We start from the raw sequence: 143,095 nt of genomic DNA on the forward strand, positions 1-143,095 counted from the left end.
GCTGCAGGACTACATCAACTAGCCGATGAGGTCCTTGATCGCAGGAAAAATCGAACCTGCCTGGTTGATTTTTGGCATAATATCGGTCGGGAGACCTGTCGGAAGCCCCACCCACAGGTAGATAAGCTGCTGAATTGGTTTAAAGGACCAATATCGGCATCTTTATTTTGCCCGTTTATGGCCACCTTAATCTTTCAGCAGAGGTGTCAGGTAGCTGCTGTAACGACTTACCCTGGTGGTCTAGGGAGGGATGCCCGCCACACGTCCATCTTCTTCCTGCGCCTGGTAATTAAGGGCACGCGAAATCCAAACCTATTTAAAGTGGCAGTTTGTATTTTTTAGTGCCCGTGATAGGATTTGTTCCCGGTGCTTAGCTGTTGCTATTTCTGATCCTGAAAACCTGTTTTGATTACCTGTTGTGACCCCTGCCTGTTCTTGATGATTCTACTTTCTGTATCCTGACTCCTTGCCTGATTTCCGGCGCTAATTCTGCCTTAACCCTCTGATTGACTTCCTGGTTTGACCCATGCCTGCCTGACTATGTTATTCTCTGCCTGCCCCAACCCGGCCTGATCTGACTACTCTTTGCCTAACGTCTTGTACCTTCGGCCTAAAGACTCTCGCTAACAGTTGTGCCCCTCTGCCTATCCAGAACCTCTAGCCTTGCACCTCTCGTTTAAGTCCTGGTGGCATCCAAGTAGCTGAGGTCTCCTCCCGAGGCCAAAGGCGGTCACACTACAGGTGAAGCACGAGCCGAGACCAGGGTGCTCAGCATTTGTTCTGGTGTTGGGTGCCGACCGTGACAGCTGCTATCTGGTTAGCTGCCTATTGTTCTGTTGTTAGGCTGCTGGGAGGAAAGGGAGGGGGTGATATCACTCCAACTTGCAGTACAGCAGTAAAGAGTGACTGAAGTTTATCGGAGCACAAGTCATATGACTCGGGGCAGCTGAGAAACTGACATGTCTAGCCCCATGTCAGATTTCAAAATTAAATACAGCGAAAACCTGTTTGCTCTTTTAAAATAAAAAACGGTTCAATGTAGAATTCTGCTGGAGAAGCACTATTAACTAATTTAATTTTTTTTAAAAAAAAAGTTTTCTCGTGACAGTATCCCTTTAAAGGAAAACTATACCCCCCAAACAATGTAGGTCTCTATAGAAAGATATTGCATGAAACAGCTCATATGTAAAATCCTGCTTCATGTAAATAAACCATTTTCATAATAATATACTTTTCTAGTAGTAAGTGGCATTGGGTAATCATAAATAGAAAATTGCCATTTTAAAAAATAAGGGCCGCCCCCTGGGATCGTAGGATTCACTGTACTCAGAAACATACCAACAAACCATACATGTTAGGTCACATGAGCCAATTAACAGACAGAGTTGTGTCTTTTGCTTCCACACTTCTTCCTGTTACAGTTGGAGCTGCAGTATTTCTGGTCAGGTGATCTCTTCCTGTTACAGTTAGAGTTGAAGTATTTCTGGTCAGGTGATCTCTTCCTGTTACAGTTAGAGCTGCAGTATTTCTGGTCAGGTGATCTCTTCCTGTTACAGTTAGAGCTGCAGTATTTCTGGTCAGGTGATCTCTTCCTGTTACAGTTAGAGCTGCAGTATTTCTGGTCAGGTGATCTCTTCCTGTTACAGTTAGAGCTGCAGTATTTCTGGTCAGGTGATCTCTGAGACAGCACACAGACCATCACAAAATGGTGGCTCAAGGCAAGAGATGTAAAAGGGCAAGATTTACTTAAATATATATTCCAGTTTGGTAAGATTCTTTAATATGCCACTTAATATGATATGAACTATCTGTTGTTTAAGTGTTCATTTGGGGGGTATAGTTTTCCTTCAAAAGCTTTTTTCCATACGACAAGATGACTATAAAAAAGAGGTGTTTGCTGGGGGGTTATAAAGCAATTAAATGGAGAGGTAGCATTTGATTTTGGTTTCTGTGACTCTCTACAAGCGTTTTGCTATTGTAGTGACCAAATACAGGACACGTTGGTAATATTACACCTTTCAGCTCAGAATCTAAACGTGGTTGGATGTCATGCAAAGCCACAAATGAATTTCCATAAGCTAAAACCACTGATGCATTTATCTCTTATTTACCTTTGACTTTATGTTGTTACTGGGCAGCAGGTAATCAGCAAACCTTTATGTTTTACTGAAATAACAAAAATTACTGAGCAAAGATAATTGCCTATATTAGATGGCGTCACTACTTTAATTTACATAATATAAGACAAAAAACACAATAGGACTTCATCCCCCCCAAAGCCAGAGAATGAGATGCTTAATTGGTAATATAGAATATAATTGAAAACGTGATTTTTATTAGTAACCATGCCAACACATATACGTGCTAAAAACACATTGAAACCCTCAGACGCCCTCCCATGAAACAATTATATTGCAAAGTAACAATGTTATCGCAATACTGTAAATAACTGTTGTTAATATTGAACTAAAAAGTGCACCAAAAATTAATCCGTCAGCAAAAAAAAAAAACATGTATGTGTTGGCATGGTTACTAATAAACTTTGCCTTTTTAATTATATTCAGTATTAACAACTAAGTATCTTATTATCTGGCTTATGGGGGATGAAGCCCTAATGTGTTTTTTGTCTTATACCTTTATATTTCACTTACCATGTGCATGCTCGGATTTGGAATATTAAAGGAGAAGTAAACTTTTAAAATAAAAACCCTTTTTTTTTTAATCACAACAAGCAATTGTATAGGCTATGATACATCAATACATAATTGGGGGTACCTTTTATCCGCAGATCAAATCGCACTTTGCAGCACCTCTCTCTGAAAGGCGCCATATTTGAAAGATTTCTGTCACGGAAGAAGCAGGCACACGTCACAGAAGGGAGGGAGCAGACACGCGTCTCTGCTCCCTGCACAGGTGCGCGCTGACTCTGTGATACGAGCGCGCACCTCCTCCAAGTCTCGTGCACCTCCTCCAAGTCTCGTGCACCTCCTCCAAGTCTCGTGCACCTCCTCCAAGTCTCGCGGGCACCTCCTCCAAGTCTCGGGCACCTCCTCCAAGTCTCGCGCACCTCCTCCAAGTCTCGCGGGCACCTCCTCCAAGTCTCGCGCACCTCCTCCAAGTCTCGCGGGCACCTCCTCCAAGTCTCGGGCACCTCCTCCAAGTCTCGCGCACCTCCTCCAAGTCTCGCGCACCTCCTCCAAGTCTCGGCTGCACTTCACGCTCCTGTTCAAACTTACGCGCGCACCTTCTCCTTATGTCTTGAAACATTAGATGCGCATTGGACCCTGTGTAGGCGCCTCTTTTATGACAGCGGCCACATTTACTTTATTAAAAGGAGCCAAAAGGATATACTTGGTAAACCTTGTATTTTGTTAATTTTGCTTGATTAACTTTTAATAAATGTGCACTTACATTTCAAAAAACAAAGTTGTGGGTAGTTTTTTTTTGGGGGGGGGGCATGGCTATTTATTTATATATATATAAATTACACAAAGTTTGACCCCAGCACTCCAATATAAAACCCCAAGAGAAACCTATTTTTGCACAGCTGAACTGTAACTAGTAAAAAAGACACTTTTAGTTACAAAGTTTGTACAAAATATGCAAAAGCTGACGCGCCCCGTCAAGGCAGTGTCCATGCGTCAGTCCTACCATTGAATGGGGGTTGGGAGGGGTTGGGGGTTTGTGTAATTTGTTTATCAAGCCTCACCCACGTGCACCCAATAAAAAGGGATGAGCTGCAGTTTATTGTGTTTTATTTTATAGTATGGGGAGGTGGCTCTCTCCTTAATGCTTGCTCTCCCAACCCTCATTCAATGGTGTTTTTGGAAGAGATCATGCTAAATAAAGAGAAAAGCAGGTATGGTCTTTCTCCCCCCAAAAATAACACTTTTTTTCACTTAGGTAGGACTGACGCATGGACACTGCCTTGACGGGGCGCGTCAGCTTTTGCATATTTTGTACAAACTTTGTAACTAAAAGTGTCTTTTTTACTAGTTACAGTTCAGCTGTGCAAAAATAGGTTTCTCTTGGGGTTTTATATTGGAGTGCTGGGGTCAAACTTTGTTTATCAAGCCTCACCCACGTGCACCCAATAAAAAGGGATGAGCTGCAGTTTATTGTGTTTTATTATATATATATATATATAAAACCACAAGGTTTGAACTGAATATTCTGACTGATATGTTCCCAAAGTGAGGAAAGGCCCCCTATAAAGGCTCATTGTTGTACAGGGTTGTACAGGGTTCAGTAGCTTTTTAGTGACTATGTGCAGTTGGATCGTTTTAGCCTGAGGCCGGTCTTTATTATTTCCATAGCATTTAAACATCAGAGAAAGTCTCTCAAAATGTTTATCAGTGTTCCCCAGAGGGGGATTCCAGTTTTTATCCAGAAAAGCACGTGCCAAGACAATCACTTGTGTATATTGCAGGCAGTTTTACTATAGCGCCACTTTCATGGTGATTATGCTGGTGGAACCCAGAGAGAAAGCATAAGTAAACCTTTAAAATAAGTGAAAGTAAAATTGATGAGGGGGCTATTCTAAGCACTTTTGCAATATACATTCATTATTTATTTATTTTTAATTCCAAGATATTAAGGGATACATGTACTGTTAATATGAATGAATTTTGTTACAACAGCGCCACCTGCTGGTCATTTTCCCACCAGTCTGACCAGCAAGTAGTCAAGGAAGTTGTCAGGAGAAAGAAAGAGGCTGATGTTCTTCTGCTTAGGAAAGATTTGAGAAAGGTTTCTAATTTTATTCCTAAGCAGAAGAACATCAGAGCAGTCTCTTTCTTTCTCCTGACAACTTCCTTGACTACTTGCTGGTCAGACTGGTGGGAAAATGACCAGCAGGTGGCGCTGTTGTAACAAAATTCATTCATATTAACAGTACATGTATCCCTTAATATCTCGGAATTAAAAATAAATAAATAATGAATGTAAATTGCAAAAGTGCTTAGAATAACCCCCTCATCAATTTTACATTCACTTATTTTAAAGGTTTACTTATCCTTTAACAACATCCTGATCCGTTTGCTAACCTGGTGCCATATAGCTGAACATTGAACTAAATGTGTGATACCTAGGAAACGACAGACCATACGGGACCTTCCTGGAATGTCACATTAAAAATTATCCGTAATAATATTTCCATAATATTTCCATAATATTTTCTAATTAGTGATAAAAGATATATATATTTTTTAATGAATTCCCTTTATAGATTGCTTGCACTTGCATCTTTATTTGTTTAACTGAGTTGTTGAACTGTAACTCACTGCACAGTCAAGTTGCAATTTTTTTTTTTGAGGTTTTCAACAATACGGGGCAGATTCAAGTTCAACAATTCAGTTTCTGAAGAGGAGCGCAAGCGGAGTTTCAGTAAGTTATTTCTTAATAAAGACTTCGCAATTTTAAAGTTTAATATGTGTTGGCGCCTTTTTTTTGCAACATACTAACAAATTTTTTTTTTTTTAGAACATTTTTGCTGTTATTGGTCCTTTAAGAGGTTATTTATAAGTAGATCTGATTTGTAGACATCTTGCTTATACTATTGGATAGTCTTGTCTGAGCTACTCGTCTTCCTTTTGTGTGACCACCCTATTCTTATATCATCACTCATAGCCCCCTAATTGTATTTTGATCCCCATATAAGAAGCCAGAGGGAGTTGTGAGCTAGAGTGACTAGTCATAATTGCATCAAAGGAGAAGTTGAATACAGGTATGGGACCTGTTATCCAGAATCTTCGGGACCTGGGGTTTCCAGGTAATGGATCTTTCCATAATTTGGACCTTCATACCTTAAGTCTACCAGAAAATCATGTAAACATGAAATAAACCCAGTAGGCTGGTTTTGCTTCCAATAAGGATTAATTATATCTTAGTTGGGATCAAGTACAAGGTTCTGTTTTATTAAAAAGGAAATCGTTTTTAAAATTTTTGATTATTTGATTATAATGGAGTCTATAATGGACGGCCGTTCGGTAATGAGGAGATATAGGGTTTCCGGATAATGGATCTCGTACCTGTACAACTGCATTTTCTCTTAAAATAAGGTCCACAAGCGGATCAGTGAGTCTACAGCACACTAGGGTTTGAGATGAAGTTCCGGCAACCTTGGTTTCTGCTCAGCCGTACACAATGTCCTATTATAAAACATATTTATTGAAAAATGTGACCTTTTGTGTCATTCCAGAGATCTGAATTGCCTTTGAAGACTGATTGCTTTGTATTGTCATTTTATCTGACAAGAAACATACTGGGCAACCTTTAAAAAGCAGTGATGTCACACAAGGACGTCTATAGATCCCCGGAGCAGACTCGGGGGGGGGGGGCATAAAATTTCCTTGAAGGGACACATTTGACCTTCACATTGGGCAGACAAGGGAAAGTTGTGCTCACCACTAGTTTTTAAAATCATTAGGCGGGGGGGGGGGGCAATGAGGGTGTGACCACAAAATACATATAGACAAATACAAGAGTCCTCTGCACTCAACCCATTATCAATATATTTAAGACAGAGACATTTTGTGCTACTGCTACTGAAAAATGCCTTACCCTTTAAACAAAACAGGGATTGTTTGTCCATATATTGCAATACATTTAAGCTGAACAACTACGTCAAAGTCATCCCATATCTGGCCAGTCCTATGCTCAATTTTCATCTGATTCATTAAGAATTCTATTGCTTCATTATACATTTTACAAAGGGACTAAGTTTTACCTGCAACTTACTTGCTGCTTTCAAAGTAAACCTCCCAAACTTGGCTGCCCTTTTATTAGACACCAGTGGGATCACCTGACTATAGCTGGGAAGGGTGGGAGCTACAACATGGACAGCCCTGTAGCAAAGTTTGATGTTTTTTTGAATGGTACTCAGGAGGAGTCTCTGAAGCTTCTGTGATACTTCAAACTTAGTTTCGCCTTGGCCACCTATTTTGTAAATGTTCCTGACTCCATTATAGACTACAACAAACAAGGTCTACATCCGTCCTACCAGATGCATCATTAGGAATGGCGTGTCTTCTTTAATTTCTTATGCTTGTTTTCCTTTGGCCGAAGCGGGGGGGGGGCATGGCTGACACTTGTGGTATTCACTGGGTGCAAGTGGGATTCTGGGAAATGCAGTATCACTATAGCTGGAAAGATGCAGCCTGGATCACTTGTATACATGAACTGAAAGTATCAGAACAGAATTACATGACTTTAGTCCATTGAGCTTTTATCTCCATTCTCTGTACCCTTTGGTTCCAACTTTGTAAATGAATATAAATCGCTTTACTTCAGCAACAGCAACAACAGGCTGGTCAGTATAAAGTGTAACATCTTGCACTTCTGCCTCCATCTTGTTCTACGGTCTCAATCTTTCCCAACATTCACCATTGTGCCCTACTGTCTCTATCTTGTTCTGATGTTACAATCTTGGCCGACTGTCATCGTCCTGTCTTGATCATGCCCTGCTCTCACCCTCCTGACCTAATGCCACCACCCTGTTCTATTGTCTGCAATCTTTCCTTTACCTCTCTATTTCTACTTAAAACTGTTGTTCTGTGTGTCACGCTCAATACAGAACCCTAGAAGCTCCCCATATTGGCTGAAATATAGCCCTAGGTAAATTATTTTAGAGTTTTACTGTAAGGAACCCTGGTGGTCTAGTAGTTAGCGCTTACCCTGGTGGTCCAGTGGCTTTCTCCTGGGCATGCGGGGGCGCCTGCCAAGCCTCCGGTGGGGACGCCCGCCGCATGCGTCCTTCTTCTTCCAAGTCCGGTCTCCCTATGGCGCACTTCTTGGTTTATGCGCTGGCGTGATGACGTCACGCGCAATGGCACGAAATTTAAACAGTATAAAAGGGGAATTCAAGTATCAGCACATTACCCATTGTTAGGTTCAATTTAGCTTGTTCCTGGGTGCTTTCCTATTTGAAATCCTGATTGATCATCTGTGTTTGACCATTGCCTGGCTGTGGCTTTTCTGATTTCTCCATTCCTGATTCTTGCCTGCCTGTTAACTCCGAACTCTCCAATCCTGACCATTTGCCTGTTCCTGGTGGTTTTCTTCCTTCCAGTGTCCTGGTGAGACAATCGTGCCCCTTTGCTCGTCCAGCACCGTTAGCTTTGCTCCTCTCTCAAATAAGACCTGGCGGCATCCGATTAGCCGAGGGCTCCTCCCGAGGTGAAAGGCGGCGGTTAGAGGCAGAAATGAGAGCCGAGAACAGGGAGCTTAGCTTGGGTTCTGGATATAGGGTGCCGAACGTGACATTTACCTTCTGTAAACTAGATATTACTTGTCAAATATTTCACAAGAAATGGATAAAACCTAATTTGCCTCCATCATCAAGCAGCACAGAGTCTATATATGTGAAAGTTTAGTTGCAGTCTGTGCTAAATGTCATCGACGATAATTATCTTGCTATTCACTTGGACTTCTGGATGATGAAGAAACTGAGCTGAAACCATATACACTGATCTAAAAAGTCATCCTTATCTTTCAGCAGATAATTGTCAGGAATTACCTGGTCTCGAACCCTGGTCTGCTTGATGAATTATATCTGCATTAACTGGGGTTTTTTAGTATGGATGCGGGTCGACTATCCTGATGGTCACGGGTCGCTCTCTGCCTGCTGGTCTCTCCCTCCGCCCAACTCATTTGCATCATGTGATACCAATTATTCAATTAAGGGGCTTTATAAGTCCATTGGATGCAACCCCTGGTTGCTTGATTATTGACGCCCTTATGCCAGTTCTAGCGGTATTCTGTTCCTGTGTTACTTTGTTCCTGATTCCTGCTGAAGTTTCTGGATTCCTGTGATAGTTCCTGAGTCCGACCTGATTTCCTATTCCATGCCTGTGGTTCCTCTGCTACTTTTCCTATTGCTTATTTGGATCTTGACCTCGGCCTGCCCATCGGACTCTCCTTGTCAGCTGCCTGCCCAGACCCTCTGCAAGTTATTGGACTTTCCTTGTCAGACGTCTTTCTTTGGCCTGTTAAAGGACTTGTTTATAGTTTGAGCCTGCATTCCTTGCTGCTGTACTCTTTCTTTAATAAACCTTCATGCTTACAACATGTCAGCTGCTTTTCAAGTTCCAGTTTTATATTACCCACGTTACACAGCACATAGGCTCCAACTTGCCAGCCACTCACCCATGGCTCAGCATGACAATAATATAACACAGAAGATACTCAAGGAAATGTCTTTGATGTTTACACCAGGTCTACTAAACCATAGCAACCACTGCTTATCTTCAGTTCATTATTGGTTCCATTGGAGATAAATATCTCTGAAGATCTCCAGAGATGTTGCCCATGGCAACCAATCAGCAATTCATTTAAGTAAAGATTTTATTGGTTGCTATGGGCAACTCTGTCAGTTTACATTAACACATTGAGACCTTTTTCAATTGTTTATCCATTTCTTTCTCCTACTCTCTTCCATGGCTGCTGCTCTATGTGGATAGCTGCCTGCCTAATGAAACAGTCAAGATTATAGAGGCCAAGAAATGGGTTTACCTTAACCCTTATGAACAAGCTTGGGATATGACTATTCCATGGATAACAAGGAGCCAACACAGGAAACATCAAACTTAAGACATAAAAGCATAAAATAGTGTGATAATTACTGTGAAATTTAACACCTCACAGGAGTAGGCGTTTAGTTTTTCACAAAATGAATTTATTTATGAATTGAAGTGATAATGAATTATTCACACACTAGGAAGTGATTTTTGTAACGTTCACATTATCTGGAACCTTGAACAGTGTTGGGTACACTCAGATGCACAGGGGATCCCTGTGGATACCGGTGTTCACCGACGCAATTTTGGGGACCAGGGCTTTCTGCTGCGGAAACCAACAAGGAGTAAGTGCGTATTCTAGTAACAAGTCCATAACTGAGGTACAGGCAAGGATTAGGCAAAACGTAGTCAAAGAACAGGCAAAAGGGTTGAGGCAGGCGGCTTGAATCAGAGTCAATAACAGGCAAAAGTAAAAAAAACAGGAAATTCAAATCAGTAGAACTGCTTGTAGAACAAAAGGGGAATCTTGGCGTCAAAAATTCAAAATTTGCGCCGAGTGATGATGTCATGAGGCATGTGTCGTAACGATTGCGAATGGACAAATTGCAAAGATCATGACATCAGCGCCGGATGCGCACCTGAAAGCTGGAAGAGACGCGCCGGGAGTTAAGGACGTTGGAAGATCTCCCTGCGCATCTTTCAATTTCTTTATTTACACTGTGTTCCAGTGATACACAATTAACTCTTAGCATGATATAGATTGTGCAACACTAATAACTCTTCTCAGCAGTTCCTTTCTTTTTGGTACTTATTAAGTTACTAAACAACATCAGATGGATTAATAGAGGAAAATGTAGTGAGGAGCTGTAGGGCAGCAATTAAAGACCTAGTAATTTTTAGGGTTTGCTATAAACAACACTGGCTTTATCGACCTTTTGTGAATTGGCCCCTAAGTTTTTCTTGAAAATGTTTCACCACTCATCCGAGTGTGTTCTTCAGTTCAACTGAAGTGATAGGGAATTCCCTGGCATTTAAACCCTTGAGGGTAGTAAAGTCACAGACATCTAATCATGATGGGTCCATTGAACTTCAGTACCCTGGTGGCTTCTCAACAATTCACACTTCCAGTCATTGAAAGATTAACACCTGCCTCAATGAAAATCATGGTACCATTGGGACTGGATCACACATCTGCGAGTTTTAGCCAACACCTTACTGAAGTTCAATGGAACCATTGTGATTGGATGTCTTTGACTTTACTACCCTCAAGGGTTTATATGTCGTGGAATTCCCTACCACTTTAGTTGAACCGAAGAAGCCACTTGGATGAGTGGTGAAATATTTTCAACTGTCCAGTTGCCTTTGACTTAATTCTACTAGTTACTCTATATAATGACCTGGATAAATGAGAATCTTCATAGACGTAGTAAATAGTTATCAGTAATCAATTTATTCAGCAGCCAAGTAACCTGCCGGTATGTTCTGGAGTATGGGAGGAAACTGGAGTACCCGGAGGCAGACACAGGAAAAACATAGAAACTCCTTGTAGACCGTGTACCCTGGCTGGAATTGAACCCCACCACTGCAAGGCTACTCACTGTGCTACCATGCTGCTATACAATCAAAGTTTGATAGATGTGACACTATTTGTATTGGTCTTTACCCATCTGTTTTTGTTTCTTTCCTTTTGGTTAACAATAGTGATGAGCCAAACTTTTCGGCAGATTTTACTGCGTAAGAAATGCCCACAGACTTCAAGGCAAAACCCAATCTGAAGTCTCTCCAGTTTGCCTCACAGGGGACAAAATGGCTTCTTGACTCCAACAAGGCAACTGGACCAGTTCCGGGATCAACTTTGTACTGGGAGCTATTTTAATTATCCCTGTATTTCCTCCCTAAAAATGCATCCAAACTCTACTTGAAGCTATCTAATGTATCTGCCTGTACAACTGATTCATGGAGAGCATTCCACAACTTCTGAGTTTTAACTTCTGTTAGCTAGAACTTGCCAGCTCTCGCTGTAACAAAACCTTTCCGAATATTAAAATGGAACCTCCTTTCTTTATTATTGAAATGTATGCTTTGTATCTCCTTGAAGGAGCTACTGTTGAATCAAGCATCAGATAGTTTATAGTATTGTCCCCTTATATATTTATACATAGTTGTCATATTACCGTTTTAATTTCTCTACTCCAGCGGGAACAACTCAAACATGGCCAGTCTCTCTTCTTAACAGAGACCTCCCATGCGCTTTATGGCTTAATTGCCCTTCTTTGGATGTTGTATGTATGTATGTATATTTTTATTTGGAAAGCGATCCTTGAGGGCAAAGCACTGTACAGCAAAACAATAAATTAGTAGTAACAAACAAGGGGTCATTGAAATAAATAGTAAAAAATAAGTGCATTATTAGAAATACAATTCACATAAATATAAAATATAATTACAATACAGATTAAGTGCTCAGTGTCAAGGAAACAAAAGGCTAGAGAACCCTACCCCGTAGAGCTTACAGTCTAAATGGGAGGGTAACATACAGACACAATTCAGAGGGGTATTAAGGTGCTGTGGGTTACAGTTTGTTACACTGTTATATAAGTGCCAGTTCAGGTGTTATCCAGGTGCTCCCAGAGGGAGTTTTTGAGTTTTTTTTAAAAACACTGAAGGAGGATTCTCTCCTGAGAGATTCAGGAATGACATACCAAATATTAGGAGTCGCAAGAGAGATGGGTTTAATACGGGAAACATCAGTAGTAGTGGGGGGTACAACCAAGCGGTTGCTCTGAGAGGAGCGGAGGTTTCGGGCAGGAACATAGAGAGAGACAAGAGATGAGATGTAGTTTAGGTGCAGAGGAATGAAGGGCTTTGAAGGTTATGAGGAGGAGTTTATAAGTTATTCTTTGTATTATAGGAAGCCATGATAAGGACTTCAGCAGCGGAGGGGCCTGTACCCTTTTGGGTGAGAGGAGGAGAATTCTGGCAGCAGTGTTTAATACAGACTGTAGAGGGGAGAGATGGGAGTTAGGGAGGCCAGTTAGTAGAAGGTTACAGTAATCTAGTCGGGATAGGATGAGAGCATGCATGAGTGTCTTGGCCGTCGCAGGTGAAAGGAAGGGACAGATTTTGGCAATATTGCGTAAGAAAAAGTGACAGGTTTTGACAGTGGTGTTAATATGATCAGAGAAGGAGAGAGAGGAGTGAAAGATTCTCCCAGACAGTGAGCTGAGTTGACAGGATTAATGAGCCATCAATAGAGATAGTAAATAGTTCAGTTTTTGTTAGGTTGAGTTTGAGGTGGTGCTGGTTCATCCAATTTGAGATAGCCAGGAGGCAGTTAGAGATCTGAGCCTCTGTTTCAGCTGTTAATGAAGGGGTGGATAAATATATTTGGGTACATCAGCATACAGATGATAATTAAAGCCAAATGAACGGATGAGATCTCCCAAAGATAAGAGTGTACAGGGAGAACAACAGTGGACCAAGTACAGAGCCTTGCGGCACCCCCACATTAAGTGGAACAGGAGATGAGGTTTTGTTATCATAGGAGACAGTGAATGATCGGTTAGAGAGGTAAGAAGAGAGCCAAGGTGCAGCCTGGTTACGGATGCCAAGAGAATAGAGAATCTGCATCAGGAGAGAGTGATCAACTGTATCAAATGCAGATTAAAGGTCAAGGAGGAGAAGGATGGAGAAGTGACCTTTGGCTTTGACAACCTGAAGATCATTTGTAACTCTGCACAAAGCAGTCTCAGTAGAGTGACCAGGCCGGAAACCAGATTGCAGAGGGTTCAACAGATCATGGGTGTGTAGAAAGTTAGTAATACGGGAGAAATTTTGTATTAACCTGTTTGAGCACCGGAGACAAAAATTACATAACATTTCAAGATGGGGACTTACAAGTGTTTATATCAGCGAACCCCAAACAGTGGCTCGTGAGCAACATGTTACTCACCAACCTTTTGTATGTTGTTCCCAGTGGCCTCAAAGCAGCTGCATATTTTGAATTCCTGACTTGGAGGCAAGTTTTGGTTGTATAAAAACCAGGTGTTCTACCAAACACAGACTCCTATAGGCTGCCAGTTCACATAGGGGCTACCAATAGCCAATCACAGATGCTAATTGGCACCTCCATGAACTCTTTACATACTTGTGTTGCTCTCCACTTTTTTATGAGTGTGGCTCATGGGTAAAAAGATTGGGGATCCCTGGCTTATATACATAATACGATTTTCTCCTCTATGTCTTCTATATCCAAGGCAGAGGGGCATGGGATTTGCCTCTCTGAAACATGGGGAATAGCAAGAGAAAGGCATACAAAATGAATGTCTTTACAAAACAAACAAACATGAACTTGCCTTGGTACCATGAAAACTGTATGAGGCACGAAGACATGAGGTTTAGGAGGACACTCTAGTTGCCATGGCAAGTGGATAGAGTACATTACTATATGTAACTACGTTTATTTACATTTGTGCCTGGAGGTGCTGACATTCAAGTAAATAAGATGTGAAGGTGCTAGTTGTCAGAGTGAATGATAATAAAGACAAAAATAGAGCAGAACTTTCTGGTAACTGCATAGGCTTAAATCCCTCAGGGATACATACCCTGTGCATGTTCTTCCTACTTGCAATACCATGGAAACACATATAGGAAGAAGGTCTCAGCAGGAGAACTTCCATTTAGTTCCAAGCTATTTGGATATTGTTTTTGGATTACAAGTAAAAAAAAAAAAAAAACTCATGTAGAACGCCCCAAGCCCGCATCTTTCTCTATGGTAGGTCTTGTTCGACATGGAGCCGTTTGTATTTAACAACTGAAAGCTTCGCTAAGTTGCTTAATAAAAGTTGCAAATAATCTTACCCTTCATTGATAGTTGGGAAGGGTGGAAGAAAGACTCCTTCATTTATCGAGACGAGAAAACTGAACCAGAAAATGCGCCCACCCTCAAATGTCTCCACCCTCACAGAAGGTACTTGCCATCACATCTTGTGTTCAGAATAATAGCAGTATGTTTAAAAGGTGAATAAAACTCAAAATCCTTATAATAGCTTTCATTTCTATACCCACAAATGCATTGGGAACACTGCACATTCTGTTCCAAATCAAAATATGAAGAAACGTCTCAAATTTGTGCTATTCCTTTCCAGAAAGTGAAGAAAAGGGAATCTTAGGCTGTTCCAAAAAATAGCAGTGTCTTCTGGTACCTGTTACATTCCACAATTCATCTGCATTTCTTGCTTTTGCCTTACAAACAGCATTTTTTATGTCACCCCACAAGTTTCTATTGGATTAAGTTCTGGGGATTGGGCCACTCCATAACGTCAATCTTGTTGGTCTGGAACCAAGATGTTGCTCATTTACTGCTGTAACATAGTAAGTAAGGTTGAAAAAAGACACACGTCCATCAAGTTAAACCTTTTTTTTTTATCATCATATCTGCCTAACTGCCAGTTGATCCAGAGGAAGGCAAAAAACCCATCTGAAGTCTCTCTAATTTGCCTCAGAGGGGGAAAAAATTCCTTCCTGACTCCAAAAATGGCAATGGGACCAGTCCCTGGATCAACTTGTACTATGAGCTATCTCCCATATCCCTGTATTCCCTCACTTGCTAAACACCATCCAACCCCTTCTTATACCTATCTAATGTATCAGCCTGTACCCCTGATTCACTTCCCAGCTCTCCCTGTAACACCCCTTTCCCTCCTCTAATCTCATTGGCTCCCTCCTGTCTGCTGGGAGGAGCTACTGGTGAATAAAGCATCCGACCCTTCCTTATACCTATCTAATGTATCAGCCTGTACCACTGATTCAGGGAGACAATTCCACATCTTCACAGCTCTCACTGTAACAAACCCCTTCCCAATATTTAGGCGGAACCTCTTTTCTTCTAATCGGAATGGGTGACCTTGTGTCAGCTGGAAAGACCTACTGGTAAATAAATCATTAGAGAGATTATTATATGATCCCCTTATATATTTATACATAGTTATCATATCACCCCTTAAGCACCTCTTCTCCAGCGTGAACATCCCCAATTTGGCCAGTCTTTCCTCATAGCTAAGATTTTCCCTTTACCAGCTTAGTTGCCCTTCTCTGTACCCTCTCTAATACAATAATGTCTTGTTTGAGTGATGGAGACCAAAACTGTACGGCATATTCTAGATGGGGCCTTACCAGGGCTCTATACAGTGGGACCCCCTCCTCCCGTGACTCTCTGCCCCATTTAATACAACTCAAGACCTTATTTGCCCTTGATGCTGCTGACTGGCATTGCTTGTTACAGACAAGTTTATTATCTACAAGGACTCCAAGGTCCTTTTCCATAATGGATTTGCCTAGTGCAGTCCCATTAAGGGTATAAGTGGATATTGTTACATCCCAGGTGCAGGACTTTACATTTATCAACACTGAATCTCATTTGCCACTTAGCTGCCCAGATTGCCAGTTTGTCAAGATCGTGTTGCAAGTGCCACATCCTGGATGGAATTAATTGGGCTGATAGTTTTGTCTCATCTGCAAACACTGATACATTACTTACAATACCCTCCCCTAAGTCATTAATGAACAAGTTAAATAAAAGTGGACCCAATACTGAGCCCTGAGGGACCCCACTAAGAACCTTACTCCAAGTAGAGAATTTCCCATTAACAACCACCCTCTGTACCCGATCCTGTAGCCAGTTTCCTATCCACGTGCAAACGACTTCATTAAGCCCAACAGACCTTAGTTTATAAAGCAGTCGTTTGTGGGGCACAGTATCAAACACTTTGACAAAATCCAAATAGATCACATCCAATGCCCCCCCACTATCCAGAATCTTACTTACCTCATCATAAAAAGCAATCAAATTTGTCTGACATGACCTGTCCTTCATAAAGCCATGCCATGATACGGGATGACTTTGACGTAGTTGGCCAGCTTAAATATATTGCAATATATGGACAAACAATCCCTGTTTTGTTTAAAGGGTAAGGCATTTTTCAGTAGCAGTAGCACAAAATGTCTTTGTCTTAAATATATTGATAATGGGTTGAGTGCAGAGGACTCTTGTATTTTTCTATATGTATTTTGTGGTCACAGCCTCATTATTGCACCCCCGCCTAATGGTTTTAAAAAATAGTGGTGAGCACAACTGTCCCTTGTTCCTCAACAACCTGTGCCGTAAAATTGTCATGCAACAAGTTTATAAATTTGTTCTCATTAACTGATCTGGCAGTACTGTTGCTCCAGTCAATATCTGGGTAATTAAAATCTCCTATTATCATTACTTTACCCAAACTAGCAGCCTTTTCTATTTGGGATCATTGTCTTGTTGAACCCCCATTTCCTCTTGGGCATAAGGCAACATGACCTCTTCAAGTATTTGGATTGAAACTGATCCATGATCCCTGGTATGCGATTAAGAGGACCAACTCCATAGTAAGAGAAACATCCCCATATCATTATGCTCACTGTCTTTACACTATAGAAGTGACTGCGCTCTGGGAGAGTCGTTTAATAGGCTTCTTCTATCTCAGTGTACACCCCCACCTCAGGTGTAAAGTAAATCAATTGAAATTGGATTTACTGAGAGCAACAGCCAAGAATGCAGTGCTTGCTGCTAATTGCGCTTTATTGCCACGACATGTTTCGGGCTCAAGGCCCTTTATCAAGTGTTATGGTTAACATAAAATGCTCACTGTCTTTAATCTGTACTGTGGCTTGAAATCAGTGGTTGGGGGTTGTCTGACAAACTGTCTGTGGCCTCTAGACCCAAAAAGAACAATCTTACTTTCATCAGTCCACAAAATGTTGCACCATTTATCTTTAAGCAAGTCAGTGTGTTATTTGGCAAATTGTAAGCTCTTCAGCACATCTTGTTTTCAACAAAGGGACTTTGCAGGGCTTCTTGCCGATAGCTTGGCTTCACATCGACGTCTTCTAATTGTATCATGACTAACAGGTAACTTTATACCTTCTTTGATCTTCCTGGAGCTGATCATTGGCTTTGCAGACAAGTCTTTGCCAGTTTGGCTATTCTTCTATCCATTCCAATGGTAGTTTTCCGTCTTTCAGGTTTTGGATGCCACTTTAAAGCATTTGCAATCATATTAGCAGAGCAGCCTCTCATTTTCTGCATTTCTTTATGTTTTCCCCTCTCCAATCAACTTTTTAATCAAAGTCTTCTGTTCTTCTGAACAATGTCTGGAACAAGCCATTTTTTTTTTTTCAGAGAGAAATTCACTATAATCAGCAGACTCATTTGTTGTCTTTCTTCTTTAAATAAGGGCCGGAATTGACACCTGTTTCTTCCCGAATGAATGAGCTCATTAATTGAACCCCACACTGCTATTATTTGGAACAAGCTATTATTATTTAGAACACTGCTATTATTTGGCACAAGCTATTATTGTGTGGAACACTGCTATTATTTGGAACAAGCCTCAATGATTCAATGACAGAATCAGCAGCATGACATGGCTGTCGGTTTATATTACTCTACTACACCTACTAGTAAATTATTTGCCATGTATAAATATAAGTTCTACCAAAAAAGTGATAAAATTAATGTTAGTGGAAGAGGCCATAGTGCTGGCTAAGCAGAGGTAAAATTAAAGAAGAAATGAAACTATAATGTATGTGTGCGTGTTCAGCCTCACTTTGTTATTACCAAAGAAACACATAAACATAATACTCTTAGAAGGAAGAAATACCAGTGCCCAAAACTTTATGAAGAAGCCGGATACATACTGTATGCAATTCCTTGATAAAGCCTCATATAGGCGAAACACGTTCTAGGTATCAAGGTGGTGTCACTCCTAAGGTTGAAATTACATTTTTGGTGAATTTATCCCAAAATAGTGAAAATCGGCAAGCTACCGGGTCTCCGTGAATCGTGAAACCATGAAAATTGGTAAATTGCTGAGATTCAGTGTGAGCAAATTCAGAGTTTTGCGCTCCACAGTGGAACGCACACACTGAAACACATCAGGCACCATCTTGGATCTTAGGAGTTATTTGTAAAGTGGAGACATCCCGAAAAGTCTCTTAGATTAGGCGCTTAGTGACCGTGCCCAACTGTACCCTTGTGGAAAGGGTCCAATATTGGGGGGCATGTGTAGCTGGAAAGAGAGGGGGTGTGGGGGATGCCCCATTAAACCCCTTTTGTAACCTTCTCTACATCTCCACAGAATAAGCCTGGCAACCCATTTGGGAAGATTACCTCTTACTCAATTGGATACCAAATTGGAGACTATTGGACTGTAACTCACACCAATTTTGCTCTACAAAATTGTTGTCGCAAGACAGGGGGGGAATCATTAAATACAACCTCGGAGATTTGGAAAATTCCTATTATTGTGTATTTAAGTGACCACCTACCTGATTCATTTTGAAAAATCGAATCAATTTAATACATACCGTATGCACTTCATAGGAAATCCAGGCAAAGGCGGACAATGTTCAGGTTTATAAAGGGAAGGCTCGGAGCAAAGGATTTAAGAAACAACAATTTTTATTTTAAATGATAATTTATATATATTTACATTAGATAATTCGATTTCAGTCTGATTTCTGTTCATCTGCAGTTGAGGCAACGACTGGCTTCTATTCTCTAAATTCACTCTAAATATCCAGTAAAGTATAAATGTATGGGTCAGACATGGATATTACAGAGACTGCTGCCTTTTGTCCAAACTTGTCTCAATGTCATCAATCACCTGAACAGCTGCTTTGGGAATACGGGTTCCGGGTCCAAATACACTGGACACTCCAACGTTGAATAAAAAGTCATAGTCCTATTGAAGGCAGAAAATGGGGAAATAAAAGAAGAGAAAGGAAAAAAATAAAGTGATCTCGACAGTAAATGCATTCAGTGTAGAAATAAAAACTGGGTAAAAATAAAAAATGTATCTAATATAGTTAGTTAGCCAAATATGTAATGTATAAAGGCTGGAGTGACTGGATGTGTAACATACCGTATATACTCTAGTATTAGCCGAGTTTTTCAGCCCCCAAAATATGCTGAGAAACTCTACCCGGCATCCAAAAACGAGACGCCAGCACCTCCAATGGGAGCAGAAACCCTCAATTTTTTGATTGAAACTTACCAGAAGCTGCTGCATTTCTCACCCTAGGCTTATACTCGAGTCAATAAGCTTTCCCAGTTTTTAGAGGTAAAATTAGGTACCTCGGCTTATACTCTGGAAGGCTTATACTCGAGTATATACGGTAACAGCCAGAACACTACTTCCTGCTTTTCAGCTCTCTTGCTTTCCACTGATTGGTTACCAGGCAGTAACCAATCAGAGACTTGAGGGTGGCACATGGGTCATATCTGTTGCTTTTGAATCTGCAAACTCACTGAACAGTTATGTCCCATTAGCCCCCCCTTATAGTCACTGACTAACTCAGAGTTAGAGAGTTGAAAAGCAGGAAGTAGTGTTCTGGCTATTATGTTACACATCCAGTCACTCCAGCCTTTATACGTTACATTTTTGCCTAACTAACTATATTAGATACATTTATTTTATTCTATTTACCCAGTTTTTATTTTTACACTGAACTGTTCCTTTAACATATCCTACTAACAAGTGAGTCTATCAAAGTCTTTCCCCTGTGCTTTCCTATCACTGAAAGCTACAGACATCAATGGGTAAGTCATTCTGACAGTTCCACCTGTGCCTTCCATAGAGCCATCTGTGCTCATATAGGATTTCTCCTAGAATCTGTAATGCTGGGGGCCCAGTTTTAAAAACCAGTGACCTAAAATCATCAATGAGTGGTTAAGCTTTTAACATTTGTAATTAAATGTTTTTTTTTTTTTTTGAAGATTATAGTTTGAAACATCATTTGATTTAATGCTATCAGTACCTAAGAATAAAGCTTCCTTAAAACAATGTGATCCTAATGAAAGGCCTGAGGACCAGATGTGGCTTAAAAGAGAAACTACCAATGCAGTTTATTGCCAATAGATTAGTCACAATAGTGCAAGCTAGAACACAATTTTTATTCTCTAGAATGCTTTTCCATACCCGAGTAATCAGGTCTAGACACTGTCTCGGTTTGTTTAGGATAGCAGCTGTCATATTAGCTTGCTGTGACATCACTTCCTGCCTGAGACTCTCCCTGCTCCATGAGCTTAGATTACAGCAGGGAGGGGAGGAGGGAGGGAGAGTTTACAATAAAAAACTGCAACATTACATTGGATCATCTGGAGACCCCTTTGCAGCTCCTGTTTCTTCTAGTGCCGCACATGATTGTGACTATATTAGTGGCTCTTTAAAGCAATATATTTGAGGTGAACGACATGTACAAAGTGAATCACAAGAGCTTAAAACATTAAATGGAAATGTAACTGATGAACAAATAAGGAAAATGTAATTAAATAAATTAAAATTTAATATAATCATCATACTGAAATAAGAAACTTTCTAAGCACAATTAAAAATTCTGTAAGTTTCTGAAATAATTATATTTATGCTCACTATCCCTCTCTCATCTGTTTCTCTTCATTCTGTCTTCATGCAGCAGTTGGGTGTCAGATATTCACTGACAGTTAGATCCAATATATCTTATAGGGGGGCTCCTTTTGCCTAGAAGATGTATTAGAGCTCACTCTATTAAACTCACCAGACATCATGTCTCTCTACATGCAGGATTTGTGCAAAAGGCAGTTATTTTGTTAAATTTTGTTTGTACTGGAATCAGTTATTTGAGTGAGCTCTAATTCATCTGCTAGGAAAGGTGCCCCCCTATAAGATATATTGGATCTAACAGTCAATGATTATCTGACACCCAACTGCCGCATGAAGAGAGAATGAAGAGAAACAGATGCTGAGAGAGGAATAGTGAATATTAACGTAATTATTTCAGAAACAGTACAGAATTTCTATTTGATTATATTTAGAAAGTTTCTTATTTCAGTATGAGGAAGCTTATATTAAATATACATTTTTCCCCGATAGTTCCCCTTTAAATAAGACCGTACCTGAGGTGGGATGACGCCCCCACAGATGACAAGAATATCAGGACGCCCAAGGGAGCTCAACTCGTTGATCAGTTCAGGAACAAGCGTTTTATGTCCTGCAGCCAAAGTGCTGACTCCTACGCAATGGACGTCCGCATCAACCGCCTGCTGAGCCACCTCCCGGGGTGTCTGTTAAATAAGAAACCATCATTTATAGGGGGGAATTCATAAAAGTGAGGATATCGAGACAAAATAAAAGTGGAGATAAAAATGACAGATTTTCCACCAAATTCACAAACCTCTATCTCCACCTTTGTGAATTTGTCTTTTAAGCAGTTTTCAGATTTTGTCTTTTGCACAACATTTTAAAGACATTTCTTCTGAATTTGTCTTAAGCGTTCATTACACCTGTCAGTCAGACATCAAATTTGAATTTTTGGGAGAGGGGGTTTAATTTTACTTGGGATAATTATACATCATTTGTTTCGGGATAACCAGGGCTTTCTATATCTGCCCACATGTTTGTGTAATTCCACTTCTGTAATGAGATATAAGGGTCTAAATACAAGAAATTCTATTTTGCATAATATAAAGATCTGTATCAGAAATATGTTTTATTATCTTAGGTCTAGTGTCTAATTGCTGCTAAAACTAAAAAATTGCCTGGATGACTTTACTTTTCCTTTAGATAAAATATTCACTCAAATTGCTGATATTGCCTCATCCATTAAGCTAAAACTATTAAAATAATAACAAAGGACTCAGGTATTCGAATATATATTTATGTAGAGGGGGTGCCTAGTGGTAATTTGTCACATTTTCTATAATTCACTTCCTGACATTTTAGGGTAAATCCTGCCTTACTGGGAGGGGGGGGTTCCCAAACCTTTTTTTACCCAGGAGCAATATTCAGATGCAAAAAGAGATGGAGAGCAACACAAGCATGAACGATGTTTTGGTTGGTCCAAACTAAGGGGCAAATTCACTAAGCGCCGAAGGCTAGCGTTACTTCGCTAGCGTTTGTCATTTTCGTTACTGCGCAAATTCACTAACGAACGCTGGCGTAGTTTCGCTAGTGTTACTTCGCACCCTTACGCCTGGCGAAGTTTCGCTAGCGACGTAACTACGCAAATTCACTAACGCTACGCAATAGAGTAGATAGGGATTGTTTCAAAAAAAGTCAAAAATGTTTCCAAGTCCCAAAAAACGCTGGCGTGTTTTCTACATTATGGGTGATAGGCTGAAAAAGATCGAAAATTTTTTGGGCTCCCCTCCTTCCCCCCTACATTTCCTGACTCATGGCAACTTACCTAGACAGTGGGCACATGTGTAGGGCAAAATAACATTTTTATTTGCTGATTTGAAGGTTTTCTTGGCATTTGTAGTGCTGATACGTATTCCTCCATTACAATTTGAATTTCGCGCCGTATGCAAATTAGCCTTCGCTAGCGTAACTTCGCTTTGCTTAGCGAATCAACGCTAGCGCAACTTCGCAACCTTACGCTACCCCTGAGCGCAACTTCGGATTTTAGTGAATTTGTGGAGCGCTGGCGAAACTACGCCTGGCGAAGTTGCGCCTGGCGCAACTTTGAATCTTAGTGAATTTGCCCCTATTTGCTGTGATTGGCCATTTGGTAGCCCCTATGTGGACTGGCAGCCTACAGGAGACTCTGTTTGGCAGTACATGTTTTTCATGCAACCAAAATTTTCCTTCAAGCCAAATTAAAAAATAAACACCTGCCTTGAGGCCACTGGGAGCAACATCCGAGGGTTTGGTGAGTAACATGTTGCTCATGAGCTACTGGTTGGGGATCACTGCCTTACTGCATTACCTCCATAGTTGTAGAATTGTAGAATTCACACACAATGCGCACATTGCTGGCAATGTTGTCATAAATGCAAAGGAAATTGAAATTGACAAAACCGATTCAACAAACCTTTTCTATAATCCTCCCAATGGAAAGCTGGTCAAAATTCCTTTCTCAACCGTACGTTACAGATGACATTATAGATGAATTTAAAATCTATCCTGTATCTACCACATGTAGTGTGAAGGCTATGGCATACATGATACGGCCTAGATAGCACTGTCATGAATAATAGATAATTGCTCATGTATTAAAGGAGAAGGAAAGCTACGGAGGCATTTTATTGCCAATAGATTAGCTGCAATAGTGCAAGCTAGAATGCTATATTTATTCTGTAGAATGTTTTACCATACCCGAGTAAAAAGCTCTAGAAACTCTCTGTTTGTTTAGGATAGGAGCTGCAGTATTAATGTGGTGTGACATCACTTCCTGCCTGAGTCTCTCCCTGCTCTGGGCTCAGATTACAGCAGAGAAGGGGGGGGGGGGAGGAGCAAACTGAGCATGCTCTTGCCCAGGGCAATGAGGTTTAAGCTGAAGGCAGGAAGTCTGATACAGAAGCCCATGAGTACACAATAGAAGGAAAGAAATGCAGTATGTCTTTTGACAGGGGACTCAGAGCAGCATTACTTTGGGGGTTTACTGGTATATTTAGATGGACCTTTCTGATAAGGCTTACTTAGTTTTAACCTTTCCTTCTCCTTTAAGACCTTGCCGTTAACGCTCTTATTTGCCTTGACTTTACAGCTTTCAACAAAAAAATTATTTCCAAGAAAGAAACAACTATGAATATTTAGCTGGGTTAATGCATCTTTTCAGTAGAGGGACGATTTATCAAAGATTGCACTAGGGAATGTAGGACAGAAGGACTCCCAGAAATAGGATTTAACAAAACATTCTTCATAGGAAAATTCACTAGAAAGAAAACTATTCTCAGAATGAAAGGAAAAGGACAGCAACACCATGGATAGCTGTAATTACAACAATCATATGACCGTAAGAAGCCTGAAGGCCCAAACAGAAGACATTAAGTTCAGGAGAAACACAGTTGATTCTACATGTGATGAAGGACCTATTTGATGACATGGTAATTTGTTGCAGACCATTTAATATGGAAATAACAGCAACAAAGCACATGAAGTTGTTGAGGAAGACTTCTAGTTAATAACAACGGGAAAAGGTGAACATAAAGAAAGTTATTACCAGTGGTGTAACTACCGGGGGAGCAGGGGGTGCGATTGGGCCAGGGCCTGCACCCCCTCAGGGCCCCCCGGCAGCTCGGGCGCCACTGTCTCCCACTGATTCTGGGACTCCAGCGGCAGAAAAATGGTGTACAGAGGGGGCCCCGGCTGCACGCCCCGCCCCCCTCTAGTTACGTTACTGGTTATTACACTAAGAATGTACTGTACGTTATCATACTTTCCATATTTAAGAACGTTTCTTATTAAAAGGAGTTTAGAATGGACAAATAACTTTCTGAGATGGCTTTGCAATTCATCTGGTTCCCTCAACCTGCAAGATTCTCTCCAACTTGCGTACAACTTCTTCAAGACATTGGGATATATATATCAATGTATTTATCAAAGGATGAACTTTAGAAGTCAATGACAGAGGCCCCATGAAGATGTTAATAGTAGCGATGAGCCAAATTTTTGCCAATTTTGTTTAGAAAATGACGCCCCATAGACTCCAATGGGAGAAAAAAAATGTTGCGCTTCAAAACAAAAATTTGACGCGCAAAAGTCACGTTTTTTTATTTGAAGGAAAACTCGCTTTGAATTAGATTTTAGAGTCAGGACTATTCGATTGAATTTTAGAGGGTAAATAAAATCTAATTTATTAGAGTTAAAAAAATTCACATTATTCTAAAATTTGACTTGATCTGACATGATGGGGTAAATTGTGCGCAAGGCCAGCCTAAATGCATTCGTTCTGAATCTGCAATTGCATCACTCACACACATTGCACACGGGGAAATCGGCTAATATTGTCATAAATGCAAGAGAAACATTTGTTGGAGATCTGCAGATCTGAATAAAACGCAACATTCCTGCATGAGCCTTTCAACAGAAAGCGTTATTATTCCCGAGACAGTGTTCCCTTTCTAACCTTATTAAATTATACATGGAATTAAATCCAACCTATATCTACAACATAGAGTGCCAAACTTATGGAAGCATTATAGGGCCAGGATTGCACCCTATTGAAGAAATGTATTTTTTGCTCTATGAATCAAAGACCTCACTATGAACTCTACCTGAGCTGCCTACATTCTCTTTCACAATCACACAACAAACTTGGGTCAGTCTCATCAGTAGCCAATTAACGTGCATCCATGGTTTTTTTTGTACGGTCAAATCATGCCTGAAACAACAACCATTGATTTTCTAGCTGCCGTATCAAATTCAGATTGAGCAAATATTGTCCATTGTACATTGTTATTTCTGATGTTTATTAGAAAAAAAAGATTGACTTTTTGGGCTAGATTGAAACGTCAAATGATGAGGTTGACTAGAGTTGGTAGAAACACAATGGACGCATTTCGTTTTTCCCATTATGGACTCAGTCAACTGAACAGCCTGAAACAAAATCACGGCAATTTGGCCACCTTTGGCCCTGTGAGATCAAGCCTGCAGTGAATGGGTGATGCACATAGTGTAGGCATTCATATGTAAATAGTAGCGTAGAGTGGCGTGACGCTTCCAGAAAGACACTGAGAAGATCACTTTTTGCACATTTTATGTGATGGATGCAGAAAAGCCTTGGGTGGCTTATGTATGCAAGTTACACGGTAATGTATATATACTGTATCCGTCCACACGTTCTCAACAATACTACAAGCAGCCTCTCAAATTACATTGTCAACTAATGAGGAAGACTTATTGATAGGTTGTCTATGTTCTTCTCCAAAAACCAAAGCAATGGTTGGGTAAAAAGTAAGTTCATGGATATCAGTAATGGCACACGCACAAAGAAAAAAGCACAGCCCTCAAGAACATTACTTACCTAAGGGTAGTCCCTGCTCAATAATTCAATTATTTTTTTCCTCCTTCACCCTATTTCTACTAGTTCGGTGTAGAATGCTTAAAAAGATGGTCTTGATGAACCATTTTTCCCCTTAATTCATATAGAGTAAGGCAAAATAGAATGTAAAAATGAAACAACTATGTTTAATATAAAAATGTATGCTTAGTAATTGGATTTTACAACATATAGGAACATGAAAAGGGGATCCTATTAAGTAAGCATAGCTATCTCTTTCCATTTCCTTGATGCATAGAACTTCAGAAGACGCAATAGAACACAAAGTGGAAGAGAACATTGAAATATCTCCTCCGAGGCCTTTTATGTTAGACTCTTGAAATAAAAACGTTCACAATTTTTATAAGACCTGTGAGTGCGGATCCTACTTGTGCATTAGAAATTTAAATTTTGATACTGCACCCAGGCATCTGAAACCATATGTCGAGAGTGCCGGCCATTGAAGTCCGCACACGTCATTTAGGATTCAACACTGGGTGCTGTGTATAGATTGTAAAATCCAGTAGTCCAGGGGTTACACGCACACTGTTTCTTTTATGAAAATTTTATTGGAAAAATTGTTAAACATGCATCGCATCGACGTTTCGGTTCATGGTTTAGAACCTTTCTCAAGATGCTTTTCCATATGAATGGCTACATTTCCGTTACAAAATTTAAAACTTACATAACCCCGCCCACTTGCTGACATAACTACTCGCGATTGGAACAGCATGCTTATTAACAATAGATTTAGTTACTAAACAATATTATACACAGTCAAAAAAAAAGAAAAAGTAATAACTCCAACAGAGTTCATATATCATACATTAGGAGGCAAAAGATATTACAAAGTTGCAGAGTCTAGCGTTTATCTAGGAAGCAATTAAATGAGCAGTATTCCTTTAACCCTCGTGGGGCCAATGTGTCAAGGGTTTTAATCCAAAAACATTCACGCTGTAGCAACATCCGTGATCGATCAACACCCCTACGAGGCATAGGGACATGATCGATCGCCATCTATTTAAAGGTGGTCAAGCCATGCCCCATCTCCAGAAAATGCTTGGCTACAGGCTTAGTAGTTTTCTGATCTCTGAACTCCGTATTGATGGCCGATCTATGGCCATCCATGCGTAGTCTCAGAGCCATGTCTGTCTTGCCGACATATGACAGCCCACAGGGGCAAGTAATTAAATAAATCACATGTGTAGTTGTGCATGTGATATGATGTCGGATCGAGTAGCGACGTCCCCTCCATGGATGAACAAAACTTTTTCCAGGAGTCATATATCGGCAAGACAGACACGTAGGGCACTTGAAACAGCCCAATTTATTAGAGGGAAGCCATGTAGGTTCAGATCTTTGTGTTAAATAACATTGTGTTGGATCTCCCAATACTAGTAAATCCCTCAGATGTTTCCCCCTGCGGTAACCAAACATCGGTGGATTAGGGCTAATCTTGTCTAATTTAGGGTCCGCTTTTATAATTTTCCAACTAGATTGCATTGCTTGACAAATCGAAGGGGACAGACCATTGAATTGGGTAGATAAAATCAAAAGATTACGCTCACATTTCCTGATATCTGATGAAAGTATTCTTTGTCTTGCTAAGCAGAATGCTCTGTCAAGATCTTTCTTAATATAACCCCGCTCGAAAAAATGTTCAGTCATGTGCGTCAACTGCGTCTCACAATTAGAGGAATCCGAGTTGTTTCTTAGTACTCTACAGTATTGTGATAATGGTAAAGAACGTTTAAGAGCCGGTGCATGACAACTTGATGCATGTAAAAGAGTATTACGATCAGTGTACTCTAAACAGGACCCCTGTAAAGTCAAATATAAATCCAAAAATTCCAATTCTTTGCCACATTTAGAGGTAAATTTAATAGTGTCTGAGTTCTATTACCATATTTTTAAAGCTCTCTTCACTACCTCTCCAGATCAATACAATATCGTCAATAAAACTTTGTACATGACGATACTCTGTTGGAATTTAGACAAAATATGGATACCATCAAATTGATGCATAAATAAATTTGCATACGAGGGGGCCATTGGTGCCCCCCTATCGCAGTACCTGAGATCTGTTTTTCTTCAAACCGAAAATAATTCTAATTAAGACAAATAGTTAGCAATTCAATAATAAAATTGATATATATATACCCATCATGGGGTGTGCAGCCTTCTAACTGTTGGTGCAATGCTGAATGTTGCGGTCGGCAACAGGAGAAAATAATTATACATTCAATGAAATATTTCCATTACACAAATATCGTTTTTGTTTGGAGTCGGTAAAACACAAATTATTTGACTAAATTTTGCCTTCAAGTGGAGTTAGGTTGGGGATACACCATTTCTCTAAAGTGTTTAAAGGGCACTTTAAAGCTGCCAAAACATGGACTGACAGTGTGCTGCTGACTTGGCCAGTCCAGAAAAAGTTGACAGCCCATCTATAGGACCAAAATTACATCCTGCCCAATTTGCAACGCTCCAATGGTTTTAAAGTTAACTGCCAACACCACTCCAACTGCCTGCCTGCGTGAAATGGGCTAAAGGATAGACATTCTTGATGTAAAGATGGCCATACACTATAAGATCCACTGGTTTTGTGACCTGGATCTTTCCCCGATATGCTCACCAAGGCAATATCTAGGGCCAAACATGATGAGGACCGCACCAACTAGCTGATTCGGTCCTCTATCTCGAAAGAAAATCAAATCTGCTTGATCGATATCAGGATGATTTTTTGGCCACAAATTGATCGGAGAGGCCCGTCTGAACGCCCTGTACACTGGCAGATAAGCTGCCATATTGGTCTAAAGGACCATTTTCGGCAGCTTAAATCTGCCCGTGTGTGGCCACCTTTACTGGAAGACGACAACACAAAGACACACAATAAAAGTACCTGAAAAAGGGGTCCAATGTCAACATCAAAACCAAGGTCAGCAAATCCAGTAGCAATGACTTTAGCTCCCCTGTCGTGGCCATCTTGTCCCATCTTTGCGACTAGCAAACGGGGTCTGCGCCCTTCTCGGTCCATGAATTTCTGCACTCTAGAAAAGACTTGCCTTGTTATCCAAGAACAGGTGGAAACACAAGATCTTATCTTCTATGACCATCAGCAAAAAAACATACCACCAACCCACAGCTTTGGCTCAAATAAAATCTTATGTGAAATGAAATAAAAAACGTTAGACCAAATGATTTTTGCCTTCACAATTTCTCTTTCTGATTCCGCATATGTACCCAAGATTCTCATCTGAGCGCAGAACTTTCACCTGATCTGGTTACTTTGCCAGTTTTCAGCATTCTCCTCTGGGCTTTACCCACTACATCTCTTCCCTGTATCTTCCTCTGACCACTGTTTGCCATATTCATGTTTACAAACCCTTCTGACTTTTGTGCTTAGTCCCCAATGTCCTTGTCACTAGACTTCCCCAATATTCCCGACTGAAGACTTTTTCCTTAGATAGAAGGTAACTAAACAAGTCTTACCTGCTGATAGCAAAGGAGATCTCCTCACTCTCCCCAAACTCCTGCCGATAGGCTCCACTCACCATCCGATCACTGGCTTTGTGCTCACCAAACACCTTCTTCATGGCATCTGTTATTTCCCCAACTGTGCATCTAGCAACAATAAACATGTTCTTTTCATTCTCTACTTTCACACAAATACTTTTATTTAAGCTAAATGAAGAAGCCAATACTAACTGGGTCTGCTTCTAAGAGCCAAGGTAGAAACGGTAGTTCATTAAATCGAGAGCAGCAGGTGAATTTGATGAACATTTGCCTTGATGTCACAATGTCATAATGCTAATGAACATCCAGATGGAGCATAACGTGCAATTTATGGAGTATGAAAAACAGTTGGAGCTGGAGATAGCACTTCTGATCGGGGTTTGGGTGCCCTTTTCAACTTGCACTGGATTTCAGGTGTAAGGCACCTGAATGGAGCGCCTATGAATACAGTGATGCTGACCACAGACAGCTCTGTATTCACTGGGAAACATACCAGTCACTGCATTGCATCAATCCCCAGTCTAAATGGGAAGTTCCATTCCTTTTACCAAACTACTCCTTTTTACACAAGATTAACATTTTTGTTCAGACAGAAAGTTCTAGGTTTCTGTGGTCCCTACTATTCTCATTCACATCCAGGTTGGACACAGCATAGACCATAAAAGAGTATGAGCCCCCAGCTTGTTAATAATTACAACATTAAAAATGTATAAAAATATAATTTTGCCAATACATGACGGCTTTCAAGATTTTCTCTCAAGGTGAAAAGACAAAGAGGAACAAAACAATTTCCCTACCTTGATGTATGAGTTTTAGTTTGTAGACACAGCAGTCTCGGCCGTACAGAACACGGACTGCATCTCTTTACAGCAATTACCTATTTACACTATAAATGCCTCTGTTCTGCTGCACTTAAGAGGCTAAGATTATAAAGAGGAATAATATTGCTAAATCACACCCATTTGCACAGCGGGTCACCAAGCAACTGTAAGAACGTCAATAGCAAATAACCGTTGTCCCTACAGGATAAGCAATCTTCATTTTCTCAGCAGCTTTTCTAACCATCTAAGGCAATATTTTGTTCTGCAGATATTTTGGAAGCGCTAACGGGACACAAGCAGAGATATCCAACACTGCAGGAAAAAACATGTCAGTGACTGGTGGGCAAAGACAAATAGTGAACATACCTGGCAGATGTAGGTTCATTTTTAGCAACAGGTCCCATGGGAGACAGAGGGGCCCATTATCAACAGGCAGTATCCTATGGCAAACGGTTGCATTCATTGTTCTACCTGCAGCTGCCTGAAAAAAATCTCAATCGCTTTGGGTTCTGCCATCGGGCAAATTTGCCCAGTGTTGATAAATGAGCCCTAGTGTCAGATTTTGGATAGACATGTCTTAGAAGGGTTTGGAGTACTTCCCAATGCCATCTAAATAAACCTTGTCCTCAACTAATTCTGAATTAACATGTGTTTCTGAAGAGCAAACTCATGGCTTGCAGAATTGTATTTACTGCCCTATTCAACTGGACATGTAAGGATGTCTGGTCACATTCCCTGTGCTATTAGGTTCTACCGATTTCTAGCTTCTCGTTAGTTTATTTAACACTCTAGAAGGTCTATGGGATTTAATCATATTTGTGCCTGCCCTGCACAAGAGACAATGCTTGCTTAGGCAGGTTTAATTGCAAGCTGAGCCAGTATCATGGTCATGGAAGCTATGAAAAACGAAGGACTTTATGCAACTCCAAACTAAAATAGGTTTGCTAAAAAAAAAAATACAGTACTTCTATGAAACATTCCCATATAGATTATAGATTAAAACAGTGCGGAATAAATTCACACTTTTATTTATCAAAATCCAATTTTTTTCTGATATTTTATTTTAAAAAAGTCCGACCAAACCAGAATCCACTATTTTACCTTATTTATCGTTAAAGGACAAAGAAAGTCTAAAATAGAATAAGGCTAGAAATGCTGTATTTTGTTTACTAAACATAAACATGAACTTACTGCACCACAAGACTAATCAAACAAATGATTTATGCTTTCAAAGTTGGCCACAGGGGGTCACCATCTTGTAACTTTGTTAAACATTTTTGCAAGACTAAGACTGTGCACATGCTCAGTGTGGTCTGGGCTGCTTAGGGATCGTCATAAACAAAGCTGCTTGAATTCTGCATGGCTGGTAAGTAAGGTGGGGGCTCCCCCTGCTGTACATAATTATGATTGTTTCCCTGCAGAGCAGTTAGGGACCGTCTGACAATTCCTATCCACAGCAGTAAATGAAGGGAAAATTTCACTGCATACAGTCAGGTTTCTTATAAAAACGGTACATATTTTTTAATTAAAGTATATTGGAGATAGGTTTCTTTTTAATTAAAGAAAGTAAAAATGGGATTTTATTTTTTTTGCCTTTCCTTGTCCTTTAAAAAAGGCAGATTTAATTGGATTGGGTAAAAACCCAAAGCGTATGATTTTTTTTTCCCTGAATCAAATTATTTTTCCTCGACAAGCCAGATTTTTTTTGATTTTTAGCCAATTCCAGCGCGGATCATAGAAACTTCCAAATAGGATAGGGACCTCTCCCATTAACTTATATACAACCTCGGCAGGTCTGAGATGCCAGATTTTCGGATTCTGACTTTTTACATCCTCGGGGGAAGGTTAAATCTCAAAAAAAACCTTTTTTTTTTTTTCACTAAAATGTGGATTTTATCTTAAAAAAAACCCCTCAAATGTTTTTGAGTTTTTAGCATTCAGACTTTAATAAATAACCCCCTTAAAGTTGAACGGATGGTTTTTAAAAATATATTATTTGTAGCCTACTCTTCTTTTCTATACATATAGCAAACAAATCTATAGATCGAAATCCCATTTCAGATAAATGGATTTCCTGTATGAAATACTCGCAGCTTTATCTATGGTGTATCTTTTGTAATATCTCCAACCTACGCCTGTGTTATTACAAGTCACTCCAGGCTTTGAATGCCACATTTAATTTGCTGTTCTGACATAGATTAGACACTTTTATCTAAAGCCAGAAGGTAACTGGTAAAAGGCTGTCACTATTGGTTTAGATAATTCCTTGCCTAGAAAAGCACCAGTTCATATAGGTCAACCAGGAAAATCCAATGTATGTTATTTGTCACTCCCGAATCTGCAAATCTGTAAGTAAGTGTCACGCCTGGGAGAGAACATAATGGAGACGTTACAGACATGAATAGCTCATGCCATGACCTGGTGTCTCATCACTGCTACATCATTCCATCACGGCAAATGAAACAATACCATAACTACTTCAACTTGTTCTTCACTGATTCAGGAGCAATGCTCAATCCAGAAGAGAATTCCTAACCTCGTCCTCATTGCCTAAAAAAATATTCCTCCACACCTTTATTTTAATCCTGCATGAAGACTATATGTAAAGAGGACATAAATCATATGCTTATGTTGCTTTAATGCTCTACAGACCTCATTCAATGGTGGATGTGGTTAATTTACAGCTTAGCCTGATCAGTGTTTTAAATGTCTACAAGCAGCTTTTGCTTTGGTTTGATTGAATTCAAGAGTCAGTTGGTAGCGGATATCACTCCATGTACAGCCAACTCAAGTTCCTTTCGGAATACTGTTGGGTTACTTCAAAAAAGGCCTCTCTTTTTATAAAGGACTTTATTTAAAATATGATAACCAACAATCTACTGCTCTTGGGAAACTTCTCACTGATTCTCACTATATATTTTGTTATTATTATTATGTATTTTACAGGCACACAACCAGATTTGTGATCTAGGTTGCTGGGAGGAATTTTGGATACTCAGAAATCCGGTTTTAAAAAATCAGTTTACGCCGTATCCTTTAGTAACTGAACCTTTATTAAAGTTGGATTTTTTCTGGTCAGACTTTTAACGATGAAAAACACAATGTTTCATAGAATTTATTAAACCCCACTGATGTTAAAAGTCAGAATAAAAAAGTACTCCAACCCAGATCTGCCGGTTTTATGTACAAGTCAATAGTAGATGCTCCGTTGACATTTTGAAGATATCTTGATCTGCGCTTGGTTTCGTTCAATAATTCAAAGTTTTTGGATGTCAAATTGGAAAAAGTTGCAGGTTTTGGGTGTCAAATCTTAAATTGTTGCAGTTTTCAGTGGCAAAGCCAAAAAAAAAAAAAAACCACATACGGAATCGGGGGTAGAAGCACAGAAGGTGCCCCCCCAGCTTTGCGCCCTAGGCACGTGCCTACCCCTAGTTCCAGCCCTGCCAACATACACAGATGCTGTGTCGGATATTGTTGGTATATGCAGGCTAGTTTTAGTGGGACTAGATGTTACCCTACAAAGATTGGTCTCAATTCCCTGATAATTCAATCCTGGCTCTACATCGCATTCAAATCAGGACTTTAATCTCAAATATAAAAGTAAAATTATCCAATTAGGGAAAAAAGCCCTTTGATGTCTGCTCAGCTCCAAGCACCAGGAGGAAATCTTACATACACAAATAAATATACCATTGAGATAATACACAGTAGAGTTATTGATCTTCAAACATACATTGTGCCAACTCCATTTAGGTGGGTTCTCCTTCAGATGACAAATTGCATGGCTTTCATCCACCCCCACTCAAGACTATAATTCTACCAGTTATAGGATAAGTGGGTCAACTCTGCATTATGTATACAGTATAAGAGCAGATGTGTCAAAGCTGCTAACGCAAGTTCTAAACAGGATTTATTCTGAAAAGTAGAGATGTGGGTTGTGCCAGAAGGGGTTTAAAATGCCGGAACATTTCAGAGGCAAAACATCTTGTGCAACGAGCAAAAATAGCACAACGCCAATCAAAATGCATCTTACGTAGAAGAAGAGTTGGTGAAGCTGTTGCACATTTATCCTAGAATGAAAAGGAGTTTCTGTCCTGCTGCAAGAACACGACTTTGGTTGTGTTTTGACATACACGTGTTACAAGTGTGAAAAACAATTTGATGTTTTTGGTTCCTATAAGCAGGACTTTATGTATGATACTATCCATCTGGTGCCTCCTGCTGCAGTGCATCAGCCTAAAGTTTCAGCTTCTCGATAGCAGCAATGATCCAGGACTTCAAACTTGTCACAGGGGGTCACCATCTTGGAAAGTGTCTGTGACACTCACATGCTCAGTGGGCTCTGAGCAGCTGCTGTTGAGAAGCTAAGCTTAGGGCTCGTCACTAATTATCCAGCAGAAAATGAGGTTTGATACAGTGCCACACAAAATGTTACTGGTTAAATTAAGGAATGTTGGACTGGAACATAGTATTTGTACCTGGATAGAGAACTGGCTAAAAGATAGACTACAAAGAGTGGTGGTAAATGGAACATTTTCTAATTGGACCAGTGTTGCTAGTGGAGTACCGCAGGGCTCTGTACTAGGTCCCTTGCTTTTCAACTTGTTTATTAATGACCTGGAGGTGGCCATTGAAAGTACTGTTTCTATTTTTGCAGATGATACTAAATTGTGCAGAACTATAGGTTCAATGCAGGATGCTGCCACTTTGATTTGTCTAAACTGGAAAACTGGGCAGCAAACTGGAAAATGAGGTTCAATATTGATAAATGCAGGTTATGCACTTTGGCAAAAATAATATACCGTATATACTCGAGTATAAGCCGAGTTTCCCCCCCAAAATATGCTGAAAAACTCCACCTCTGCTTATACTCGGGTCAAGCGCAAAAACGGTCGCTGGCATCTAAGAATAGTCGCCAGCGTCCAAGAATAGTCTCCAACAACAACATTTTTAGTAGGGATGGACCGAATCCACTATTTTGGATTCGGCCGAACCCCCGAATCCTTTGCTAAAGATTCGGCCGAATACCGAACCGAAAACATTTTTTACTTCCTTGTTTTTTGACAAAAAGACACATAATTTCCCTCCCCTAATTTGCATATGCAAATTAGGATTCGGTTTGGCTAGGCAGAAGGATTTGGCCGAATCCCAATCCTGCTGAAAAAGGCCAAATCCTGGCCGAATCCCGAACCGAATCCTGGTTTTTAGCTACTTCTTTAGTTATGCTTTAGTTCTCCTTTAAGATAAAATCTGGAGTCAACATGCCTCAGATATTCTTGGGACTATAGCTAAATGATTAATACACCAATGTATCCTCAACCAAAAAAAATGGACCTGAAGAGTTGGCTTGGACTAAAAACATCTGACATAGACCTTTGGGCCAGAAATAGGGATCGATAACTATAAAAACATTTACAGGCACGTTTATCAAGGATCGAATTTCGAATTCTTAACTCCCTTAAATTCGAATGAATTCGAAATTCAACCTGGCGCAATTTATTAATAAAATGTAATTATTAAAACTCGGATGAATTTAAAAAATCCAAAAACTGGAATCGTATTCGATTCGAATTTGACCAAACTCGTTTCACGCTTTTTTCTCTGAAAAAAACTCGAATGTCAGGCTGCAAACATCTCCAAATTGATCCCTGGACCTCTCCCATTGACTTGAACAGTAATTCGTCCGGTTTTAGGTGACGAATAGTCTAATTTGAATTCTTAATGGGCCAGAGTATGAATCGAGTTTGGATAATTCCCTAGTAGAATTTGAGAGTTTTGACCATAAAATTATAATTTTTCAATTCGACTATTAAATCTGCCCCTTAGAATGTACCGATCTGTCCAAAAGCCATAGACATGTTGACGTGGGGCTTTCAACATCCATGGAATGGTTGGTTAGAATGATCAGTTCATCTTCAGGTAGGAACCATTCTGCAGCCCACGTATGGTGTTGTACTTAATCAGTAATTTCTACTCTTCAGAATTTCTGCATGCACTTAAACACATCTAAGTCTAAACTGGTCCCAACCCATTGCACTTGCTCCTCAGACATGGGGCAGTAGGTCTTGAACAGGGAAAACTACAATAAAATGATTACCTTGCTTGGGCAGCTTCAACTGCAAGGCCCAAGATGTTTCCTTTTCCTGTAGCAGCACATTCAGTGATGGCTGCTAAACATTGCTGAGCAGCGGCATTATCTCTGGAGGCTTTCACCTGATGGAGACACAGGAAGATGAATTCTATAAAACGTATTCTCTATATTTTGTTTCTTCTATTCAGTTTTAAATGATATACTGGTACACATATGGCAGCAAAGTTTGTCTAGGTTCAGTAACTAATCAGATGTTTGTATTCTTTGTTGTAACAGCAGTAGAGCATTTAATGCCAACAAATTATATGACAGTAAGTAGCCCCTGTTCGGTCAAACATTGCCCACCTTGTTTCAGTGGGGCAGCACTCCTAAAGTGCTTTGGCATTTCCAAATTATGGAAAGCACTCCAACTTCAATATGTAACAAGTGCTCTGGTTTTTCCAGATAAGGGAAGAAGCCTTATGCTAGCTAGAGCCCTGCAGCGGGTCGGGTACCCACAAAAAAGCAGATACCCTGCGAAATAAGGGTAGGCTTTTCAGGTGCGGGTATAGTAGTGGGTCTGCGGGTCAGGATGCGGGTCTCTTATCTTATATTGTCTATATTTTACTCCTTTTTTTTTTTTTTTACATAACTTGCTTCTGTACACGCCTACTTTTGACGACGTCACTTCCGGTTTGTAGCAACATCACTTCCTGTTTGATGGTGGTCGGCAGGTTGCAGGTCTGGGTTGGGTAGCGGATCAAAGTGGGTAAATATGCGGGTTTGGTACTGGTCTTAGAAATTGGTTCCAAGCAGGACTCTAATGCTAGCTACCTGAATTATATTTAATTGGGTTTTATGTTTAATTTGAAAATTACTTTTATAATACAAATTTTTACATCTGGGTCATAGGTCCCCTTTAAATGGAGAACTAAACCCTAAAAATATATATGCTCATAAGGTTATATTTCATATAGTGAATTTATTGCACGAGGTTAAAGTTTCAGCTTGTCAATAGCAGCAATGATCCAGGACTTCAAACTTGTCACAGGGGGTCACCATCTTGGAAAGTGTCTGTGACACTCACATGCTCAGTGGGCTCTGATTGGCTGTTGAGAAGCTAAGCTTAGGGCTCGTTACTAATTATCCAGCAGAAAATGAGCTTCCCTGGCTGTAATATAAGCTGATGCTACAGGTTTGCTGATTATTAAATTCTGATGCTAATTGCACTGGTTTCTGTGCTGCCATGTAGTAATTATGTGTATTAATTACTAATCAGCCTTATATTGTGACATTTCTATTCTATGTGTACTGTATATTGTGAGTGGGTCCCTAAGCTCAGTAAGTGACAGCAGCACAGAGCATGTGCAGTGAATCAGCAGAAAAGAAGATGGGGAGCTACTGCTCCAAAGTTTATTTTAAATACTGCACTATATTGTTTTTATCTGTTCTTTCCCCCTTAATGACCTATGGTCTTCGAGGTGTACAGCAATCTATTTACGGAAAGTATCTTTTGAATGCGTCGGAAAGCCTTATTGATTGCCGGATTCGGATTTTTTTTGGATTCAACCTTTGCAATTGAATTGATACAATAGCTGCTAATATTCCACAGGCACTGCTGAGAAATGTATAAATGTATCAACTAAATGGAGCAAATTCTAACAGTTCAGATGCTCCTGGATCACCGAGCTGCCAGACAAACACCAGAGACATAAAACTGGGATTTTGGAAAAACGGTAAAAAAAATAAAAGATTTTTTTGACTTCAACAGCTTTAATGGAGAAGGAAAGGTTAAAGCTAAGTAAACCTTATCAGAAAGGTCTATCTAAATATACCAGTAAACCTCCAAAGTAGTGCTGCTCTGAGTCCCCTGTCAAAAGAAACACAGCATTTATTCCCTTCTATTGTGTACTCATGGACTTCTGTATCAGACTTCCTGCCTTCAGCTTAAACCTCATTGCCCTGGGCAAGAGCATGCTCAGTTTGCTCCTCTTCCTCCTCCCCTCCCTTCTCTACTGTAATCTGAGCCCAGAGCAGGGAGAGACTCAGGCAGGAAGTGATGTCACACCACATTAATACTGCAGCTCCTATCCTAAACAAACAGAGAGCTTCTACTCAGGTATGGTAAAACATTCTACAGAATAAATATAGCATTCTAGCTTGCACTATTGCAGCTAATCTATTGGCAATAAGATGCCTCCGTAGCTTTCCTTCTCCTTTAACTTGGTGCAGTTTTGTAGAAATCCAAATGTGAGATGAGCTATGGACCGATAAAAGCACAACATGTAAATCCTACTGTAAAAACCTCACTCAAAGTGAATTAAAGTGGGCCTCATGGCGGAAGGCAAGGGGGAGCATAAACACACCTACACGCTCAGATTCGGGGAGATTAGTCGCCCAGCGACAAATCTCCTCTTCTTGGAGCGACTAATCTCCCCAAACTGCCTCCCGCCGGCTACAATGTAAATCGTCAGCGGGGTGGGAATCGGGAGAGTTTTTTTTTCCCCGAAGTTGCCTCACAAGGAAACTTCGGGCGACTTTGGAAAATTAAGCGCTCAGAGTGCCATCCTGCCGGCGATTTAGATGATAGCCGGCGGAAGGCATTTCAGGGAGATTAGTCGCCCGGAAGAAGAGGCGATTTATCGCCGGGCGCCTAAATCTAAATGTGTGTCTCTGCCCTTATATTTGCACCTAATAAAAAATAATCTGCTGATTGGCACCAAGTGCTAATGTTACCCTGGAGTTCATTTGGCGACTCTTCATTACAGCCGTCACTATGGCTAAGCTGTGGGTTGACGCCAACAATGAATTGGTCTGTTTCAATCATTCTCTGTAAGGATTCCATTAAATATAATGTTCTGCTTTGTGCAGTTCTTCCATTCCATCTGCAGTTTCTTACTGCATTAAACCTTTAATTTAGGTCTTTGTAGTTTCTTTTAAAAATAATCTTTTCCAGGTGCTTTTTCTGTTTAGATTCTTGAAATGGCGTTATTACTGTATTATTTATTGCAACACAAGGTTCATCGAGCAACATTCAAATGCAGTCGAAAGACGTGTGAGAGTTTGTGCGTTAATGGGTGCTGAGAGCTTTTCAATGTTAGCAAGATAGAACTGGGGCTGAAAAATGTGATAAAAGGGCAATTTAGGCTTTGTAATAGGATTGCACAAACCCCCCTCCATTTATTGTCAGTTTAACAGACACATTTCACATTGAGATTTTATCACTGCCTGAAGCAACAACATCACTAAAACACTGGACACAACACTCTTGTTATACCCTCATGTACATTTCTATTAGTCAAAAGCTGTAGGTGGCTAAGGATAAAATTTCATAAGACGGTTTCCATTATTAAAGTTGATTAAAGTTTAGTTTAGTAAAGTTTCTGTACAAATAACAATATCAATGTTTTACATTGGTCACAAAGTAACCAGCATCTGTTTCTTTAAAGGGGATCTATCGGGAAAATAAAAATTTGATATAAGCTTTAATTTATATCCATTATCCGGAAACCCGTCATCCAGAAAGTACCAAATTACGGCAAGACCGTCTCCCATTGACTCCATTATAATACTATTATAATATACTTATAATATATTTTGGAATTTTTGGAATCTTTGCGAAAGATTCGGCAGAATAACAAATAATAATAATTTGCATACGCAAATTAGGGGTGGGAAGGGGAAAACATTTTTTACTCCCTTAAAAAGTCACGTGATTTCACTCCCACGCCTAATTTGCATATGCAAATTAGGATTTGTATTCAGTTCGGCCCGGCAGAAGGATTCGGCCGAATCCTGGATTCGGTGCATCCCAAAAATGAATCCAAATTATTAAAAATATTTCCTTTTTCTGTGTAATAATAAAACAGTCGCTTGTACTTGATCCCAACTAAGATATAATTAATCCTTATTGGAAGCAAAACCAGCCTATTGGGTTTATTTAATGTTTTCATGATTTTCTAGTAGACAAAAGGTATGAAGATCCAAATTACGGAAAGATCTTTTATCCAGAAAACCCCAGGTCCCGAACATTCTTGATAACAGGTCCCATACCTGTATAAACATTTAAATATTCTGTACTGTTTCTGAAAAAAACAGAGTAACTCTTTACTGTCTCATACTCAGCAACCTGTCTCTCTTTCTTTTCTCTTCATATATCCATGTGGGTGGAGTTAGTTTTTGATTGACAGTTAGGTCTAATACATCCTTTGGGGGGTTGCCTAGAAGATGTACAAGAGCTCACTCTTTTAAAGGAGAAGGAAAGGTTAAAACTAAAAAAGCCTTATCAGAAATGTCCACCTAAATACACCAGTAAACCCTCTGTCAAAAGAAACACCACATTTCTTTCCTTCTATTGTGTACTCATGGGCTTCTGTATCCGACTTCCTGTTTCAGCTTAAACCTCCAGGGCTAGGGCTTGAGCATGCTCAGTTTGCTCCTCTTCCCCCCCCCTTCTCTGCTGTAATCGGAGCCCAGAGCTATACGTGAGCAGGGAGAGACTCATGCAGGAAGTGATGTCACACAAAGCTAATATGGCAGCTGCTATCCTAAACAAACAGAGAGCTTCTAGAGCTTTTTACTCAGGTATGGTAAAGCATTCTACAGAATAAATATAGCATTCTAGCTGCACTTTTGTAGCTAATCTATTGGCAATAATATGCCTCCGTAGCTTTCCTTGTCCTTTAAAATAACCTGAAAATCCTGTTTTGCAGCATACAGTGCGAGTGGGTTATTTTGTTAGCTTTTCTTTGCAATGAGTTGGGTATTTTAGTTAGCTCTCAACCTCTACTAGAAAAGGGAGCCCCTTAAAGACATATTAGACTTACCTGTCAATCAAAATCTGACCCAGACCTCAGCATGTAGACCGTATACAGAGTTAGGTTGCTGAGAGTGCTTGTAAAGAGCAACTTGATTATTTCGCAAACAATACAGAATTTTTAATTGATTATATTTAGAAAGGGTCTTAGTCTAGTGAGATGATTATATTAAATTTTCATTAACGTGATAGTTCCCCTTTAAGTCAGTTATATAACACGGGTATAATGGGGTGGGCAGCTAAAAGAGGAGCTGTTCTGCTTTTATTAGCAATTACGGTCAAATTTATTATCTGTATTGGTGGTCACGTGTAGTGTAGCTCAAGAGAAAAGGGTCTGTAAGGATAACATCAATTCCAGAACCTAGAAATAGGTCTCTGTATTTCCCCCAACAGCAGAGATACTGATGCACGGGTCAGATAACATAACCATATAGAGGTAACCTACCTTCTCAAGATTCTCAATCTGTCGGTTGCGCACAGAGGTGTTGTCAATGGCAAGGACCTCAACGGACTCTTCTTTTTCCAGTTTATACTTATTCACTCCGACGATGACTTCAGAACCTGCATATTGTATAATAACATGTTGTATCAGTATTTATTATACAGCAACATGAAACATACCCAATCTGTATAACATTTGCCTGAAGGGTTTAGAACTGGCACGGTGGTCTATGGGCAGATTTAGTAAAGGTCAAGATTTCCCTGGGTCATATTAATATAAAAAGAGCATTTTTGTTTAAAGGGACCTGTCAACCAGACTGAAAAAGCTGTATAATAAAAGTCCTTTGCAAATTAAACATGAAACTCAATTTTTTTTTTTTTCAATTAAAACATCCATACCTGTTTTACATTTCACAAAGTTGAATCATACCGGAAAGTTGCCCTTCATCAGGGCTGCCATCAGGGGGTACTGTTGTACCGGGCCCAGGCCTGAAGGGGGTTTGAAATAGTTGGGCCCCCTCGACAATGCTGAAGCCACCTCAACCACCAAAGACCTGAAATCCCGAAGCTGCGGAAAGTCCCAAAGCTGTGAAAAGTCCTGAAACCGTGAAAAATCCCGAAGCCGAGAAAAGGCCTGATGCCATATAATGACCCGGAGTTGAAGTCCTGAAGCTGCGAAAATACCCACAGCCAAGAAAGTGGCCGAAGTTGAAGTCCTGAAGCGGTGAAAAGACCCAAAGCAACGAAAAGATCTGATGCCATAAAAAGACTCAGAGTTGAAGTCCTGAAGCCGAGAAAAGACCCGAAGCCATAAAACACCGGAAGCCAAGAAAGGAGCCGAAGTTGAAGTCCCGAAGCCGCGAAAAGTCCAGAAGCCACAAAAAGACCCGAAGCCATGAAATGACCCGAAGCCATGAAATGACCCGAAGCCACGAAGGAGCCGAAGGATAAGTACTGAAGCCGCGAAAAGACCAGAAGCCAAGAAAGGAGCCGAACTTGCAGTCCTGAAGCGGTGAAAAGTCCCGAAGCCATAAAAACACCCAAAGCACCCAGGAAACACAAAAGGAAATCCTATAATCGGGCATTTAACCTGTGACCTCGGCATCTTTTTATTTCAAATTTTCGCGCCACCATCTAGCGAGCAGCGCCAACAGAGATGTAAATCCTTCGACTTCGAATATCAAAGTCGAAGGATTTATCGATATTCCTACGATCGAAGGAATAATCGTTCGATCGAACGATTAAATCCTTCGAACCGAACGATTCGAATGATTTTAATCCATCGATTGAAGGATTTTCCTTCGATCAGAAAATTGTTAGGAAGCCTATGGGGACCTTCCCCATAGGCTAACATTGGCCTCGGTTGGTTTTAGGTGGCGAACTAGGGAGTCAAAGTATTTTTTAAAGAGACAGTACTTTGACTATCGAATGGTCGAAACAATTTTATAGTACGAATCGTTCGATTCGAAGTCGAAGGTCGAAGTAGCCATATTCGACCATTCAAAATTCAAAGTATTTTTTCTTCTATTCCTTCACTCGAGCTAAGTAAATGGGCCCCCTAGAGTCCTGCAGCGGGTCGAGTACCCAGGGGTTAACTTCAAAAACCTGTGGTACCCTGTGGGTTGCAGGATGAAGTTTTGGGAGCAGGTATAGACGCGGGTTGGTGGTTCTCCGGGTTTGCGGGTCGGGTGTCTTCTCAATAACGAGTTTTACTCCTTTTTTTCTGATTACGCCTACTTCTAATGAAGTCACTTCCGGTTCACAATGAGAGGAATTCCTGTTTCTTGATTGCGGATAAGGTACGTGCAGCGTCGGGTAGCGGGTAAGTATGCGGGTTGGGTTTTACAAATTGGTTACACGCAGGACTCTAACTACACTGGGCCCAAGATGGCCAGTTTCCATAAATGAGCCCCAACAATATCCATAAATTTCTGTGGTGAGATATTAAGCTACAAGCAACTTCCCATGACTGACGAGATTGACACGTTCTATAAACTCTAATGCCACCCTCTGAAATGCCAAATTGGAAATCCTGATCTGCAAAACGATGGCTGTGATAAACTGCTTGGCTAGCAGTTGGTTAAAGGAGAAGGAAAGCTACTGAAGCAGTTTATTGCCAATAGAATAACTACAATAGTGCAAGATATAACACTATATTTATTCTATAGAATGCTTTACCATAACCGAGTAAACGGCTCTAGAAGCTCTCTGTTTGTTTAGGATAGCAGCTGCCATATTAGCTTGCTGTGACATCACTTACTGCTTGAGTCTCTCCCTGTTCACTCATAGCTCTGGGTTCAGATTACAGCAGGGAGGGAGAGAGGGGCAAACTGAGCATGCTCAAGCCCTAGCCCTGGAGGTTATAGTACTGTATTGTGGTGACATAGTGTCACATGCTGTAGGTCAAGTAGGTGCAAGTAAGAAAAAGAAAGGAAGGGGAGCTTATGGGTAAGGTGGCATGAACCATGTTATTTACATAAGTGACCGTGAGTGAAGATTGTACAAAAAAATATAGACTTATAAAAAAACAGCAGTGCGATATATGACAATATAAAAAAACAGCAGTATAATACTGTATTGTGGTGACGTAGTGTGTCACATAGATCAAATAGGTGCAAGTGAGAAAAATAAGAGGGGGAGGGATATGGGAGATTATGGGTAAGGTGCCATGTCCTGGTTCAGCAGTCTATGGCCTGGGATAGTAACTCCTTTTAAGTCTCTCAGTTCTGGCGAGGATACTGCAAAACCTTTTCCCTGATTTAAGTAGGTAAAACAGTCCATTATTGGGTTGTGATGAGTCCTTAAGAATCCTGAGGGCTTTGGTCCTGCATCCCGTACTTAAAATTTATAAAAATATTATTAGCACCTCTGAGTTATGTGAACTGTATAAAAGCACTCGGCCTGCGGCCTTGTGCTTTTAAATGGTCACATAACTCCTCGGTGACTTATAATATCTTTATAAAATACAGCAGGGAGTACATTATTCACTACATAATGGAGTCTATAGGAGAAGGCCTTTCCTTAATTCAGAGCATTCTGGATAATGGGTTTTCCAGATAATGGATCCCCTACCTGTATATGTATCCGACTGGCAAAATAAAAAAAGGAAAGTTGGCACTAGAAGAAACTGCTGGGCACTACTTGCTGCTATAAAGTTCAAAAGCCTCAGATCACTGGCACCAAACTGGGATTGTCAAGGAACAATAAGGGGCCGATTCACTAACTTCGAGTGAATGATTCGAAGGTAAAAAACTTCGAATTTCGAAGTTTTTTTTGGGCTACTTCGACTACGAATCGAAGGATTCGAAGTAAAAATCGTTCGACTATTCGACCATTCGATAGTCGAAGTACTGTCTCTTTAAAAAAAACTTCGACCCCCTAGTTTGCCATCTACAAGCTACCGAACTCAATGTTAGCCTATGGGGAAGGTCCCCATAGGTTTTCCTAAGTTTTTTTGATCGAAGGATATTCCTTCGATCGTTGGATTAAAATCCTTCGATTCGAAGGATTTAATCGTTCGATCAAAGGAATAATCCTTCGATCGTACGATCGCAGTATTTGCGCTAAATCCTTCGACTTCGATATTCGAAGTCGAAGGATTTTAATTCCTGGTCGAATATCGAGGGTTAATTAACCCTCGATATTCGACCCTTAGTGAATCAGACCCTAAATCTGCCAATCTGCGACTGTGAAATTACTTTCTCAGACATCAGTAATAGTAAACAGAAGGGTCGCCCTGCACAACGGTAATTCAAATTTTTAGGGGCCCATGTCCATAAAATAATATATACAGTAAAAGTTACATGAAAATACAAGTTGGTCTTGTGCAAAACATGCAAGAGAGTTTTTATCTTGCGCACGTTGCACAGTTACTACTTATGTAAAGTCCAGCAGTCTTGCAAGAGTCTACTGATTAGAAGAAAGGAGGTTCCGGCTAAATATTGGGAAGGGGTTTGTTACAGTGAGAGCTGTGAAGATGTGGAATTGTCTCCCTGAATCAGTGGTACAGGCTGATACATTAGATAGCTTTAAATGGGTTGGTCTCCTTTGAGATAACTGTTAGTAGGATGTAGAGAGGGATATTCTGAGACAATTTGCAATTAGTTTTAATTTTTTATTATTGAAGGTTTTTGAGTTATTTAGCACCTCTCCAGTTTGCAATTTCAGCAGACTGGTTGCTAGGGTCCAAATTCCCCTAGCAACCATGCATTGATGTGAATAAGAGACTGGAATATGAATAGGAGAGGCCTGAATAGAAAGAGGAGTAATAAAAAGTAACAATAACAATACATTTGTAGCCTTACAGAGCATTTGGTTTTTAGAAGGGAGTCAGCAACGCCCATTTGAAAGTTGCAAAGAGTCAGAAGAAAAAGGCAAATAACTATAAAAAAATAAAAATAATGAGAACTAATTGAAAAGTTGCTTAGAATTGGGCATTCTATAACACAATAAAAGTTACCTTAAAGGTGAATCATCCCTTTAAGAAGGGGTTGGATGGTGTTTAGCAAGTGAGGGAATACAGGGATATGGGAGATAGCTCATAGTACAAGTTGATCCAGGGACTGGTCCCATTGCCATTTTGGAGTCAGGAAGGAATTTTTCCCCCTCTGAGGCAAATTGGAGAGACTTCAGATGTTTTTTTGCCTTCCTCTGGATCAACTGGCAGTTAGGCAGGTTATATACAGACTTAAGGTTGAACTTGATGGACGTGTGTCTATTTTCAACCCAACTTACTATGTTACTATGTAAGAGTCCCTTCACCAGATAGGGTACACATATATCTTCAGTTAGTACCAAATGACAACATACAAGAGTTAATTTCCATTTAAAGGAGAAGGAAAGTCTTCGTGCACTTGGGGGTGCCAAATGTTAGGTACCCCTAAGTGATTGTATTGACTTACCTGAAACGCTGGGCTGGTGCTACTTTCAGCAGAAAACTGCACCGGCCCGGGGTTATTCCAGTGAGCAGCTGAGCATGCGCAGTAGAACAACAAGCCTAACTTTAAGAAGTCGTCTATTTCGTTTAACTGTGAATGCGTCTGCCCCAGGAAATTTGAAGAAAGAAGAAGCAGGAAGAGGATCGTTCCATGGTGCTCACTGGAATAACCCCGGGCCGGTGCAGTTTTCTGCTGTTAGGAGCACCAGCCCGGGGTTTCAGGAAGGTCAATACAATCACTTGGGGTGCCTAACATTTGGCATCCCCAAGTGCACAAAGACTTTCCTTCTCCTTTAAAGGAATAGTTCAGTGTGAAAATAAAAACTGTGTAAATAGACAGGCTGTACAAAATAAAAAATGTTTCTAATATAGTTAGTTAGCCAAAAATGTAATATATAAAGGCTGGAGTGAACAGATGTCTAATAAAACAGCCAGAATCCAACTTCCTGCTTTTCAGCTCTATAACTCTGAGTTAGTCAGCGACTTGAAGGGGGGGTCACATGGTACATTTCTGTTCAGTGAGTTTGTAATTGATCCTCAGCATTCAGATGAGATTCAAAAGCAACAGATATGACCCATGTGCCCCCCCCCTCAAGTCTCTGATTGGTTAGTGTCTGGTAACCAGGGTAACCAGTCAGTGTAAACCAAGAGAGCTGAAAAGCAGGAAGTAGTGTTCTGACTGACTTGTTATACATGAAATCACTCCAGCCTTTATACATTACATTTTTGGCTAACTAACTATATTAGAAACAATTTTTATTTTGCACAGCCTATCGATTTACCCAGTTTTTATTTTTACACTGAACAATTCCTTTAAGAGACACATAAAGGAATGTCCCCCTCACCTGAATCGATCCTAGCCTGTCTTCGTGCTGCGCATTCTTCGATACGGAGTTTAGGAATCCCCTCAGCCACTGCTCGAGCCATGCCGCCCATTTCTTCTATTTCATTAATGAGCTACAAAGAGGCACAGACGTTTCTATCCACTTTGTAAAATCATAGGTGTAATCCTGACACACATCCTCCCATACATGCCAGCCGCTGTCTCTAAAATAAATTCCAACTAGTGCCCCTAAAATTTAGTTTTGCCTTCGCTGATTCAGTTATACCATGCGGAACATACAAATACAATATTTGGCTTATCTGTTATCTACTGTGTATCCTGTGCTTGAAAGGCTGCCCCCATGGCTACACAGCAGCTTGTTTATATAAACTATAGTAGTACTTATCTGTTATCTACTGTGTATCCTGTGCTTGAATGGCTGCCCCCATGGCTACACAGCAGCTTGTTTATATAAACTATAGTAGTACTTATCTGTTATCTACTGTGTATCCTGTGCTTGAAAGGCTGCCCCCATGGCTACACAGCAGCTTGTTTATATAAACTATAGTAGTACTTATCTGTTATCTACTGTGTATCCTGTGCTTGAATGGCTGCCCCCATGGCTACACAGCAGCTTGTTTATATAAACTATAGTAGTACTTATCTGTTATCTACTGTGTATCCTGTGCTTGAATGGCTGCCCCCATGGCTACACAGCAGCTTGGTTATATAAACTATAGTAGTACTTATCTGTTATCTACTGTGTATCCTGTGCTTGAATGGCTGCCCCCATGGCTACACAGCAGCTTGTTTATATAAACTATAGTAGTACTTATCTGTTATCTACTGTGTATCCTGTGCTTGAATGGCTGTCCCCATGGCTACACAGCAGCTTGTTTATATAAACTATAGTAGTACTTATCTGTTATCTACTGTGTATCCTGTGCTTGAATGGCTGCCCCCATGGCTACACAGCAGCTTGTTTATATAAACTATAGTAGTACTTATCTGTTATCTACTGTGTATCCTGTGCTTGAATGGCTGCCCCCATGGCTACACAGCAGCTTGGTTATATAAACTATAGTAGTACCTATTATCTACTGTGTATCCTGTGCTTGAATGGCTGCCCCCATGGCTACACAGCAGCTTGGTTATATAAACCATAGTAGTACCTATCTGTTATCTACTGTGTATCCTGTGCTTGAATGGCTGCCCCCATGGCCACACAGCAGCTTGTTTATATAAACTATAGTAGTACTTATCTGTTATCGACTGTGTATCCTGTGCTTGAATGGCTGCCCCCATGTCTACACAGCAGCTTGTTTATATAAACTATAGTAGTACCTATCTGTTATCTACTGTGTATCCTGTGCTTGAATGGCTGCCCCCATGGCTACACAGCAGCTTTTTTATATAAACTATAGTAGTACTTATCTGTTATCTACTGTGTATCCTGTGCTTGAATGGCTGCCCCCATGGCTACACAGCAGCATGTTTATATAAACTATAGTAGTACTTATCTGTTATCTACTGTGTATCTGCCCCCATGGCTACACATCAGGTTTTTGTATTTGAACTATAGTAGTGTTTCTAAAGCAAAAACACTAGTTTTACCAGTGCAGGGCAACACTGCATTATATTTTTATTACTTTTTATCACTTTCATTGTTTATGTTACCGTTCCTTTAAGCTTATGAGCAAAGATAATTTACCTTGAGTGCAGCTTGGTATACATCCTCAGTCAGGCACTCCATCATATAGGATCCCCCCCAGGGGTCGGCCACCTTGGGGATCCCAGACTCTTCCTGGATTATGATCTGGGTGTTCCTAGCTATACGGGCGCTTTTCACAGTCGGCAGCCCCAGTGCTTCATCAAACGAGTTTGTGTGCAGTGACTGAGTTCCCCCAAACACAGCAGCCATCGCCTCAATCACTGTCCTTATAACATTGTTGTAGGGGTCCTGAGAAATTAAAAAAAAAAACACAACAACAGTAAGGGGCAGATTTATCAAGGGTCCAATTGAAAATTCCAATTCGAATTTTCTATTTTTATTTTTTATGGTCAAAACTGTCAAATTAGACTAGCGAGTTATTCAAATTTGATTTGAAAAAAAAAAAAAAAATTTATTTAATTTTCGAGATTTTTCATACACTGGCCCTTTAAGAACTAGAATTCAACTACCTAAAACCTGCCGAATTGCTGTAAGTCAATGGAAGAGGTCCAGGGATCAATTTTGAGTTGTTGCAGTTTTAAAAATTAGAACCAAATTCGTTTCGATTCAAATTTTCAGGTCAATTCCATTCATCCAGGTTTAAAAAAAAAAAAAAAAAAATCTATTTATTAAATAAATTTCGATTGGTCAAATTTCAGAATTTTATGGGAGTTTAGGGGAGTTTTTAAAACCTCACACAAATTCGAAATTCGACCTTTGATAAAATGTGCCTCCAAATAAACAAATGAAACAAGCATTTCCTTGAAATACACACCTGTCACTCAACAAGATATGGGGCTTGGCGGAAAGTTCCATTTGCTTTTTAATGGGGGTGATTTTTAGAGTTTTCCCCTCCTATCACAGAGCTACAAAATAAGCTTGACATCGGAAAAAACGCAAAGAATAAAAAATAAAGACCAACTGCAAATTGTCTTGGAATATCATTACCTGCATTATGCTAAAAGTTAATTTCAAGGGGAGATTCCTTTTACAAATATTTACAGAATATTTTTATTGAATTATTTAAGTTGTGGTTATATTATAAGCACACACTTAGGGGGTTATTTATCAAAAGTCGACTTTCGAACTGATGCAAATAGTTTTTTTCTCTAATAAATTCCAATGTACTCGAAATGGGAGGTTATTTATGAAAAAATGTAAACGTCTAAAATTCAAATCGAATGGGAACATCGTGAAAATATGTTTTATATTTGAATACAAACGGAATTTTCCTCTGAAAAAAACTTGATTGTCAGGAAGGCAATTAACGTCTTGAAATCAGACCTCATCAGACCTCTGCCATTGACTTGTAAATGAATTCGGAAGTGCAGATTATTCGAATTAGAACTGTCTCCATTGTCGAGTTGTGATAAATCTCACATTCTAATTTAAATTCCAGTTGGTGCTTTTAAATTAAAATTTGAGAGTTTTTGAATTTACCATTCAAACCTTAAAGGGGAACTATCACAAAAATTTAATATAAGCTTTAACATACTTAAATAAGAAGTTTTATAAATAATATCAATCGTTTGCTGTTTCTGAAATAATCAAGTTTATATTCACTATTCCTCCCATTTCCTTCTCTTCATTCTGTCTTCATGCAGCAGTTGGGTGTCAGATATTCACTGACAGTTAGATCCAATATATCTTATAGGGGGGCTCCTTTTGCCTAGAAGATGTATTAGAGGTCACTCTATTAAACTCACCAGACATCATGTCTCTCTACATGCAGGATTTGTGCAAAATACAGTTATTTTGTTAGATTTTGTTTGTACTGGAATCAGTTATTTGAGTGAGCTCTAATTCATCTGCTAGGAAAGAAGCCCCACTATAAGATATATTGGATCTAACTGTCAATAAATATCTGACACCCAACTGCCGCATGAAGACAGAATGAAGAGAAACAGATGGTGAGAGAGGGATAGTGAAGATAAACTTGATTATTTCAGAAACACTGCAGATTTTTAATTGATTGTATTTAGAAAGTTTTGTATTTTAGTATGAGGAAGCTTATATTAAATTTAGATTTTTGCGATAGTTCCCCTTAAATAAACCTGCCCCTTACAGTACTGCAGTAATTGGACCCATTAGCCCATACCTGCTCAGTTAGTGACCACCCTGATGTCTGGCAATGAGCTCTCAGCAACAGTGACTTCTTGTCCTTGGGCTGAAAGTTCTTCTCTATGAGGTTAGCCCACAGCCTCCTTCCGGCTCTCATCTTGGCTATTTCCATGTAGAAATTCATTCCAATGCCCCAAAAGAATGACAACCTGGAAAGAGTAAAAACAATAATAAAACACATGCACAAAAATGGAGGCACTCTAAGGGGCAGATTTATCAAGGTCGAATTTTCAAGTTTTTTATGTTCAAAACTGTCAAATTCGACTAGGGAGTTATTCAAATTCAATTGGAGTTTTTTACAAAAAATTCTAATTCGATTTTCAAGATTCATCATACCCTTTAAGAACTCAAATTCGCCACCAAAAAAAATGCGGAATCAAATTCGATTAGAATTTTAAAAACTTTTTTCTCCGAAAAAAAGCTTGAATGTCAAGAAGGTTGCAAACAACTCCAAAGTTATCTCTGGACAGCAATTCGTCAGGTTTTAGGTGGCTAATTTGAGTTCTTAAAGGGTATGATAAATCTGAAATGAATTCGAAATTCGACCTTTGATAAATGGGCCTCTAACAGTCACAAAACATTTGGCAAAGGAGTATAAAAATGGACAAAGTCGTTTACCTAATGCAGTAAGAACGATAAAAACTGAATGTTGATTGGTTGTTTTGGGTTACAGGACTATATTGCCTGTGCATAACCTTGAGTGATGGACTCATAGGTCTCAATCTATTTACAAACATTAATGTTCCATATGGTATTGACCCAAGGTTATTACATAGACATATCTGTTAGAAGCCCATTTATCAAAGGTCAAATTTTGAATTCATGTGAATTTTTTTTAATTCGTTATGTACTCACAATTCGACTGGGAGGTTATTTTAGAAAAAATGTGAATGGATAATATTCGATCGAATGGTTCATACGAATCAAGTTTTTCTCCGAAAAAAACGTTGAATGTCAGGAAGGCTACGGACATCTCCAAATGGCTCAATGGACCTCTGCCATTGACTTGTACATGAACCCAGCAGATTTTTTTCAAATTAGGACTGTTTCCATGTAGAAGTGTGATAAATCTCACATTCAAATTTACATTCGAATAGGGGTATTAAAATTAGAATATGTGAATTTTGAAACTCGAAATTTACTATTCAACCCTTGATAAATCTGCCCCTTAGGAGACTTTCAAATTTGAAAAACTTTGAAATTCGAATTTAAAAAGACCAAATGAAATTAAATTAATTTTTTTTTTGCCGAATAGGTCAGTTTTTGATCGAATAGGTCTGTTTGAATCATACAAATCGAAGTAATAGTGCATTCGAATCGTATGATTCAACATTTTTCCCAAAAAAAAACCCCTTAGATTTTTCAAAGTCCACCAATTGTCTCCAAATAGGTTCTAGGAGGTCCCCCATAGGTTAAAACAGCAATTTAGCAAGGGTCGAATTTAGAATTTGAAAAACTTCGAAATTCGAATTCAAAAAGACCAACCAAAATGAAATCAGTTTTTTTTTTTTGCCGATTAGGTCAGTTTTCGATCGAACAGGTCTATTTTCGATTGAATTAGAATCATATGAATCAATGTAATAGTGCATTAGAATCGTAAGTTTTCCCTGAAAAAACCTTCCAATTGACCCCAAATAGGTTCTAGGAGGTCCCCCATAGGCTAAAACAGCAATTCGGCAGGTTTTAGATGGCGAATAGTCTAACTCGAATTTTCAAAAAGACAGTACATGATAAATTTCGAAATTCGAATTTTCTAATTTTTTTTTAAAATTCAAATCTAATTTGGACTATTCTCTAGTCGAAGTACACAAAAATTAGCTCGACATTCAAATTTTCACTTCGACCTTTGATAAATCTGCCCCTTAGTGTCCCAGGGCAACCCAAACACTTAAAGGCACATTTATCAAAGGTCAAATTTCTAATTCATGTGAGTTTTTTTTTTTTTTTTAAACTCCCATAAACTCGAAATTCGACCAATTGAAATTAATAAAAAAAAAAAAAGAATTTTTCTCAACTCAAGTGAATAGGGTGAACCCGAAAACTCGAATCAAATATGATTCGAATGTTAAATATGCGATTTCTCCGAAAAAAACTCAACTGTCAAGAAGGCTGTAAACAACTCCCAATTGATCCCTGGACCTCTCCCATTGACTTAAACAGCAATTTGGTAGGTTTTAGGTGGCGAATAGTCAAAGTTGAGTTATTGAAGGGGCAGAGTATTAGTGATCGTAACCCGCCCCCTCCCGAACCGCACCCGGCCCAGACCCGCTGCTGCCCACTTTTTATAGACCAGCCCCGCAATGACGTCACAAAAGGGTCAGAGGCAGGCGGAAGTCTATAAATTCCGGTGCCGGAAGTACTAGGTCGCGGGCAGGGAGAGCAGGAAAAGAGCTTGACCTGCACCAGCCAGCGACCCGAAGATTTTGTGCAGGAGTTGGTCAGCCCCGCATATCACTACAGAGTATGATAAATCTTGAAAATCAAATTAAAATTTTTTGAAAAACGCTAATCGAATTTGAATAGCTCCGTCAATTTTGACCATAAAAAAACGCGAAAATTCGAATTTAGAATTTTCAATTTGACCCTTGATAAATCTGCCCCATAAATACTCATGAAATCAGGTTGCTGGTTTGCAGATGTCCCCTGGGAGTCCCCTCTTCTGCCCTATAGTCGGTGGAACTTGTGTTAGGGAAACCTGGCCTTGCTTATTGTTCATCCTGCCTGGGGCTTAGTCAGCAGTATTTTGGCCTGTATGTGGGGGGTCTCCCGAATAACTTGTCAAAAAGTCATGTGGTCAAAAATCAACAGGATGTTTTTAGTAGCGTCAGAAAATACCTTCCCATTGGTGCACAGATGTCTTCTCTTGACAGGTCTCCATGGGTCCATATAAGAATCTGATCAAATCCTAACCATTGTTTTAGAATGATTTGACCCAACATAAAAAGTAATAAAAATTTCTGATCCGTGAAAGGTTTCTAAGTTCTATCTGTTCCTCATACAAGCAGACAGGGAAAAGAAATGAGAATTCAAACCAAGGAAGCAGGTTTAACAGAAAAAAAGCCCATTTTTCCTCCTGCAGTGTCTCCTGCTGGAACAGTATAGAAGTGCAACTTAAACAGAAGCCAGAGATTTAGGGGCACATTTATCAACGGTCAAATTTCGAATTCATGCGAGTTTTTTAAAACTCCCATAAAAAACTCGATTCAAGTGCAGGAAGGCTGCAAAACCACTCCAAATTGATCCCTGGACCTCTCCCATTGAATCAAACAGCAATTCGGCAGGTTTTAGGGGCGAATAGTAGAGTTGGGGGATTAAAATTTGAATGTGTGAATTTTGAAACTCGAAAATTCGAATTTACCCTTGATAAATCTGACCCTTAGTGTCCCAGGGCAACCATAGAGGCACATTTATCAAAGGTCGAATTTCAAATTCATTTTTAAAGCGCCAGAGTATGATAAATCTCGAAAATCGAATTAGATTTTTCTAAAACACTCTAATCAAATTTGAATAATTAGCGATGCACCGCATCCAGGATTCGGTTCGGGATTCGGCCTTTTTCAGCAGGATTCAGATTCAGCCGAATCCTTCTGCCCGGCTGAACCGAATCCTAATTTGCATATGCAAATTAGGGCAGGTGGGAAATCGCGTGACTTTTTGTCACAAAACAAAGTAAAAAAAATTAGGCTTTGTTCTCTTTAAATGGGTTTGTTTACCTTTAAATTGTCTTTTGGTACAACGTAGAGAGTGATATTCTGAGACACTTTGCATTTGGTTCTCATTTTTAATTATTTGTGGGTTTTGAGTTATTTGGCATATGCAAATTAAGATTCGGATTCAGTTTGGTTTTCGGCCGAATCTTTCATAAAGGAATCCAAAATAGTGGATTCGGTGCATCCCTATGAATACCTCCTTAGCTGAATTTGGCAGTTCTGACTGTACAAAAAACAGAAAATCGCAGTCTTCAATTCGACCCTTGATAAATCTGCCCCTTAATGATAAATGATGTCTTACATAAAGGGGTTCACTTTAATAAGATTTTTTTACCCCCCTTTTAACCACGGGAATTCTTTGTTATGCCAAGCCTTGGATGGAGAAGTAGAAAATCACCGGCACAACAGGATATTTCTAGCAGGGAAACCCTTGCTCGTTTATTTCCGGATGCAATGTTTCGGGGTGTACTCCTTTGTCAAGCCTTGGATGGCACATAACATTATACAAGTGTTCACTGCCAAGGGTCAACAATTGTTTTTCAATATGGCTATTCAGGAATACCTAGGAGAGCAAACAAGCATTTTCCCTAGATCTCACCACAACTTTTCTATAGCAAAGGTTCTAATGGGGGTAAGGCTTACAGTTTGAGAACCCCTGCTTTAAATAGTTCTTACTTAGCACCCAGAGTAACACTCCACCTGGAAACAACAAGCATTGTGATACCAGAAGTATCAATTGAGCACAGAGAGAGGCATTTCTGAGCAGCCCACTCACTCATTACCTGGGTGCAAACTCATCAATGGTGAGTCCTGCTGTCAGGCCCGTTCGGCAGTATTCCAGCCCGTCTGCTACTGTATAAGCCAACTCCAAAATTGCATCCGCACCCGCTTCTTGCATGTGGTACCCACTGATGGAGATGGAATTGAACTTTGGCATGTGCTGGAAAGCAAGAACAGTGAAGAAGAATGTTAAAGGAAAACTTTACCCACAAAAACAATACTTAAAGGGGTGATTCACTTTTAGTATGTTATAGAATGGCCAATACTAAGCAACTTTTCAATTGGTCTTTATTATTTATTTATGGGAGTTTTAAAAAAAAACCTCACATGAATTAGAAATTTCGACCCTTGATAAATTAATGTGTCTCTTAGCATTTTTTCTTTTTTATAGCTTTTGAATTATTTGCCTTCTTCTTCTGATTCTTTCCAGCTTTCAAATGGGGGTCACTGACCCCATCACAAAACAAATACTCTGTAAGGCTACAAATGTATTGTTATCACTACTTTTTATTCCTCGTCTTTCTATTCAGGCCTCTCCTATTCATAATCCAGTCTCTTATGCAAATCAATGCAAAATTGCTAGGGTAATTTGGACCATAGCAACCGGGTAATTTGGACCATAGCAACCAGATGGGTGAAATTGCAAATTGAAGAGCTGCTGAATAAAAATATAAATAACTCAAAAAACAACAAATGATAAAACATTAAAACCAATTGCAAATTGTCTCAGAATATCCCTCTCTATATCATACTAACAGTTAACCCCTTTAAGCAATAGATAGTTTACATTAAGTGGCATATTAAAGAATCTTACCAAACTGGAATATATATTTAAGTAAATATTGCGCCTTTACATATTTTCCCTTTACCCTGCATTTTGATGGTCTGTGTGCTGCCTCAAAGATCACCTGACCAAAACTACTACAGCTCTAACTATAACAGGAAGAGATCACCTGACCAGAAATACTGCATCTCTAACTGTAACAGGAAGAAATCACCTGACCAGAAATACTGCAGCTCTAACTGTAACACGAAGAAGTGAGGAAGCAAAAGACAGAACTCTGTCTGTTAATTGGCTCATGTGACCTAACATGTTTGTGTGCACCGTGAATCCTACAATCCCAGGGGGCGGCCCTTAAAATGGCAATTTTCTATTTATGATTACCCAATGGCACATACTACTAGAAAAGTATATCATTATGAAAATGGTTTATTTACATGAGGCAGGGTTTTACACATGAGCTGTTTTATGCAATATCTTTTTATAGAGATCTACATTGTTTGAGGGGTCCCCCCCTCAGTCACTTCTAATATCCTTATCATTTACAGTAGGGGGTATATTATCCCTTATAATACATGAGTGATACTCAGAGTTCCCTGTATAACTCAGCCTGCAGCCTTGTGTCTTTATATGGTCACAGAACAACCCCTCAGTGACTTCTAATATCCTTATCATTTACAGTAGGGGGTACATTATCCCTTATAATACATGAGTGATACTCAGAGTTCCCTGTATAACTCAGCCTGCAGCCTTGTGCCTTTATATGGTCACAGAACAACCCCTCAGTGACTTCTAATATCCTTATCATTTACAGTAGGGGGTACATTATCCCTTATAATACATGAGTGATACTCAGAGTTCCCTGTATAACTCAGCCTGCAGCCTTGTGTCTTTATATGGTCACAGAACAACCCCTCAGTGACTTCTAATATCCTTATCATTTACAGTAGGGGGTACATTATCCCTTATAATACATGAGTGATACTCAGAGTTCCCTGTATAACTCAGCCTGCAGCCTTGTGCCTTTATATGGTCACAGAACAACCCCTCAGTGACTTCTAATATCCTTATCATTTACAGTAGGGGGGTACATTATCCCTTATAATACATGAGTGATACTCAGAGTTCCCTGTATAACTCAGCCTGCAGCCTTGTGCCTTTATATGGTCACAGAACCCCTCAGTGAAACATTACCTGGGAGGTGTACTGGAAGATATCAGCAATGATGCGCATTGATGGCTCTGGTGGGAATATATAAGTGTTTCTGACCATAAACTCCTTTAGGATGTCATTCTGTATGGTACCAGTCAGTTTCTCCTTTGGGACCCCTTGCTCCACCCCAGTGACAATAAACATGGCTAGAATTGGGACCACGGCACCGTTCATCGTCATGGAGACGGACATCTTCTCCAATGGGATTCCGTCGAACAGCATTTTCATATCCTCCACGGTGTCTATGGCAACCCCAGCCATTCCGACATCTCCATGGACTCGAGGGTTGTCAGAGTCGTAGCCGCGATGGGTGGCCAAATCAAAAGCCACAGAGAGCCCCTGCTGGCCCGCTGCAAATAAAATACATGGGTTGCAACATTACAATCAGCAGCGTTGGCCTGCACCGTAGATTCCATGATCTACGGCATGCAAAGTGGTTTGAAATTGATGCTTTGTAAATCAAAGGGGTTGTTCACCTTTAAATTAACTTTTAGTATGACATAGAGAGGGATATTCTGAGACAATTTGCAAAAGGTCTCAATGTTTTATTATTTATGGATTTTGAGTTATTTAGCTTTTTATTCAGCAGCTCTCCAATTTGCAATCCTGCAATCTGGTTGCGAGGGCCCAAATTCCCCTAGCAACCATGCATTTATTTGAATAAGAGACTGGAATATGAATAGGAGAGGCCTGAATAGAAAGATAATTAATAAAAAGTAGCAAAAACAATAATGTGTAGCCTTACAGAACATTTGTTTTAAGATGGGGTCAGTGACCCCCATTTGAAAGCTGGAAAGAATCAGAAGAAGAAGGCAAATAACTCAAAAACTATAAAAAAAGAAAAAATGTACAATTGAAAAGTTGCTTAGAATTAGTCATTCTTTAACATACTAAAAGTTAACTTATAGGTGAACCAACCCCTTTAATTGTGCAGAGAAAAATGCAACTTCACAAATATGCTAACATGGATTCACCAGGATTCAGCAGCTCTACAGTTTTGAATTTGGCAATGTGGATGCTAGAGCCCAAATTCCCCTAGCAACCATACATTTATTTGAATAAGAGACTAGAATATGAATAGAAGAGGCCTAAATAGAACGATGAGTGATAAAAAGTAGCAATAACAATAAATGTACAGCCTTAAGGAGCATTTGTGTTTTAGATGGGGGTCTATGACGGCCGAACCCCCGAATCCTTTGCGAAAGATTCAGTCGAATACCGAACCAAATCCTAATTTGCAAATTAGGGGTGGGAAGGGGAAAACAATTGTTACTTCTTGTTTTGTGACAAAAAGTCATGTGATTTCCCTCCCCACCCCTAAGTTGCATATGCAAATTAGGATTTGGATTCGGTTCGGCCAGGCAAAAGGATTTGTCCGAATCCGAAATCCTGCAGAAAAAGGCAGAATCCTGGCCGAATCCCAATCCTGGATTTGGTGCATCCTTAGTTATTGCAAAGATGAACTACCCCTTTAATGTGTCACAATGAGGTATGTTGCTGGTAGGGATGCACCGAGTCCACTATTTGGGATTCTACCGAATCCCCGGTGAAAGATTCGTCAGAATACTGAATCCAAATCCTAATTTGCATAAGCAAATTAGGGTCAGGAAAGGAAAAAGTGGAAAAAAATTCTTCTTTTGTGATGAAAAGTCACATGATTTCCCTCCCCTCCCCTAATTTACATATTCAAATTAAGATTCGGTTCGGCCAAGCACAATGATTCGGCCGAATCTGAATCCTGCTGAAAAAGTCTGAATACTGGCCGAATCCTGGATTCGGTGCATCCCTAGTTGCTGGCACACTTACCCTTTATGTTGTCCCTATAGAACTTGTTGCTCTCCTCCACCGTACTGAAGCCAGCGTACTGTCGGATAGTCCATGGCCTGTGGGTGTACATCGTGGGGTAGGGACCACGGGTGAAGGGTTTGACCCCCGGCAGCTCCTCGGGCAGCTCTTCTGTGTCTCTCTTTGTATAAAGAGGTTTTATGACTATACCCTCGGGGGTGTGCCATCTCAAGCTCTCTGGGTCTTTGCCTTTCAGCTGTTTCTTGGCCAGTTCCCCCCATTCCGGGTGTAACGTCTGACTGCCTAGGAAACGCTCGGAGGGGCACAGTGTAGGGATGGGCTTCAGGAAGGCCCATAGCTTTGTGGGGCTGTGTTGCTGGGGGCCCAATAATCTGCCTAGCAACAGGTGCTGCGCTCTCGCCCTCAGCATGGCTTGTAGTCCAGCAGTCAGAGCAATCAGAACTAAAGGGAAGAACAAATGAGAAAAATTGAATATATAAAATCAGACAGGGCAGACCGGCCCATTGACCTGGAGCTACCGGACTGTTGTAAAAGATGAAAGCAATAGGGTAGCAAAATGCCTCTACATTTACCCCCCACAGACTCACACACAGGGGTAAAGGTTCTCACTCCATGGACTTCACTTTAAATCAAGGGCTAAATCCAAGCCTAGGAAAAATACATTATGGCTATGTATGTCTATTTGTATTTGTATAGAGACAACAATAAATAAATAAATAAATGACAGTATAACCCCGAATTTATGTCTTTTTTTTGTTTTTTTGTTCCCACCAGCCTCAATGCATTGCTATGGGTGCTTTTCTTTTCACGTTTTTAACGTTTTGCTTTCCCTGATTTTACGTTGCTTTTTAAGGCTTGCCCCTACCCAAACGCTAGGTTTTTAGATCAACAAGTCATTACGCCCGTGATTTAAGGCTCGTTAAACATCAGAATCCTCCCGGCATGTCTGTCCCGAGATCCGGTTAGAAGAAGTGGGCGGGTAGCTCTGCCGGGAATGGAAAACATGACCCTGCAGGCAAAAGTGGGCAGCTCTGCACAAGGAGATTGGAGGAGAGGGCTGGAAATGTGACAAAGTGGAGAGCTATGCTGGGAGACTAAGGGGCAAATTTACTTACCTTCGAAGTTGCGCCAGCGTTGGCTTCGCCGCACTTCGGCAGGTGTAGATGCGCCAGGGATGCGCAAATTCACGAAGATCCGAAGTTGTGCACAAGTTACCGATCGTTTGCGAAGTTGCGCTAGCGATGTTACGATCAGCGGTTCGAAGGCAAATTTGCATACGGCAAGAAGTATTTGGTTCAGTATTCGGCCAAATCTTTCGCAAAGGATTCGGCCGAATGCAAAATAGTGGATTCAGTGCATCCCTAATAATTCATTTTTATTAGAAGCAAAACCAGCCTATTGGGTTTATATAAAGTTTATATGATTTTCTAGTAGACTTAAGGTATGAAGATACAAATTACGGAAAGAGCCATTATTTGGAAAACCCCAGGTCCTAAGCATTCTGAATAACAGGTCCCAACCTGTACCTTAAACTTAACCCAAACTAAGATATAGTTAATCCTTACTGGAAGCAAAACCAGCCTAATGGGTTTATTTAATATTTACATGATTTTTTAGTATCAAAATTACAAAAAGATCCATTATCTGGAAAACCCTCGGTCCCGAGCATTCTGGATAACAGGTCCCATACCTGTATTGGAAAAATGGAAGCACCAAATCCAGGATTCGGTTTGGGATTCAGACTTTTTCAGCAGGATTTGGCTGAATCCTTCTGCCAGGCTGAATTGAATCCTAATTTGCATATGCAAATTAGGGGTGGGCAGAAATATCATGTGACTTTTTGTCACAAAACAAGGAAGTAAAAAAATGTTTTCCCCTTCCCACCCGTAATTTGCATACGCAAATTAGTATTCGGAATTCGGCATAAGCTTTCGCGAAGGATTCGGGCGAATCCAAAACAGTGGATACGGTGCATCCCTAATTTCAAATGCCTAGCACGTCCTCCCAGCCCCTCTAAATCCATATTCTACATGTTTTATCATGCAATTAGGTAAAGGCTGCAGACTGTAGCGACGCTTGTGCAGCGATGCACCTCAACATCAGATCAGCCGTTCAGAGTGCAAGCTGTGTGTACAAACTACAGACATTCAGTAGCATTAGGCAAGGGCTGTGCCTGTCAGTCTGTAAATCATTGGCAAGCGGTGAAGGTCGAGGACTAAAACAAAAGGACGATGAAATGTGGCCCGGTGGCGTTTATTGTCCGAGAAGGGATTTTATTTGGTGCAGAAGTGGTGGATATAAACAAGGTATATTTACAGGCGTATGGAGTCATTAGGGCTTTCTGTCTCTGTGTATAAAGTTCAGCGCACACACACACAATAGAGCATACATTTAGGCTATTCTTATTAACCCTTTCCCTACTGGGCAGGGCCAAAATTAGAAATCACAGGGCCCACCCACCCTGGCGCCAAAGCACCGCCCCAGATCCTGCCCACTCCACATCACAGTTAAAAGACCGTACAGACATCATCACTAAAAAAGTAACCCCCCCCCCCCACACAAGTTATAAAAAGCTATTGATGGTCAGGGCCCCCTTTTAAGTTAAAAAGCATTGGTGCCAGGGCCCCTCTTACAAGTAAAAAGAAATTGGGGCTCCAAAGAATATTCTTTAAAAAAAACATTGGCGCCAGGGCCCCCCCTTACAAATTAAAAAAAAATTGGGGCCCCCGAAAAATTTCTTTTATAAAAACATTGGTGGCAGTACCTATGGAATATTAAAATAATACATTGGTGGCCAGAGGATTAAAAAAAAAACACACACAAATTGGTGTTCAGTAGAATTGAACTCAGGACTTCAACTTCGCCTCCTTTCGTGACCTTGGGTCTTTTCGCTGCTTCGGGACTTTGGCTATTTTCCTGACTTCGGGTCTTTTCGTCGCTTCAGGACTTCAATTTCATCTGTTTTTGTGACTTCGGGTCTTTTCGCGGCTTTGGGTCCTTCGGCTTTTCGGCACTTCCGCATTTTGGCTGTTCGGGACTTTGAAAATGGCCGCTCGCAAAGGGGGCACAGCTCTTTCAAAACTGCAGCACTGCCGGGCCTTCCTTCATGCCCGGGCCACTTGTCCCCCCTTGATGGCTACCCTGGCCACACACAATAGAGCATACATTTAGGTTAATCCTATTAACCCTTTCCCTACTGGGTATTCCCCTGGTCAAGGGCCCTTCATTAACCTAAAATCTATAAACGTATGCGCTACATCAGTCTCAGGCTGAACACTCTGCTGTCTGATGATATAGAACATACAATGTCAAGAAAAGAGTTAAAGGACAAGTAAAGGAAGAATTATTGGAGGGCAGGGACGCCATGAGGGGGGGCACAATTGTCCGGGGCCTAATGGCTTCTATATGTTAAAGGATAAATACATCTTCAAAATAAGTGAATGTAAAATTGATGAGGGGGCTATTCTAAGTACTTCTGTAATTTGTATTATTTATTTTCTTTTAATTCCAAGATATTAAGGGATACATGTACTGTTAATATGAATGAATTTTGTTACAACAGCGCCACCTGCTGGTCATTTTCCCACCAGTCTGACCAGCAAGTAGTCAAGGAAGTTGTCAGGAGAAAGAAAGAGGCTGCTCTGATGTTTTTCAGTTTAGGAATAAAATTAAATCTTTTCTCAAGCAGAAGAACATCAGAGCAGCTGGGGCCCGGCTGTGCTGCATTTCCTGGATTAGCCGGGTCCCCTTTGAACTGCTGAAGAGTCGAGTTGCGCAAATTAGGAGCCGAGCCATGCCGAACACCATTTTTTTAAACCTTTGGGCACTGATTTTGGGGAGCATGGCCACAAATGTTTTTTTTTTTTGTTAACTTGGTGGGGGGGGGGGGGGCTGGCCCCAAGGGTTTTTTTTACTTGTACCAATGGTTTTGTTTTTTTTACTTGTATGGGGGCCCAGCGAATTCTACTGGTGGCCCTGATAGAGGGTACCAAGTTGTTGGGCCCCAGTGATTCTAGCTGCTTACTTCAAACCCCAGGCTGTTGCTCCCATTCTTCCAAAAATTTACATTTCAGTATCGTGCTGTGGTGATGCGAAGGCCGGCCCAATGCCCGCAGGTCAAGTGGGTTCGAGCCTATCTCAGTGCACCTCTTGCAGGTTGCGGGAGGGTCCGGGTTGAGCTCTTCCGCCAGCTCTCCCAACCCACCACCGTCAAATGCCGGCCTACAACTTCTGGGTTCGTCTTTTATAGACGCTGCGTCTTTTGTGACATCATCGGCGGGCGTCACGGATCTATGAAAGCAACCCGGAAGCGCGGATGTGGGCGGGTGCGGACTAAGGTCAAGTGCGGATCGGGATAATCCCAACCTGCACATCACTACTCTACACTGTCCTTGGAAAGTGCCTAAAAACTGGGCACCCTATATTGGCTCTACCTTCCCTTAGATTAACATTTTCTTTTTGAATGAAGTTCCCCTTTAAAAAAAAAAGAAAATTGTTTTTGTAGTTGTTCACCTTTAAATGAACTTTTAGTAGAATATAAACATTGATGTTCTAAGACAATTTGAAATTGATTTATTTTCTTTAAATGTATTTAGGTTTTTCAGTCATTCAGCTTTCTGTTCAGCAAATCTCCATTATAGAATTTCAGCAGCTATCTGGTTGCTGGGGGTCTTGTCAACCAGGCAATGGGTTAAATGAGAGACTGCAATATGAGTAGGAGAGGAACTGAATAGAAAGAATAATAAAGTAACAATTATAATTGCTCAAAGAGCAATAATTTTTTTTTGACTGCTGGGGTCAGTGACCCCCATTTGAAAGCTGGAGAGATGTAGCAGAGGAAAGCAAACATTCAAAAATGACGATATAGCATAAATGCTTTGGATATGATCATCTTGCAGCCTTCTACAATGCACTACAAGTCCCAGCATCCCCTGTAAATCTCCAATATCAAAGCCAGGGCCCCGACATTGTGAGGCTGCAGTGCTAACAGAACACATAGAAAAATAATCTATCCAAGTCACACTGCTATAAATTATATATTCTCTCTGCACTCCTAATTTAGCCACCTTGCTGATGCAGAACTTAAACTCCCTTCAGTCAAGGATATATGTGATGTTAAAGGAAAACTATACCCCCAAAATTAATACTTAAGCTAGAGTCCTGCAGCGGGTCGGGTACCCGCGGGTTACCCGCATAAACCTGTGGGTTGCAGGTAGAATTTGCGGGTTGCGGGTATAGACGCGGGTCGGTGGTTCTGCTGGTGGGGCCGCAGGTCTTTTTAATAACGATATTTACTCCTTTTTTCTGGCCATGTCTACTTCCGACGTCATTTCCGGTTTACAATGACAGCACTTCCTGTTTTACTCCTTTTTTTTCTGATCACGTCTACTGCTGATGATGTCACGTCCGGTTTACAATGACAGCACTTCCTGATTCTTGATGGTCAGCGGGTCGCGGATAAGGTACTTGCGGGTCGGGTAGCGGGTCCAAGCGGGTAAGAATACGGGTTGCAGGTTGCGGGTATGGGTCCCAAAAAATTGAACCGTGCAGGACTCAAGCTTAAGCAACAGATAGTTGATATCATATTAAGTGACATGTTAAAAAATCTTAGCAAACTGGAATATATATTTAAGTAAAAATTGCCCTTTTACATCTCTTGTCTTGAGCCACCATTTCGTGATGGTCTGTGTGCTGCATCAGAGATCACCTGACCAGAAATACTGCAGCTCTAACAGAAAGAGATCACCTGACCAGAAATACTACAGCTCTAACAGGAAGAGATCACCTGACCAGAAATACTAGAGCTCTAACTGTAACAGGAAGAGATCACCTGACCAGAAATACTACAGCTCTAACAGGAAGAGATCACCTGACCAGAAATACTAGAGCTCTAACTGTAACAGGAAGAGATCAGCTGACTAGAAATACTGCAGCTCTAACTGTAACAGGAAGAGATCACCTGACCAGAAATACTGCAACTCTAACTGTAACAGGAAGAGATCACCTGACCAGAAATACTAGAGCTCTAACTGTAACAGGAAGAGATCACCTGACCAGAAATACTAGAGCTCTAACTGTAACAGGAAGAGATCAGCTGACCAGAAATACTACAGCTCTAACTATAACAGGAAGAGATCACCTGACCAGAAATACTGCAGCTCTAACTGTAACAGGAAGAAGTGTGGAAGCAAAAAACACAACTCTGTCTGTTAATTGGCTCATGTGACATAAGGAGTATAGTTTGTTTGTGAGCACTGTGAATCCTACGATCCCACAGGGCAGCCTTGTTTTTTTTAAAATGGCAGTTTACTATTTAGGATTACTCAATGGCACATACTACTAGAAAAGTATATTATTATGAATATGGTTCATTTACATGAAGCAGAGTTTTACATATGAGCTGTGTTATGCAATATCTTTTTATAGAGACCTACATTGTTTGAGGGGTATAGTTTTCCTTTAATGTCAACTGACTGCGCACCTTTGTATTCCCAAAATTTTCCTTTCTGCTGTGTTGGCACCGTGTGCCCAAATGAGTCATTGCTGTACCTAAATGCACTGCAGTGAGCCTGCTGAACTGGATCTCACAGCTGCCCGCTACATTCTGCTCTCATAATGAAGTAGGATTTTCCCTTCCGTGACCCAACATTAGACAAGGGGGGCAGTCTGCGACCGTTAAATAGGATATTGTACCTGCAGCAACAGCCGGTCATATACACAGTCCTCTGGCGGCACGAGGGATCCTTGTCTTGGGACATAGGGGTGCAGGTGACAGCAAGGTGATTTATGGATTGGCTCGATTATCCACATGGCACAACATTGCTGATCATGAACCAGTGTCCGGCAACGACACCATCCAAGCTCCTCCCAACAGCAGGGGATGTAAGGACAGCTAATTAACTGCTCTGCTGCTGTTACAGAACTACATCTCCCAGCATCCTTAGCCAAATCCACAACCGGAAAGCTGACCAAGAATGGCTTTTTATAACTTGATGGGGATTTACTATTTTGGTGCTAATGTCTGTGATTTTTTTTTTTTTACTGTGGTGTCAGGATCTAGGTAGGGTTTGTGGAGCCCAGAACATTTTTGTCGTCCTGGGCCATGAGATTTTTGATAGTGGCCTGGTTAGAATGTGACTTTTCTTTCTGCTTTTGTCCTTTTCACAAGAAATGAAAAAAAAAAAAAATATAGATATTTCCTAAATCAAACAATAGGCAATACAGTATAACCCTGAATTTACGTCCCCGGATTTTACGTTTTCCCTCATTTTACGTCTCTTTTTTACAGTCCCTCCATTCTCAATTCATTCCTATGGCTGCAATTCCCTCATTTTATGTTCCTGGATTTTACATCTGGCCCTGTCCCATGCTAATCGCTATGTTTTTAGATAAAAAACACCCCTTACTTAGTGATTTATGGCTCCTGAAACTTCCATATCCAGCCGATCAGTGAAGCCAAGCAGGAAGAGAAAGGCCTCAGTGAGAGGAAGAGGAAGGGAAATGTGACTCTCCAGGCAAAAGTGAGGAGCCCTAGTGGAGACTGAAGGCAAAGGAAAGGTGACCCTCCATGCAAAAATGGCAAGCTGTGAGCAGGGAAGAAAGATTCGGGGAGATTAGTTGCCTGGCGACAAATCACCTCTTCTTTGGGGCAACTAATCTCCCCAAACTGCCTCCCCGCCGGCTTAATTATAAGGGCAGGACTACAAGGCTGATTCCGCCGCGATCCGAGGCGCTGCGCAAAATCGCAGGGGTCACGTCGGATGCGACGGAAATAAGGTAAGTAATTCAATTGTTGCACCGTGTCGCTGCATTGATGTGACGAGACACGACTGTCGGATGCAGACGCTGCGTCTGCATCCGACAGTCGTGTCGCATCAACAATCCGACACTGCCATTACTTATAGTACCTTGTTTCCGTCGCATCCAACATGACGCCTGCGATTTTGTGCAGCGCGTCGGAATCGGCCCTGTAGTCCTGCCCTTAATCGCTGGAGGGATGGCACTCGGCAAGATTCATTTTCTGAAGAAGTTGCCGAAATTTCCTCGTGAGGCAACTTCGGACGACTCTGGAAAATGAATCGCGCACAGTGCCATCTTGCCGGCGATTTATAATTTAGCCGGCGGGGAGGCAGTTCGGGGAGATTAGTCGTCCTGAAGAAGAGGAGATTTGTTGCTGGGCGACTAATCTCCCCGAATCTGAGCGTGTATTTCTGCCGTAAGGGTGGAGGCACACGAAGAGATTTAGTCGCCTCATGAAGAAACTTCGGGTGTCTTGGGAAAACCGAAGCTACATGTATGCCATCCCACTGGCAATTCACATTCTTTCTTGTGGGAAGGCATTTGGGGGAGATTAGTGAGCCTTTCCCCTTATGCCATCCGGTGATTCACATTCTTGCTGACAAGAAAGCATTTTGGGGAGATTAATCGCTCGCAGTAGTGAAGATTTATCTGGCGACTAAATGTCCCATTGTGCCACCACCCTACGGGTCTTTAATACATTTCCCTGATTTTAAGTTTTCACTGATTTTACATCGTTTTCCCCTGGTCCCCTGAAAGACGTAAAATGGGGGTACTACGTAAGTATGTTCAGCACAAGCCATACTGAACTTGAAATAAGGGGTTTATTTCCTTTGAATGCAACTTTAAAAAGAGGATTGAAATCGGGAATGAGCATCTTATTCTGCAGTTTTAAAGCAAAGGAAACCCCCAAAACCCAGACCCATTGATTTTTGAGAAGTCACCTCCCTTCCCACCCCTCGGTTGCCCACACTAAAAGCCCAGTCGCCCTAAACGCATGACTTGCATCCACACTCCCTCTATTGAAAGGTATTGAAACAAACCCGAATTGATCTAAATATGTCATGGAGTATGATCAGAGGTTAGGCTTAAAAGCCCAACCAAATTACAGAACCACTGGGTTGGTATCGCTGCAGACCCTCTTACTGAGTGCTGTTATAATAAGAAGAATGTTCCAAATCAGCCAAACTGCCCAACCAAATTTGAGCCCAACTTTTGCTTCACCTATGATTTCATTATAACATTAAAACATGTATCACATAGTAGAATTGGCAGTGTACAGAAATACACATGGCTGGAATATAAAGGCTCCTTTAAATGCAGAGCAAGCAGATGCATTACATATAACTTTATCACCATCAGTAATACTTTCACATCCCACACTACAAAAAAAAAAAAAAAAAAATACAAAATGAATCAATATATCAACTGCAACACCCACCATGTTGTTTATCTTATTAAATACCAAAAGTGTATTTTCCAAAATATTTATATACATTATTATAGGGCTTACATACTTTTGTATATGTTTTTATGTATCTATGTATTTATATGGCACTGTCACTTTAAACCTAGCTGAGGTGTACCAATATGTTGCTCAGCCTGGGGTGTACCAATATGGCCACCAAAGAAGAGTCAAGGCTATGTCCCTTTGACCTTTATTCACACCCACTGAGACTGAGTAGAGATTGGTGCACCTAAAAAGGGGTTTTTATTGGGTGGATAGTTAATTGGTGCAGTGGATTGATTGGTGCACTTGTGTTTAAATATTTGAGGCATGGCTCTGAAAGGTTAGCCTATGATTAAATGTTTATGACACGAAACGCGTAAGGCTGTGGACACAATAAACTTTCTTCACTTTGAACTATTGGCCTGGTGGAAGTTTGCCTACTTTGAGTACCTGCTCTCAATTGGTTTTTTGGTTTGACCCTAATTAGGGACGTTTTTTCGGCAAAACGAGGCGAAAAAATTCGCCCATCCCTAACCCTAATACCATAGATGTATCATTGATATGATTTCATTATAGTAATGAAAATAAGAAATAAATTCAGAATCGGACTGGGAGGTCTGGGCCCCCCTGGGCCGCAGCATTAGGGGCCCACACACACTCCTGGGCCCCTGACTCCCCCCCCCCCCAGTCACCTGCACTATGGGCAATCCCACCTCCCCTCTCTCTGCTAGGGAGCCAAAGTGAACCTAAAGGTAAACGGAGGAGAACTAAACCCTAAAAATGAATGTGGCTAAAAATGTCATATTTTATATAGTGAACTTATTGCACGAGGCTAAAGTTTGAGCTTGTCAATAGCAGCAATGATCCAGGACTTCAAACTTGTCACAGGGGGTCACCATCTTGGAAAGTGTCTGTGACACTCACATGCTCAGTGGGCTCTGATTGGCTGTTGAGAAGCTAAGCTTAGGGCTCGTCACTAATTATCCAGCAGAAAATGAGCTTCCCTGGCTGTAATATAAGCTGATGCTACAGGTTTGCTGATTATTCAATTCTGATGCTAATTGCACTGGTTTCTGTGCTGCCATGTAGTAATTATCTGTATTAATTACTAATCAGCCTTATATTGTGACATTTCTATTCTATGTGTACTGTATATTGTGAGTGGGTCCCTAAGCTCAGTAAGTGACAGCAGCACAGAGCATGTGCAGTGAATCAGCAGAAAAGAAGATGGGGAGCTACTGGGGCATCTTTGGAGACACAGATCTTTACTGCTAAAGGGCTGTGGTTGCCTTGGGCTGGTACAGAAGCACAAAACATCATGCTTTAGTTTTCCTTTAAAGGAGTGGATGTTTTAGTATGTTATAGAATAGCTAATTCTAAGCAACTTTTTAATTGGTCTTCATCTTTCTTTTTTATAGTTTTTTAATTATTTCCCTTCTTCTGACTCTTTCCAGCTTTCAAATGGGGGGGACCCCATCTAAAGACAAATGTTCTGTAAAGGTGGCCATACGCTGGCAGACTAAAGCTGCCAATATCGGTCCTTTAGACCAATTTGGTGGCTTATCTGTCACTGTATGGGGCTTCCGATGGGATTTTTTTGGCGATAGAGGAACACATTGCCTAGTTGATGCCCATTATCTCTGTTGCAATCCAATCGTTCTGATTAACCTGATGTCTCCCTGCCATTGGTGGGCATAACGGCGAAAGATCTGCTTGTTTGGTGACCTTGCCAAATGAGCGGATCTTATCGTATATGGCCACCTTAAAACTAAAAATATATAGTCAGTGCTACTCTTTATTACTCATCTTTCTATTCAGGCCCTCTCTCTAGTTATATTCCAGTCACTTATTCAAATCAGTGCATGGTTGCTAGGGTAACTTGGGCCCCAACAGCCAGATTGCTGAAACAACAAACTGGAGAGCTGCTGAATAAAAAGCTAAATAACAAAAACCACAAATATTAAAAAAAATGAAAACCAATTGCAAATTGTCTCAGAATATCCCTCTCTACGTCATACTAAAAGTTAATTTAAAGGTGAACTGTAGACTGGATTACAGAGCCCAAAATGTGGTAACAACTTCTACACAAGTGAGTCCCATTGCATGCTGGGTATTGTAGTCTTACATTAAACTTGCCAGTTGGTAAATTTGTTAAACAAAAACTACATTACCCAACATGCATTGGGAGACGCAGGCTTGGCACATTAGGGCAAGAAAAAACTTTGGCTGGTTTCCAATATAAAAACCAGCCAAAAGTTTGTACTTTTATAACCCGCCTGGGCTTTAAATTAGTAGCCCAATTTGGCTGGAAACCCACCAACCTGATGACCCTGCTATGTGCTTTACTGAAGGAGACTCATAGACTTATATAACGGTGCAGGGCTGTACTAACACAACTGACAAGGGGGGGATGTTTATATAAAAATGCCTGCAAGCGACAAGCAAAATGAATACATCATATGGAACCCCCTAAATATTACATTATGTGACAGCTGGGCTTCTCACCTTACCAGCAATGTCCTTTCAGCTAGAAGAGAGAAACAAATCCCTTCCCCCGTGTCTCTATATAATGTCACCTGATAGGCTCTGTTTTCCACTAATAGTGCTTCTGATCTCCCACACACCTCCTGGAGCCTGCACGTGATTGGTGCTCATTTCCACTGGGTTGCTGCTGAGACAGAACTACAGCTCCCAGCATCCTTAGCCAGGTCACAGGAGAAAGCCACGCAGTAACAATTAGCTATCCAAAAATAGTACACATAAAAAACAAATGGCAGTGACTGCCTGGAGCTGGAAGTGGAAGTCACAGTACAGGAATGGTTTCTATGCTGCACAAACCCTCAGCTTCTGTGTGTGAACAGCGTAAAAGGTGGAGACTGCATGCTCCGCTGTAAAGTACCCCAAGCCAGTGCTTAAAGGGGACCTGTCACCCAAAAAAATAATTCCAAATCCTATTTTATAACATTACTCAAGCAAAATTAACTTTAATTACACTTTATATAAATTATTTGAATCTTGTTTCCTTCAGTCTGGGAACTCATAATTATAGCAATCATAGCTATTTTGTGGACACTGTTATTAAAGGAGAAATCAACCTGTTCTGAAAAAAACCCGTACCCCCCCCCCCCCCCGGTAAACCCCCTCCCTCCAGGCTAACTACCCCCCCGGGGAGATGCCCCATACTTACGCCTCGCTGCAGATTCTTCCAGCGAAGTTCCACGCGTCCGTCTTCTGCGTTTTCTGTAATTCCGCACATGCACAGTTGCCCAAACTGCTCCAACTGTGCATGCGCAGAAATACCAATCTCGCAGACAGTTTACAGAGGACGCAGAAGATGGATGTGTGGAACTTCGCTGGAAGAATCTTCAGCGAGGCGTAAGTATGGAGCATCTCCCCGGGGGGAGGGGGGGAGGTAGTTAGCCTGGTGGGAGGAGGTCTACCTGGGGTGGGGGGTACGGGTTTTTTTCAGAACATTTCTCCTTTAAGGAGAATCATCTCAGAATCTTGTTTGTGCACCAGAATGAGGGACCCGATGTCCATCCCCTGGCTACACAATTAAATGGTTAAGAGAACGGGGGAATGTGGGGAGAGCAGTGACATGTAGGAAGTGCTGAATGGAAAGTGAAAGTAATTGCCTAAGGCATAGAGGAGGGGCAGACAATATTTGATTGACAGCTGAGATTTATGAATGAATGCTTTAATAAAAAAGAATTTGGATTTTATGTTTAATTTGAAAAATACTTTTATTATACAGCTTTTTTATGTCTGGGTGAAAGATGCACTTTAAAACATTACAGGGGTGTCAAGTTGTTAGAAGCCTCCCAAAGATTTTACCTTTAGTGCTTCTTTAAAGAAAAACAATACCTCCAAAATGAACACTTAAGCGACAGATAGCTTATATCATATTAAGTGGCATATTAAAGAATCTTACCAAACTGGAATATATATTTAAGTAAATATTGCCCTTTTACATCTCTTGCCTTGAGCCACCATTTCGTGATGGTCTGTGTGCTGCCTCAGAGATCACCTGACCAGAAATACTACAACTCTAACAGGAAGAGATCACCTGACCAGAAATACTACAACTCTAACAGGAAGAGATCACCTGACAAGAAATACTACAGCTCTAACTGTAACAGGAAGAAGTGTTGAAGCAAAAGACAGAACTCTGTCTGTTAATTGGCTCAAGTGACCTAACATGTATGGTTTGTTGGTACGTTTGTGTGCACAGTGAATCGTACGATCCCAGGGGGCGGCCCTTATTTTTTAAAATGGCAATTTTCTATTTATGATTACCCAATGGCACATACTACTAGAAAAGTATATTATTATGAAAATGGTTTATTTACATGAAGCAGGATTTTACATATGAGCTGTTTTATGCAATATCTTTTTATAGAGACCTACATTGTTTGGGGGGTATAGTTTTCCTTTAAAGGCAACTGCACAGTTGTAGCTGTAAATCCTGCTTGCTGAATTTTTACACAAAGCACAGAAAGAAATTGCCAGCACTTGGTCAAACCCACAATTTGGACTTCAACCAGATGCTATAAATAATAAAAAAACAAGATTTGTACACAAAAAGAAAGACTGCCAGCGCATGGTTTGCCTTTAAAAATAATTTTCACTAAAGTTAAGGGTAAGTGCACCATGGTCTTGCTACTCAGTCACACTGTTGCTGGGGGACTTGATTTTAAATACACTACATGCTTAGGGGTAAATTTACCAAAAAGTCAAGTTAGAGATTGCCACAGTCCTCCAGAGTGAAATTCCGCTACTCTCCATTCATGAGATTTTGAAAGCCGTATTTATTAAAGGATGAACTTTCACTTTCACCCATTGATAAATATTCTTTTAAAAATCCCATAGAAATGACTGGAGAGTGGCAGAATTTCACTCTAGAGGACTGTGGTGACCTCTAACTTCACTTTTTGATAAATATACCCCTTAGAATGTTAATGGATAGTGTAGGATGAGGGGCCGTGACATGACACGTGAGCTTACATATTTTGGCCAAAGTGTGGTACTAACTCTTCATTGTTTGTAATAATTATTTTTAAAGGAGAAGTAAATCCCTTATTAAAAAAAACCCTACCCTACATAGACCCCCCTACCTCCTCCCCCCCCAGCTTAGGTAAGTGCAGTATCAGCACATGCGCAGTTGGGGCAGTCTTCGCGCAGTTTTTGCCCAAAGTCACAAATAACGGATGCGCCGCAAGAAGACCCGAAGATTACCGTAGAAGTTGGCTGCCGTGAACTCTGATGTCTGAATCTGCACAGAGGGGTAAGTAAAAAGTTAAGGGCATTTGCCCAGGGTAACAGCTAGGCTGGGGGGGGAGGAGGAGGGAGGTCTATGTAGGGTAGGGGTTTTTTAATAAGGGGTTTACTTCTCCTTTAAAGGCAAACTGTGCAACTTTTCTCTCTCTCTCTTTGTGTACAAATATTGGCTTTTTAGCGTTTATAGCAGCTGGTTGAACTCCAGATTGTGGTTTTGACCAAGCGCTGGTGATTTCTTTCTGTGTTTCGTGTACGATGTAGTGAGTGATAGTCTGAGTCATTTTGCAATTGGTTTTCGAGTTACAGTGAAAACCTCAATTTTAAGTACCCTGCTTTTAATTTTACATTTTTTATTTGTGGATCCACCAATTTATAATGCATTTCAATTAGTGATGTGCAGGCCAGCCGAAACCCGCGGCCGACTCCTACACAAAATCTTTGGGTCGCTGCCGGCTTCTGTCTTCCGGCTCTGAAATTGATAGACTTCCACCTGCCCCGCCCCTTTTATGACGTCACTGCGGGTCGGGGCTGGTCTATAAAAAGAGGGCTGCAGTGGGCCCGGGCCGGTTCAGGAGGGGGGGGGGCGGTTAGGATCGGGTGCAGGTCCAGAAATTCTCGACCCACGCATCACTAATTTCAATGGGTACATTTCCCTAATTTTAAGAAATGTTTTCCTGGATTTTACATCAAAATTTTGTCCTGATGTTCCCAAAAACTGTTTTTTTCCCTCTATGAATGTTATTATTTGTGAAAAGACGCTTAAAATACTAACCAGATGTATATTTTGCCTTGGTTCTGCCTGTAATTGGTCAATTGCAATGAGTCTGCCCCTTATACAGTCCTGCGCCAATCACTTATTGCTTTATACAGTCCTGCGCCAATCACTTATTGCTTTATACAGTCCTGCGCCAATAACTTATTGCTTTATACGGTCCTGCACCAATCACTTATTGCTTTATACAGTCCTGCACCTATCACTTATTGCTTTATACAGTCCTGCGCCAATCACTTATTGCTTTATACAGTCCTGCACCAATCACTTATTGCTTTATACAGTCCTGCACCAATCACTTATTGCTTTATACAGTCCTGCACCAATCACTTATTGCTTTATACAGTCCTGTGCCAATAACTTATTGCTTTATACAGTCCTGCGCTGTAAAAAGACGCTTAAAATACTAACCAGATGTATATTTTGCCTTGGTTCTGCCTGTAAATGGTCAATTGCAATGAGTCTGCCCCTTATACAGTCCTGCACCAATCACATTGCTTTATACAGTCCTGCGCCAATCACTTATTGCTTTATACAGTCCTGCACCAATCACTTATTTCTTTATACAGTCCTGCGCCAATCACTTATTGCTTTATACAGTCCTGCGCCAATCACTTATTGCTTTATACAGTCCTGCACCAATCACTTATTTCTTTATACAGTCCTGCGCCAATCACTTATTGCTTTATACAGTCCTGCGCCAATCACTTATTGCTTTATACAGTCCTGCACTAATCACTTATTGCTTTATACAGTCATGCGGCAATCACTTATTGCTTTATACAGTCCTGCGCCAATCACTTATTGCTTTATACAGTCCTGCACCAATCACTTATTGCTTTTCTTTCACCACCCTTATTGCTTTATACAGTCCTGCACTAATCACTTATTGCTTTATACAGTCCTGCGCCAATCACTTATTGCTTTATACAGTCCTGCGCCAATCACTTATGCTTTATACAGTCCTGCACCAATCACTTATTGCTTTATACAGTCCTGCGCCAATCACTTATTGCTTTATACAGTCCTGCGCCAATCACTTATTGCTTTATACAGTCCTGCGCCAATCACTTATTGCTTTATACAGTCCTGCGCCAATCACTTATTGCTTTATACAGTCCTGCGCCAATCACTTATTGCTTTATACAGTCCTGCGCCAATCACTTATTGCTTTATACAGTCCTGCGCCAATCACTTATTGCTATATACAGTCCTGCGCCAATCACTTATTGCTTTATACAGTCCTGCACCAATCACTTATTGCTTTATACAGTCCTGCGCCAATCACTTATTGCTTTATACAGTCCTGCGCCAATCACTTATTGCTTTATACAGTCCTGCGCCAATCACTTATTGCTTTATACAGTCCTGCGCCAATCACTTATTGCTTTAGATTGTGTATGTGACTGACAGAGAGGCACAGGCCCCCCATAGTGTAACATTAACTCTGCAATGTTTAACCCTTGTTATTAACACACTAAATATTGTATCTCAAAGTAAAACTCACTCCTGTGCTTATATCCTTTCAGTACTTCAGAAAAGGTTGCTTTAAAGGAGACATATAGGATAAAGGAAAAAAACCCTAATTTTGTAGGGAATTAGAAGTAATATATGGTGTTGCTTTTACATGGTGCTAAAAACTAATATTATCTTTAAAAATAATCCCTTTATGTGAGCTCCCTATAGATGTTCTTTAGTCCCTGTCCATATTTCAAATGAGGGGTAGGCGAGTCCTACCAGTCCCTGCCAGAAGTACAGTAGGAGGGGAACAGCCAATCACAGCCCTGCAGTCAAACAAGCACAAACAGGCTCCAGTTCCCTATCAGGTCCTGCTAGCTGCTGATTGGTTCCTGTCCTATAGTGCAGTGAGCTGAGAGCCACCGGCTCCCTGGTACAGCCTGGGAATTCAGGGAGCAGGAAGTGGAAGGGAGGGATTATTAGGGTTTTTGCAGAAATATTCAAGAAATCAGTCTGAAAAACTACTTTTTTTTTAAAGGAAAACTATATCCCCAAACAATGTAGGTCTCTATTAAAAGATATTGCATAAAACAGCTCATAAGTAAAACCCTGCTTCATGTAAATAAAACATTTTCATAATAATATACTTTTTTAGTAGTATGTGCCATTAGGTAATCCTAAATAGAAAATTGCCATTTGCTCAAGTACTCATTTTAGTACTCATAGTTTTCCTTTAAACACATTTTTTTACACAAAATGTCTCCTTTAACACATTTCCCTGATTATCCATTTTTCACGGATTTTACATAATTTCATAATTTTTTCCCTGATCCCCCGAAAAATGTAAAATGGGGGGTTTCTACTGTATTTAGCTTTTTATTCAGCAGCTTTGTCATTTCCGCCATCTGGTTGCTAGGGTCCAAATTCCCCTAGCAACCAAGCACTTAACTGGAATAAGAGACTGGAATAGGAATAGTTGAGGCCTGACTAGAAAGCGGAGTAATAAAAAGTAGCAATAACAATAAATGTGTGGCTTTACAGAGCATTTGTTTTTAGATGGGGTCAGTGACCCCCATTTGTAAGTTGGAAAGAAAAAAGGCAAATCCTTCAAAAACTGTAAAAGAAAAAATAAAGACCAATTGGAAAGCTGCTTAGAATCAGCCATTCTATAACATACTAAACGTTAACTGAAATCAATTGTGCATAGACAAATACAACCCCAAAACATGTCAAGCAGGAGTCCCGCTATTCCTCCCCCCCCCCCTTTTCAGCTCATAAATAAGGAACAGAAACAAAACATACCGCCCAGCTGTTCCGCTTTCCACAAAACAGGCCGCAGTCCCCGGTTCACTGTTCAAAAAGTCCCGCAGCGACCTTCTGTCTGACAGCTGGAGCACACGTCAGACGTCTCATCTCGCGAGACTGCCAACTCACGTCGCATGTAGCCGCCTTTGAGGCGTGAAGAGTTTTACGTCAGTTACGTCAATGGCGACGGCAACAGACGGGCGTTTGTTCGCAATTTACACTTCCGCTGCTCCTAATTTTGTATGGGGACGGGTTAAGGGATAAAGAGCGGCTTTTTCTGTGGTGATTTCGCGCCATGGCCGCTGCTACCAGACCTTAAGTCCCTAATGTTTTGTCAGGAGCGAGGAATTCATTGTTTTTTCTGCTAAATGGAACTCAGACCTGTGCCTCTTGTGCCGGCAATAACCAGCAGCTGCTTCTGGAGCCTGTGCTCCCAATGACTCCTTAATTATTCTTTATTCCCTATTAATAACATTGGGATCACTGACCTTCCTATATATTTATCTTTATTCCCTATTAATAACATTGGGATCACTGACCTTCCTATATATTTATCTTTATTCTCTATTAATAACATTGGGATCACTGACCTTCCTATATATTTATCTTTATTCCCTATTAATAACATTGGGATCACTGACCTTCCTATATATTTATCTTTATTCCCTATTAATAACATTGGGATCACTGACCTTCCTATATATTTATCTTTATTCCCTATTAATAACATTGGGATCACTGACCTTCCTATATATTTATCTTTATTCCCTATTAATACATTGGGATCACTGACCTTCCTATATATTTATCTTTATTCCCTATTAATAACATTGGGATCACTGACCTTCCTATATATTTATCTTTATTCCCTATTAATAACATTGGGATCACTGACCTTCCTATATATTTATCTTTATTCCCTATTAATAACATTGGGATCACTGACCTTCCTATATATTTATCTTATTCCCTATTAATAACATTGGGATCACTGACCTTCCTATATATTTATCTTTATTCCCTATTAATAACATTGGGATCACTGACCTTCCTATATATTTATCTTTATTCCATATTAATAACATTGGGATCACTGACCTTCCTATATATTTATCTTTATTCCCTATTAATAACATTGGGATCACTGACCTTCCTATACATTTATCTTTATTCCCTATTAATAACATTGGGATCACTGACCTTCCTATACATTTATCTTTATTCCCTATTAATAACATTGGGATCACTGACCTTCCTATATATTTATCTTTATTCCCTATTAGTAACATTGGGATCACTGACCTTCCTATATATTTATCTTTATTCCCTATTAATAACATTGGGATCACTGACCTTCCTATACATTTATCTTTATTCCCTATTAATAACATTGGGATCACTGACCTTCCTATACATTTATCTTTATTCCCTATTAGTAACATTGGGATCACTGGCCTTCCTATATATTTATCTTTATTCCCTATTAATAACATTGGGATCACTGACCTTCCTATATATTTATCTTTATTCCCTATTAATAACATTGGGATCACTGACCTTCCTATATATTTATCTTTATTCCCTATTAATAACATTGGGATCACTGACCTTCCTATATATTTATCTTTATTCCCTATTAATAACATTGGGATCACTGACCTTCCTATATATTTATCTTTATTCCCTATTAATAACATTGGGATCACTGACCTTCCTATATATTTATCTTTATTCCCTATTAATAACATTGGGATCACTGACCTTCCTATATATTTATCTTTATTCCATATTAATAACATTGGGATCACTGACCTTCCCATATATTTATCTTTATTCCCTATTAATAACATTGGGATCACTGGCCTTCCCATATATTTATCTTTATTCCCTATTAATAACATTGGGATCACTGACCTTCCTATATATTTATCTTTATTCCCTATTAATAACATTGGGATCACTGACCTTCCTATATATTTATCTTTATTCCCTATTAATAACATTGGGATCACTGACCTTCCTATATATTTATCTTTATTCCCTATTAATAACATTGGGATCACTGACCTTCCTATATATTTATCTTTATTCCCTATTAATAACATTGGGATCACTGGCCTTCCTATATATTTATCTTTATTCCCTATTAATAACATTGGGATCACTGGCCTTCCTATATATTTATCTTTATTCCCTATTAATAACATTGGGATCACTGGCCTTCCTATATATTTATCTTTATTCCCTATTAATAACATTGGGATCACTGACCTTCCTATATATTTATCTTTATTCCCTATTAATAACATTGGGATCACTGACCTTCCTATATATTTATCTTTATTCCCTATTAATAACATTGGGATCACTGACCTTCCTATACATTTATCTTTATTCCCTATTAATAACATTGGGATCACTGACCTTCCTATATATTTATCTTTATTCCCTATTAATAACATTGGGATCACTGACCTTCCTATATATTTATCTTTATTCCCTATTAGTAACATTGGGATCACTGACCTTCCTATATATTTATCTTTATTCCCTATTAATAACATTGGGATCACTGACCTTCCTATATATTTATCTTTATTCCATATTAATAACATTGGGATCACTGACCTTCCCATATATTTATCTTTATTCCATATTAATAACATTGGGATCACTGGCCTTCCTATATATTTATCTTTATTCCCTATTAATAACATTGGGATCACTGACCTTCCTATATATTTATCTTTATTCCCTATTAATAACATTGGGATCACTGACCTTCCTATATATTTATCTTTATTCCCTATTAATAACATTGGGATCACTGACCTTCCTATATATTTATCTTTATTCCCTATTAATAACATTGGGATCACTGACCTTCCTATATATTTATCTTTATTCCCTATTAATAACATTGGGATCATATCACTGACCTTCCTATATATTTATCTTTATTCCCTATTAATAACATTGGGATCACTGACCTTCCTATATATTTATCTTTATTCCCTATTAATAACATTGGGATCACTGACCTTCCTATATATTTATCTTTATTCCCTATTAATAACATTGGGATCACTGACCTTCCTATATATTTATCTTTATTCCCTATTAATAACATTGGGATCATATCACTGACCTTCCTATATATTTATCTTTATTCCCTATTAATAACATTGGGATCACTGACCTTCCTATATATTTATCTTTATTCCCTATTAATAACATTGGGATCATATCACTGCTGCATTATTGTATAGTGACAGATAAAGGGAGTAATGAAATTTACATTACTAAGAAGCCAAATGAGCCGCTACACCATTATGAAGTTTAGACCTTTACCTGGATCTGTTTGTGCTATTTTGGTAAGTGCAAATATAATTGGTGTTGTTTTTCACCCTAGTTATCTGAGGTGCTGCCCCCTATTGGGTTTAGGAACAAAAATGACAAATGATGCAAATATTATTTCAATAACAATTACAAAGGGTTTTGTAACAAGACGTAAAATATGCAGCAAAGTTTCATATTTGTGACGCTATGAGTTAAATGATATGAACTTCACTTCTTTATAAATACTCCCCTCAACACATCTTGATAAATTCCAGATTTTCTCTCTCTTCAATGTGGAACTAAAATTCTGCATGAAATTCAAGCGCCATGAACTTTTCTGCGTGGCTTTCACTTCTGACAGTTGTTTTTGGGACTCATTTATGGTTTTGGCAGTCAATAGCCCCATTTTTCTCTATGTACTCTGCAGCATCACCCATTGGGAATGAGGAGCCATCTCCTAAGCTTCTGAAGATTGGGATGAACCAATATCTCTTTTTATTGCTAAACACTTGTCTCCAGTTCTTCCTGTATCCCAAGTTATAGGGATTATACTCAGAATGGGTGCCTTCATTATACTCCATAAGTGTTTTATTCGTTAAAACCAGTGAGTAATGGTCATAAATATACTGAAAGCAAAAGAGTATCGAGAACAGTGTACTCAAGATGAACAGCGCAACGACTAAGTCTTTGGAACCCATGTTGGGCAGCTGATCAGTCCAGAACAGTATGGAGTAATAAAGCGACACTGCACTAGTGAATATGCACAATAGCACTGCATACAGCAGGAACAGGAGGAAGAACTTGTAGTTGGAAAATCCCACACAGTTGTTTAGAAATACGCAGTGATGATCAACTTTCAGGATACAGATGCTACACACTGGGCAATGGTGGCACCTGTCTGGCTTGATGAATTGGCATTTTCTACAGTACTTTATTGGTGCTTCTGAATCTACATTATAATATAAAGGCAAGTTTATGGCCGCACGCCTGAGGAGAGGTTCCAGGCTATGAAACAACACCAGAATATCTTGTTAGTAGCAGGAGAGTCAGAATGGGAACCAGGGATACTAATAAACAGAATAAAGATAGTGGAATAAATAAGTGATTATGAATTGTCAAAGCCTTTTAAGATTTTGGAGGACAATCGTACCAGTAGCAAGTTCCGTTTTAACTGTTTTGTCTTTTCTTGTGCTCTGTCATTGCCTCAGAGTTATTATTCCAAACCTGCAGGTTATGTAGCCACAAAAATACCTTGTCCAGTCTTTTGATTCAACTCAATCAGCTTATTACATCTCTCATGTCTGCATTGTTTCACATTACTATAACCCACAAGCCTTGTTTTTGGGAACATCTCCATAGCTGGATGAATGAGAACCTTCACAGACATACCTGTGGTTGGGGTTTAAATTATATATTTACCAAGTTTGCTGCAGTCTATTGATACAGGCTCCTATGGGCACCTTGGAGCTAACGTTGCCTTAATGGAGTAGGTAACCATTGGGTTCCCTGGTGTCATTAGGTGCACAGCCACAACTGTGGTAGCGTTTATACACTAGTTTAATAGGGTCAACTGATGCAACAATACCAATTTTACTAAGTAAAATAAAAGGATGGATCTCATGAGCTCTAAGGGACCCAGGTCTAGGAATTGGAATGAGAAGAATAGGACAGTAGAAGAGGTCCGTTGCACACTGAAACTATGAGTAAGAGGTGAAATAAGTGCAGGAGCACACTGTTTTAAATACTGACAAGGCCATAGTTGTAATTGGAAAGGACAGGAGAAGCTGAAAAATAAGAGACTCGGTAACAAGATCAAAAGGTTTTAAGAAGGACGTAAGAACCATAAGAAGGTCTATTTTAAATAGCCATTTTGGCCATAGGGATGAAGTGGAGTGCTAACTCCCTGCTCCACTACTTACGTTGCACATTAAGAAACATAAGTAGTCCTGGATGGATCACTGTCTGCATTTGTTTTGATGTAATCTGTGGAAGCATGGGACCTATTATCCAGAGTGCTCGGGACCTGAGGGTTTCCAGGTAACGGGTCTCTCCTAAATTTGGATCTTCATACCTACTAGAAAATCATGTAAACATGAAACAACCCCAATAGGCTGGTTTTGCTTCCAATAAGGATTAATTATATCTTAGTTGGGATCAAGTACAAGCCACTGTTTTATTATTACAGAGTAAAAGGACATTTTTAAATATTTTGATTATAACTGAGTCTATGGGAGATGGCCTTTCCATAAGTCGGAACTCTCTGTATAACGGGTTTCTGGATAATAGATCCCATACCTTGTACTACTAGATATTTATTTTAAAAAATGTCATTCCTACTTATACTCTAAGTATGTTTTCAGAGATATAATTTTTAATCAAGAAATATCTGGGCGGAATTCTCTTTTGTGAGGTCACCCTCAGTTGTCTACAAATCTCCCCATAAATGGCAATACAGGTTATTCCGGAAACCCTATATCCAGCATGTTCTGAATTACGGAAAGGCTTTGTCCCATAGACTCCATTTTGTCCAAATAATGCACATTAATTTTCTTTTTTCTCTGTAATAATAAAACAGTCGCTTGTATTTGAGCCTATTGGGTTCATTTCATGTTTACATGGTTTTCTAGTAGACTTAAGGTATGTAGATCCAAATTACAGAAAGATCCGTTATCCAAAAAAATCCCAGGTCCTGAGCAGTCTGGATAACAGGTCCCATACCTGTAGCTCTTTCTTCTCGTTCATAGCACATTCCATTTGTTCAAGATACAACTTTTCAAAGGGAGGCAAGGTTCCCATATATCACAGAACTGTTTTCTGATCCATCCACCATAACTGGAATTAGGAAACTGAAGCTTTAAATGTTTTTTGTGGGTCTATAAGTTATTGTATAAAAGCATTAATGAAACTCTTATTCTTTGTTCCAAAAACTGTTTATTGATATGCTTGGACTGCATTTTATTTCTATGACATTTATACAGTACTATTATTATAAAACACAACAAAAAAAATGTATATACCGCAGTAAAAAGCTACATCCTTTAACAAATAATAGCTAAAATCACAAGGAAATGAAGGAATTGTCTCTCCATACTCAGTAGGATTGGCTTGTTTTTAAAGAGTTTCCTACGACAATAAACGCTTCATATGTTTGTTTTTAATGATAAGCTTCATTTTATCGTGATTATATGAAGCGCGTGTCTAGTTGCGAGGCAAGGCACAGATCTTATGGTCTGTAGGAATGGATGTTATTGCCTCTGCACAGGTGAGTTGGACCTCAACTCCAAGGGGGGGTTGGAATGTGAAGTTTTGTAGTAACTTTGTGAAGAACAAGAAGAGTTCCATTTTGGCCAATGTTTCTCCAGCACAAATTCTTCTCCCTAAGAGGGAAGGTCCATATTAAAACGTATATCCAACTTTTTTCTCAGTACAGCAGTAAGATGTGTATAATATTTAATTCTTACATTTGTGGGGATATTAGAAATACACCCTGAGTTCATGCCACTTCAGATCTACAGTATTTTGCCCTTGTTTGCTCTTGGAATTATCCTCACAATGCCATGCCACATATTGTAGCCATTCTATCCTACATATTCTCTTGCTCCTCATTTTGACCATTCTATCCTATTAACTCATCCTTCTATCCCATTCCTTGGGGGTTATTTATTAAAGTTCGAATGCTAAAAACTCAAAGAATTCAAGTTGTTTTACAATAAAATCTGAATTTTAAGCGGAAAAAAACCTAAATTTTTTTTCAGACCCCGAGTCTGAATCTGAAAATCCGCCATCTCAAACCTGCCGTGGTTGTTTATAAGTCAATGGGAGAGGTCCCTATCCTATTTGGAAGTTTCTGTGGTCTGCATTGGAATTAGCTTGAAAATCCGACTATTTCAGGCAAAAATCTGAAAAATTTGGGAGAAAGAAAATCGCACAATTCGAGTTTTCACTTGATTTTATTACGTTTTCCCCAATCAGATTAAATCTTGCTTTTTAAATAATAAATAAGGTAAAATTGGGGATTCTAGTTTGGTTGGACCTTTTTGAATTAAATAATCAGTTAAAATTTGGATTTTTATAAATCCCTCACATTCACATTTGACATTCTTTCCCTCATTTGAACAATTAAATCCCTCTAACAAATTCTCTCTATTGTATCACAGACACAATTTTCCATTTGAGAAGTTTTCCTCCTTTTAATCATTTTGTCATTACAGGCATCCTTCTCATATTGAACACTCTCTTGTATAGGTATGGGATCCGTTATCCGGAAACCCGTTATCCAGAAAGCTTTGAATTAAGGAATGGCTGTCTCCCATAGACTCCATTTTATTCAAATAATCTAAATGATTTCCTTTTTCTGTGTAATAATAAAACAGTAGCTTGTACTTGATCCCAACTAAGATATAACTAATCCTTATTGGAGGCAAAACCAGTCTATTTGGTTTTTTTTCATGTTTACACGATTTTCTAGTAGAAGTTAGGTATGAAGAAAGATCCAAACTAAGGAAAGATTCTTTATCCATAAAACCCCAGGTCCCAAGCATTGTGGATAACAGGTCCTATACCTGTACACATAGGGGCAAATTTACCTAGGGTCGAATATCGAGGGTCAATTAACCCTCAATATTCACCGAAGTAAAATCGAAGTCGAAGGATTTACCGTTATTCCTATGATCGAAGGAATAATCGTTCGATCGAACTATTAAATCCTTCTAATCAAACGTTTCGAAGGATTTTAATCCATCACTCAAAGGATATTCCTTCGATCAGGAAATTGTTAGGAAGCCTATAGGGACCTTCCCATAGGCTAACATTGGCCTTTTTAGGTTTTAGGTGGCGAACTATGGGATCCAAGAAATTTTTAAAGAGACAGTACTTCGACTATCGAATAGTCGAAAGATTTTTAGTTCGAATTGTTCGATTCGAAGGTCGTAGTCGAAGGTCGAAGTAGCCCATTCGATGGTTGAAGTAGCCATATTCGACCATTCGAAATTCAAACTTTTTTTCCTCTATTCCTTCACTCGAGCTAAGTAAATGGGCCCCATATTCTTCCTTCTATACTGCACATGTGTAAGGCTGGCCTCTTATTCGTTCATTTTATGCAATATTTATATTCGTAAAAGGATGCCCTTGAGAAATAAATTTATTCTATGAAATTTACAAAGTCACATTACCTGCTGAGAAGGGGAGGAAGGCCTCGTTTTTCACAAAATGACCTTCTGAGTCAAGGAAATGTTCTGGGTAAAATTCTTCTGGCTTTTTGAAATAAGCTTTGTCTCTCAACAGACGTCAGCAGCGGAATCACTTGGGTTCCCTAAAAAGGAAACCACCAGGCAGACAAAATAAAAAGATTGTGTTCCATACATTTATTTAATTGTCTTTCCTAAAGAATTGGTGGCAAGCAGACGTAGAATGGAAAATCTGCTATTATGTATGGAGATGGGAAATAAATAAAGAAAAAAATGTATGTCATAATACTAACTACTTATGTGTTTTATTTATAAAGTATACAAATAGGTACCATCAACAAATATATTGACAGGCATTAGATCCATTATCTGGAAACCCGTTATTCAGAAAGCTCCGATTACGGAATGGCCGTCTCCCATTGACTTCTTTTTATCCAAATAATCCAAATTTTTTAGAATGATTTCCTTTTTCTGTGTAATAATAAAACAGTACTTTGTACTTGATCCCAACTAAGATATAATTAATCCTTATTGGAGGCAAAACCGGCCTATTGGGTTTATTTAATGTTTACATGATTTTCTGGTAGACTTAAAGGGATAATGTCATGGGAATTTTTTTTTTTTCAAAACACATCAGTTAACAGTGCTGCTCCAGCAGAATTCTGCATTGAAATCCATTTGTCAAAAGAGCAAACAGGTTTTTTTATATTTAATTTTGAAATCTGACATGGGGCTAGACATTTTGTCAATCTGCCAGCTGCCCCAAGTCATGTGTATCTCATGACAGTATCCCTTTAAGGGATGAAGATCCAAATTACAGAAATATCCATTATCCTGAAAACCTCAGGTCCCAAGCATTATGGATGACAGGTCCCATACCTGTAGTAGAGAATGTGTCTCCATTTAATATAAAACAAAAAACATTTAATCCTCTGTTATTTAGGTAGATTTATCTATAGTACCGGCAGCAATACAGGTAGGGATAAGGAAATCACTGAATGCTGCATCTGCACCCGTTCCATATGTGAATAATATGCCCCTGTTATTTATCCCAACAGAGAAAACACACTTTGGGACAATAACCTTAGCAATGAGGAATGATGAAAAGAAAAATAGGTGTCATACAACTCATATTGAGATGTTAGCATCCTAATTGCATTTCACAAACGTTAAATGTTTTTAAAGTGCTCATATCAAAATGAAATACCTTTGGAATGAAATATCCCCTGAATGTGACATCCTTAGTTGTTGCATGAGGAAGGCCGTTAGGCACAAGGTTGGCAAATCTCTGGATTTCATGAATAACTGCATCAGTATAGGGCATTTGTTTGCGGTGGTCGAGCCGAGGTTCTGCTGATCCAATAACTTGATTAATTTCATCTTGGACTTTTTCTAGAGGAAGTATAAAAGCAGAGATGAAGCAAAGTTGGAAGAGATCTGGGGGCACATTTACTTAGCTTGAGTGAAGGAATAGAATAGAATAGAAAATACTTCGAATTTCGAAGTATTTTTTTGGCTACTTCGACCATCGAATTGGCTACTTCAACCTTCGACTACGACTTCGAATCGAACGATTCGAACTAAAAATCATTCGACCATTCGATAGTCGAAGTACTTTTTAAAAAAAACTTCGACCTCCTACTTCGCCACCTAAAACCTACCGAGCATCAATGTTAGCCTATGGGGAAGGTCCCCATAGACTTTCTAGCTAATTTCTGATCGAAGGAATTTTGTTTGATCGATGGATTAAAATCCTTCGAATCATTCGATTCGAAGGATTTAATCGTTCGATTGAACGATTATTCCTTCGATTGTTCGATCGAACGAATACCGCTAAATCCTTCGACTTCGAAGTTGAAGGATTTAACTTGGAGGGTCGAATATCGAGGGTTAATTAACCCTCAATATTCGACCAATAGTAAATGTGCCCCTTAGTGTAATCAAGTGTAAGCAGTTCCCAGTGACAACCTATAATAAGGACATTTGGGGCACCCCAATTATTTAAATCAGCTATGGTTGGCCCTATCTGTGGGTAATGACATAAGCTATTAGAGAGTGCCCCCCTATCTTTGACATAACCAAATGGGAGAAGCACTGACAATAGCACTGCCTTCTCCAAATCTCCTTTGCCTTAAACTAGGGCTGTTCTTTCCCCATTTTCAGTGACTGCACCAGGTCTCCTGTGATATAACAGTTGCTTCAAATTGAAGAATGAGAGGAAGATCATAATTTTGAACAAGCAAACACAGTATCATTATGTTATAATGGGAATACAAATGTTATATATTAGGGAGAGAGAGAAGAGAGCAAAGAATACAGGAGGAAATAGCAGCAAGTAATGGAGAAAAAGAGAAGCGTATAACTACATAAAATGCAATGGGGATGGTGGAGAAGGAAAATCGTAAAGGATTTCAGAAGAGTGAAATGTGGACTTCCTCTAGCCTCTACCTCTATTAGAATATAATGTGGTTTCAGGACCCACTTTCTCCAGCTTCTTTTAACTTACTCGCTTAACTACTGTAAATTGTATGCTTACACATGCCCAGTGATTCGCAAATAAAATCAAGCTATACAACTTTCAATAGGGACTTTCTTTGCTATAAAACAACAGTTATATTAATCAATTACCAGATTTTATACAATGACCAGGTGTGTACATGGTGTAAGATTTTAAGATACTGGACATCATAAGATAACAATAAGCAATAAATTCCCTATAGTTTTTCCCTTACTTTGAATGTCTGGATGTTTCATCATAAGCAGAAGACCCCAGCGAAGAGTCGTAGAAGTTGTCTCCATTCCAGCACCAAATAAATTGCCTATCATCGTGGAAAAACTTTGTAGATGAAGACGTCTCCTGAAATTGGAGAGGAAAATTAATATTGTCGGTATTCCAGATTAATAAACAGTCACAGGTTCAGCCTATGAAATGAACTGGCCCATTTCCGGTTTATCAGTAAATCTAGAAATACCTCTTGTTGCTTAACAAGGAATGCGTCAATGAGATCCCTCTGGTCATTTACATCCAGTTGATCTCTGCGTTTGGTGAATGTCTCTTTAAGAAAGTTGAATAATTTTTGAGTGTTCTCGAAAACGGTTTGGTGACCTCCAGGAAGCCATTGCATAATAGATGGATATGTGTTATACAACTTTAAGAAACAATACAACAGAAATATTTTTAAAAATTTTGTTACATAATAAATACATCCATGTTAGTTACCCTTAAAGAATATGGAAGAGCTGGTAAAAAACTCACTTGAGACGTATATTAAGAAATTGGATGAGTACGTTTATTTGCTCCATCCTTATGGGAAGAAGGCATAGCTTCAGAAAATGGGCAGAAACCCTTAGCATGGAAAGGAGACCCAGTGAAAGATGTCCAACCAACATTAGGATACATTTTCCTAAACCGAGATGCAGTAGCACCAAAAGATCCCATTAAAAATTCTATACAAGAGTAAATGGGGATTGTGGAAGGAAGTTGATTTAATTCCCATAACAACTTACCATGACGATAGGACGTCCACTAATCCTAACATTTTCACTGATGCTTTTTATAAGCTTGAGCAGTGTTGGATCCTGATAATCAAAGCGTTGGTTGAGCAGAATGTGCACAATGATGTTGGCTACAGCGGCGTTCATGATCAAGGTGTTATCAAATGGTTTCCCTGAGGAAAAAAGACGTGGAAATTACTTTTGTCGAAGAGCTCTGCAGCAGCTAAACTCCAGGAATTGCCACAGATCTATCCCAGGATTATAAAGGGGATTCACAAAGGGATTGGCAGATACACCACCAATTGCATTGAATGCTATGTAAGCCTATGTCCCTGTTTTTCCTTGGAAAAACTAAATAATGTAATGACAACTTGCAATTTGTGTCATAAGCCTTATCCAGATTTTTAGCTACATGAAGCATTGCTTGATGTTTACGTATCCCTACACTATGTAATTCCATACTAATTTCCCCCTCCCCCTTCTTTGCCTCTGTCACGGTCGGCACCCAACACCAGAACAGATGCCAAGCACCCTGGTCTCGGCTCGTACTTCACCAGTTAAGTGACCGACTTTGGCCTCAGGAGGAGCCCTCGGCTTACTCAGATGACACCTGCACTTAACAAGAGGTGCAAGGCGTAAGTTCTGGCAGGCAATGGGGCACGACTGTTTACAAGGATGCTGGAAGATAGGAAGCCACCAGGAACAGGCGGCCGGGCCAGCACAAGCAGTTAGAATAGTCAAACAGGCCAGAATCAGGATTAGAGATCGTAAAATAGTTGGAGGACAGGCAAGGTTTCAGGATTGGAGAGAACAACGTAGTTTCAGGCAGGCAAGGTCAGGATTGGAGAGGTCAGAGTAGTAAGCAGTCAGGCAAGGGCCAAACACAGTAGATCAAACAGGAATCACAGGTAATCAACACCCAGGAACAAGCTAATTGAACCTAACAACGGGCACGGTCCTGTAATCTAAATGGGCTTTATATACATTTGAATTTCGCGCCAATTGCGTGCTGGCGTGATGACGCCAGCGTGACTGCGCCTTTAAATGACGAACGTGCGCGCGGCGTGCGCCCTAGAGGAAGTCGGCACAGGAGAAGGAAGCAGCGCAGCGGGCGTCCACGCCGAGAACACAACGGTGGACCCCGCTGCCCACTAGGCCACCAGGGTAAGCCTTCCTTACAGCCTCTCTGTTTCTAAAATGTTTCTGAAATGGCCTCTTACAGTCAACTATTACTTCTTTGGGTCAGGCATTGTACATGGAATCCCAGTGGATTAGTGAATACACAATTTTCTATCTCATGACCCCAGCACACACATGTACTTTGCCTCCTACCTTCATGGGACTTTCTACTAAACAGTCACTTTCTTCACTGATTCTGTCTTCTATAGTTTTCTTCCCCATCCCGAAGTCTCTTAGTGTAGAAATAGCAAATCGTCTCATAACTCTCCAATTCTCACCATCAGCAAACACAATACCTGAAAGATAGAAAATAACTGCATGTTGCTCATACCTGGAATTTGACTACATTTACACCTGACTCGCTTGTTGTTGCTTGATCCCTTCTGCAAATTAACAGTTTGTCAATATATATTCATACTGAATCCAGTTACCAAATCCTTTAGAAGCCTGGTGGAAAATTGGAATTTTGGCCCTTCCTGAAAACTCATCAGCATGGTTGATAAGAGCGTCTTTCACTGCATCAGTGCCACAAAGCACAACAGCCTTCTTCATCCCAAGCTGAACACTGAATACTGAGCCGTACTTCTTACTGAGCTGTAATGGAAACATTATTTTCATCTAAATAATAATGCTTTATACACACATTATAAATAATATTTGATATTTGTAAGGGATATATTCATCAGAATAAAAACTTTCTCTTTTACGAAACATTGGGCAAAGTGCAAATATTAGAAAACTTCCTGTCTTTTGTATTCTTTTTCCCTGGATGTTGCACCGTGTGACTCAACTTTTTGTAGTAGTCCTGTATTTCTAGAAATCCTACCATGGAGCACAAAGGCTCAGTCTGTATGCAGCGGTACATGCATTAGGGTGGCGTGTGTGTTTTCTGGAATGCCCCTTACTTATGTGTTATTCAGGATACTGGGGAGTGCACAGGATGCAATTTGGGGTTATTCGATGGCAATCCTTTAGTACAGGGTTCCCTTATACCTGATGATGTTTTACAATGTACCTGGCAAATTCTAAATCCGCAATGTGCACAATGTAGCTTAGGTACCAGTGCAAAATCTCCAGTGAAGTGAAAGTTTGTATCCCTTAGTACCATTCATAAGTGAGCCCTAGTAAGTTACAGTAGGTTTTTAAAAAACTTGGTCTAGAGAAGTGATGATCTAATATTTTCATCAGGCATGGATCCGCAGCCATCTGCGAAACTGTAGCAAAAATACGTCATGAAAAAAAAAAAAGTCACCTTTGTAGCCATAGGAAAAAAAGCCCATTAATTTTAATGCATTGGGACAACAAAGTCGCTGAGACAAAAAAGTCACCAAGCCAAAAAATATCAGAGCCAAAATAGTCGTAGAGATGAAAAAGGCGCCAAGACAAAGTCACCACAAGCCATTGACTTTAATGCATTTGAAGTGAGAAAAAATTGTCACATGTGTAAAAAATTGTTGCACGTAAAAAATGTTGAAACCTATTGACTTTATTATTATTATTATTATTTATTATTAACATTTATTTATATAACATATTGCGTAGCACTGTAAAGTAAATGTGATTATACAACTAAATCACATGAATTATATACATAGAACATATGGAGTTACATACATCACAATCAATACCGGTACAAAAGGTGAGGGAGGCCCTATGCATAGGCATACACTCTAAAGGGAAGGGAGTAATACACAAGGTGTGGGAGTGGGCAAGATCGAATTAAGTGGGTGAGAAATGTGGTACTGTATGTGGTGTTGCGTTTGGTAGTCAAGCAGAGTGAGGGTAGGCTTCTTGCGTTTTAAGAGATTTCTTGAAAGCAGAAAGGTTGGGAGAAAGTCGGACAGACCGTGGGAGAGAGTTCCAGAGGAGGGGTGCAGCCCTTGCAAAGTCTTGAATGCGAGCATGTGAGGAGGTAATGAGAAAAGAGTTGAGTAGCAGGTCAGTAGAGGAGCGTAGTAAGCGGTTGGGTGAGTATATAGAGATGAGTTCAGAGATGTAGGGTGGGGCACAGTTATGAAGTGCTTTGAATGTCAGGGTCATTAATTTGAATTTGATTCTGAAAGGTAAAGGAAGCCAGTGCAAGGATTGAAAGAATGGCGAGGCAAAGGAGGAGCGGTTGCTGAGGTGTATGAGCCTCGCAGCAGTGTTCATTATGCATTTCGCAAATTCTTTAGGGACAGATTTGCTCATCACTAGTTCAGCTTCTGACATAACTGCGTCAGGTTAAATGTAAACTATATTAAAGGGTGTTAGAACCCTTTAATAAACTAAGGTCCTGTTTGTGCCAGCTCTTTTATGCAAGAATTGTTGGTGATTTCCCTCAAGCTGAAGGTCTGGGACATGGGCACCTGGATGTGGTGAGTCTACTTTTTTGTAGGGATGCACCGAATCCAGGATTCGGTTCGGGATTCGGCCAGGATTCGGCCTTTTTCAGCAGGATTCGGCCGAATCCTTCTGCCGGCCGAACCGAATCCGAATCCTAATTTGCATATGCAAATTAGGGGCAGGGAGGGAAATTGCATGACTTTTTGTCAGAAAACAAGGAAGTAAAAATGTTTTCCCCTTCCCCTTCAGGTTCGGTATTCGGCCGAATCCTTCGTGAAGGATTCGGGGGTTCGGCCGAATCCAGAAAAGTGGATTCGGTGCATCCCTACTTTTTTGTTCAGAAAACCTGGATTCATTTCTACAAGTCTTCTGACATGAGTCAATTTGAAAACCTTGCCTTTACTAGGGATTACAAATGCAGATTAATTTATTTCACCAAAATTCACTCTTCCTGGGTAATTTTCACTTTCTAAACTGGCAGTTCTGATTCCTCTGTCATAGAGTGCAGAAGAGTTAACTATAGGGTGGGCCTTAACCTTTTCTGCTTCCTTGTATGGTAAAGTGACGGCTCCCCATGGCATGATACATTAGTTGTGATTGGTCCTAGGGGGTTTATGTCTGTAGGCTGCACAGAGAAGGGTTTCTTGGGTACAATCCCTGTCTCTGTGACCATGCCACTAATATTCAACTCACTGAGCCCCAGACTGATAGTTGGAGTAATTGGCTGTACCTGCTGAACATTGTTAGGAGAAGAGAACCCCTCATTAGTAATGATGATTGTCTTAGATAGATGTGTATTTGTAAAGACAAAAATGGGGGCAAGTAAGAAAGGTAGAGAGAAAAAAAGGAGGGTGTGGGCAAAACGGAGAGAGAATAGTAGGTTTAGTGAGTTTTATCATTAATTGTAAATGGCAACAATTTAAACTGATTTATTGTGTTACCTCCATAAAGGTTAGATAGGGTTTCTTCATATTCATCATGTGTAGATTTCCAATGAGCGGCAATGGTTTGGGCCCGGGAGGGAAGTTCTGAGATTCCCTTTTCCCGCCATAGAAGACATTAAATAGGAAAATGCAAACGACAACAGACAGAAGTACAGAGATTGGATCCATGGAACCTACAGGTTTGTTTTAGTGACACCTATAATTAGAAAAGACACAACAAAGATACACAATTGTCATGAATGCAGCATAAAGGAAACCAGTGCAATAATAGATGCAAAGTTTCTTCCAAGTGTAGTGAATCACAACAACCAAAGCCAGCTATTATTTACTCATCATCTGCCATTTGATTGAAAAAAATCCTGTTTGCTGCAATGGGTTCCTGGATGTTTTCGAATTTTATCAAATAAACTGCCTCTTAGCTTTTATTTCGCGGAGAATAACTATTAAACCATATATTGAAAAGATGATGCATCTGGCGCTTAAAGCTACACCCATTCCAGACGCATTCATAGAAGTTTGTTTAATCTGCACATGATCAGTGAAGTAGCACTAGTCCCTTAATGTTGACCTCTAAATATTGTTCAAATGGTGATGTGTAAGATGATGTTTTACAGTAATATCTGCTATTACAAGTTGTATCCAGAGCATTTGCATAACTAGATGTTACTGGGCACCACAGCAAATTAATTTTACCACTCCCGAGATATCTGGAGGTTGTCCTGCTTTAGCAATATATATTGAAACTGCCCATTAATTAAACTCTCATGGCCCCCCTGCAGCCACAGGGTCTGCATCCACTGTAGTTAAGCCCCTGATCCATAAGGATTCTATGGGGCAGATTCACTAAAGGGTGAAGTAACTAATGCTAGCAACTTTTTGCCAGCGCTGCCACCTGCAGGGACATTCACTTACAGGCACAGGCGCCAATTCGCTAGAGAATGGGACCACCGCTAGCGTTTATTTACACTCTATCGCCAGGTGACTTTTCTTTCTGGCGAACAATCGTTTTCTCAGCAAATTCACTAAAGTGCGGATTTTATTAAACGTTACCTCTTTCACCAGAGTTGACTTTGTCACCTCAGAAAGAAGCTACATATTCCTCAATCTTCTGTCACTTACATCATATCCTGTCTGCCGAAAATGCATTAAAGTTCAAAAAACGCTGATGACTTTTCCGTTTTTTAAATGGCATAGCCTGCAAAAGTCCTATCTTAGACTTTTTTTGGGGAAACCGGTTTTCTCCAGACATTTTATAACATTCATTTTACAGTGGGCTCATGTGTAGGGCATTATATTAACTGTCTTGTCTTTATTAAGGTTCCCTGGAAATGTGTAATAAAAAGTGGTAACTTCAAGCATTTGCACCAGCATTTATAATAAAGACGTCCATACAACTTTAAATTTCCCGCCATATGCAAATTGACCTAGGCGCAAGATCACTATGGAATTTTCGGTAGGCACAAATGAACGCTAGTGCATCATCGCTATGAAATGCTCACACAGCCAAAGTAACGCTACTAAAAAGTCACCAGCGAACGACACTTATGTATTCTAGTGAATTAGAGTCTTCATAGTGCATTTGCGCCTGGCGAAGAGGTGTGAGGGGTGCGAAGCTGACGCTGGCGAAAATTCGCCCATTAGTGAATCTGCCCCAAAATGGCCATTCACTCTCAGACAGCAGTTCTGCAGTACTGTAAGGTTATTCCCAATTGTTTGATGCTTCATATACATACGATGACTCTAAAGATGGTCAATGGACATAGGCCCAGTTTCACTTGTCTCATTCTGGTAAAAACAAGCGATAATAAAGGACCGAAACCTCCAATAAAATGAGTTAGTGCCTGTGGGGCAGGTCATAAGAGGACAGCAGGTGGACTCCAGTTGCATATAAAGAAGGGGAGAATGTAATACAAAGGCTTCTGGGATGATCATGTTCTAGGAGCCTCATCTAACGCCTGTGCTCATTGTTTAGGGGCAGCAGAAGCACATTTAAATCTGGTGCATTCTACAACCCATGGGTTATGAAGGGGGCGATAACTAACAAGAGAAATTATCTTCTTATGCAAGATATGTAACTATGCTTTAAAATCCCCAGTTCTAGTGTGCATAGAACTCGTTTATATCATTAGTCTTAAGCTGGCCAAAGACGTTCAGATTTTACCCTTGTATTATCCAACCAATGATCAGACGTCACAGTCTTCAGACCTGCCACTAACCATTCAGATCAAATAAAATAGTAAAAGAACAAATCAGACGATGCTCTGGTCGTGACAGAAATCGCACGAAAATGTCCAACACATGACGATCCACACACATGGTACAAATCCAAATGGCCAAATCTGTCAAATTCGACTAGGAAATAATTAAAATTCGATTTGAGTTTTTTTTTAAAAAAAAAAAATTTGATTTTTTAGATTTATCATGGACTGGCCCTTATAAGAACTCGAATTCGACTATTTACCACCTTAAACCTGACAAATTGCTGTTTTAGCCTATAGAAAATGTCCTGGGATCAATTTGGAGTTGTTTGCAGCCTTCCTGATATTCAAGGTTTTTTTTTGGGAAAAAAAAACTTGAATCGAGTTTTTGTGAATTTTGCCTTGGTTCTATAAAATTGCACTGTGTTGAAAAGGAATGTTGGAAGGTGCATTTATGTAATATAAACAATGTAAATTAATTATATTCTTAAATCTGTTCCATAAAACAAGTACAAACCTACAGAAGGGAAGTGAAGGGACAACCTGTGTTCATCAGATGCAGCCGTAAAGTCTTCTAATAAACAGTTCTCTGCGGGTTGGAGTTTGCACCGAGTATCACAGTCAAAGAATAGTGATTCATCTCCTATTGGTACTTATACTTTTTAGACCCTGCCCACCTTGGGATCGACCAATACTAATCCAGCTCTCTGAGGCTCAGGTTACTTGTACGTAAACTTGACTGAACTGATTCTACTGAGGTTCAACCGAGTTTCACTGAAATACAAACAAGTGAACATTAACTGATCCTGAATGAGATCCAAACATTCCCTGTAGAAGATGAATCCTTTGGGTACAAATCTTACAGCTATATTAATGGGCATAATTTAACTTAAACTTATTACTGTATTAATAAACGCCAATTATAAAGACTTTGTAAAACTTTTATTAAACCGCTTTTGCCCGAGTAGAAAAACCAACAACAACAAAAAAAGATGTCTACATACTTTTCAAAGGGAAGCAATTCTCTTGTCAAACCCTGTGGATTTGGTTTGACAAATAAATGTCTTTGTAAAGATGACAACAGTTTTTATTTTATATATTTAAAATAATCTGTATTTTAGGTTTTTATTTAGAAGATCTCGGCGTGAGGCAAAGCACAGATTGTCGAGAGGAATGGATGTCATTGTATCTGCACAGGTTAGTTGGACCTCACCTTCAGGAGGGGGTTCCATCATTCTACTCCTAACTTTGAACTTCTGGGTATTTTATCATGAACAGGAGCCCCCCATCTAAGGGGCAGATTTACTAAAGAGTGAATTTTCGCCACTTTGTAGCGACTTTTCGTTGGCGTTACTTCGCGATGCGAGTATTTCGTAGTGAAGATGCGCTATTTCTGCCTAGCGAAACTTCGCTAGTGATCTTGCGCTCAGGTCAATTTGCATAGGACGGAAATGTAAAGTTGTATGGACGTCTTTATGTTAAATGTTGGTGCAAATACTTACAAATTACACTTTTTAAAACACATGTCCAGGAAACCTTAATAAAGACAATAAGTTATTCTAATGCCCTACACATGAGCCCACTGTAAAATTAATGTTCCATATGTTTGCAAATGTATGGGGGAAACCAGTTACCCAAAAAAAGTTTAAGTTACGGCTTTTGCAGGCAATCAGGCTGAAAAAACGAAAAGTCGCCAGGGTTTTTTGGACTTTGATGCATTTGCGGCTCACAGAATATAATGTAAGTGACAGAAGATTGAGGAAGATCTAGCTGCTTTAATGCACTTCGTCTGGTCTGAGGTGGCAAAGGCAACTCTGGCGAAAGAGGTAACGTTCAGTAAAATCGGTGAATTTGAATTTGCAGAGTAAAGAATTTGAATTTGCAGAGCAAAAAGTCACCAGTAGGTAGAGTGCGAATGACCGCTAGCGCCAGTCACTAGCGAATTGGCGCCTGCACCCGTTCGTAAATCGGCAATGTCCCTGCGGACGATAACGCTAGCGAACTGATGTAAATCTTCCCCTAAAAGTAGTAGAACACTGCCGAAATATAAATCATCTAAGACTTTTCAATTTCAGTCTCTAAAGAACATTGTAGAAGAAGACTTCTGAATATGCATACCCAAATTAGAGTTGAGATTCAGATTAAGAAGGCACCAGACATTTACGGCTCAGGCACAAATGAGGCTAGCTAGCAGTGATGAAAGCATCATGGATTGCGACTAGTCATTTTCTTTTGTAGGAAAAAAAAACTGAATAATAAAAAAACAATTAATTAAAAGATAAAGTCAAGATACTCTGCTTGCTAGGTTTTTAAAAATGTTCCTTACATTACGTCACAGTGAAAAAATGTCTTTAGTTGTGACACCATCATAAATTCGAAAAAAAAAAAACCCTAGTGATAAACTATGGGAAAATGTAATAAAATTTGCAAAAAATGTGCCTGTCGCAATCTAATATTCTTCTATAGGCTTTTATTGCATTGCTAATCTTAATTGTGTTGAACATTTTGTGATATATTTTTGTATTTTGTAATATATTTTATTTAATTCTTAAGGTAGTCAAAAATCGAGCAAACATGGTCACTTACATTAGAAAATGTGTTTTCTGACTTTTTTTGCACTAACGAAACATACTGTATTACATATCCACATTTATTTCTTATTGCTGTGGAGTTTCGTTAAATATTTTATCGCAAACAATGATTTGCGATTACAAAACTTTATTACATACACTGCAAGCGTTTTGGTCGCAGTCGTTGAGGTATTTAAGCAGTCAAAAATGAAGCAAACATGGTTGCTAACGGTCACAAAGGTGTTTCCAAACATTTATGAGCTAACAAAACATATTGCATTCCCCCATTTATTTCTTATTAATGAAAGCAGAGCAGCATTTTTAAAAACACAGAAGACCCATATTTTCACAGTAAATTTGCCAATAGTAAAAAAATCTTTTAACCCTCAAGAACTTAAAAAATTAATCAATCCATAACATACCAATAAGAAACTGTAACGGTTGGCACCCTAAATTCAGAACCGATGCCAAGCACCCTGGTCTCGGCTCGTACTTCTGCCTGTAGCAGTCGCCTTTGGCTTCAGGAGGAGCCCTCAGCTACTCAGATGCCGCCAGGTCATAATAACGAGAGGTGCAAGGTGAGGGGTTCTGGGCAGACAAAGGGGCACAACTGTAAGCGAAAGTCTGGGCAGAAGGTTGTGGTTCAAGGCGTTAGACAGAATCGTAGTCAGATCAGGCCGGTTTGAGGCAGGCAGAGAGTAAACGTAGTCAGGCAGTCAAGGGTCAAACCAGGAAGTCAATCAGAGGGTTAAGCAGAATAGGAGTCGCTAATCAGGCAAGGGGTCAGGATACAGGAGTTCAGGATCGTCAATAGCCAGGCAGGGGTCAAAACAGGAATCAATCACAGAATAAACAGAAGCTCAATAGCACAGAAGCACCAGGAACAAGATCCTACAACGGGCAGTTTGAAAATGAAAAATGTCCCTTTAAATACATTTGAATTTTTGCACCAATGCGCCTTTAAACCAGGAAGAGGCGCGCCCTAAGAAACCGGCGCCTGCGGTGAAGACTGGCATGGCGGGCGTCCCTGCCGTCCCCCCACTAGACCACCAGGGTAAGTTGTTACACAAAACATTTCTAGCATAGGTTCTTTATTTGTTGGAAACACATTAATATTGCAACTTCTTCTTTTTCTTGTTGCTTGTCAAGGAATGTGTTAATGAAATCCTTTTTGTCATTCACCCTATGTTAGGTAAGTATCTAATTAAAGGATAACTAACCCCCAATAAGAAAAGCCTCATCTACTACCCTAGACAGACCACTCTCCCTGCTTCCTACCCGCATATTGCATTGTTCCAGAAAGGGACCCTGGACAGCATGCTCACTTATTTATGCAGAGTAGCGCAGCATAGCTCATGGGTGCCACCTTGCAGGATCTTCGGTCTTCTTCAGATCCTCTTTCTTTCCTCTTCCTTCCCTTCGGCAACTACCAGAATTTTCAGCACATGTGCAGTTGGTACGAATACTGGACTGCTCCAACTGGGCATGTGCCAAATACGGTGTTCCCTTACAGAAGAAGACCAGCTTAACACACACCCATTTGCTCTCACTACCTTTATAGGACTTGAATGTTTCCGCTAAGCAGTCACTTTATTCACTCTTCTATAGTTTTCTTCCCCATCCCAAAGTCTCCATGTGTCCTCAGTATTATATTCCCAGATGTTTGTGTTATGCCTGCATTGTCTTGGTTGCAGCAATGTCTCTACAGAAACAGATGGACCTGTTTTGTATTTTTTTATGAAGGCGAGAACTGGAAGATTATGAGAAGATTCTCATGGACGCAGATTTATCAATATTCTAGTTTGTGGGGAAAAAAGATGGGGCAAAAAAACGTGCAACTTGTTCCTTTCACAATGCTAGCTTATTTACGAAAAAAACGTAACAAAATATTCTCAAAGCAAAAAAAGATGCATGTCAGCAGGAATCACATTGGTCTATTCATTTTCAATAAGGCTGAAAATCTCAAATGTTTTAATAAACTGGGGAAATACATAAAATTATTTCCTTCGATACAACCTCACCAGCTAATGCTTGCCAATTTGTTTCTAGCAACCTTTGCTTTTTTTGCTAGTTGATTCAGAAGAAGGGAAACCCCCTTCTGAAGCCTCTCCAAGTTGCCTCAGATGGGGGAAAAAATTCCTTCCTGACTCCAAAATGGCAATGGGACCAGTCCCTGGATCATCTTGTACTATGAGTTATCTCCCATAACCCTGTATTCCCTCACTTGCTAAACACCATCCAACCCCTTCTTAAAGCTATCTAATGTCAAATCTTCTCAGCTCCCATTGTAACAAACCCCTTCCCAATATTTAGACAGAATCTTCTTTCTTCTAATCGAAATGTGTGACCTCATGTCAATTGGAAAGACCTACTGGTAAATAAAGCATTAGAGAGATTATTATATGATCCCCTTATATATTTATACATAGTCATCATATCTCCCCTTAAGCGCCTCTTCTCCAGAGTGAGCAACCCCAACTTGGCCAGTCTTTCCTCATAACTAAGATTTTCTATACCCTTTACTAGCTTAGTCTCTTCTTTGGACTCTAATTCAATAATATTCGCCCCCTCCTCCCGCAAACCTATGCCCCTTTTAATACAGCTCGAGATCTTGTTTGCCCTTGAAGCTGCTGACATTCCATTGCTTACTACAGCCAAGTTTATTATCCACAATTTCATTTTCCATTATGGATTTGCCTAGTGCAGTTCCATTAAGGGTATAAGTGGATATTTTTACATCCCAGGTGCAGGACTTTACATTTATCAACACTGAATCTCATTAGCCACTTAGCTGCCCAGATTGCCATTTTGTCAAGATCCTGCTTCAAGTGTGCCATATCCTGGATAGAAGTAATTGGGCTGGATAGTTTTATGTCATACATTACTTGCAATGTGAACAAATGAACAAATTAAATAAAAGTGTATCCAATACAAAACCCTGGGAGCCCCCACTAAGAACCTTACTTCAAGTAGACAAAGTACCATTAACAACCACCCTCTGTACCCAATAGCCTGTATCCTGTAGTGAGTTTCCTATCCATTGCAAACAACTTCATTAAGCCCTACAGACCTTGGTTTATAAAACAGTTGTTTGTGGGACACATTATCAAATCCTTTTACAAAATCCAAATAGATCTACTGGGGGGGGGGGGTGCTGTGCAGCATCATACTAACCTCATTGTATAAAAGAAATCAAATTTGTTTTGTATCCTTCATAAAGCCATGCTAATTGCTGCTCATAATGCGATTCACCAGGGCAACATTTTGATTGTAATGCCTTAACAAGCCTTCAAATTATTTACTCACCACGGATGTCAAACTTACTGGCCTATAATTTCCAGGCTGAGGTGGTAATCACTTTTTATATATTGGAATGACATAAATTTTCCTCCAATCCATACAGATTTTAAAATAGAGTCTAAAAATGAACTACCGGTAAGCTCTTAGTACCTGAGGGTGTATGCCATCTGTTCCTGGTACCTTGTAAACATTAATTTTGAATAAACCTTTATGTACCATATCCTGAGTTAGCCACTGACTAGATCGAGCTGAACCAACAGTGCAGTTATGAGGTGAGTCATGGAACTCTGGCTCCTCTATTGTATACAGTGAAGAAAAATACGGATTTAGCACATTAGCCTTTTCTTTATCTGTTACAACTACATCAGTGCCATTATTTAAAGGAGCCAACCTGCATCTTTTAACATTTTATAAACTTCAAAAACTTTTTGGGGTTTATCTGAGCCTCGGCTGCAATGATCTCCTCGTTTTCTATCTTTGCCTTCAGGATATAGTATAGATTCAGAATAGAGTATAATTTAAGGAACCTTAAATTTAAAGATTTAAGGGTTTAATTCAATAAAGAGCAGAAACAATCGCTGCTGTTAATTATTATCTCAGAAATAATAATTCACTACATCTGGTGTTAATTTTACTTGAAACTATAATTAAATGAGAAATAAACCTTGTTGCCACTAATGGAATCTATTGCTATATTTATTACGCTTAAGAACATCGACTTTATGCCATATTAACACCAGAAATTACTGATACTAACTTTTTTTTAAAAAATAAATAAATAAAATCACTCTTTTTCCAGGGGCTTTCATATTGCATTGTTTCCACCAAAATGCACCCAAAATGCATTGCATGTACCTGGACCCATCCTTTTAAATTCCAGTGGTAATATATTTATAATTTAGATTAAAACCATTTGATGTGAGAGGGAAATAATCTTTAGATAAAAATTCTAGATGAAACCTTAGTAAAAACACATGTAGTCTTGGTCCACAATACATTGTACTGTGGAACAAAGGAATATTGGAAGGTATAAAGAACTCATACAAAAAATAAAAATTGTTTTAAATACAGGCATGAGATTCGTTATCACGAAATTCATTATCCGAAATTACGGAAAAGCCATCTCTCATAGACAACATTTTAATTAAATAATTCTAATTTTTTATAAATGATTTCCTTTTTCTCTCTAATAATAAAACTGTACCTTGTACTTCATCCCAACTAAGATATAATTAATCCTTATTGGAGGCAAAACAATCCTACTTGGTTTAATTCACATTTAAAAGATTTTAAGTAGATTTAAGGTATGGTGATTCAAAATACAGAAAATACCTCTTATGCAGAAAAGCCCAGGTCCCAGGCATTCTGTATAAGAGCTCCCATACCTGTATTTACCACAACAGAATTCAATACAATAGTCCAGAAGGTAAGTGAAATACAAGTTGTGTTTATTGGATGCAGTGTAGTCTTGTTCTGCTCCTTTCTTGACTTCTGAGTAACAAACCTCTGCAGCTTCTTTCTTGTCCCCAGTTTCAGAGGCAAAGAACAGTGATCTGCCTCACCTATAGTTAGTTATTAGTTATACAAACCACTTGGAAATCCTCCAAGGCTATTGCAGCTCTATGGCACCCAGGTTACTTATTATTGGAAACTGAGCATATTATTCTGTGGTTCAACCCAGTTCACGTTGTCCTGTGTTTTTAATTTTAGTTAGCAAATTGACCAGAAGAAAAGGAGAATGAAAAAGAAAAGGTATGTATGTTCCACTGAACACCAATTTCTTTTATTGTTTTTAAAGGACCAGTAACATAAATTTTTAAAAAATGTATTTGTTAGTATAGAAAGAAAAAAAACCACAAAGACAAATGAAACTTTTAAATCGCTTAGTCTTTATTAAGAAATAACTTACCGAAACTCTGCTTGTGCTCCTCTTCAGAAAAGGCGATCCATCGTACCGCGCTCAAATTCTCCTCCCTGCCTTCCTTATAGGAGATAGCCAGGGAGGAGAAATTGAGCACCGCATGATGGATCGTCACTGTAGAGGAGTGCAAGCGGAGTTTTGGTAAGTAATTTCTTAATAAAGACTTAGTGATTTAAAATTTTAATTTGTGGTTCTTTTTTGTTCTATACTAACGATTTTTTTTTTTTAAATTGATGTTACTGGTCCTTTAAACCATGGCCACCAATGGTGTTTTTTTAACTTCTATGGGGGACCCTGGCCACCGATGTTTTTTTTTTAAAAAAAAATGTTTATGAGGGGCACTGTTGCCAACAATTTTTTTTAACTTGTAGGGGTCTTGACCACCACTGTTGTTTTAAATACTTTTATGGAAGACCCTGGATGGCAATTTTTTTTTTTTTTTTTTTACTTATAGGGGGGCCCTGGCCACCAATGATTTTATTAACTTGTAGCGGGCCCTGACCAACAATAGCCTTTTATAACTCGTGTCTATATACTAATGTGGCAACTCCAATTGGAGCAGATGGAAAATGATGATAAATGCTGCGTAAGTTAGTACCCAGGTGAATTTTTTATAGATGTTCTCCGGCCCAGGTAGAAGTTAGGGACTGTTCATATGGAGAAAACTCTTACAGGTATAGGATCCCTTATCCGGAAACCCGATATCCAGAAAGCTCCGAATTATGGAATGGCTGTATCCCATAGACTCCCTTTTATCCAAATAATCCAAATTTTTAAAATGATTTCCTTTTTCTGTGTAATAATAAAACAGTGGCTTGTACTTGATCTAAACTAAGATATAATTAATCCTTATTGGAAGCAAAACCAGCATATTTGGTTTATTTAATGTTTATATGATTTTCTAGTAGACTTAAGGCACGAAGAACCAAATTACAGAAAGATCCGTTATCCGGAAAACCCCAGGTCCCGAGCATTCTGTAAAACAGGTCCCATACCTGTATATGAATGTATTTATCTGTTCCCTGCACAGATTATAGAAAGTAGAGTTACTTGCTGCTTTCACATCACCAAATCATTTCACAATTTGCTGTTTATCAGAATTGTACCTGTTCCTTTATTATCTCTGTTACACAATGTGCTTGTGCCTAATGATGTGAAGGGCATAAACTGAGTGTGTACAGGTCAGTGTTTTTATATTTCATTTATTTATTTTTATTACTCTAGCAATAGCTGGCATAAAGGCAAATTCAGACAAGAATTCGGGACAGTTTGGGCTCCATGGAGGAGTTTAGAGGGGTCACTAATCTTAAAGGAGTTGTTCACCTTTCAACACTTTATTTTTCAGTTCAGTTGATTTCAGACAGTTCAGCAGAAATAGACTTGTTTCAATGACTTTCTATTTTCTGTTTGCAACCTTTTTTAATATTGAACTTTAAATGGGTTGTTCACCTTTGAATTCGCTTGAAGTATGACGTAGAGAGTGATATTCTGAGACAATTTGCAATTGGTCCTCATTTTTTATTTTTTGCGATTTTTGAGTTCTTTAGATTCTAACTCAGCAGCTCTCCAGCCAAATTACACTAGCAACCATGCATTGGAATATGAGTAGGAGAGGAGTGAATTAATAGGTGATAAAAAGAAGAAATAACAATAAGGGGAAGATTTATCAAGGGTCGAATTTCGAAGTTGAAAATACTTCGAAATTCGACCATCAAATTGAATTACTTCGAATATCAAAGTCTTTTTTCATCGAATTTGGCCATTTGCGGTCGAAGTAAAATCGTGATCGAACGATTAAATCGATTCGAAGGATTTTAGCGATGGATCGAACAATTTTTCTTCGACTTTAAAAAACGTAGGAAACTGCTCTAGAAGGTCCCCATAGGCTAACATTGCACTTCAGGTAAGAATACACTGGCACACGAGGTACAATGCAATGCAGGGTTACCCCTTGCTTCTTTATTTGTGCGGAGGTGCAACGTTTCGGGGCAAGCCCCTTTCTCATGCTTGAGAAAGGGGCTTGCCCCGAAACGTTGCACGTCCGCACAGATAAAGAAGCAAGGGGTAACCCTGCATTGCATTGTACCTCGTGTGCCAGTGTATTCTTACCTGAAGTATTCGTCTGGGGATTGCCGCACCCTCTACGCTGTGCACCGGGGCTTCTTTTACAGAATTGAAGAGTGTGCTCTGCTTCATCCTTGTTCCAGTAACATTGCACTTCGGCAGGTTTAATTTGGCGAAGTTTTGAAGTCAAGGTTTTTTTTTTTTAAAGAGACAGTACTTCGATTATCGAATGGTCGAATATTCAAACTTTTTTACTTCGAATCGAAGTTGAAGTTGTAGTATCCTATTCGATGGTTGAAGTATCCAAAAAATTACTTCGAATTTCGAATTTTTTTACTTCGAAAATTCCCTCGAATTCACTTCAACCCTTGATAAATCTGCCCCTAAATGTGATGCCTTCCAGAGCATTTGATTTTTAAAAAGGGTCAGTGACCCCCATCTGAACCCTGGAAAGAGTCATAAGAAGAAAACAAATAATTAAAAAAAACTATTAAAAACAAATAATGAAGACCAATTAAAAAGTTGCTTAGAATTAGCCATTCTATAACATATTAAAAGTTAAGTTAAAGGCGAACCGCCACTTTAAAGTTTCACCAACTCTTGGGGGCAGATTAACTAACTGGCAAAAAAGTCGCCAGCAATGCTTTGCACCCATCGCTACAATTTGCCAGGCGACAATTCATTCATTTCTGCGTTCAGTTCTGCCTAGCGCAAATTCGCTAGAATTCTTGCGCTCAGGTTAATTTGCATACGGCAGGAAATTTAACGTTGAATGGACGTCTTTATGTTAAATGTTGCAGCAAATACATAACATTACACAAGCCCAGGGAACCTTAATAAAGACAATAGAATTGTTATAATGCCCTACACATGAGCCCACTGTAAAATTAATGTTCCATATGTTTGCAAATGTATGGGGGAAACCAGTTACCCAAAAAAAGTTTAAGTTACGGCTTTTGCAGGCAATCAGGCTGAAAAAACGAAAAGTCGCCAGGGTTTTTTGGACTTTGATGCATTTGCGGCTCACAGAATATAATGTAAGTGACAGAAGATTGAGGAAGATCTAGCTGCTTTAATGCACTTCGTCTGGTCTGAGGTGGCAAAGGCAACTCTGGCGAAAGAGGTAACGTTCAGTAAAATCGGTGAATTTGAATTTGCAGAGTAAAGAATTTGAATTTGCAGAGCAAAAAGTCACCAGTAGGTAGAGTGCGAATGACCGCTAGCGCCAGTCACTAGCGAATTGGCGCCTGCACCCGTTCGTAAATCGGCAATGTCCCTGCGGACGATAACGCTAGCGAACTGATGTAAATCTTCCCCTAAAAGTAGTAGAACACTGCCGAAATATAAATCATCTAAGACTTTTCAATTTCAGTCTCTAAAGAACATTGTAGAAGAAGACTTCTGAATATGCATACCCAAATTAGAGTTGAGATTCAGATTAAGAAGGCACCAGACATTTACGGCTCAGGCACAAATGAGGCTAGCTAGCAGTGATGAAAGCATCATGGATTGCGACTAGTCATTTTCTTTTGTAGGAAAAAAAAAACTGAATAATAAAAAAACAATTAATTAAAAGATAAAGTCAAGATACTCTGCTTGCTAGGTTTTTAAAAATGTTCCTTACATTACGTCACAGTGAAAAAATGTCTTTAGTTGTGACACCATCATAAATTCGAAAAAAAAAAAAACCCTAGTGATAAACTATGGGAAAATGTAATAAAATTTGCAAAAAATGTGCCTGTCGCAATCTAATATTCTTCTATAGGCTTTTATTGCATTGCTAATCTTAATTGTGTTGAACATTTTGTGATATATTTTGTATTTTGTAATATATTTTATTTAATTCTTAAGGTAGTCAAAAATCGAGCAAACATGGTCACTTACATTAGAAAATGTGTTTTCTGACTTTTTTTGCACTAACGAAACATACTGTATTACATATCCACATTTATTTCTTATTGCTGTGGAGTTTCGTTAAATATTTTATCGCAAACAATGATTTGCGATTACAAAACTTTATTACATACACTGCAAGCGTTTTGGTCGCAGTCGTTGAGGTATTTAAGCAGTCAAAAATGAAGCAAACATGGTTGCTAACGGTCACAAAGGTGTTTCCAAACATTTATGAGCTAACAAAACATATTGCATTCCCCCATTTATTTCTTATTAATGAAAGCAGAGCAGCATTTTTAAAAACACAGAAGACCCATATTTTCACAGTAAATTTGCCAATAGTAAAAAAATCTTTTAACCCTCAAGAACTTAAAAAATTAATCAATCCATAACATACCAATAAGAAACTGTAACGGTTGGCACCCTAAATTCAGAACCGATGCCAAGCACCCTGGTCTCGGCTCGTACTTCTGCCTGTAGCAGTCGCCTTTGGCTTCAGGAGGAGCCCTCAGCTACTCAGATGCCGCCAGGTCATAATAACGAGAGGTGCAAGGTGAGGGGTTCTGGGCAGACAAAGGGGCACAACTGTAAGCGAAAGTCTGGGCAGAAGGTTGTGGTTCAAGGCGTTAGACAGAATCGTAGTCAGATCAGGCCGGTTTGAGGCAGGCAGAGAGTAAACGTAGTCAGGCAGTCAAGGGTCAAACCAGGAAGTCAATCAGAGGGTTAAGCAGAATAGGAGTCGCTAATCAGGCAAGGGGTCAGGATACAGGAGTTCAGGATCGTCAATAGCCAGGCAGGGGTCAAAACAGGAATCAATCACAGAATAAACAGAAGCTCAATAGCACAGAAGCACCAGGAACAAGATCCTACAACGGGCAGTTTGAAAATGAAAAATGTCCCTTTAAATACATTTGAATTTTTGCACCAATGCGCCTTTAAACCAGGAAGAGGCGCGCCCTAAGAAACCGGCGCCTGCGGTGAAGACTGGCATGGCGGGCGTCCCTGCCGTCCCCCCACTAGACCACCAGGGTAAGTTGTTACACAAACATTTCTAGCATAGGTTCTTTATTTGTTGGAAACACATTAATATTGCAACTTCTTCTTTTTCTTGTTGCTTGTCAAGGAATGTGTTAATGAAATCCTTTTTGTCATTCACCCTATGTTAGGTAAGTATCTAATTAAAGGATAACTAACCCCCAATAAGAAAAGCCTCATCTACTACCCTAGACAGACCACTCTCCCTGCTTCCTACCCGCATATTGCATTGTTCCAGAAAGGGACCCTGGACAGCATGCTCACTTATTTATGCAGAGTAGCGCAGCATAGCTCATGGGTGCCACCTTGCAGGATCTTCGGTCTTCTTCAGATCCTCTTTCTTTCCTCTTCCTTCCCTTCGGCAACTACCAGAATTTTCAGCACATGTGCAGTTGGTACGAATACTGGACTGCTCCAACTGGGCATGTGCCAAATACGGTGTTCCCTTACAGAAGAAGACCAGCTTAACACACACCCATTTGCTCTCACTACCTTTATAGGACTTGAATGTTTCCGCTAAGCAGTCACTTTATTCACTCTTCTATAGTTTTCTTCCCATCCCAAAGTCTCCATGTGTCCTCAGTATTATATTCCCAGATGTTTGTGTTATGCCTGCATTGTCTTGGTTGCAGCAATGTCTCTACAGAAACAGATGGACCTGTTTTGTATTTTTTTATGAAGGCGAGAACTGGAAGATTATGAGAAGATTCTCATGGACGCAGATTTATCAATATTCTAGTTTGTGGGGAAAAAAGATGGGGCAAAAAAACGTGCAACTTGTTCCTTTCACAATGCTAGCTTATTTACGAAAAAAACGTAACAAAATATTCTCAAAGCAAAAAAAGATGCATGTCAGCAGGAATCACATTGGTCTATTCATTTTCAATAAGGCTGAAAATCTCAAATGTTTTAATAAACTGGGGAAATACATAAAATTATTTCCTTCGATACAACCTCACCAGCTAATGCTTGCCAATTTGTTTCTAGCAACCTTTGCTTTTTTTGCTAGTTGATTCAGAAGAAGGGAAACCCCCTTCTGAAGCCTCTCCAAGTTGCCTCAGATGGGGGAAAAAATTCCTTCCTGACTCCAAAATGGCAATGGGACCAGTCCCTGGATCATCTTGTACTATGAGTTATCTCCCATAACCCTGTATTCCCTCACTTGCTAAACACCATCCAACCCCTTCTTAAAGCTATCTAATGTCAAATCTTCTCAGCTCCCATTGTAACAAACCCCTTCCCAATATTTAGACAGAATCTTCTTTCTTCTAATCGAAATGTGTGACCTCATGTCAATTGGAAAGACCTACTGGTAAATAAAGCATTAGAGAGATTATTATATGATCCCCTTATATATTTATACATAGTCATCATATCTCCCCTTAAGCGCCTCTTCTCCAGAGTGAGCAACCCCAACTTGGCCAGTCTTTCCTCATAACTAAGATTTTCTATACCCTTTACTAGCTTAGTCTCTTCTTTGGACTCTAATTCAATAATATTCGCCCCCTCCTCCCGCAAACCTATGCCCCTTTTAATACAGCTCGAGATCTTGTTTGCCCTTGAAGCTGCTGACATTCCATTGCTTACTACAGCCAAGTTTATTATCCACAATTTCATTTTCCATTATGGATTTGCCTAGTGCAGTTCCATTAAGGGTATAAGTGGATATTTTTACATCCCAGGTGCAGGACTTTACATTTATCAACACTGAATCTCATTAGCCACTTAGCTGCCCAGATTGCCATTTTGTCAAGATCCTGCTTCAAGTGTGCCATATCCTGGATAGAAGTAATTGGGCTGGATAGTTTTATGTCATACATTACTTGCAATGTGAACAAATGAACAAATTAAATAAAAGTGTATCCAATACAAAACCCTGGGAGCCCCCACTAAGAACCTTACTTCAAGTAGACAAAGTACCATTAACAACCACCCTCTGTACCCAATAGCCTGTATCCTGTAGTGAGTTTCCTATCCATTGCAAACAACTTCATTAAGCCCTACAGACCTTGGTTTATAAAACAGTTGTTTGTGGGACACATTATCAAATCCTTTTACAAAATCCAAATAGATCTACTGGGGGGGGGGGGTGCTGTGCAGCATCATACTAACCTCATTGTATAAAAGAAATCAAATTTGTTTTGTATCCTTCATAAAGCCATGCTAATTGCTGCTCATAATGCGATTCACCAGGGCAACATTTTGATTGTAATGCCTTAACAAGCCTTCAAATTATTTACTCACCACGGATGTCAAACTTACTGGCCTATAATTTCCAGGCTGAGGTGGTAATCACTTTTTATATATTGGAATGACATAAATTTTCCTCCAATCCATACAGATTTTAAAATAGAGTCTAAAAATGAACTACCGGTAAGCTCTTAGTACCTGAGGGTGTATGCCATCTGTTCCTGGTACCTTGTAAACATTAATTTTGAATAAACCTTTATGTACCATATCCTGAGTTAGCCACTGACTAGATCGAGCTGAACCAACAGTGCAGTTATGAGGTGAGTCATGGAACTCTGGCTCCTCTATTGTATACAGTGAAGAAAAATACGGATTTAGCACATTAGCCTTTTCTTTATCTGTTACAACTACATCAGTGCCATTATTTAAAGGAGCCAACCTGCATCTTTTAACATTTTATAAACTTCAAAAACTTTTTGGGGTTTATCTGAGCCTCGGCTGCAATGATCTCCTCGTTTTCTATCTTTGCCTTCAGGATATAGTATAGATTCAGAATAGAGTATAATTTAAGGAACCTTAAATTTAAAGATTTAAGGGTTTAATTCAATAAAGAGCAGAAACAATCGCTGCTGTTAATTATTATCTCAGAAATAATAATTCACTACATCTGGTGTTAATTTTACTTGAAACTATAATTAAATGAGAAATAAACCTTGTTGCCACTAATGGAATCTATTGCTATATTTATTACGCTTAAGAACATCGACTTTATGCCATATTAACACCAGAAATTACTGATACTAACTTTTTTTTAAAAAATAAATAAATAAAATCACTCTTTTTCCAGGGGCTTTCATATTGCATTGTTTCCACCAAAATGCACCCAAAATGCATTGCATGTACCTGGACCCATCCTTTTAAATTCCAGTGGTAATATATTTATAATTTAGATTAAAACCATTTGATGTGAGAGGGAAATAATCTTTAGATAAAAATTCTAGATGAAACCTTAGTAAAAACACATGTAGTCTTGGTCCACAATACATTGTACTGTGGAACAAAGGAATATTGGAAGGTATAAAGAACTCATACAAAAAATAAAAATTGTTTTAAATACAGGCATGAGATTCGTTATCACGAAATTCATTATCCGAAATTACGGAAAAGCCATCTCTCATAGACAACATTTTAATTAAATAATTCTAATTTTTTATAAATGATTTCCTTTTTCTCTCTAATAATAAAACTGTACCTTGTACTTCATCCCAACTAAGATATAATTAATCCTTATTGGAGGCAAAACAATCCTACTTGGTTTAATTCACATTTAAAAGATTTTAAGTAGATTTAAGGTATGGTGATTCAAAATACAGAAAATACCTCTTATGCAGAAAAGCCCAGGTCCCAGGCATTCTGTATAAGAGCTCCCATACCTGTATTTACCACAACAGAATTCAATACAATAGTCCAGAAGGTAAGTGAAATACAAGTTGTGTTTATTGGATGCAGTGTAGTCTTGTTCTGCTCCTTTCTTGACTTCTGAGTAACAAACCTCTGCAGCTTCTTTCTTGTCCCCAGTTTCAGAGGCAAAGAACAGTGATCTGCCCTCACCTATAGTTAGTTATTAGTTATACAAACCACTTGGAAATCCTCCAAGGCTATTGCAGCTCTATGGCACCCAGGTTACTTATTATTGGAAACTGAGCATATTATTCTGTGGTTCAACCCAGTTCACGTTGTCCTGTGTTTTTAATTTTAGTTAGCAAATTGACCAGAAGAAAAGGAGAATGAAAAAGAAAAGGTATGTATGTTCCACTGAACACCAATTTCTTTTATTGTTTTTAAAGGACCAGTAACATAAATTTTTAAAAAATGTATTTGTTAGTATAGAAAGAAAAAAAACCACAAAGACAAATGAAACTTTTAAATCGCTTAGTCTTTATTAAGAAATAACTTACCGAAACTCTGCTTGTGCTCCTCTTCAGAAAAGGCGATCCATCGTACCGCGCTCAAATTCTCCTCCCTGCCTTCCTTATAGGAGATAGCCAGGGAGGAGAAATTGAGCACCGCATGATGGATCGTCACTGTAGAGGAGTGCAAGCGGAGTTTTGGTAAGTAATTTCTTAATAAAGACTTAGTGATTTAAAATTTTAATTTGTGGTTCTTTTTTGTTCTATACTAACGATTTTTTTTTTTTAAATTGATGTTACTGGTCCTTTAAACCATGGCCACCAATGGTGTTTTTTTAACTTCTATGGGGGACCCTGGCCACCGATGTTTTTTTTTTAAAAAAAAATGTTTATGAGGGGCACTGTTGCCAACAATTTTTTTTAACTTGTAGGGGGTCTTGACCACCACTGTTGTTTTAAATACTTTTATGGAAGACCCTGGATGGCAATTTTTTTTTTTTTTTTTTACTTATAGGGGGGCCCTGGCCACCAATGATTTTATTAACTTGTAGCGGGCCCTGACCAACAATAGCCTTTTATAACTCGTGTCTATATACTAATGTGGCAACTCCAATTGGAGCAGATGGAAAATGATGATAAATGCTGCGTAAGTTAGTACCCAGGTGAATTTTTTATAGATGTTCTCCGGCCCAGGGTAGAAGTTAGGGACTGTTCATATGGAGAAAACTCTTACAGGTATAGGATCCCTTATCCGGAAACCCGATATCCAGAAAGCTCCGAATTATGGAATGGCTGTATCCCATAGACTCCCTTTTATCCAAATAATCCAAATTTTTAAAAATGATTTCCTTTTTCTGTGTAATAATAAAACAGTGGCTTGTACTTGATCTAAACTAAGATATAATTAATCCTTATTGGAAGCAAAACCAGCATATTTGGTTTATTTAATGTTTATATGATTTTCTAGTAGACTTAAGGCACGAAGAACCAAATTACAGAAAGATCCGTTATCCGGAAAACCCCAGGTCCCGAGCATTCTGTAAAACAGGTCCCATACCTGTATATGAATGTATTTATCTGTTCCCTGCACAGATTATAGAAAGTAGAGTTACTTGCTGCTTTCACATCACCAAATCATTTCACAATTTGCTGTTTATCAGAATTGTACCTGTTCCTTTATTATCTCTGTTACACAATGTGCTTGTGCCTAATGATGTGAAGGGCATAAACTGAGTGTGTACAGGTCAGTGTTTTTATATTTCATTTATTTATTTTTATTACTCTAGCAATAGCTGGCATAAAGGCAAATTCAGACAAGAATTCGGGACAGTTTGGGCTCCATGGAGGAGTTTAGAGGGGTCACTAATCTTAAAGGAGTTGTTCACCTTTCAACACTTTATTTTTCAGTTCAGTTGATTTCAGACAGTTCAGCAGAAATAGACTTGTTTCAATGACTTTCTATTTTCTGTTTGCAACCTTTTTTAATATTGAACTTTAAATGGGTTGTTCACCTTTGAATTCGCTTGAAGTATGACGTAGAGAGTGATATTCTGAGACAATTTGCAATTGGTCCTCATTTTTTATTTTTTTGCGATTTTTGAGTTCTTTAGATTCTAACTCAGCAGCTCTCCAGCCAAATTACACTAGCAACCATGCATTGGAATATGAGTAGGAGAGGAGTGAATTAATAGGTGATAAAAAGAAGAAATAACAATAAGGGGAAGATTTATCAAGGGTCGAATTTCGAAGTTGAAAATACTTCGAAATTCGACCATCAAATTGAATTACTTCGAATATCAAAGTCTTTTTTCATCGAATTTGGCCATTTGCGGTCGAAGTAAAATCGTGATCGAACGATTAAATCGATTCGAAGGATTTTAGCGATGGATCGAACAATTTTTCTTCGACTTTAAAAAACGTAGGAAACTGCTCTAGAAGGTCCCCATAGGCTAACATTGCACTTCAGGTAAGAATACACTGGCACACGAGGTACAATGCAATGCAGGGTTACCCCTTGCTTCTTTATTTGTGCGGAGGTGCAACGTTTCGGGGCAAGCCCCTTTCTCATGCTTGAGAAAGGGGCTTGCCCCGAAACGTTGCACGTCCGCACAGATAAAGAAGCAAGGGGTAACCCTGCATTGCATTGTACCTCGTGTGCCAGTGTATTCTTACCTGAAGTATTCGTCTGGGGATTGCCGCACCCTCTACGCTGTGCACCGGGGCTTCTTTTACAGAATTGAAGAGTGTGCTCTGCTTCATCCTTGTTCCAGTAACATTGCACTTCGGCAGGTTTAATTTGGCGAAGTTTTGAAGTCAAGGTTTTTTTTTTTTAAAGAGACAGTACTTCGATTATCGAATGGTCGAATATTCAAACTTTTTTACTTCGAATCGAAGTTGAAGTTGTAGTATCCTATTCGATGGTTGAAGTATCCAAAAAATTACTTCGAATTTCGAATTTTTTTACTTCGAAAATTCCCTCGAATTCACTTCAACCCTTGATAAATCTGCCCCTAAATGTGATGCCTTCCAGAGCATTTGATTTTTAAAAAGGGTCAGTGACCCCCATCTGAACCCTGGAAAGAGTCATAAGAAGAAAACAAATAATTAAAAAAAACTATTAAAAACAAATAATGAAGACCAATTAAAAAGTTGCTTAGAATTAGCCATTCTATAACATATTAAAAGTTAAGTTAAAGGCGAACCGCCACTTTAAAGTTTCACCAACTCTTGGGGGCAGATTAACTAACTGGCAAAAAAGTCGCCAGCAATGCTTTGCACCCATCGCTACAATTTGCCAGGCGACAATTCATTCATTTCTGCGTTCAGTTCTGCCTAGCGCAAATTCGCTAGAATTCTTGCGCTCAGGTTAATTTGCATACGGCAGGAAATTTAACGTTGAATGGACGTCTTTATGTTAAATGTTGCAGCAAATACATAACATTACACAAGCCCAGGGAACCTTAATAAAGACAATAGAATTGTTATAATGCCCTACACATGAGCCCACTGTATAGTTAGGGGCAGATGTATCAAGGGTCGAAGTGAATTTGAGGGAATTTTCGAAGTAAAAAAATTCGAAATTCAAAGTCATTTTTTGGATACTTCGACCATCGAATAGGATACCACGACTTCAAATTTACTTTGAGTTCGAAGTAAAATAGTTTAAATATTCAATAATCAAAGTACTGTCTCTTTAAAAAAACTTTGACTTCAATACTTCGCCAAATTAAACCTGCCGAAGTGCTATGTTAGCCTATGGGGACCTTCTACAGCAAGTTTTTTGAAGTCGAAGTAAAATCGTTTGATCGTACGATAAAATCGCTCGAATCGTTTGAATCAAAGGATTTAATTGTTCGATCAAATGATTTTTCTTCGACCGCAGAATACTCAAATTCGATGAAAAAAGTTTGAATTCGATATTCGAATTCGAAGTATTCAAATTCGATGGTCGAATTTCAAAGTATTTTTTACTTCGAAATTTGACCCATGATAAATCTGCCCCTTAATGTTCCATATGTTAGAAAATGTATGGGGGAACCCGGTTACCCAAAAAATGTTTTTTTTAGGACTTTTGCAGCCTATCAGTCTGAAAAAAGGAAAAGACGCCAGCGTTTTTTGAACTTTGATGCTTTTTCCAAAGAATATGATGTAAGTAACAGAAGATTGAGGAAGATGTAGCTGCTTTAAAGCACTTCGCTTGGTCTGAGGTGGCGAAGGCAAGTCTGGCGAAAGAGGTAACGTTCAGTAAAATCCGCATTTTGCGGAGTAACGTCCATTCGCCAGAGCAAATTGTCACCTGGCAATAGAGTACCCAGTCCCCAACTCTGTAACTGTCCTAAATAATGCATCTGTTGATATATTCCTGGCTTTTAGCCCTGATGAGCAGAATTCAATTGAATCCGTTTTGGAAAAACTGTCCAAAATAAAACATGGACCTTCAAACTTAAAAAAAGAAGTTCCAAGATTTGTATAATACAAATACATACTCTATAACTATAAGCAGAAATCATGGTGAAATTGGATTCATGAATGTAATAAATCTAGTTTAAACAGAAGATTTATAACTTCAGCTTACTGGGTATCTGCTGTCCTCTAGCTGCAGAAAAAGCCTTTGACTGGGTCCTTTCTTTTCCAACATGTCATGGATTTTCATTGAAATCCTTATGAAACGATAAATGAGGTTGGGCACTATTGTAGGACACCTTTACCGTAACAAATGTCAAGATTGTCCCCTTTAAGTCATATTCATTTATTTATTTATAATACACAAAAGCCATGAATATCCTGTAAATTATATCCTTATAAATGTCTCTTAGGGGCATATTTATCAAAGGTCGAATTTCGAAGTGAAATATACTTCGAAATTCGACCATCGAATGGATATACTTCGAATTTGACCATTTTTCGGTCTAAGTAACGATTTTACTCCGACTACAAAAAACTTAGAAAAATGCATTAGAAGGTCCCCATCACTTCACTTTGGCAGGTTTAATTTGGCGAACTATTGAAGTCAATGTTTTTTTAAAGAGACAGTATTTCGATTATCGAATGGTCGAATATTCGAACGATTGTACTTCGAGTCAAAGTCGTAATAGCCTATTCGATGGTCGAAGTACCCAAAAATTTACTTTGAAATTCGAACTTTTTGAACTTCGAAAATTCAATCGAATCCACTTCGACCCTTGATAAATCTGCCCCTTAGTGATGTCATCAGTTATAAATGGAGCTTAGTGATGTCATTTGTGTTACTAAAATGTGTGTATTATAATAAATAAAGTACCCCTTGTTGGAAAATATGAGGATATTAGAAGTAACCTCGGCGTTCCATGACCTGTATAAAAGCATTATATTTATATGGTCATGGAACTCCTCGTGGCTTATAATATTTTTATATTGTGCAATAAGGGGTACTTTATTCACTATATAATCTGGATTATTTGATTATAATGGAGTCTAAGAGATGGCCTATCGGGTTTCCGGATAATGGCTCCCATACCTGTATTTTTTAATATCAAGCGCTCTTCTCTTCCATTCAGATATTAAATCCATCACCTGCTTGCCAAGATCTTTTGTTGTCCAGCATAAAGAATAGCCATTCCTAACACTTTTTATGAATTTAGTCATCAGTCAATTTAGTCATTACTAGAACTTTCATACTTTAATCTGACCAAAAAGAACTTGAAAGGAAACTGCAGGTTGCTAGTGGGAAATAATATAATTCGACTCATTAAGGCAACATTATAAACCATTGAGAAATACCACTCAAAATAAGAGTAAGACATGCAGATACAGATACCATTTGATAATTTAAAAGCTTTAAAAGGGAATTTAGCTGCATTGAACAATACTTCATTATAGTTTGTTCTGCTCAGACTTAAAAGTCTATAATGGCAAAATATATATATCCAGGAAGCTCTGAATTATGGGAAGCAAATAATTAACATTTTTTTCAATGATGTTCTTTTCCCCCCAGTTATAATAAAGCAGTACCTTGTACTTGATGATAACTAAGCTGCATAAATCAATATTGGTTATAAAACATTCCTATGGGGTTTATTTAATATTTAAAACTTTTGTAGAAAAGGTATTGTGGTCCTAATTACAGAAAAAACTTTATTCCTTGGGTCCCAAGCATTCTGGATAATAGATCTCATAGCTGTATTGGTTTTTGTAACTGTTGTGTTGACAGACAAAGTCTTGGCTACACATTCCTCTTTCTGTCCTCACTCTTCCAAGCTATCTAATGAACATTATATTGACCATTGATGTTTATATATAAAACAGTTCTGCACAGGACCTTGGCTATTCCTAGCACTGCACTCTTCTGGTCATTGCCATTCTGTTATAGTGCTTCTACCACCACTGACACCACTTTGGCCTCTACTTATCACAGTCTCTCTAGTTCCTCTTTCAAGGCTTTGTTCTTCTTCAGTTTCTCTCAACTTCTTGTAGCTGCTGTTATTTGGCACTGCTACATCTCTCATCACCACTGTCTTCTGGTCCTTGTCTACTAACACAATGTCCAGTATATTGGACATCTGTGCTGTCAGTACACAGCACAGATAATAAAGGCTCAGCTGAAATCTCAACCTAATTCAATCTTTCCGTCAGTAAACAAAAACTGGGTTCTCATGCTGTTTAGAGTAGGTCTCAATGACCATCCTTTAAATACATGAAATTTATTTCTACAATAGAAAAAAGTTATTCATTTTAAGTATATAAAGCAATGTTCGGGTTATTCATTAAATTCATTTGGGTCCCATGAGAGAAAGATTAAAAAATACTATACTAATACTATAAAAAGGCATTGACCCAAGATCTCATAATAAGTATTGTTCAGGTTAGGGGCAACATCCACTGCAGGTAGTTTGCTAGTACATATAGTATGGTGTGATATCGTTATTCAGAGAATATGTTAAATTGCTTTCTTACTTTTGATTTCTGGATATTTCATCATAAGCAGAAGTCCCCATCTCAGAATCATTGAAGTTGTCTCCATGCCGGCAGCAAATAAATCAAACATGAGCATTCGTGGAAATATTCAACAGAATTAGGCTTTTCCTACAGCATGCAGAACAGATAGCAGCTAAGGGGTCTATTTATTAAACTTCAAAATTTTCTGATCGAGTTTATAATGGGGACAAACTCGTATTTTACAAGATTTATTATACTCCAAAGCTGCTAAATCCTAATCAAAAAGGTCATGTGAATCAATGGCCGATGGTTCCTTTAACAATTGGAGCATGTTTTTTGCCTTCATGATTGTCGAATGTTTCAGACTTCTAACGCTGGTTTTGATACGATAATTTAAATAAACATCTCCACTTTTGATTGTAAAATATATGTGGGGGCATATTTATCAAGGGTCGACTTTCGAATTGAAAAAACTTCGAAATTCAAATTCAAAAAGACCAACCAAAATTAAGTCTAAGTTTTTTTTTTGGTCGAATAGGTAATTTTTTGATTGAATAGGTCAGTTTTCAGCCGACTTAGAATCGTTTGAATCGAAGGAATAGCGCATTCGATCGATTTAGATTCAATGTTTCTCCCCAGAAAAACTTTGATTTTTCAAAGTCCACGAATTGACTCCAAATAGGTTGTAGGAGGTCCCACCATAGGCTAAAACAGCAATTTGGCAGGTTTTGAGACAGTACATGATAAATTTCGATATTCGAATTCAAATTTTTTCAATTCAAAAATTCACCTCGACCCTTGATAAATCTGCCCCGTGAACTCAGCTCAGTCTTATCCACATGAATGGCCTTCATTTCAAATTTGGGGCCCATATAAGAGCTTTGCTGTGTGATGGCACCATGGTTGGTCTGACAAAACAAAGAACCAGATCTAATGTACTGCACAGGGAATTATCCCTGTGCAGGCATGGGCTGGTTGAAGTCTGTGTGGGTTAACCTCACCTGCCGAGCGTTTCCTGGATTGAGTGTACATGCCCGGCAGGTGAGGTAATTTTCGCTGCTCTGATTGGTCTAGAGAGGTCAGGTGACCATTCGTGTAAGTATAAAATACCTGCGGCGACATCGGAGCAGGTTCTTCGCCGAAAGGCAGCAGAGGAGAAGGACTGCGCCCGCCCACCCACCCATTGTTTATGATTGTTATATATAAAAAAAAATCTGTTGCAGCATTAGAATGTAATTTTGGATTTACATAACTGGTGGCCATAACAAATAAATATGGCATGTATATTATAATTTGATACGTTTTGGATAGTCTCATGGCGGCCTGCTGGGCAAGAGCAGAGGCTGGCTGGTTTTTCTTCTGATATCAATAAATGATAACTTTTGTTTTAAACTACACTGTAGTGTCAAAAATGCTAATAAAAACAGTGCTGCGGCCTACCCTCCAACCAAAAGCTGTGTTCCTGGTTTTTGTGTGCAATTATTTCTATATATTTGTTATATTATAAGTACATCATACCTAGCCCATGCATATATAATAATCTAATATTAGATCTAGTGCATACAATTATCAAGCACGTGTGTATAAATTAGCATAAATCGTTCAATTCAATTTGCATCAGACATTCCATTCAATACTTACGAGTACTGAATTGTAATACAAAATGAATTATATTAATCACATTCAATATACTATTAAAAGGTTATAAGGTTATAAATAGTGAATATAAAAAGTGAATATAAAAATAGTGAATATAAAAATGGTTAGTGTAAAATAACCCTTTAGTGATTACATGTATATCTATGATGCCAATTAAAAATTAAAACCATTTTATCAATTATAGTTTATACTAATTTATACACACATGTGTTTGATAATTGTATGCACCAGATAGTCTATTTAAATGGGTTAACACGTGACTCACTTTGAACTCTGATGAAGTGCCAATAGGAAGGGCACGAAACGCGTTAGTTTGTACCATTTACCCACTGCCTGTTATCACTTGTGGAGCCTGATATAAAAGCCGTTTTTCAAAGAAATTGTGTAGCGATTCCTGTTTTGGAGAATGGACCAGCGCTGAACGGCGAAACACAGAGACTACTTAGAACAAATGTACTGCTATTTTTTCATTAAAGCTCCGAGCAGTGCTTCATCTTCACCCAGTACTAAAACTTGCAAACACACGCATAGAGAGTTATTTATCAAGCTCCGAATTTATCTCAGTATTTCTTAGATAAAAAGCCGAGCAACTCCGAATTCCCCAATGGACCTTATTTATTATTCAAAAAAAAAAATAGTTTCAGGAAAGTTTTCAGACTTTTCCACAAAAACCACAAATTTTTTGGAGCAAAATCCTCGAAATCATCGGATATTGGTACTGACAGCAGCGCAGACACTGGGACCTTCCCCATTCACTAATACAGGACCCAAGAGCTTTGAGATGCCAGGTTTTCATATTCAGAGTTTTCAAAACATCGGACATTAATACATGTAAAAATATTTGATTTTTTTTTTTTTAAGGTCTAAAAAATACAAATTTTTCGGATTTCAGGTATTCAGAGCTTAATGAATAACCCTCATAATATGCAAAGGTGCAATCAGTCCCAATCAGCAGTTACCAAGTCAAAAGGTGCAAAATAAAAAGAGTCTTTGGCCAACCTTCGTCCAAGGAATAGCCCTTTTATCTCCATCCTTCCCGGCCCAAAAATGCCCACAGGAGGCAAAGGTCTTCAGGCTCTCTTCCCCACAAAACCGTTGTCCAATCCCCTCCAGCTTGAAGTCTTATACAAGAAAAAGATAAGATGACCTTCGAAGAGGTCTAGCATAGTTTGAACCCACATCCCCCCTCCTAGAATCATGATGCAAAAAGTACATTGAATCCTTAGAAAAAACATTGAAAAAGTGCCAAAGTAACTACCCTACTCTTGCTCATTGGAATAAACATGGAAAGTGCAGACAAACATAGCTCTCTGGGCAAATTACTGTAGGTTATGGAATTATGAGAATAGGAAAAACCTCAGATTATGAATACTGTAGAACATATTGCCCTATAATCTCACCATCTAGCTAATTTTTTTATTATCAGTTGAACTGACTGAACCTTCAACTTGCAGAGAGATCAGATCAGATCACTGCTTCTTGTATTGTACTGAATATCACGTTGATGGCCCCAACATTTGCCATAGTAGTTACCTTAACCTTCTGCCTGTCTCCATCTCTTCTGTCTGCTGCAGAACAAGGATCCAGTCTGGTTCTTTTTTTTGGTATTCCTCCTCCTTTTAGTTGAGTTTGTTTATAATCCAGTTATTAGAGGAGACAGATGAGAAATTACTAACCAGTTTAACTCACAAAGTGAACAATATAGTTTTCTTTACTATGTCTAGTGTGAGCCGGTAGCAAAGTCCATGTTTGTAATTCCTGCTCTAGACAACAGAATAATGTGGGAATACTGAGGAAAAAGGAAATCAATGTTAAAAAATTGGATCATTTGGATAATATGGAATCTATGGAATATGGCCTTTCTGTAATTTAGAGGTTTCTGGATAACGGGTTTCTGGATAATGGACCCGATACCTGTACAACCATGTCCTACTAATTTGCTGCTTATAGTCATAAATGTGTTACTAACTGAATCTTCTCTTCAGTATCTAATTCTGATAAACAAGAAAGTAAGTAACTGAAACAATCGGAACTGCTGGGAATCATTTAATAAATCTACCTCCCAATAATTATAAAGGAAAAGGGAAAATTTTTATTTATACAATATTTCCTGAAAAATAAATAAGCCGTTTCTAAGGGAAGTTCAATGTAGCCTTTCCACCAGCGCTGAACCTGGAGCCTTAAAGGAGAACTAAACCGTAAAAATTAATATGGCTAAAAATGCCATATTTTATATACTGAACTTATTAAATTCTGATGCTAATTGCACTGGTTTCTGTGCTGCCATGTAGTAATTATCTGTATTAATTACTAATCAGCCTTATATTGTGACATTTCTATTCTATGTGTACTGTATATTGTGAGTGGGTCTCTAAGCTCAGTAAGTGACAGCAGCACAGAGCATGTGCAGTGAATCAGCAGAAAAGAAGATGGGGAGCTACTGGGGCATCTTTGGAGACACAGATATTTACTGCTAAAGGGCTGTGGTTGCCTTGGGCTGGTACAGAATCACAAAACATCATGTACAACATTTCTACCTACTTCTTTAGTTAGGCTTTAGTTCTCCTTTAATTGTAGAGGAGACAAGCAGGGTCCTCCTGAAAATATTGAATCAAGAATTCACTTTGCCAAAGCATTCTTTAGTTTAGCCTTTATAAAGAATCCAAAAAAAAAGGCTTTATAGTTGACACCAGCAGTACAACTAGTAACATACTGGTTATTGTGTGTATAGAGTGTAAGATTAGGGATTCAAACCCTGGCCTGCCTGGTATTAATAAGGTGTTATATCTTGCTGAGCCACTGGAGGCATTTGGAGTTTTCTGCTCACAACCGTCCATATAGACAACTTCTACATTTGTTTACTCTGTCTCCTCCCTCACTCTCATTAAAGGAGAAGGAAAGGCTAAAATGAAGTAAGCTTTATCAGAAAGGTCTATATAAATACACCAGTAAACCCTCAGAGTAATGCTCCTCTGAGTCCTCTGTCAAAAGAAACACCACAATTCTTTCCTTCTATTGTGTACTCATGGGCTTCTGTATCAGACTTCCTGTTTTCAGCTGAAACCTCCAGGGCTAGGGCTTGAGCATGCTCAGTTTGCTCCTCTCCCCCTCCCTCCTCCCATCCCTGCTGTAATCTGAGCTCAGAGCTGTAAGTGAGCAGTGAGAGACTCAGGCAGGAAGTGATGTCACACCAAGGTTATATGGCAGCTTCTATCCTAAACAAACAGACAGTGTCTAGAGCCGTTTACTCAGGTATGGTAAAGCATTCTGCAGAATAAATATAGCATTCTAGCTTGCACTATTGTGGCTAATATGTTGGCAATAAACTGTCTTGGAGCTTTCCTTCTCCTTTAAATCCTTTTGTTGCGCATCATATGGCTTCCGCTTCCATTCTACCTAATAACATGCATAACCTGGGTTCCATGACTTCGGCTTCATGCTTTTACATGGTCATGGAACTCCTCAGTGACTTATAATATCCTTATATTTTACAATAGGGGGCACTTTATTTACTAAATAAACAACAAGTTCCTGCATCAGTACACAACATTTATAAGCTAGAGATGGCAGTTGCTGCTGCTGTCTTCGTCCACTCTGCCCCCCTTTCTGTCTAATTCCCTGGCTCAGCTTTTCCTTAAAGCAATGGTCCCCAACCTTTTTTATCCGTGAGCCAATGTAAAAAGAGTTGGGGTGCAACACAAACATGAAAAAGTCCCTTGGGGTGCCATATAAGGGCTGTGATTGGCTATGGGCTATGTTATATGGACTGGCAGCCTACAGCAGGCTCTACTTGGAACTATACATGGTTTAAATGCAATTAAAACTTGCCTCCAAGCCAAAAATTCAAAAATAAGCACCTGCTTTGAGGCACTGAGAGCAACATCCAAGGGGTTGGAGAGCAACATGTTGCTCCCGAGCTACTGCTTGGGGATCATTGCCTTAAAGGAAGAGTAACACCAAAAAAATTAAAGTGTTTAAAAAGAATGACAATATATTTGCATTGCACTGGTACAGCTGGTAAGTTTGCTTTAAAAACACAAAAAAAGTAAATACACCAGTTTTACCAGTACAGGGCAACACTACATTATGCACTGCATTATATACTACACTTTCATTTTTTTTGGTGTTACTGTTCCTTTAACACAACGCACTCCTCCTGCCTCACTGTCTCTCTGACTCTCCTCTTATGATGCCTCTTTGGTCTCCCTCCCAATCGCACAGTGCCTCGAGTTATGTGACCTGTATAAAAGCACAAGGCCACTCGGTGACTAATAATATCTTTATAAATTACAGTAGGGGGTACATTATCCACTATATTAACTTAAGTTAAACACATTTTTGTTTTGCTTCTCTTTAATTATTATGCTCTTTTATTCAAACCATATTTACACAAACAGAACAAAGTGAAAGACTTTCTACAGCCAGAAATATATCTGTAAATTCTAGAGCTCATTTATTACTGGGACAACTGGATGCATAAATATGATAAATGAGTTAAGCCTCATTCATTTGCATGTCATACACTTTACAAAAGGGGCAAAAAGAAAACCACACAAATGCCAAATTTAAATTTATGCTAATGGAGTTGAACTTATGAGCGTGGCACAATGCAAAGTTTTCGTGGAAGTGGAGGACTTGTTAAACCGATAGCCGGCTTGACATCAAAGTTTGGGTCCCCAGGCGTAGGATGAAAAGAGAACTTCTGCATGAGGCTTGTAAAGAAAAGGAACAGCTCCATTTTGGCAAGTGTTTCTCCTATGCAGATCCTCTTTCCTGTAAATAAACACAATGGCAATAAGACATCAGAAACACAAAATAAACACAATGCAATAAATAATGTATATAATCCATCATGAATATGGTCCATAGTAACCAGAAGTAGGTAAACAATGTTATGCACCCAAAAGATTCTTGGAAATCTTGGAAATATCTAGTGATTGCATACACTTTCCAACACCCGAGGAAGGGAATGGGTAACAACCCGTCCCCGAAAAAGTTGTAAGTGATGTGAATTGGTGTCAAACCATTAACTCATGAATTAAACACAACTTTTTGTTTGCAAGAGGATAAAATAATTTTTATTGTTTTATTGGACACTGGAAGGAAGGTGCCAGTTAAACCACGTGCACTCCACTATTTTTGTTTGCGTTAGATATACCTTCCAACTGTCAATAGTTTATGGTCTGTATTTTGGCATATTTTAGGAAAAAAAAGGGTTGGGTTGTTAATTTGACCAATTGGGCATGACTGAATAAAACTAGGCAGGGTCTCGCCTTATCATAAGCCTAAAGTGCCCTAAACTGGGATTACAGCCCTAGGTAAAGCTTGAAAGTCAAAATTATCTAATACCAATAATATGATTATGTTCTTCCCAGTCATGAATAAGAATCCCAATGGCCTCATCGATGAAAATGCTTTTCAGAGGGACATTTCTGATACCTCCCCATGTTGTTGAACCTCTTAAAATTTCACCAAAGCCTTTGGTTGTCAATGGGATGCTGTGAACTGTATTTCATCAACATCTGCAATGATCTGATACATAAGTGCACCAACATAAGTACCTGTTGAGAAGGGCAAAAAGGCCGGTTTCATGACAAATTTGCCATCTGAATCCAGGAAATGCTCCGGATAAAATTCTTCTGCTCTTTCGAACTGTGTTTTGTCAAAGAGAACAGACTCGAGCAGTGGGACAACGTAGGTACCCTGCAAGCAAAACCACCATTATTTCATGTTCCCACTAGATCACATTTACGCTGCCATATTGTTTGCAGATTTTATTGATAAATGTTTGAAATTCCATTTACACACAATATCGATCTTTGCTGCACAAGCTCTCCATTATCTATTTACTGAATTCCTAGTTATATTGTGTTGCTCCTGTATTAAACCTAAAAAATAAACCTGCATGTGAATAAAATAGAATCTACTGTACATCCCAACAAAAACTGGTGAGTTTATGAGTTTACTGTATCACAGCCTGGGATGCAACAAATCTTACTAATACTGAATCCTCTACAAAACATTCGTCCAAAAGGTAAACTAAAAGGTTTGTCTCATTAGCATATTGTGTTGCCTTCTGGTGTCCAGCACTTCAGATTGGATCTGATCAGTGTAAGGCTCTGGTGGGATTTGAACCAATGACCTACCAGTTACTGGGTGCTCTTCCCTAACCACTGTGTGTGGTCTATTCTTGCAGTGTCGGACTGGGCTGGCAGGACTCAGGGAAAAACCCAGGCCCCAGCCCTCATGGGCACCATCGTCCCAGACCCACACTCCACTGTGCTCCCCTGATGGTGGCCGCTAAAAACAGAAGTCAAGTTACGTGCTGCTATGGGGGGGGGGGCTGAGTTGGCAGCACCAGTGGGCCCTGGACACCCAGTCCAACCCTGTATTCTTGCTTTGTCTGTGATCCTTACTGCCTTTAGAATCCCACCTTGTCTAATTTCCTAGCCTGTTTTGCCTAGTCCTGCTTCTCCACTTGGTCTGTCTTGTCCATTCTAATCAGTCTTTTCTCTCATCCCACTCCATCCTCTCCTGTTTCAGTTTTTCCAGATCATTGCCCACTCCACTTTCTCTAGTCCCTTTATTATATCCCAACCGCCAGGTGCTTTATGGACTCATCACCCTCCTATTTTAGTACAATATTGAGAATTTCCCTATTAGTAGTCCCTTACAATTAGACTGCAACACCAATGATTTGGCAGAATCCTACAGGAAGTGTTAGAATTCAGTCCAGTTCTTGTTTGGGTGCATTTCCAATCACAGATTTGTAATTAAGACACACCTTTCCCTTTTCCTTATTTGAAGGGGTTGACATTAAGAACTTTAATTCCAACTATATACGCTTGCCACTTGTGAATTACCTTTGGCAGATGATAACCCTTGAAGTTAATATCCCTGGTGGTTGCATGTGGTAAATTCATTGGCACAACATTGGCAACCCTTTGCGTTTCATGAACGACAGCGTTGGTATAGGGCATACTTTTGCGATGATGAAATTGTGGCTGAGATGATCCAATCACTCGATCAATTTCCTCATGAACACGTTCTGAAACAAATGTATAGTGCATTACTGGTGGTAGATGGAATCCAAAATCTTATAGTGTTAACTCATCTAGTAACCTGTTAAATACTGTATATTTAGGGTACTTTTACTAATACCCTGGATACTAAGGGGCACAAAATATGCTTTATAGTGATCATGTAGGAAACATTGTGTCCAGAAAATGTGTTGCTCTCTGCTTAGGAATGACTAGACATTCCCTAGTCTGTGCCAGGTAATATCGTACACCAAAAGTTATGTGTCACGGTCGGCACCCAACACCAGAACCAACACCAGGCACCCTGGTCTCCGCTTGTGCTTCACCTGTAGTGTGACCACCTTTGGGCCTCGGGAGGAGCCCTCAGCTTACTTGGATGCCACCTGGACTTAAACGAGAGGTGCAAGATGAGAGATCTGGATAGGCAGAGGGGCACGACTGTAAAGCAAAGTCTTTGGACAGAAGGTCGTAGTACAAGGCGTTAGGCAATAGAGTGGTCAGATCAGGCCGGGTCGAGGCAGGCAGAGAATAAACGTAGTCAGGCAGGCAAGGGTCAAACCAGGAAGTCAATCAGAGGGTTAATCAGAAGAGGTAGTCGGTATTCAGGCAAAGGTCAGGATCCAGAAGTCAGAATAGTCAAAAGCCAGGCAGGGGTCACAACAGGAATCAAAAACAGGTTCAGACAGATATAGCTTAAGCTCAGAAGCACCAGGAACAAATCCTATCATGGGCAAGGTCTGGAAGTCCTTTCAGGCTATTTATACCTTTTGAATTTCGCGCCCTTTAAATGGAACAGCAGTGCGCCGCGCGCGTCCTAGAGAGCAGGCGCCTACTGCCTACAAGCAGGGACGGCGAGGTGGGCGTCCCCGCGGAGGGGGCGGCAGGTGTCCCTGCCGTCCCCACACTAGACCACCAGGTAAGTTCTTCACATTATGGATGATATTTGAATCTATTAATTCATGCATTCCGGTTGATGGCCCATGTATGAGAGAGAATAATGTTTTGTACTCACTTTGGATAAGAGGATTTTTTACCATAAAGGATATTGCCCAGCGGATAGAGGCGATTGTTGTGTCTGTTCCAGCAGCAAATAAAGTTGCCAGAATACTTATAAGGTTCTTTTCATGAAAATAAGACTTAGGATTCCCTTTTTCCTAATAGAAAATAAAATATAAAACATTATATAGTAAGAGACAGTATAAATTGTACAATGGGATGTAGTTTTTTTGTTCTGTAGGATAGATGGCTATTGAACCCTTGTTGTGAGAGGCAATTCCAATCTTGCCCACAACAAACATGAAGCATAGCAAAGATCAAAAGCAAACCCTGAAATGAAGAATCTACTGTGATGAAACAATAGTACTTATACAAGGTGCCGTTGACACATTGGTGGATGCCACAAAGATGAATATCTCAAAAATCAATGCACTGAAATTTTCTTTTAGGATTTCAAATGGGTGAATGTAGCAAAGTTATAAAAACTGTTCAGAAAACAGCCCCTCCCCATATATTGTCAAGTCCAAAGTGATTACACATTCTCTTTCCTCAAAAGACATATTTATCAAGGGTCGAATTGAGAATTGAAAAAACTTTGAAATTCAAAAAGACCAACCGAAATTAAGTCAAAGTTTTTTTTTGGTTGAAATGGTCGAAGTTGAATTTTTAAAAAGACAATGCATGATAAATTTCGATATTCAAATTTTTTAATTATTTCAAATTCAAATTGGATTTGGACTATTCCCTAGTTGAAGTACACAAAAATAGCTCAATATTTGAAAATTCACCTTGACCTTTGATAAATCTGCCCCTAAATGACAGTGTGTTGGGAATTTCCTTAACTGAGAAGGATCTGAGGGTTTTTGTGGATAACAAGTTGTCTATTTCCAGTCAGTGTCATTCTGTGGCTACTAAAGCAAATAAAGTTCTTGTATAAAAAAGGGCATTAACTCAAGGGATGAAAACTTAATTATGTCTCTTTATAGGTCCCTGGTGAGGCCTCATCTGGAGTATGGGGGCAGTTTTGGACTCCAGTCCTTAAGAGGGATATAAATGAGCTGGAGAGAGTGCAGAGACTTAGTGCAACTAAACTGGTTAGAGGAAGGGAAGAGTTAAATTATGAGGGGAGACTGACAAGGTTGGGGTTGTTTTCATTGGAAAAAAAGATGCTTGTGAGGACAGTGAGGTTGGGGAATGCACTGCCGGTTGATGTTGTGATGCTAATTCTGTTAATGACTTTGATTTCTTGGACAAGCAGAAAATCCAAGGCTACTATGACACTAAAGTTGGTATAGATATGAGTATATATATATATAATTTATGTGAGTTTATGGAGGGGTCATTGTCAGTGTGTGTATGGATGCTGGGTTTTCATTTGGAGGGGTTGAGCTTAATGGACTTTGGTCTTTTTCCAACCCCATGTAACTATGTAACTATCTACAGAGAGACCTTTTGTATTCAATCATTAATAGTCAGTGCCGGGCCACGCTGGGCAGGCGCCCTAGGCAGTCGGGGCGCCTGTTTGGTGTGTGCATGCGCAAATTTACGCTTGCATGTACAAATTTATGCTCGCATGCGCGGATTTATGCGCGCATTTGCGATATAGTGCGCATGCGTGAGGTTCATGCGCAGAAGAGCAAAAAGTGTGAAGAAACGGGCAGAGAAGGGAACCGGACTTTGGGTAGGCGACAGAGGAGGTACGTGCCTGTTGCCCTCCCAGCTTTGCGCCCTAGGCACGTGCCTACTCTGCCTACCCCTAGTTCCGGCCCTGTTAATAGTTACTTTGAACTAAATGTCTAGCTCTAATACAATTAAATATTACTACATACTGTACATGCCTACAGCTCTTCAACAACAATGTATTTGTATATCTTTATTTTCAACTTTGTATTACCTCGAGTTGCCTGACAAGAAATGCATCAATATAACCTCTTTGATCGTCTCGTTCAAGAACTTTAAGGTGCTTCATAAAAGTTTCCCGCAGAAAGCTATGCAATTCCTCCAGATTTTTCATAATTCTCTTGTGGTCACCGGGGAAGAAGCGTAAAATTGGAAATATATTGTATAACTACAAGAAAACAACATTATACACAATATATTAGTCCTAATATACAGTCGCTAATTATGGCTCTTAAACAAAACTCTTAAACAAACTTATCATCATTATGGATGAATTGATTCTGATCGATACTTAGTCATTCTGGGATGTATCACATTTATCGTGGGGAATAAAAAATTTGAATCTCTACAGGCTATGGTAAATAATACTTTATTTTGAACAAATCAGTAGGCAAATACAAATATGTAAATGGTACAAATATTAATGCAACATTCTGACAGTACTTTGGGTTTATTAATTAATTTATTAAATCAATACTCAGTCCTTTAGGCTAAAGTGCTATAGGGGAACAGTGATGGTAAGTCCAGGGTTTGTTTGACCACAGCACCATGGCAGTAACGGAAATGTATATGTAGATCATCGCCTACGGCAACAGAGAAAGAAACAGAAAAAAATAGCGCAATATTTTTCAATATCACACCAACACCCAGGGGCCGATTCATCAAGGGTCGAATATCGAGGGTTAATTAACCCTCGATATTCGACTAGGAACTAAAATCCTTCGACTTCGAATATCGAAGTCGAAGGATTTAGCGCAAATGCTACGATCGAACGATCGAAGGATAATTCCTTCGATCGAACGATTAAATCCTTCGAATCGAACGATTCGAAGGATTTTAATCCAACGATCGAAGGAATATCCTTCGATCAAAAAAACTTAGGCAAGCCTATGGGGGCCTTCCCCATAGGCTAACATTGACTTCGGTAGCTTTTAGCTGCCGAAGTAGGGGGCCGAAGTTTTTTTTAAAGAGGCAGTACTTCGACTATCGAATAGTCGAACGATTTTTATTTCGAATCCTTCGATTCAAAGTCGTAGTCATAGTCGAAGGTCGAAGTAGCCCATTCGATGGTCGAAGTAGCCCAAAAAACACTTCGAAATTCGAAGTTTTTTTACTTCGAATCCTTCACTCGAGCTTGATGAATCGGCCCCCCAGTGTCCAGGGTTTTTTTTGAGGTGTTTTTCCCCTTTCAATTTCCACAAAACTTTGCATGTCACCAATAACAGTGGAAATTTAAAGGGGAAATACACCTCAAAAAAAAAAAACCTGGACACTGGGGGGCACATTTACTAATGGTCGAAGTTAAATACCTCGAACATCAAAGTCGAAGGATTTAGCGCTATTCGTTCGATCGAACGATCAAAGGAATAATCGTTCGATCGAACGATTAAATCCTTCGAATCGAACGATTCGAAGGATTTTAATCCATCGATCTAACGATTTTCATTCAATCAGAAATTGTCTAGAAAGCCTATGGGGACCTTCCCCATAGGCTAACATTGATGCATGGTAAGCTTTAGGTGGCGAAGTAGGTGATCGAAGTTTTTTTTAAAGAGACAGTACTTCAACTATCGAATAGTCGAACGATTTTTAGTTCCAATCGTTCGATTCGAAGTCAAAGTCGTAGTCGAAGGTCGAAGTAGCCAAAAAAATACTTCGAAATTCAATTTTTTTTTATTCTATTCCTTCACGAGCTAAGTAAATGTGCCCCTGGGTGTTGGTGTGATATTGAAACATATTGCGCAAATTTTTTCTGTTTCTCTCTCTGTTGCCATAGGCGCTGATCTGCATATACATTTTTGGATACTTTTTTTGTGCAGCTGAGAGACTGTGGGAAGATCGGCAAGAGAAAATGATTTTAATGGACTTTTTCCATTTTTCTTAATTATTCTCTGTTAATGGCAGTAACGGAACTAGGTGGGGGCGAGCCCTGGTGCGGGCTGTGCAGCTGGGCCCCCCCCTCGTCCGTGTGCGAATTTACTTTGCGGCTGCAGCCGACTCCAGCCAATCTGCCGGGGGGGCCCTGCGGGGGTGCGGGCCCTGGCCCAGTTGCACCCCCTGCTCCCCTGGTAGTTAGGCCACTGCATCATGGTATATTTTCTTTTTTGTGTGTGGCATCTGACAATTTTGAGGTATGTAAAGGCAATGGAAAATGGGTAGATGCTAAGCATTGTTCAACCTATGGGTGGGAAACGAAACACTCCAAATTCCACCCCAAACCTTAAATTGAATAGCAACTTCCTACAGGAACAAGTGCACTTGCTTGAAAAATGTTTGAGTAAGCATTTTCCACAGGAGAATCTCCTTAAAAGAAAGGTCCACATAAACAATGTTTTATTAGATAATTTGATTACAGTTTTGTAGATTGTAAAATTGTAGCTTCGATTTTTGCAAATTTGGTTTCTGCCCTTTTGAATCATGCCATATGGTCAGTTATATTGAAATTGGAAGAAAATGCTCATTTATTGATGATTAATCACTGTAACTATAGCAAAATGAGCTATAAGACCTTATTTTCATATATATCTACTATCATATTTGGTGCCACAAACTGCACTTCAACCAGAAGGTTTAAAGGCAAAAGAACAGAAACATCCGAGGAGTCTGTAAATAGCACTAGATTTCCAATCCAGCCCTAGATCACAACCAGACCCCGGACACAAGTGGTATTTAAAATGTACACTAAGTGCAGTACTTTGCTCTTGTCCAGGGTCTGGCAATACTTTGCACCCAGCATTGGATTGGAAATGTTCATGTTTCAAGGTATGAAGCAAGCATGATACTTTGGTTTGTCAGTCATTTCAAAACCACAGTACAGTATTTTCCAGCTGAAAATATTTTATCTTTCCTTGGGTGAATCGGTGTGTCAGTGAAGAGAGGACACTTACTATAACTGAAGGACTTCCAAGAAGTCTGAAATTTTCATGAACGAGGTGCAGAACTCTTAATAAAGTTGGGTGCTGGTAATTATCAAAGCGGTGTCCAAGCACAATAGATGAAATGATATTGCCAACAGCAACACTTATGAATTCTTTTAGCTCGACAGGCTCATCTGTTCAATAGAAACACATGTACGCATGAAGTTATTTCAATATCAAACATAAGGATAAGAAGATCCAATGGGAGGAGAGCACCTCACCTAGAGCAGTTATATTAACTATCCTGAGATTATCATCAAATGGAAAAACTAGTAAACCCTATAAGTCATAGACATGCTTGGAATTGGAACACTTTAAATACATGGACATGGGCACATTTACTATGGGTCGAATATCGAGGGTTAATTAACCCTCGATATTCGACCATCGAAGTTAAATCCTTCGACTTCGAATATTGAAGTCAAAGGATTTACCGCAATTCGCAGATCGAAGGAAAAATCGTTCAATCCACGATTAAATCCTTCGAATCGAACGATTTGAAGGATTTTAATCCATCGATCGTCCGATTTTCCTTTGATCAGAAATTGCTAGGAAGCCTATGGGGACCTTCCCCATAGGCTAAAATTGGTGCTCAGTAGGTTTTAGGTGGCGAAGTAGGTGGTCAAAGTTTTTTTTAAAGAGACAGTACTTTGACTATCAAATGGTCGAATAGTCGAACGATTTTTAGTTCGAATTGTTCGATTTGAAGTCGTAGTCGAAGGTCGAAGTAGTCAATTCGATGGTCGAAGTAGCCAAAAAATACTTCGAAATTTGAAGTATTTTTCATTCTAATTCTTCACTCGAGCTAAGTAAATGTGCCCCATAATATAAGGGAGGTAGGATGCTTCAGAAGGGCAGGTCGAAATTAAAATAAAAGTTTGTGAAATGATTCATCAAGTGCAAAATAAACAGAAATCATGAGCCAGAGTTTTGAGGAAGAAAAACAATACAATTAATGAATTAGAGAAATGCTTAAAAGAGCTGCGGGGAACAAACCTTAAAAAGCAAAATATTTGTCATGTTTCACCCTGAATGGAATAACAGCTACTGCAGAGGCCCGAAAATTTGCCAGCGACAGCTTCGCAACCATTGCAAGAAAATGTATGGGGGAACCGAAAAGACGCCAGCGTTTTTTAGGGACTTAGAAACTTTTTCCACTAAAAATATGATGTAAGTAACAGAAGATTTTGAAAGATCTATGCACTTCGCTTAGTCTGAGCTGGCGAAGGCAAGTCTGGCAAAGAGGTAATGTTCAGTAAAATTCACATCTTTGTTAAATTGCGTAGTTCAAGTGCAAATGAGCGCTAGTGTCTGTCTCTTTCGCTAGCGAAGTTACACCTGCGCCCTTTAGTAAAGTGCTTGAAAGTGGTAACACTGGCGAATCATCGCCAGCATTAGTCACTTTGCCCTTTAGTAAATCTGCCCCTTACAGTGGACAAGCTATAGATATCCACTATGGGAATTGAAAGGTTTAAGGCATGGGCTACCAGTGGTCGCATATTAGCTGACATCTTATATTGGCATGAGTTTGTAGAATAAGGACATGATAGCCCAAATAACCTTGGGCTCACAGCCTCAGTGGGGAAGCTTGGACAGAAAATGTTTATATTAAAGTGAAAACTTTCATATTACTTCAGATGAACTCCATCCAATTCATGGAAAAGATATAACGACTAACTCCCGTCTTGGATCTCGCCTACACAAGGCTTGTTAACGCCTGCTAATAGGTTATGTCATGTTATTTCTGAACGCTGTCTATTCACGGAGGGGCACATGAATGCACGTCCCAAAAAGATGCATTCCATTCACCCTGTTTGTTCTGTATCTAGCAGTAGGAAGTCTAAAACAACTGAAGAAATCACTTGTATGACTGTAAAACATAATCAAGTCTATTTGATTCCTGTGATTCTTAGGGGCAGATTTATCAAGGGTCGAAGTGAATTTGAGGGAATTTTCGAAGTAAAAAAATTCCAAATTCAAAGTAATTTTTTGGATACTTCGACTATCAAATAGGATACTACAACTTAGAATTTACTTGGTTCGAAGTAAAAATAGTTCGAATATTGAACCATTCGATAATCAAAGTACTGTCTCTTTAAAAAAACGTTGACTTCAATACTTCGCCAAATTAAACCTGCCGAAGTGCTATGTTAGCCAATGGGGACCTTCTACAACCATTTTCTAAGTCTTTACACATCAAAGTAAAATCGTTCGATTGTACGCTAAAAAAATAAGATCGTACGCTAAACGATTTAACCGTTCGATCGAGCGATAAATCTGCCCCTTAATGTAAAGTTATTTTTGGACGCTTTAACGCCTCCATGAGGGAGGGTGCCTTTCCTGTGAAGAACAAAATACTTCATGTGCCATCACCCTTAGACTTATCACTAATATATACTGCATCTCTGCTCTTTCTTATGACCTGAATGAATGAAAAACGTTTATTTGACACAAGCTTTGTAGATTCTGAAGTCACAATGAGTCAGAACCCCGAACAAAGTAATCGCAGAGGTTTATAGACTTAGGAATGTATGACATAACAACTTTTGGGGAAAAAAGGGGAGTAGCTGATGGATGAGCATAAAGATACCTCCTGACAGCACAGAAAAACAAAGAACTGCTCTTATAGCCAAGCAGGTAGTTCACCCTCAAGGCCAGGGTAGTAGTGACCAAGACTAGTTTGAGAACAGAATTCGTCCAAGGCAGTGGGCTCACAGGGAAATCTGCATACACAGAATTTTATTCTCAGTCATTACCTTACCATATTCCAAATGTCCTGCAGCAGATGATTCTGGAAAGAAAATGTAAATTAAAATCTAAACAAACTGTTTACTATTGGGTTGCAAGTACCTTTATATACTTCAACTTCTTTAATCAGAAAACCACATTCCTCAATGATCTTATCCTCTATAGTTCTTTTGCCCATGCCAAAGTCACGGAATGTGGAAAGGGTAAACCTTCTCATCTCTTTCCAGTTATCACCACGAGCGAATGGAATACCTGCGGAATATAGCAATACAATGAGACGTTATCACTAAACTATTGGAATGTCAAACGGTCACAACAACACACGCACTTGACATAAAGCAGCACTTTGGCCCTTAGCCTAAATGTTATTAGGCAGTTATGCATACTGACAGCTAGGACAGATATAACTATATATTTCTAAAGAAACAAGGTAAGTAAAGAATCTGAAACATTGCTCAAGTTACATGGAGATTGAAAGCATCTAAAAGTGTACAGACATCATGGTGTGCACCCCAAAGAAAAAATTTAGTTTTTGAGTATGGTATATTTTATTAGTGATGGGCAATTTGCGCTGTTTCGCATTGCCAAAAAATTCACGAACTTCCCGCAAAATTTGCGAAACGGCGAAATATTTGCGAAATGGGGTCTGTTTTTGATGCCAGTGTCAGTTTTTTGGACTAATTTCGCAAGACGGGTGCGAAAATTCGCCGGCGTCAAAAAAAATGTTGCCGGTGAATTTATACGCCCGTTTTGCGAAATTATTCGCCGGCGGCAAATTTGCCACTAATTCACGCCGTGCGAAAAAATTCGCCCATCACTATATTTCACATGTTATTTATAAGTGCTTCCATTTCTGCATTGTTCAAATTGGAACAGATCTTTAATTCATTTTAAGTATATATTGTTTCTCACTTTCCTTTTAGGAAATCTTTCCACTGGTTATGTTACTATGGGGCAGAGTTTTTGAACTCCCATAATTTCGAAATTCGAATAAAAAAAGACCAACCGATATTTAACAAAATCAAAGGTTTTTTTGGGGGGAAATGCACCACACTTTATACTTACAACTCGTCGCAGATTCTGGCAGTGGACTTCATGGCATCCATCTTCCAGGTGCTAGGTAAGCTGCCTGGAAGATCGTCAATCTCCGTCAATTTCGGTGCATGTGCAGTTGTCGCAAACCGGCAAATTGCTTTAACTGCGCATGCCCGGTCAGCTCACAGAGAACCCAGAAGATTGATGCCGTGAAGTCCAATGCCAGAATCTGCAACGAGGAGTAAGTATAACGTATGGGGCATTTCCCTGGAGGGGGCAGTTAGCCAGGGTGGAGGAGGGTCTATGTGGGGTGGGGTACAGGGTTTTTTTCTACAGGGTTTCCGTCTCCTTTAAGGTGGCATTCCATTGGTAGATCATGTAGACTTTCTGAACACTTGTCCCACAGGGTAAATGGGCAGAGAGAGGAGTATGATTGACCACACATGGCTTATTTCTATTGTTCTGATCTTTAATGTAAAGAGCACAAATGACCAGAACAAAGAGAACCTGCAGCTTCACTTAAGAAAAACATATGTATATTCAGCCGAATGGGGAACCACGAGGTGCATGGACTTCTACCTGATACCCCAACTATCTTGTCTAGTTTGGAAAATGCATGTACAGTTACAGCTTCATAATTGATTTAACTACAAAGGCACCACCAAGTAAAAAAATATACAGGTCCCTTTGGTGCTAAGCACCCCCTAGGGGAAGATTTACTAAGGGTCAAATTTCGAAGTTAAAAAAACGTAGAAATTCGACCCTCGAATTGAAATCCGTCGACTCCGAATATCGAAGAATTTTTAGCGTATTCGATCGATAGAAATCGTTTGACCAAACAATCAAATCGTTCGAAACGAACGATTCAAAGGATTTTTAGCGAAAGGTCCCCATAGGCTAACATTGCACTTCGGTAGCTTTAATTTGGCGAAATATGAAGTCGAAATTTTTTTTTAAAGAGACAATACTTTAATTATCGAATGGTCAAATAGTCAAATGGTTTTTACTTCGAATCGTTTGAATCAAAGTCGAATGGTCGAATATAGCTTATTCGATGGTCGAAGTACCCAAAAATTTACCTCAAAATTCAAACTTTTTGACATTCGAACCATTCACTTGAGCTTAGTAAATCTGCCCCTTAATGTCTATTCTTTATAACAAGATTGATAGCTTGGAAAATGATTCATTTTATTTCTTCATCACCTAATTATGAGTGTCTTTCCATATGTAGCACATGTCCTTCATGGCAAAGGAACAATGGGAAATGTTTCCTAGAGCAAATATTATTTGAATAATTTGACTATGATGGCCCCACACATACCGTATCCCTGGTGCATGTCTTCAAAAACTGGGACAAAAGGTCTTTCTGAAAATACTTCTGCATTGTCAATAAGGGCTTCCTTCACTGCGTCATAGCCTGACAGCACAACCATTTCCACAGTTCCCATCTGAACCCTGAATATATTGCCATGTTTCCTTGACATCTGAAATACAGAGAGAGGATAATGTAATTAAAATCTGATCACATCATTTCTACAGAAGGAGAACCATATCTGACCAACTGGAGGCCTGATATTCAGGTGTGGTCCTCCAAGGGATTGTGTGCGACGTTATCATATTAATATTGTCTGGCAATCAGCTATGTGGTATGTCAAGTAATCTGTCTACTGCATGTGAAATGTTGAACAGCACTCTAGGGGGCAAATTCACTAAGATTCGAAGTTGCGCCAGGCGCAACTTCGCCGCACTTCGCCGCACTTCGCCAGGCGTAGTTTCGCCAGCGCTCTGCAAATTCACTAAAATCGGAAGTTGCGCACAGGGGTAGCGTAAGTTTGCGAAGTTGCGCTAGCGTTGATTCGCCAAGCGAAGCGAAGTTTCACTAGCGATGGTTCATTTGCATACGGCGCCAAATTCAAATTTCAATGGAGGAACACGTATCAGCACTACAAATGCCTAGAAAACCTTCAAAACATCAAATAAAATTTTTATTTTGCCCTACACATGTGCCCACTGTCTAGGTAAGTTGCCATGAGTCAGGAAATGTAGGGGGGAAGGAGGGGAGCCCTAAAAAATGTTTTAATCTTTTTCAGCCTATCACCCATAATGTAGAAAACACGCCAGCGTTTTTTGGGACTTAGAAAAATTTTTGACTTTTTTTGAAGCAATCCCTATCTACTCTATTGCGCTTCGCCTGGTCTGAGGTAGCGAAGGAAGTCTGGCGTAAAAGGTAGCGTTCAGTACACTGCGCGCGTTAGTGAATTTGCGTAGTTTCGTCCGTAGCGAAAATTCGCCAGGCATAAGGGTGCGAAGTAACACTAGCGAATCTACGCCAGCGTTCGTTAGTGAATTTGCGAAGTAACGAAAATGCCCAACGCTAGCGAATTGACGCTAGCGTTCAGCGCTTCGGCGCTTAGTGAATTTGCCTCTAGGACTTAAATAATAGCAATAGGGAAATTACGTGTAGGCCTATATACAGTATGTTCTTTTACTGCATATACAGTATGGGCAAAGAAATGATAGATAATAGATGATAGATAGAGAGAGAGAGAGAGAGAGAGAGAGAGAGAGAGAGAGAGAGAGAGAGAGAGAGAGAGAGAGAGAGAGAGAGAGAGAGAGAGAGAGAGAGATAGATAGATAGATAGATAGATAGATAGATAGATAATAGATAAATAGAAGGAATGATAGGTAGATAGACAGAGAGATAGATAGATGATAGATAGATAGATAGATAGATAGATAGATAGAAGGAATGATAGGTAGATAGACAGAGAGATAGATAGATGATAGATAGATGATCAGTCAGTTGAACTCCATGACTCCATGTTGTGATGTCAGTCAGCCTTTCAGGGTTACTGACTAGTGATGGGCGAATTTGTCCTGAAACGCGAATTTTTATGCCAGTGACTAAATTGATGGGCATTAAAGTCAATGGGTGTCCATTTAATTGTCGCCAGCGTCTGAACTGTCGATGGCTTCGGAACTATCACCGGCAAATTTATGAATTTATTCGCCAGAGAAACGCAGAAATTCGCAGCGAATTTGCGACTGGCGAATAAATTCACCCATCTCTATTACTGACATAACGTGGGGTCCAACTGGATCATAGGTTCTTAGAGTATTCGCATAGCATGTTGATGAGTCTGGAGCCGGTATTTACCTTCATTAGTGCATCACTGGGCCTTTTGAGATTTATCATGTGCAAATGTCCAATCAACGGTAGCGATGGGGGCCCTGAAGGGAAATTCTTAGCTGGTCTTCTTATCCAGTCTCTCAAAGCATAAAGCAGAATTAATACAGCTGTTACCAGCAATAGACACACAGAGGGGGAATACACCAGGTCCATTGTCTCCTTCTCTCTGAATACCTGCCCTGCTTCAGAATAAGGCTTAGTACAATCCAGTCTGCTTCTGCTTTTTAGTCTTCCCCCCTCCTTCTTTGACTTTGTTTATCATCCCCATTATTAGCTGAGCCATATGAGAAATGATTAACAAAGTGTTTAACGTAGTTTTCTTTGCTACGTATATTAAGAGCCAGTAGCAAAGTCCCTGTTTGTGAATCCAGCTAGAGGCAGCAGAATATTGCAGGAATTCTGTAGCGTAATTTTAGGTTTCTGGATAAAAATGAATCATAGTAAACATTGCCCGAGACCTGTCCTAGGGAAACCAATTGAGTATTCTCCATTGGAGGGGAACATCAACCTGCAATCTTTTCAGCTAGTGCTAAACTACAGCAACCAGAACGGATAAAGGGCAGGAACGCTGAAAAAAGCTTCATCCAGGGGAGCCATGGTGTTCCTACTTAAAGGAGAAGGAAACCCCCTGTGCGCAAAACCCCTCCCCTGTGTTGCCCCCCTCACTCTTCCCCCCCTGGCCTACCTGTCCCCCTGGGCAAATGCCCCTAACTTGTTACTCACCCCTCTGCGCAGGTCCTGTCCACGGAGTTCACAGTCGCCATCTTCTCCCACGTGCGTCTTCTTCCTGCTTTAACCGGCGTCTTCTGGCGCATGTGAAGTAGGAACATTTACCGGTACGGATCTACTGTGCATGTGCCGAATGTCACAAAGTTTTCTGATTTCACTTTGTGACATTCGGCACATGCGCAGTACATCCGTACCGGTAAATGTTCCTACTTCACATGCGCCAGAAGACGCCGGTCAAAGCAGGAAGAAGACGCGCGTGGGAGAAGATGGCGACTGTGAACTCCGTGGACAAGACCTGCGCAGAGCGGTGAGTAACAAGTTTGGGGCATTTGCCCAGGGGGACAGGTAGGCCAGGGGGGGAAGAGTGAGGGGGGCAACACAGGGGAGGGGTTTTGCGCCCAAGGGGTTTCCTTCTCCTTTAAAAACAGTATGGAACACTCAGTTTGCTCAATAATGTACAGTATGTAGTTTTGTCTGTATAAAGTCCAAGTAGAGAAATATCCAAGCACAGCTGTAGATTAGACATTTCACAATACATAGGGACATGGGTTTGATACTGACTTTTTTTCATTTGGATCAGCAGGGCAAGCTTTTCCTTACATCATATTTACTCATTGGATGGTTCCTTCTTGGATTTTGACTACAGTTTTTTTGATGGCTAGAAAGATTGCCCTACCAAACAGTTCAAACTAGCATTTTTGGCCACTATAATATTTTGATTTTCAATTCACATGAGAAAGATAGAAGAAAAAGGAAGAAAAGCAAAGCAAGATGAGCTTTTCAAGTTATATAAAATTACATCCCCTTTGAGTCACGTGTATCATGTATTTGTTTAACCACAAACAGGTTACCATATCTATTTAAGGGATCACCAGCCATTTGTCCCAAAGCTTCCCAAATTTTTCAGGGCAACCAGTGGCGGAACTACCGGGGGAGCAGGGGGTGCGAGCGGGCCAGGGCCCGCACC

The 143,095-nt window shown here is 39.6% G+C and overlaps 3 protein-coding genes across 6 annotated transcripts; all 3 read right to left on the reverse strand.

Annotated features, from left to right (window-relative positions):
• Positions 1-18,990: 18,990 nt before the first annotated feature.
• mmut.S (methylmalonyl-CoA mutase S homeolog) lies at positions 18,991-78,104 on the reverse strand. 4 transcript variants are annotated; one of them, XM_018266002.2, is made up of 13 exons: positions 77,949-78,104; positions 59,893-60,333; positions 58,069-58,436; positions 56,096-56,253; positions 51,581-51,752; positions 49,483-49,731; positions 47,794-47,905; positions 42,017-42,132; positions 36,783-36,898; positions 29,841-29,972; positions 29,251-29,398; positions 21,484-21,651; positions 18,991-19,291 (listed from the first exon to the last, which is right to left on the reverse strand). In XM_018266002.2, exons 2-13 carry the CDS (start codon positions 60,299-60,301, stop codon positions 19,163-19,165), a joined length of 2,277 nt encoding a protein of 758 aa, XP_018121491.1. In that variant the 5' UTR covers positions 60,302-60,333; positions 77,949-78,104; the 3' UTR covers positions 18,991-19,162. The 4 variants fall into 4 exon arrangements, with proteins under 4 accessions (XP_018121491.1, XP_041421027.1, XP_018121492.1 ...); XM_041565093.1 differs by lacking the exon at positions 77,949-78,104 and adding an exon at positions 71,645-71,677; XM_018266003.2 differs by lacking the exon at positions 77,949-78,104 and adding an exon at positions 67,299-67,404.
• Positions 78,105-84,201: 6,097 nt separating this feature from the next.
• cyp2f1.S (cytochrome P450 family 2 subfamily F member 1 S homeolog) lies at positions 84,202-97,173 on the reverse strand. Its single transcript, NM_001089986.1, is given in 13 exon segments — positions 84,202-84,667; positions 86,462-86,568; positions 86,570-86,601; positions 87,684-87,868; positions 89,209-89,296; positions 89,298-89,333; positions 89,449-89,625; positions 89,984-90,144; positions 91,304-91,314; positions 91,317-91,446; positions 91,582-91,744; positions 94,417-94,615; positions 97,135-97,173. Coding segments are annotated over 12 exon segments (1,440 nt in total). The 5' UTR covers positions 94,588-94,615; positions 97,135-97,173; the 3' UTR covers positions 84,202-84,488.
• Positions 97,174-125,914: 28,741 nt separating this feature from the next.
• Positions 125,915-141,583, reverse strand: XB5870707.S (cytochrome P450 2K4-like S homeolog). The gene is given in 9 exon segments (NM_001089905.1): positions 125,915-126,346; positions 127,135-127,276; positions 128,437-128,621; positions 129,626-129,767; positions 131,504-131,677; positions 134,397-134,560; positions 137,277-137,426; positions 139,531-139,693; positions 141,367-141,583. Coding segments are annotated over 9 exon segments (1,488 nt in total). The 5' UTR covers positions 141,553-141,583; the 3' UTR covers positions 125,915-126,164.
• Between the last annotated feature and the right edge of the window lie 1,512 nt (positions 141,584-143,095).

Source organism: Xenopus laevis, chromosome 5S, assembly GCF_017654675.1.
Source record: "Xenopus laevis strain J_2021 chromosome 5S, Xenopus_laevis_v10.1, whole genome shotgun sequence".
Lineage (NCBI taxonomy): Eukaryota > Metazoa > Chordata > Amphibia > Anura > Pipidae > Xenopus > Xenopus laevis.

Excerpts from the sequence above, each read along its gene's own strand:
- mmut.S (XM_018266002.2), bottom strand. The coding sequence starts at position 60,301 with ATGCTGAGGGCGAGAGCGCAGCACCTGTTGCTAGGCAGATTATTGGGC. Across the intron at positions 58,437-59,892 it reads CTATAGGGACAACATAAAGG|CGGGCCAGCAGGGGCTCTCT; the intron begins GTAAGTGTGCCA and ends TTTTATTTGCAG. Across the intron at positions 29,399-29,840 it reads ATCTCCTTTGCTATCAGCAG|AGTGCAGAAATTCATGGACC; the intron begins GTAAGACTTGTT and ends AGTCTTTTCTAG.